Source organism: Leiobunum rupestre, chromosome 3 (assembly GCF_980474605.1).
Source record: "Leiobunum rupestre chromosome 3, qqLeiRupe1.1.hap1, whole genome shotgun sequence".
NCBI classification, from domain to species: domain Eukaryota; kingdom Metazoa; phylum Arthropoda; class Arachnida; order Opiliones; family Sclerosomatidae; genus Leiobunum; species Leiobunum rupestre.
This window is the reverse complement of record NC_143386.1, coordinates 16902929-17047107: the sequence shown is the minus strand read 5'-3', so window position 1 is coordinate 17047107 and position 144179 is coordinate 16902929. Positions and strand designations below refer to the sequence as shown.

The 144179-nt window shown below is 34.3% G+C and overlaps 3 protein-coding genes across 7 annotated transcripts; 1 reads left to right on the top strand and 2 right to left on the bottom strand.

Annotated features, from left to right (window-relative positions):
- Positions 1-13634: 13634 nt before the first annotated feature.
- Positions 13635-22516, bottom strand: LOC149949703 (uncharacterized). The gene is made up of 4 exons (XM_090167892.1): positions 22455-22516; positions 21632-21726; positions 14368-14718; positions 13635-13883 (listed from the first exon to the last, which is right to left on the bottom strand). The coding sequence occupies exons 1-4, from the start codon at positions 22482-22484 to the stop codon at positions 13706-13708; spliced, it is 654 nt and encodes a 217-aa protein (XP_090024018.1). The 5' UTR covers positions 22485-22516; the 3' UTR covers positions 13635-13705.
- Positions 22517-53884: 31368 nt separating this feature from the next.
- Positions 53885-99402, bottom strand: LOC149949702 (uncharacterized). Its single transcript, XM_090167891.1, has 5 exons — positions 99181-99402; positions 80693-82473; positions 72076-72186; positions 66064-66314; positions 53885-55147 (listed from the first exon to the last, which is right to left on the bottom strand). Exons 2-5 carry the CDS (start codon positions 82312-82314, stop codon positions 54114-54116), a joined length of 3018 nt encoding a protein of 1005 aa, XP_090024017.1. The 5' UTR covers positions 82315-82473; positions 99181-99402; the 3' UTR covers positions 53885-54113.
- Positions 99403-117020: 17618 nt separating this feature from the next.
- Positions 117021-136547, top strand: LOC149949701 (calmodulin-lysine N-methyltransferase). Of its 5 annotated transcripts, XM_090167889.1 has the most exons (12): positions 117245-117326; positions 117411-117446; positions 118145-118235; positions 118304-118479; positions 120376-120437; positions 120550-120610; positions 122297-122351; positions 128068-128192; positions 129061-129135; positions 130207-130270; positions 131048-131176; positions 131999-136547. In XM_090167889.1, the coding sequence occupies exons 4-12, from the start codon at positions 118385-118387 to the stop codon at positions 132071-132073; spliced, it is 741 nt and encodes a 246-aa protein (XP_090024015.1). In that variant the 5' UTR covers positions 117245-117326; positions 117411-117446; positions 118145-118235; positions 118304-118384; the 3' UTR covers positions 132074-136547. The 5 variants fall into 5 exon arrangements, with proteins under 5 accessions (XP_090024012.1, XP_090024013.1, XP_090024015.1 ...); XM_090167887.1 differs by lacking the exon at positions 117411-117446 and having other exon boundaries at positions 117236-117326; XM_090167890.1 differs by lacking the exons at positions 117245-117326; positions 117411-117446 and adding an exon at positions 117781-118077.
- The last annotated feature ends 7632 nt before the right edge of the window (positions 136548-144179 follow it).

Sequence of the window (144179 nt, the reverse complement as noted above, 5' to 3'; positions counted from 1 at the left end):
CGCATCGGAAGTTTCCTAACCGCACTGGAAACAACATTTGGATGGACTTTACAAGGTCCAGTAGAAGTCGCTTCACGAGCGAGCAGCATTAACACTGTGGCGATTATGCGTGTTAAAGTTGAAGAGAAGCAAGATGATAAACTATCGAGTGAACTTCGCAAGTTCTGGGAATTGGAGTCCTTTGGTATCGTGGAAAACGAACCTGAATGCCACTCGAAGGAGGATATACAAAAAAACTTTGAGGAAACTACGACCTACGCAAACGGTTGCTACTCTGTTGCATTGCCGTGGAAGTTAGACACATCTAATCTCCCAGATAACTACTCAGTCGCCTCCAAACGCACTTCGAATTTACTCTTTAACCTACGTAAGCAGCCCATTATTTTGAAAGAGTACAATTCAATTATTAAAGAGCAACTTGAAAACGGCATTATGAAAAAAGGTAAACTCGTTTATTACATGCCACACAGAGCTGTAATAAGAGAGAATAGCGAAACGACAAAAATTCGTATTGTTTACGATGCATCTTCACACGCGTTCGAAACCGCTTCGCTGAATGACTGTCTCGAAGTCGGCCCGAAATTAAACCCGGATCTTTATGATATTCTTATACGATTCCGTGAACACAAGGTTGCCTTTACAGGAGACATCGTGAAGGCGTTTCTCCAAATTGAAATTAGAGAAGAAGATCGCGATGCATTGAGATTTCTATGGATCGATGTCGAGAACCCAAAAGCAACTATGAGACTTAAAATCTACAGATTCGCACGAGTACCATTTGGAGTCACATCTAGTCCGTATCTATTAGCGGCCACTATACGTATCAATTTTTCGCACGATTTTTAGTCGACGGTTAAAGTTTGAATTTTCACGCGTTGTGAAATAATATTTTTTGGAAGAATAAAAAAGAGTCGTTGTGAAGGTTTTGACTTGAATAGGAGTCTTATTTTTTTGTTGGAGTCCAGATTCCGACTACTATCGTTCTTGGGAACCTTTAGATATTCTCAGTACTCGCATCGTTTTAGTTGAAACTCATATTTAGTCGCGTTTTCACAGTACCTTTGGGGGGGCAGGGGGGGCTCCCCCCCCCCACCAAAGCTTTGTAGAATTTGCAAATCGAGGTGGACTTGGCAAAATGAAAATTATGAAACATGTTAGTTAATTAAAATTTAAAAAACTCCTAAATCTATGGTAAACGATATTGCAACAAATCATTTAGAATTTCCCAGCAATTTACTTCCCTAAAATCAATAACTATGTTTGAGATTTCTATGTAGTTGCTTCTCCTGTATGTATAACATACAATACCTGATTTCTATGCTAGGCAGCTAGTGTGTCGGAACTTTAGTTCAGTTTTGTGGTAAAAGCTTTTTAAATAGTCATTTTTCCTACAGCACCTTATAAAATTGAAAGGCAGATCATAGCCGTCTAAATGGGCAGATAGACGCGTGATAGAGATTAGAGAATAGCGGTTGTTCGTTATTATTTTAGTGTTCATTTTCTACGTTAAATTTGGCAATCTGTATAAAATTTATAAAAATAGTTTTAATTTCTATACGAAATGTTAAGTTTTTTTTACTTAGGGTAAATTAGGTAAGTCGTGAATAATTTAGTGATATTCTTTAGGAAAGTGAAAATTTCCCAATATTCTGTAACCCTTCAGGTTCATTTTCCCCCACATACTTATATATTTTTTTATTTTCCTGTGTGTTATTTACTTTGGTTATTACATTTTCCCCCGCACTCTGACTACCGATTCTCAAAGCCCCCGCGTCAGACCAATCTGGTCTTGAACATATTGTTTTGTATTAATTTAATACTATATTAATCAATATTAATGGATATTCTAACCCCTCGTAACGTACCATATACCAAACGTCTTATAATTTTAGGATCGAATACATAAAAATAACCCCCGCGAGTTAGAAATAATTAAAATTAACTTAAACTTAGGAACTTAAATAATTTGTAGGATCTGGTCTAACCTACCCTTAAATGTAAAAATTAAGTTAATCAATTAAACCGTTCTCTTAAAATAAATTATAAACGAAATTCCTGCCTTCAGCAATACTAAGATTTGAGCCCTCGCATTATAGAGCTAATTGGCGTATTTCCCTTCGTCGTATTACCGTGGTGCAATACCTTCCGAGCCATCTCGAACCAGATTTTTCCCAACAACTTTCCAAACTAGACCAATAATATCCCCTCAGCTAACAGCGATCCCATGGAAAACTTATCATGTTCGCGAGCCTCTGACCCACTACCAGGTAGCGATAGCCCAACCAAAAGCGCTCGTTTTCCAAGACCGTCGCCACAGGGTCGAGAGGGTGCCCGGACGTTTCCGCTTGGAGACAGAAAATCAGGAACCTCGAGACTCTCTGGCATTTGCCCCCCGCAATCCCAAGCGACCTTTCGTAAATCGGACAACGTCACCACCGCATGAATAGACACGAGTCCTAAATACACCAATGACCTAGGTAAAATGGGAGGTCACCAGTTGCTTTTTGTTTCAACTCCGCCCCCCAATAACCCGAACAAAACCAAGTGACAGAGCCCCCAAAAAGACAGAACTTTAGATTCTCGGAAGAAGTTTTGGATTCTCGGAAGAAGTTTTGGATTCTCGGAGAGAAGAATTTTGGATTCTCTCGACAGAAGACTCTAGGATCCTAGATGAACTTCCGGAACCCAAGTCCGGAATGACCGTCCGCTAGATCTATGCGCGGTCTCGACCGTCAGACCCCTCTATATCACAAAAGTTAATTCCGATGAAACTAAATCTTCGGACAGTCAACCAGAGCCGTTTCATGAGTCCCCTCGAACGAGTTAATTCGCCGATGATCACCGATCTTCCGATGATTCCGAGAGTGCGCATCCGACGATATGAGATCCGATCCCTCGCCTAGCCAGATGTTCTAGATCGAAACCCGAAGTACCTACGCCGCTTGTAAGAAGTTCGTCGTCGTCATCCGGACCCCGTACCGTAATCCGGCTCATTAGTTACCGTAATTCGGGCACCCGCGCCGTAATCGAGACGAACGGACAGTTTGGAACTGTCATCGCGAAACAAGAAGTCCCCCGTCGAGCCCCTTCAAGAAAACGCGTGTGCGTGTGTCTTGCGTAATCCGGAACCCCGTAACCCGGAATCCCGTAAATCGAAGAGCAACCACGAAGAAAATCAAGTGTTAAGTACCAAATTTCGTTTCCCCCCCCCCCTTGTAGAATACCCAGGGTCAAGTCTGAAATAACTGTTTAAACGTAGAGAGAAAATGTCTAAGAAAGGTACAGTCCCTCGCTTTTGTCTGAGGATAGGTTAAAATAGACCCCCGAGTTCGAGAGCTCATATCCACTTCGTATCGTTGAACTGTTAAGAATAGATTCTGTCAATCGTGTTTTTCCCCTCGCCTTATTATATTTTGTAAAGTTCTTGGAGTTAAAAATTAATTGTAGTCGGCCATAATTGTAGTGTTTCATTTTAATTGTATTTATCAGAGTTTAGTGTATATTGTTTATTTTATTTCCCCCCGCTGATCAGAACGTCAGAATGAAAAGAAGTTGAGACTGATCCTATTGAGAACCGTAAGAGAATCATTTAATTAACCAATTAGTCAAGAGTGTTTTAATTTTTTGTCTCTATTGTGCATGTTATCCCCCGCTTAAAAGTAAAAATAATAAATAGTAATAGTGATGGCCTAACTATCCTACTAATCAAAAGAACCATAATATCTGATTTCCCCCAACTTTTGTTATTTTGTGTAGTGTTTTGGTTATAAGTGTTAAATAAAGATTTTGTGATTGACTAAAGACAAAGGGTTTCCATTCTGAATTCGAATCTCCCCCATTTTTTATTTTTTTTTCTTTCCCCTGTATGTAACCCCCTCTCTCAGATTTAATTCACGCCACGAAAGGCCACGACTCGCATTTTGTCGCCATCTTCCCCCGCCTTGGTGAATTAATATCTTTGAGCAAGGGCTAGGAATATTTCCGTCCATCAATTGTATTGTATGACGATTTCCTTAAAAAGGTTATAATTCCTAAAGTTGCGTTGGGTAAAGATAACGTGTGATCATATGGTGTGATACAGTGTCGGTTGTTCTTACGTTAATATTTCAGTAATAAGTGTTTGAATTGCTTATGTTATATTTGGGTATGAATAATTCCAGTTATTCAAAGCAGTTCAGGTAAACAACAACTAGTATTCGTTAAGGGCGTATTTAAGGGGGGGATTTTGGAGGTTCACCGACGGGGGGGGTGCCTAATAAAAATCAAAGAAACTTCCGTCAGCACCCCCCCCCCCCCCCCCCTTGACATTTTCCCTCAAAACCCCCCCTGAAATAAAATCCTGGATACACCCAAGAATGTATTTATTTATACTCAGGGATAATGAATATGTCGAGACTATCGACGGACACGTTGAGCCCCTAACCCCGTCACGCTAAGGGGGGGGGGGGAAAGGAGGCGGTCTTATTTTTTGCGTCCTCGCTGCAGCGTTAATCGCGTCGAAAAACGTAATTTTTAAGAACCAATGAGATTGCGGTATTATTTGATTTTATTAAAGCGGAGGAGCATACCGGGGGGCCTAACGGGTGGAATTGGAGAAACGCTAAAAATAATCTCGACATATTCATTCTCCCTGAGTATAAATAAATACATTCTTGATACGCCCTTGGTATTCGTCAGGATGAAATGTAACTATTTTTTACTACAGCGGGATACACGACGAGAAAATAGTAAGCGGGTTTGGTGCGATTTTTAAATTGCTGTAGCATCGTTCAATCTCTTTTTTCTTGTTCGTGTATCTCGCTTTATTTATAAAGAGAGTACGCAAATGCTTCACCACGGCCAACTTTGATCACGCGCTGTTCGCCCTACAGCGGCCATCTCATTCGTTGACGTTTCTGTGTTAACCTATGAGCAAAATATGTGTATGACATGAGCGCCCCTAGCGTTATAGTACAGTTTATAGGGGGAAAATCCATGCTTGCGGAATTTCGACGAATGTGTTGGCCGCTGTAGCGCGAACAGCGCGTGATCAAAGTTGACCGTGGCTTCACTCACTATAACTAGACGCCGAGCCGTTTTCGCCATTGAATTAGGAATAGTACCGCTAGAATGACATAGACGCGTTCGGTAGTCGTGGTTTCGCGAAACCAATTCTGAAATTTCCAGTCGGCGCACTCAGCCGTCAACTCTATCATTATACGGGTGGCGCCATCTATAACTTTCAAGGTACATTAGTACTATTAAATCAATTGTATAGTATATAGTTCCAGCCGCTAACAGCGGATGGCGCCACCGATTATAATTTTAATGAAACATTTAAATTGAAATCTACCGTAACAATCTAAACTTAGACGACTTGACAAACTTTGTTTTTTAGTTGGCAAATTTCACTTACCGCCCCCCGAACGTACTCTCTTCGGTACGCCCCTGCATCTTTTATGGCGTTAAAAAACTACGTTCAATAATTCGCCACTCGGTTTTTATAACATTGAGATTTAAATATTTTTTAAAATGATAGCTTTGAAAATAACACTGGTGGTACGATAAATAACCACAATGGTGGTAAGAGAAATAACCACGCTGGTGGTCAGATAAATAATCTTGATAGTCATACGAGGAACGACCTCAGTAGTTTAAATTCTTATTAGAATAATAATGGGAATTTTGAACGGCTAGTTGTTCGCAATTCTAGTGGTAATACAATGAACCAGGGCCGTAAATTTGTTCAGCAACAAATTTTACAAATGAAAAGAAAACATACATAAAAAATTAACCTTCCATCCCTAAAAAAAAGAAACTGACTTTAGAAAATCAATTATCGATTGAGTGTGGTCAGTGTCCTCTTATTGTAAATGCTGATGAAGGGAATGGTGAAAAACTAAAAGAGAACAAACATTCTTGTGGCGCTATTGGTTATATTATGCTTATATCTGTACAAATAATTGTAGAAATTTTCAAGACAATAGGTAATTCCAAAAAGGATGTTTGGCTTGAAATATTTAGCACTATTGACAAGTGTGCTGGTTCTCACCAAGTTAGAATGGGTCACCCACTCTACTGCCTTGATTCTAAGAAATGTACGAGTTATTTGAGAACTCTGAGGGAATTAGCTCCACATTTAGTGCGCTTCGTATTCTTCTAAAACATATTTACAAGGTTAAAGCTTGGTCTGACCTTAATAAAAAATGTGGCTATTAAAATAGGTAATTTTGATAAGCTACAGTGTCTAATAAAGTAAATTGCGGCGTTCAAGGTAAGTTTACGGAAAGCGAATATTGAATCTGACTCTGACGTAGTGCAACCTTCATTAGACGAGTCTGATCTGCTATCTAAGTATGGCAAGCAGCTAGTAAGTTGCTATAAAGAGATGTACGAGTTTCATAATTCACATTGCGATAGTTGTGAAAAGCTTTTTAAGAATAGCAAGCTCAAATAAATCTGTGATAAATTGTTTTACACACATAATTTGGATAGCAACGAAGGTTTAATGCTTTTAATTGCTGCCTGGAAATTCAAAGAGCCTCAAATTACGGTGGTAGATATTTTAAAGGTTAATATTGCAGAGTTCGTTTTATGTTTGACGAAAAGCGATTATGCATGTTATGTACGCAATATCTTAAATCGGGCAAAATACCGCCGCAATGTTTTCTTAATGGCCTTCGAGTAGATATTTCCAAATTAAATTTTATTGAGAAAAAAGTAATTCAGAAAGTAAAAGTGTTTTAAACTATTATTCGTCTACATACACTATTGGGGGAAAATATTGTTAACCATTCTGGATTAACTAGAGCCGTTAGAAGCGAGGGGTCGGACATTCCCAAAAAAAGCGTACGGGATTTCGAAATCTCTGTGATTTCGCGGTTTCGTCTGAGATTTCGCGGTTTCGTCGGAGATTTCGCGATTTCGTGATTTCATCAGAGATTTCGTGATTTCATCAGAGATTTTGCGATTTCATCATAGATTTTGCGATTTCATCAGATTTCGCGATTTCGTCAAAGATTTCGCGATTTCGCCGGAGATTTCGCGATTTTATTAGAGATTTCGCGATTTCGTCAGAGATTTCGCGATTTTATTAGAGAATTCGCGATTTCATCAGAGATTTCGCGATTTCGTCAAAGATTTCGGGATTTCATAAGATTTTGCGATTTCGTCAAAGATTTCGGGATTTCATAAGATTTTGCAATTTCGTCAGAGATTTTGAAATTTGGTCAGGGATTTCGCGATTTCGTGGGAGATTTCTTGAGAAGTGTACGGGATTTTGTACAAATGTCCGACCCCTCGGTTAGAAGTTGTGCAGTTTATTTGCCTCTTCCCTTAACTGAAAATGTGGAAATGATTCCTCACCATTTACCTACTGATCATGAATTATTTATTATAGTGAATGGGCTGCCTACCAAGAATAAAACTGTTTGGCAATCAGTGGTAGATATAAATTTAGTTAGGAATGCTTTACTAAATTAAAAACCATTCACCCACTCTATAATAATATAGATATTAGGGAGTTCACTGAATAATTGCTTGATGGTAGCGCTAACGCTAAGAATATAGAAATTTCTTCTAACGAGAAGTCTTTGCTTCGCAGAATCTCTGCAGTTGAACATAAATAATTATTTGACCGCTATTCAATACACCCTGTAAATAGCAAAAATGCGGAGGGTATTTATTTATTTTTTTCCAAGTGAAGAAAATTGAAGAAAGTGGAATGTGCATTTGGGAAAAAAATCGGGATTTAATGTGCTTTCCTTACTTATTCTTAACTGGTAATTATGGAAAATACTCGGAAAGACCATTTGCCAAGCTGTCTGAATCAGATTTTCGTCCTCAAAGAATTTTAAACAAGGATAGAAGGTTCTCTAAAAATGAACATTACCTCTTTCATTTTCTTTATGACAGTGAAATCAAAGGTTTGTCGAATAGTATCGATCATTTGTCTCGTATGAGTGCAAACAAAAATCTTTCAGTTAGTTCGTTTGTTAATCAAATGGAAAGCGATGATAAAGAGTTGGAAGCTGGTTTGACAGCTTACATGCCAAATGTGCGAGCCACTCAAGAGTATTGGTATAAGCGATGCGGTGAAATGAAAACAATGTGTTTTTATTATGGTCCATGCACCTACGTGGTTTATAACTCTAAATCCGGCAGAATACGATTGAATTGAGCTACGTGATCATTTGCGATCTTTTTACCCATCAAGGGAAAAAGGTTCTAAAATTCCAATTGGTGAACTTTGCAGTAATGACCCAGTTGCCGTAACACGATATTTTCATAATAGGTTTCAAGCTGTTTGGCAAAAACTCATTATGAGTAAAGAAAACCCAGTTTTGGGGAAAGTTGAACATTTTTTTGGAGGGTAGAATATCAAAGTCGAGGTGCTATTCATATTCATTTTATTTTATGGATACAAAACGCACCGAAAATTGGCGTAGCGCCTAATAAGGTCGTTATGAACTTTATCCAAAAACATGTCACTTGCGCGTTGCCAAACAAGACTAAAAGCCCAACGTTGTACGATTTAGTATCCAAGTATCAATGGCACAATGCAATCGAACTTGCTTGATTAGGAAAAAATCTGGTGATAAGTTTATAACGCGTTGTCGTTGTCGTTTCAAGTTTCCCAGATAAGTTACTACTATAGGTAAACTGAAGGAAGTTGACACCACTATAAGACATCATGTCTCCGGAAAATCGTCGAAAAAGCTCTAATCGCTGGCTAGAACAAAGGCTGAAATACAAATTAATGACTATAACCCTGTATTACTTTTGGCTTTCAAAGGTGACATGGACATTCAGTTTGTAGCGGATGATAAAATGGCTATTGCGCGTGATATTACTTCGTACATTACGAAAAAAGAGAAATCTGACCAAGATAATTTGTGGAATGATTTGGCGAATAAAGTTGTTCGTAGTCGTCTTTGGGCTTTAGGCCTAAAAGCTATGTTGCTACGAGAAATCAGCAGTTACGATCCAGCTGATCGTGTAACACATCAGCATTTGTATGGAAAGTCAGATAGTTTCGTATTCGTGAATACTGCTCCTAAAGAACACAGAAAGCGCTTACTTAAGCAATATAAAGATTTGCGATCTTTGAAAGAGAATGAGCCCGAAAGCACACATATTTTTATGAAACAACTAGTCCATGATATTTACCTTAATCGCCCTGACAATCGAGAAAACACTTGTTTGTATGATTGGGCGAGATTCTACTATCGTGTGCCAACAAAACCGAACTCAAAAGGTCCTTCTGAAATATTAGAATTAAAGAAAGGAGCTGGTTTCGTGAAGCCTTTTCTAGTTCAACATACGAAACATGATCCAACTAAATCTGAATCATTACTAGCTTTATTGTACTCACGTGAAAATGTTTTTGAAAAATATAATTTTGTACTACTTAAAAAATTATTGTAAAAAAGTTTAATTGGAGAAAATAGGTCTACGATTTTACTAAACTAGTGGAAATAAATATAATTTTTGTAATGTATTGTTAAATTTTCATTAATATAGTTTTGGTATGATAAGTGTCAATGTATGCTTTAAAATATCTCTTTTCATTGTATATTTCTATGTTTCAATACGTTCATTTTAAATTGATTATCGTTTCTGGTCTTAGTTTTACATCATAATCAAAACTATTTTATACATACTCTTGTAACCATAAAACAAGTTTTAATAAAAATTAATATTTAATCATAAATATATTTCACCAACTTACTTCATAATGACCGCTATATAGGGTTGTATACTATTGGACACAATCCCGTTTGACCGAATCCCATTGAATCGAAAAGTATTTTCGTTTATAGCCCAACATGGCGGGATTCAGTTGGATGGGAAATTTAAATCTGGTTCGTTTTAACTTCGGGTAGGTTAGTTCAGGTTGGGTTAGGTTATGTTAGGTTAGTTCAGGTTGGGTTAGGTTGGGTTAGGTTAGGTTGGGTTAGGTTGGGTTAGGTTAGGTTAGGTTAGGTTAGGTTAGGTTAGGTAAGGTTGGGTTAGGTTAGATATGGTAGGCAACTATTTCACGTCGGGTCTTATCAAGGTTATTTTCCAAAATTAAACCCGGAAAATATCAAATTTCAAGGGAAAAAGGTCTAAAAATACACGTCGGTACGAAATAATAAATATTTAAGACATAGTTTAGTCCAAATTAGATATACTATCGTCACGTAACCTACGATATATAAATATGTATCACTAACGGTATATTGGATGAAAACCGCGCAAAACGCGGTTTTCGGTCGATTGTAATTCGGTTGAATGGTACATTCGGACGAATGGGATTTCGGTCCAATGGTCTACAATCGCTATATAGCGGTCATTATGAAGTAAGTTGGTGAAATATATTTATGATTAAATATTATTTTTTATTAAAACTTGTTTTATGGTTACTTAGTGGAAAAGTACTCTGTTTACTGTCTAGTACATATTTGAAAATTAGACTAAGTTTTACTATAATTACGTGTAAAATAGTCACTGGTATAAATGTTTGAGTACGGCGGCATACTCGCCCAAGACCGAACGCGAACTTTATCATACCTTAAAAATTTAAGTGTTTATAGTGTACTGACAATCGTTGAAAGTCTATCATTCTAATTAGTAAAACCATTATTATAAAATAGTCCTCTTTTGTGTACTATATACATGTAACTAATACTGCGCATCGTTTTCGAATATTAGTAATGAAAGATAATAAAAATGGCTGCTATATATAGGCTGAAAACGAAAACAGCAATACATTAAATGATATTTGTACATTGGTGTTGTACACTTTGTTAAAACTTTAACGTTTTTTTCATAAATCAAATACGCGGTTTACGGGTAGTAAACAATTCTGGTTGCCATTACGGTTATGTAGTTTTTAGTGTGTTTTGATATATACATACAGCGTCGGCCACTAGAAGGCGATAGTCAAAAACTACACAATTTTAAAGGTATTTTTTTAAATTTACCGGTTTTAGGCTTAATTTTGCGGATTTATTTTAATTTGGTTTTAATATCGCAACCGGAAATAACTATTTACATATAAAAAATAGAAATCCTAGCTAAAAACGTCTGCTGATTCCGAATTTGAAATCTATTTTGCTCTATCTGCTCAAGGGTTCGATGTAGACGCTCGAAGGGGGGTTGCACTCAACGTTATATTTACCAGGAGGTCCAACTTGAAATTTAATGAAACTTAAAACTTAACAATTCCGTATCGATAGAACAATTTATCTTAAATTTGGTTTTGGAGAAACAATTATTTCTATCTAAACAATTTTTTGAAATTTGCGATTTTTCAACCTTATCGTACTATTAAAAAAAAGCGTCAACAAAAATATAAATGGAATGACATTTCATTATGCTGAAAAATCTGGCATCGATGTGTTTGGCGAAAAAATTGCAAGTCGGCTCGAAAAGGCCAAAACGATCCAGGGAACACGAAGTCATCACTCTATTATTCCAATTAGCAAAACCGAATTAAAAATATCTCGCCTCTCAGGTGACGAATCTTTTTTTAGAGTTAAGGTCTCTGATGATAACCCAGACGTTTGTAGCTAGGATTGCTATTTTTCATATGTAAATAGTTATTTCCGGTTGCGATATTAAAACAAAATTAAAATAAGTCCGCAAAATTAAGCCTAAAAGCGGTAAATTTCAAAAAATCATAACTTTTCAAATTTTGAAATTTTAATTTGGGTAAATGAGCATATATATTGAGCTGACACTATTACTCTTAAACTCTAGAAATATATTTCTGTAGGATAAAATCCACACTTTTACGTGCGTTTTTCAGAATTTTGGTACCCAATGTAATTTGTAGCTGAAATAGGTAATATGGTAAACAAAATGGATATTTTGAAAGAACTGTAGTTATAGTTTTAGGTTCGGTTATCTGTTTGATGAAACCAAAAGTAAATAGGGGGAGAAAGTCTGGCACTTGTTTCCAACCGCACGACGTCTTATTTGAGGGGTAAAAGTTTTGGGCTTCGGAAATGACTTCCCCCTCGCCTCTTTACAGGGACACAAAGGTATCGGTTGTACTCCGCCACGATGAAAAATAGTTCTCTATAAAATACGTAAATAATAAACTTTTGCTTTCGATAATTTGGTGAATTTAGTTCCTAAATAAAGTAGATATATTATAGAAATTAAAATGCGACATTTTAAAAATAATAACACGACTTTTGAAAATAAATAAACCGTAACTAGAATAACGCTCACTTAAATCGTGGAGAGCGTGGCGCCATCTAAGAGCGGATATCGGGACTAATTGGTAAATCTACGATTTTAAGGCCTAACCATTTGCAAGTTTCACTGAAATAATAGCTAAAGCTACGAGCTTTTTTGTTTATTTTACAATTGATATAGTAATTATTAATTAAAATCAACCGTTATCGAAGGAAATAATGGTCAGCATTTGACAGAGAGACTATTTGAAATCGCGAGGCGGTGACATGGTTGCCAGGGAATAAAATTCAAAATTTTCATCTTGAGCGCGGACCGGAATACCACAAATGCACTACTTCGCGCGTAATGTGCAATCCTTATTGGTTAGAAATATCACGTGATCACTAGATCTTTAAAAAGGGTGTCAAGCATGGTGGAAAGTAAAATCTGAAGGCAGTGATAGACTTTCTCCCCCTATTTACTTTTGATGAAACGAGCGAAATCTAATATATTTTTCTAAAGCTGAGCATGAGAGAGCTTTAGCCTCAAATAACCTCCATTTTAATGAGAGCTCGTAATTTCCTAAGGAAATTTGAGTGAGAAGAGGTGAGCCATGGGTGACAGACACACGTTTGAAATGAGCGGCTATAAGAGAGAGATACTGAACTGCACTTGAGAAGAACCGGAGAGACAAATATATCAGGTAATATGAGCGGCTTGTGAGCTGAGTATGTATTTTGAAAAAATGCCCGTAATTTAAATAAACTATGACTTAATTTTTATTATTAATGTTAATTTAAGGTTTTCTTCATATGGTGTTTATAAGGATATCAAATACCAATTATCAGATTAGTATAAGGAGTTCTGTTGTTATTTAATTGTATTTGTAAATTTTAATAATGATAACAGAAACGAATAATTACAAATGATAATAACACGGTCACAAACCAATAAACCCATACAAACACACTTCAAAATAATCTTAATAGAGATATTTAATGCTTCAGATTATTATGATTTTCTCCTTAAAATTTAAATATTTTTCTATTATATAAATTAAAAAATGATCTGTTATACTTCTAGGTTGCCAACCTATTTAAATTTCGCGTTGTTACATGTTTCCCGAAGTTCTTGGTATATAAGTAATTCCAATGTATATTAATTTACAATTTTGAATTTTCGGTGATATTTTTTAATGATAGAGTGGCTAACCTGAGTAATAACACTTTGGAACAAACATAACTATAATACATTTCCCCTTAACATCTAAAATCTACAGTGGTGCAACGTAAAGGGTCGGTGGAAAACATTCTGCAAGCTTCCTTAGATGAAAAATAATATCTGTTCATTCAAGAAATGCCCCTGAGACCATTGGATTTTTCAGGCCACAAATGCACAAATTTCGGATAACCAATTTTTAAGGACTGCATCTGGTACAGTAAGTATGTAGTATGTACAGTCAAAGAGTAAATTTGCAGCCCCCTAAGTTTTAATGAATTTGCCCAATTTTGAATATAGTTTTCGAAACAAATTAAGTGTACTATTTTCATAAAAGATGTTAGTAAAAAAAGTAGCTTTTCAAGTAGCAATCGCATGATACCGGCAATTTGAAGTTGTCTTCCGTTAAAGCTCCATTTAGGAAAACGACCATTTTGACGGTTGTGTACGACTGAATGCACACCGATTTGTATCCACTACTAAGGTCCGCTTCGATATCGCACGGTTTATTCTCATACCTGTGAGAAGCAAATTAAATAATCTCAATTAATCAGAAAATCATAAGAACACTTTCAACTCCGATTTACAATATTTTAGTGTTAAGCATTCTAATTCTGGACATTTCGAAATTTGCCGCCCAAAGGTTTAGCTTTAAGGTTCTTATCCAAAAAGAAATGGACTCAATCAATTGCCTAGTTTTCAAATGGATTTAAATCAATTCATTTTCGGAAGGATAAAACGATGATTCTTTGAGGCTCGTTAAACGCACATTGACATTTTTGATAATTTATTTTTATTAATAGGAATTCAGATGAACATAATAATATGTGGGCATTCCCCGGTTCGCTTTATGACTGGAGCCTTTCCCCTTTTCTCCTGGTAAGGGGCGGAAGGCAACTCGGTAAAATCACAGGCTCTCAATAGGCGTATAGTATTTTCCAGGAATAGTGAAAACAGAGGCTAAAATAGTTGATATTTCCATGCTTTTATATTATAGCTTACTTGCATGTCTGAGTGAATATCTTCTGTTGATACAGTTGAGGGTCGTTGACAATGTACTGATATTTGCCGTCTTTGGCCAAACCGAACCTAGGTTGTCTCTGCTCAATGGTCGTTTTGCACACCGGCCTATCCATGTCGAAGAATTGATTTTGAATTCCCACGCAGCCGTACACTTTGGAGATGGGCTTCTCTGTCCCCGAAGCATTTGATCCGTTGATTGGACTCGACATTACGCGCTTATCTCCTGCCTCTGCCGCATCTCCAGACATGGTTCCGTATGAGGTTGAGGGTGGGGCTGTTGGCGGTGACAGACTTGGATATACCTGCAGTAACAGCCCTCTAATAGCATCACTACGTTAAGAAAACAATACGTTTCAGTCATTCGTATTCTTATCTGTCACTAGGAATTATTTATGTTTGGGAAACTAATGTTTAGGGAACGTAAGCAACACGGATATGGAAGATTAAAATTAGTTTTTGCGGAGCTTAGTGAAGGCATTTTGGACATTTTGGAATGATTGTAAATGAGGCTGACAAACAGGCAAACATAAGTCTATCTTAGCGAGTACATGGGAGTTGCATAGTGTGAGAACCAATATGAATAAAAAACATAAGGTTTCGTTTCATTAGACGAGTAATGAAAGAATTGGACTGGCAAACAACAACCAAGATCATCATTCAGAAGCGTTGTTATTATAGGGGTGGTAACTTTCACTACAGATTGAAATGGGCGCCTCCGACCAGACGATCAACAATTTCATGTTAGAGGTCCAGAGGCCAAGTTTCAGGTAGCCCCTTCCCTTCCGTCAAGTGGCTCAATCGTATCTTACCGCTGCTTCTCAAACGATTTTAATGCCCTTTAAGATTCAAATCCAAGCTCTATCTAGCTCCGAACGACCAACATGAATTAGTTATTTGTATACTCCCGTACTATCCGAACGACCAGCATTAGTTCATTTATATCCCGGTGCCCTTGGGAGCAATCATACGCATCCTAAATCACCGATGATCTCATCATTATGGCGAAACAGCCAGGGGCAGCAAGAGAACCCTACTGCTTACAGTCCCACCGCTGACTAAAGTCACCTAACCCTCCGAAGGGCGCAGCAATGAGGCAATCAGACCCCACTTCGCGAACAGGTGTGGGAATAAAGGTGGATGCTCTAGCATCTCCTGACACCCAACCTATTTAGGAATCAGTGGCGCCGATCGCTTTTTCCCCAATGGGGGCCGAAGCTCACTAATAAACTTGGAATGAGGCTGCTGGCAACACTTTCTTGCTACGGATGCTTAAAAGTAAACGGCCTTTAACACCGGCGGTTTTACCAATGGGGGCAAAGCCCCCATTTTTTTTCCAATGGGGGCTTCAGCCCCGCCGCCCCCATGGGATCGGCGCCACTGTTAGGAATACATTAAAAGTCGGGATAATGGGTGTACCGCAACCCATAACCGCCCCCCCTCACAGCTGGCACTAGATGTCCAGGTGTACCTCCAAAAGGCGGGTAAACAAAGGCCATGGCAGCTTTTACCGAGACCCGCCCCCGCACATCAGGATACCGTTAGCCCAAACTGAAACTCAGTTTCCTGCCCCTACCTGACCTAATTCGAAGGTGGAGGTAGGACCATTTGATCATATATCCCAGTGTGCCACCGCCCTTATGGGTTACAAAAGCTGGACCTGGCCAACAATAGACCAATACATATTTGGCAAGGGACGACGATATCCATTCAAAGGGGTAACATCATTAAATACCGATTTTTGAAAACCCAGATGGCAGCAACAGTATAAAAAATTTCGAAAACCCTAAAAAAAAATGATTGTAATGTATTTTTAGTCCTATATTTTCCTAAAATTTTTAAATGATCCTTCAAAATCATTATAAGAATTCTTTTATAAAAATGCGTATTTTTAAAAATAACGTTTCGATTCCCTAGAAAGAAAAACGTTACTGTTTTTTTTTAGAAATTTACAGCCTTCTATTCCAATTCGAGGAGAGAGCTGGGAGCTGCTCGTGCAAGTAGAAATTGCAAGGCGGGTACAAAATGTTAACTTAAGGTATTGAGAGGTCTATAAAAAATATAATTGAAAGAAAATGTGAAATTTCCCTTGTCACGTGCACATGTGTTCGGTGACGGTCGCTGTTGATAAGTCTCAGTGCACCAACCACTCGCTAAACGCGCAAAGTTACTAAGTTTGTCTCTTGGAATTAGGGAAAAGTCAGTAAAGAACGGAGAGAACCAGCTTTGGCGTGTTCGACTGACCAGGGCCGTATCAATGAAAACAAACTTTGCTCCTCGCGATTCTTGCCCCGGTGAAATTTCGAGAGGTTGGGTGTTAATTTTTCACAACTATCGTGAAGTCACGTGACCACAATTACTTCGGAGGCTCCATTTCGTTTTGCGCTCTACATCGAGATGGTACTCTATTTTGGGTCTCAGTGGATTAAGAGAGAAGCAGAAAGTAAGAAGCTGGTCGAAAATTGTCAAAAATTCTTGCATAAAAATAAAGAGACTATATAAGTTCTATTTCGGCCTCTTTAGCCTCAACTTCTGTTGATTGAACCGAACAAGGGCCATCAATTAGTGCCCCGCTAAGTTCCCCAATTTTGATCCTAACCTATCAAGCTACTTCTAGTACCAGCCAGCTGACAAGGAGGATGATAGGGAAGCGGAAAACAAGGCGACACAAAATCTAAAGAAATAGATTTTTCTAACATGGCGAAAAAAACATTTCTTCAGCAATTCATTAAATTATTAGTTGAAAACGGACCTTAACGAAATACGGAGGCGAATTTTCCAAATTTGGCTAAAGAAAATGGACTCGGATGTGGTCGACTTGTGGCTTTGAACCAGTCCAGAGCTCGTACGGGGTTCTATCAATGGATCTACTGGGTAAACGATTATGAAGATAACACGCAGTTAGGATAGCTTCTCCCCACCAGCGATTGTGCAGCCCGGCATCTAGTAGCATTGTTTTCGCCATATCGACCAGTGAACGTTTTTTTCTTTCAGCGACACCGTTTTGCTGGGGATTGTAAGGGACAGTCATTTCTTGTATAATACCTTCTTTCTTGAAATGATCTTCCAGCTCCCTTGATATATATTCCCCACCGTTGTCTGTTCTGAACGCCTGGGGTTTACGTCCAAATTTGTTTTTCGTGGCAGCTATATACTCTAGAAAAACCTGCGTAACTGCATCTTTAGTCTTGATCAGATTGACTTGAGTAAATCTCGAATAATCATCAATTAAAGTTACCAAGTACCGACAGCCACCGGGAGTCGATTGTTTCATCGGTCCTACCACATCGCTGTGAATTATATCAAGCGACTGTTTACTTCTGGTCTTAGATGTTGGAAACGGGAGTTGCGCCATCTTCCCCTTTATGCAGTGCTCACCGATCAAAGGCAACTGATCGTCTTTTAATTTGATTCCCTCGACGAGATCTTTCGTAGAGAGAGCCTTCACTGCTACCGGGTCGCGATGGCCCATTCGTCTGTGCCATAGGTGTAGACTTTGCTTGCTTACAGCGCTCTTCACCATGCAGACACTCGTCATCTTGATTCGAAATAGTGACCACTGACCCATCTGATCTGGCTGGGGCTACTATTTTATCTCCCTCGCTGATACTGCAAACATAATTTTCAAATGTTATCTTGTGGCCAGTTTTCGTAAGTTGATGAACAGATAAGAGACTTCCACCAAGCTCCGGGACGTGAAGAACGTTGCTGATCGTAATGTACCGGACATCCCCTTCTGGTCCAATACACCGCAGTGTACCGTCTCCGACACCAACAGCTTTGATAGTTGATTCGTCTGCAAGGTGAAAGATATCTTCTCTTGGTTGTATCTCCTCGAAAAAAGACCGGTCGCAAGTCATATGACTAGTTGCCCCAGAGTCCACGTACCAAGCGTCTTGAGAGGGTTTGAACGAAGCCTTGAAAGCGCCTTATTTCGCACAGCACTGTTACTCTTCTGGGTATCGCTTTTCTGTCTCGATTTGCTCTGGTCAGATTAGAATTTTCTGCAGTCTCGCTTAAAATGAGATGGTTTCTTGCAGTAATTACAAATCGCAGTTTCTCGTTTGAAGACGATTCTCTTCCCACTATCTGAAGTATGTAACGCTGTCTCTGTCCTTGATGACCCGTGACCTGAAGCACTCTCCTGCCATCTATTGAATTCGTCGATTAACTTGCTTTTGACATACTTGACAGTGAGTTCTTTCTCCTCTCTACATTCCAAAGCGGTTATCAGGGTGTCGTAGGAATATGGTAGACAACACAGTAGTAAGGCCGCAACGTTAGAATCCGGTAACGTCTCTCCAATCCCACGTAGACGTTCTACTGCCTCCATTACAGACGTAATATGTTGTTGCATGTCTTGGCCGTCAAGTAGGCGCAGCTTATACAACCTCCGGAGCAGGAACAACTTGTTAGTGAAATTAGACTGTTCGTGAAGTTTCTGAAGCGACTTCCACATATCCCTGGCGCTCTTTCCGTTTATGATGTGGATTAATTGGTCATCTTCCACGGCTAGTACGATAACGGCTTGGGCGTGTCTATCCTTTTTATCCCAGTCAGCTGGAACCTCATTTACAGGTTTTACTGTGTCAACGACGTCCAAGAGATCATCTTGGGATAGTAGCATTTTGACTTTGAATTTCCACAGCTGATAGATGATACTGTTCAACTTCGTTACTGATAGTTTTGCATCTCCACCAGTATCCATTCTGTTGCTTAAAACAAGTTGGAACTAGCTAAAGACAACTCAAATCAGACGCAGTGTTGAACCGTAAACTGGGCCCATAACCTGAAGGATTTTACTAGGCTTACACTAATCAGAGTAAAATACTAGATTAACATGACGAACTCTTTATTCTTGAGTATATATACATAGGATAAAAAACAAATTAGAAAATTAAGTATTCAATAGATAACGAAGATTAGAAAATTAAGTATTCAATAGATAACGAAGATATATTTTAGTTGGTTTGTTTTACGGACGCTGGCGCTCCTACTCCAACAATGAGAACAGTGTAGAACACGAAACTGCCTTTATTACTTAAACACTTTTTCAGAAGTAGTTGAAGCTTCGGCAATTAATTGATAGAAAATGAACAAAATTAATGGAGGCATGTCGTGAAAACTGTAAATGCAATAACTTGGCACTTCGAAGGTTTTCCAATAACGTAGGAAAACTATATGCTGGTCTATTTCTTAATACTCTAGAATTAATTGCTAAATATGCTAGCGAAATTAAAACACAACAGGTTTCTTATTTTTCATGACAATCTCAAAATAAATTCATCAGCTTGGTTGGTTCTGAAGTCAGAACGGAAATCATAAATAAAATTAATTTGGCTGAGTATACTTGATGTATCGCGCAAAGAACAAATGACACAAATAATCAGATGCGTAAAAATATCATTTTTTAGAATATAAAGACAAAACCGACTCAGGTCTGGTAGCCGAAGTGCATTTAAAAATTGAAAATTACGGGTTAGACATAAATGCCTGTAGGGCCCAATGTTACGATAATGGTGCAAATATGGCTAGAAATTAGAAAGGAATTTAGGCACGCGTATAAGAAAAGAAAAGAGTTTGCCACATTTGTGCCATGTTCTGCTCATTCCCTTAATCTGGTTGGTGTACACGCTGCAAGTATTTTGCCACGCATGATCACGTTCTTCTTTGGGTCAACTACTCGGTGGATATATTGATGATACGCATGAAGAAATCACTGAAAACTTATAATAATACAAGGTAGTCAGCCAAGAAGAATGCAGTTAACTCTCCATTTAATGGATTTCCCGATGTATTTGATCGTATCAGCTGTGCGTAGTTTTACAAAAATGATCGATTACGAATTTGTTTGCGGTCTGTCACTTTGGTATTTAATTTTTGTTAATGTGGATCGAGTAAGCATTGCATTACAATGCAAAAACTTTGATGTCGCCTGTGAAAGAAAGGTTTTTAAGAGGACTAAGAGACCAGTTAAATCATTAAGAAGTTCCCTTGATTAAATTTACGATAAGGCGCGTGTTACATTTGAAACTCTAACCCTAGAAAGCGAATTTAAAGAAAAACGGAAGAGGGAAGCAAATAGTAGGTTCTGAACAAGCTGAAAAATTTTAAATTATCCCATTGACTGGATTGGGGTTTTCAAAAACTATCAAAGCTCTCTGGTGATTTCGAATTCCTTTATGTATATACAGTTTATCACTAGCATAACAGTAGCAGATTTCGATAAACATTTAACTCCTAATTATCACTGTGATTTGAATGCTGCAAAATTAGTTTCAGCAATACCCAGGGCAAAACATATGCATCAATCATCATATAATTATGTTACTAAATATCATATCTGGAGATTCTGTAAACAATTAATGATTTCGGTTTAGTGGAAAGCTACCCAAACATTGAGATAGCTTAGACTTTTTCCCGTAACGTCAGAGAGATCCTGTAGTGAATTAAAGTTCGTAAAGAATTATTTTCGATCTTCAAGGAGTCAGGAATGGCTTACGAATTTGGCGATAATCTCTATTGAAGTATCTATTGCAAAAGCGTTGAGTTACGGTGATTTATTGAACCAATTTACAGTTGATTTTTGGAAAATCAGTGGCGTAACCGGAAATTTGACACCGGAGGTGCATACTAAGTAAAATTTCGGAGGGGGTGAAAGTTTAGTACAGTCTACTATACACCTAAGGTAGGGGGATACTAATTATCCTTTCTATCACCAAGCGCAAACTTTACTGACTGCGGCCCCAGATAGGTGTTGTTGTCATCTTAATTTGGCACAAAATTTTTAATTACCAGGATAGCCTATCAATGCCGGTCTTCCTCCGAAATACTTAAAAAGCATATCTCTACTTTCCAAGCTGTCATTTAAGTTATTTCATTTAAAGCCAATTAGTGACGATTTGGCGTCAATAGATAGTAAATGGAAAGACCTCGTGGTCGTTATATTAATTTGAAAACCGCGAACAATAATATTTAAAGTTACTTAAAACTTAATATAGGGATCTAACCATGTCCTATTGATAAGTAACTACCATTACGAGTGGATCGATTTGTTTTGCAATAAATCAGGAAGCATTTATTCCCTTTAAATTTACGTGAATCGCTATATTTTAGATAGCTATTTTAGACCTAACCTAGTTCACCGTGGGATTCTCGGAAATAATAAATATTGAACTGAAATAAATAAATAAATTATGGTAAATAAATTTTGCAGAAATCCAAAAATGTGCGTTGCAATGTGTACCTGGGATAGTCAGCAACGTTGTCTAAAAATGCTAATGTCGTTGTCGAAGCTGAAGAGTCGCAGTGGACAATGTGAACAAACAGCGATAGCCAGACCTACAAGTAATTAAATTCAAATTTACTTTGTGGATTGACTAAGAGCTACAGCAAATTGAGACATAATTAATTTTATTTTCACTAAAAATGAACAAATTTCTTGAGTATTAAGTAAAAACAAATCAACATATTAACTTCAGACAAAGCGAAAAATTGAAAAAAACGACAAATTTGTGGGACAAAACTAAACATGGAGTTGACACAGTTTCTTCAGATTGCAATTCCCTGACTTTCCCATGTTTTCCATGACCATTTGTAGAGATTTTTCCTGACGTTTTTAAGGCACACTTTTCGAGTTTTTGACGTATATTTTAGTAACGTTTTCTATTTGCAACCCAAATTAAATAGCCTTTTTTCTAGTTTTTAAAACTCCCTAACATTTCCCCAACTTTTAGACGAATTTTAAAATTCCGTCTTTTCTAGATACCATGCGTTTTAGAGATTATAACGGTTTTTAAAGTTAACCCTTTGCATCCCAAATGGTAGATCTCATCCTTTATGATCTAAGAATAAATTGAAGGGCAAGTATGCCCAAAATTTTTACGTCAACCGTATGTTGAATTTGGAATTTGGAGTTTTAATTTAAAAATTTGAGAATCCACGCTTTAAATTAGTCTTAGATTTTCCTTCAAATTGTTTGTCTATTTTGCTCCTCGATCCACGTTTTATATATAAAACACTATCACCCTTATCGAAAACTTAAAAAAGTTATTATATTAAAAACTTACTGAGATAAGGACAGTGAATTTAAGAAGCATTTTCAAGACTCTAAAAGTTACATTCGCGTTCAAACTAGAAACGTTTTCCTTCTGGACAGCATTAACAGTTACGAATAATAGAGCTATTTATTTTCGACCTTGAATGACAATAACGAGTAAACGACACGGACACGCATGGTTCATTTCCAAATAAATCGTAAACAAGATTTTAGGATTAAATGAAGTGGCACTTTTTTATCGTGTCATTTCCAATGTCATTATAATATCGATATTGAAATTTCAATACATAGGGATTTAAGGTGTATAGAAATACCAAATATGATCATTGCAGGGCTGATACTCAAATTCATAACTAATTTTAGTGGAAATAGTAACTAACCTCTTCAAAAATAGTAACCAAAAAGTAACTAAGAAATGGACGATCCTAATATACCGCCTACATACCAATACATACTTTACTAACTCCGTATTCTCATTGGCGTACTTTCCAAACTTCCGTCAGCACCCCCCCCCCCTTGAAATTTTCCCTCAAAACCCCCCCCCTGAAATAAAATCCTGGATACGCCCTTGTAAGGAACTAGTTATTTACCGATTAGTCATGGTGTGATCAACTTGATTTGGGAAGATCCTTGTTGTAAACCCGGTTCTGAGGATATGCTCTTCCGAAGTAACACCTATGATCTAGCGTCTGCTAATGTCAAATTAGAGAAAAATGCCAAAATCTGGGAGTCGTAATTGCTCTGTGTTACCATAGAGGAAACACAAATCGGGGTAAAATTATACTAAATGGAAAAAATTAGATATTCTATTTCATACATCATAACGCTCTAGTACTCTCTAAATGGGGGTAAAACGAACAAACTGTGTTTCGAGTGGGCGCCGCCATTTTGTACAAGCCTGTTAGCATGGTTTATAAATAAGTAGTATAAATGATACAATAAGAAATGTCCTATTTATGTCCTACGCATTGTAACCCGGCCACCTGAATTAAAGGCTTCAAAAGTCGCTTGATGACTTAGGCCTAAGGTGGTGCTTTGGGTATTAGCCTAGCTGATTATTATTATTATTAGTATTTTCTAATCCACCAGACGGAAGTGCGTGCTGCTGAAGACTCAAAAAATTTGTTTGGCACGTTCCAGTTATAAGAGACCTAAGCTTAAATTGCGCGATTTTAAAAGTTAGGTTAGTTCGCTCATACGGGGTTAGGGGCGCTGGCGACAGCCCCTAAGATGGCGGCGAAAATTCAAACCCAAACACTTGGCGTTATTTTTCGTTTCAACTTTTTGGGCCAAAAGCTATTTTTCAAGACAAAAAAAGGTACGTATTAGCAAGAATCCATTTAGGTACCATAAGATTATGGGAGGACCGCGATTCAATACCCGTCCTCGCAAACTTTGTAGCGAAAGTTTGTCTGCTTCGATATTTCGAGTAACTCACTCCTGCCATGTATGATAAGCCCGAGCTACTACACGACCTTAACATATTATTTTTTGAGTAATTGAAAATGGAGCTGACCAAAAAAAGAACTACGCGTAGAAATGTTAAAAAGAAAACGAAATCAAAAGCCATTATTGAAGCAGATACTATTTATTAGAGAAAAACTACCTTCGGAATTATTATTTAATAACAAACTAGTATTAAGATCTTTCAACCCATTGTCGTTAATAAAATTATTTACACTAATTTCCGCCAAGGAAGAGAATAAATCCGATTTAAACCCATTTGGGCAGATATTTGCTTTTTCCGCCATTTTAACGAAATGAAAAAAAAAATAAAACGCCAGATTCTAACGCCTGAGTGCGCTGTGTACGTGGTGTGAAAATTGCAGACGAACTTTCGTTACAAAGTTTGCGAGGACGATACCAGAGGCTAAAGCTATGCTCCCATATTCTTATGGTACCTAAATGAATTCTTGGTGTTAGTATATTGAACGCCTTATTAATCTTTTGATACGGAAATAAGGCCATATTTGGAAAAGCTTGGCCGTTCCCCTTTAAGATATAAATTGCCAGAAACTATGTTCAGGAGGGCATCAGTGTCCTGCGCTATCCAGAATTTTGGGACCATTTTTTGGTTGGCGTTGCTGGGTACGTATAGATCCTTTTCAGTCATATTCCCCAAATCAGTTTTTCATAATAAAAGTGGGTAATGGGTAGAAATTCGTGTTCTTTGAGTAACACGGAGTAGAAATGAGATAAGTGAATTAAAATTTCTACTAGCAAAAGCTTATTAAGCGTTTGCATCTAGAAGTATGCTACCGTTACGATTTAAAATAATGACACGGTGATTTAAATTACCAAGAGACACAGTTAAAAATGCATTTGTTTGTTTTATGGTTTATCAGAGGTTACATGTACTGTTACCCCACAACATTACGTTGATCATTTTATTTACAAAAGTTGTTCGGAATGGCCCCCATTGGCGTGTAGGCAAGCTTGGACGCATCTTCGAAAATATTCTCGAACACGACGAAAGATTTCTGACGTGTTACGGATAGTGTCGCAGGCGTCAATTGTGCGTTGACGTAGGTCTTCAACGTCTCGAACTTCAGTCTTGTATACCAAATCCTTGATATGTTCCCGAAGAAAAAAATCATATGGGTTCAAATCCGGAGATCTGGCTGACCACGGAAGAGTTTCGCCTCGACGTATCCACCTCTGAGGAAACTCGGCATCAAAATGAGCTCTAACCCGAAGGCTAAAATGAGGGGGTGCTCGATCTTGCATAAACTACATTCGTTATATTACAGCTAGCGGTACGTCTTCAAGTAGCTCTGGTAAAGTGTCTTTGTAGAAAGGTTAAGTACGACTCACCAGTTAGTCTTGGTGGTCGAAAATAAGGTCCAATTAAATGGTCGCCATCAATTCCGCACCAGACGTTGAGATTAAACTTCACTTCATGTGAGCTAACGGTAGTCGCGTGCGGATTTCCATACTGCCACTCAAGACGATTATGTAAATTGAAGATTCCATCACGGAAAAATCAGCCTCGTTTAAAACTAGGAGTGTTCTTAACAAATTGAGGTCGTTAGTCTGCTCCTGAAATTACTGACCAAATTCTTCTCGTCTTGGATAATCCGCCTCATTTAAAGATTGAACCTTTTGTAATAGAATTGGTGGTACTGGTGTCCTAGAAAGGTTACGCCAGACAAGTACATGGTCGACTCACAATTGACGTCCAACTTGCCTCGTACTTGTCGTAGGATCATCCTCGAAGATAGGAAGTACTTGTTCCTTCACGTCTTGTGGAACGTCTCCTTCTGCAGTAGCAGGTCCCGTGGTTTGTACTTTTCCAGTTTCTCTTAAGCGTCTGTCAACCGCCTTTGTCGATTTGGAAGCATTCTTTGAGGAAAGAACTCCTGATACAAGCGCCGCGCTTCCACTGCATTTCCCTGAGCGAGTCCATACATAAGATGTATATCGGCATATTCTGCATTCGTGAAGTACGCCATAGCATAGTAGGTTTAAGATACGAAATGTGAATTTTATTATTGAAGCTTCTCATTTTATTGCAAATTCGAGCTTCGTACCAGTCCACCACCAACGCATACATTAGGAGCGAAAATAACAGCCCCTTTTCACTTTACTAGAGGAAAAGGCTAAAAAGCAGTTTAAAGGGAGATTTAAGGGAGGGGACTAAGTTTGAACCTATTAAGGATCAGATATGAATTATTTATAGATTTCGAGGTATTATTTAGGGAATAATTTAAAAAATAATATTTTAGTTTAATTTATAAATATTTGAAAAAAATTGTCGTCATTTTTCGTCATTTTTTCGTGAATTGATATACATATTTATCAGATGGAAATGTGTATATTTTAAAACCCTTGCTTAAATTTGAGCCTTGAAAGTGTACTTGTAAATTGGTTAATATTAAATTGTTATGGATAATGTGTTAAATAACAGCATTTAACTTCGATGTGTTAGCTGTTATTTTACTTATGACTAATAACTAAAAATAATCTATTTTTAACAAAAAAATCTAATATCCTTCACTATATGGAGTTAATTTGTAAAATACATTTAGGAAGGCAACGAGTGTTTCACCCAGTGATGTCAAACGATTTTCTTCAAACGTTACACACGGTTAAGTACCCTTAAAGTACTAAGATATCTAAATTTTTAGCTTAAAATATCAAAGCTTTGATTTATTGATTCACTTGACCCAAGAATTAGCGGAATCATGTCAAGAAATAACATTATTGCCGGTCCTGGGCGACAACTTATGCTCTTGCAAGAGAATCGGTGACTGACCACGATGTTGTTTAGAAATTGAAACTTCGCTATATATGAATAACATCGTATTGTTCTTCGATCACGCCTTAGCCTCGAAGCGTTTGTGAATGTTCCCTACCCAACAGGTGGTTATGGATGTAGAATGTAAGTGCTGGATATCCTCTCGACGACTGGCCCACCGTCTCTAGAGATAGTTGTAAATGCGCACGTGTTTCTCTCCCAAAATTAGGGTTTTCGCATATTACATAAACTAAAATGTTCAGCAGTTTCCAAAACTTCCACTTGAACTGACATGGTCGAAAAATTGGGAACCTGAAGAGACTGATTCTTCTTCTTATTAGTTGCTGTTTGGTTTTACAGCAGATACATAAAAATTTAAGTTGGAAATAAATGAATATATTAACTAAAATTGTTACATGAGGAAAAAGTCTTAAGCTAATTTATAATTATATTTCTCAGACTAATGATCATTAATAAAATAAATTTATCTCTCTGGAGAGTGGTCCGAGTGGAATGCCAAAGTGACAATTCAAGTAAGTACCAATGGACTATTGCGTTTTGGGGTATGACGCTGAAATGGATTTCGATACAGCGCTTTAACGATGAAAGTGGTGACATAATATCGTCATTCCCTTTTATGATTGTTCTTAGAACTCGTTTTCGTTGTAAGCTAGGAGGTCATTACGTTCGTAGACAATTTGATAACACATATTGGCCTATAATCGCATAAAAATTTATTTAAATAGTTTTATTTATTATTGGATAAAACACTTCAAAACGCCGCAAAATCATATTTCTAATTGACGGCTAGATGGTGCCAGACAAAAATTAACCATTGTACACTAATTACAGAGAACAATATTATCATTCATATGGTGTAACCGACATGAGCATCCACTGTGTAGCGTCGAAGATATAAACCACTTAACTAACTACGTCGGCACCTTTTTTAAAAGCTGAACAATAGAACCCCCCAGCCCCCACCCTTTCTCCTAAATCTCAGGCACCAGTGAATATTAAAATAACATGGCCGTTTATTGTAAAATTTATTAGGAAAAAAACAGTTTTTGTAATTGGCGCCATTTTGAATAGCTGGACAACAGAGCACACGTTTAGTCTCCAGAGTCGAAACTTAGCCTGGCTCATGGACAAAATAGTTTTGCTGTTAATTGCAAAATGTTAAGACACCTGTGAAACCTCAGAGTAATCGAAAATAATAAAAAACCCATAAACATCGAAAAATCTTTACAGCAAATCCTAAAAACTTATTATTTTAGAAATTATAAAATCAAAACGCTTCAATAAAACATCTTCGGGGAAATCGTCAAGAAGTAATATATCCGAAAGCCAAACCTGCAAGTTACTGTTTATATAGTACTTGTTGAAATAATAGAAACTTTTCACCTATAAACAGGCTATGGTATACAGTAATGTTAAGTTAAAAGGAACCACCTATGGACTGCATTGTAAAGGAAGATAAAATTAGCGAAAAAGTCGATTAGTCCATTATGAAAAGGGATAATAAAGCTAAACCCTAAAAATATTAAAGAAATTTAAAAACTAAATTATATTAAATAGCCAGAAATTGGAATTGCTGGATATTTTATTTTAATTTAATTTGGTTTTTCACTCGAAGATCTATTTGGTCTGAGTTTTGCGTCTTTTTGTGTGCTCGAAGACCTATCGGTACAAGCGATTAGTAAGTATTTAAATTTCTTCAAATTTTTTAGGGTTTAGCTTTATTATCCCTTTCCATAATGGACTAATCTACTTTTTCGCTAATTTTATCATCCAGGATATGGGTACAGCTGATATATCGGCTATTCGTGGCCGATACTATCGTATCGGCCGTTATCTATCATAACAGTAGTTGATATTATAAAAGACGGTTCAGTGCACTGTCATACCATTTTATACTAACTTTTCTTTAAAAAAAGTTGGCAAGAGCATATCCGAATAAGTTTCTTTTTAATTTACGGCATACATATTTTCTATCACAAATCGAATCTATGTTATTTAATCGAAAATTTTCTTATTTTTAAAAATTTTCCCTTTTAATATTTTTCTATTGCCGATATCGGCTTGAATGAAGCCGATATTAGAAAAATAGTTTTTGCTAAGCCTTAATGTATCAAAAAAAAGGTACCTCGTTAAAAGGAAACATTTGTTTCATACCGAACAGGTGAAAAGTTTCCATTATTTCAACAAGCACTACATAAACAGTGACCTGCAGGTCCGGGCTCTCAGAAATATTACTTCTTGGCGATTTCCTTAAAGATGTTTTATAGAGGTGTGCAAATACCATTTTTTGGGGATCGAATCGAATATCAAATATTTTTTTCAAAGCACGGCAAATACCAAATAACTGATCAAATAGCAAATAGTATTTCGAATATCAAATTATTCGACGTATTTGGTTTTCAAATAGCCAAATAGTTTTCATATTTGTCAAAAAAAGTAATTGAAATATTAAACCAAATACAGTATAGACTAGAACAAAGTTCTCTGGGCAAACTTGGTAAATTAGTGGTATAATGACGGGCCCGTCCTAAAAGATGGTCTTTTAAATTTTACTATTTACTTAGCCTTCTCTAAGGCTCTTAATAAAAATCACTGCAGGGGGTCCATTGTCTCAGGCTGCAGGCGGGCCCAGAATTTTATATTACGCCACTGTTGTAAACTCTAACTTACCATTCAAATTAAATCTAATTGTTGTACAAAATTTCTTTATTTTCAACCTTCCTTCGAACAATTTTTTCGATTTGATCAAAATGAGTTAATCGTAACCTACAAAAATATACTGCATAATGCATATCAACTTATCAATTATCATACATATTTTAATTGGGTACCATGGCAAAATAATAATAATAATAATTAACTAGGCTAATACCCTAGGTACCACTCCAGGACCAAGTCTTCTAGCGACTTTTAACCTTTAGTAACTACTAACTAGAATTAAAATCAAAGGACATGCTACATACTTCATAGTTTGCAAACACTTAATTAAAATTTCAAGTTTTTAAATAAATGTAAAACAAATTAAAAAATTGCATTTATTTAATTTTAAATCAATAATTATTAATTTAGTTAACTCAAAAATTCTAAAAAGAAAAATCCATGAAGTTACTTACTTCAACTTTCCTCCCGGTTTTTAGTTTTGTTTTGGACTTGGTTTAAGTTTTAGACTCAATTTTAGTTTTACTTTGCTATTCTAGAAAATTCCATAACAAAAGAGAACACGCGTGTAATCTAGCCAATAGGCGCTAGAATACACAGCTTACCACCGTCAATCTGCCAGAAAAAAAGGGGGAAAGCAGTAAGAGACGTTTTCATATTTATATTCCGGATATCGCTGGACTCCTGCAGCACCAAAAATAAAATATCAAAAACCAAAGACTGAATTAAACAATATACATTTTTTTTATAAACGAAAAATGAAACGTTTTTTCTAACTCTTAAAACTTACAAAAACTAAGCGTTTTTAAAAATTAGGATAATTATATATTATTATTTTGGTTTATATTTTATATATTAATGTGTTTTCTTCTCCTAGCAGAACGATTTTCGCTATGATAGTTCGCAAATAGAACTGACTTCAATTTTCGAATAGTACTACAACTAATCTTACTCTCTATTATGCTTTTCGAGTTACTGTTTTCGAAACAGAATAATGTTTCCGTTTTTACATGAACGCCTTTAATCACAAATTGAAGGGAGGGTTCAAATTTGGCCCTTTATAGCGCCATTACCGCACATAGAACCGACCTGATATTAAAACCATTAACACTACTATTTGTACCGTTTAGAATGTTACCTTGGTTGTCGAGTTACCTCGCACGGTTTTCAAGAAAAATGGAAAAATGATTTTTGGCGTTATTACATAAGCGCTTTTAATAAACATATTACAAATTGAATAAATGGATAAAATTTGCCCCTTTATAGCGCCATAAGCGCACATAGAACCAACATGATATTCAAATTACTAATACTACTATTTGTACCCTTTAGAATGTTACCTTGTTTGTCGAGTTACCTCGCACGGTTTTCAAGAAAAATGATATTTAGCGTTATTACATAAGCGCGTTTAATAACCATATTACAAATTGAAGGTAGGGTTCAAATTTGGCCCTTTATAGCGCCATTACCGCACATAGAACGGTTGTGGGTGTTTAGTTTGTTGTGTTTGTGTTATGATGGTTGTGGATGTTGAGTTCGTGTTATGACGGTTGTGGGTGTTGAGCTTGTTGTGTTTGTGTTATGATGGCTGTGGATGTTGAGTCTTTAGTGTTTGTACGGGCGTTTTCTCTCCAACTTCTTCTTAATGACTTTGGGACGGACCGAGTGCTGAGTGTTATGCAACCTCTCAACGTCCAATGGTAGGGTTTCCACCAATTGTACACGGTATTCGTCTTAGTACCAATTTGCGATTCATTGGCGCCGGCCGGGAATCGAACCCGGGTCTGCCTCGTGTAAGAGATTTACTCTAACCAACGCTTGCTAAGTTACGGTGTTTTTATAAAAAACAGCTTTGGCGAATGTCCTTTACAAAGTTATAACTTTAGGTACTATAATTATTCTACATCATTTTAAATATTTGTAAATTATATTAATCTTATATTTAATTAAATATTTATAAATTATATTAATCTTATATTTAATTAAATATTTATAGATTATATTAATCTTATATTTAATTAAATATTTTAGTATTTTAATGTAAAATTTGATCGTGATCAGGAATTGAACTCGGGTCGCATTGTAACAATGCGGATGGTTACCGCCGAGCCATTGACTTCCTTAGGGAACATATTTAAGTAAAGGAACCATTATGATAAGGCGGGTTTTTTTACTAAACGGATTAATACAATATCTGTATATATTGTTTATTGAACTTTGTTTGTTTAATCTTTGATACGTTTTTTTTTGTTTTAAATTTTTGTTTTATTCTTAACAAAATTTCGTTAAAACACAAAAAGTAGTTCATTGTTACCTTTTAAAAACGCTTAGAAAAAGGATAATTATTCAAAACTCCCGCGGAAACTATATCAAAGTAATAATATAGCGCCACCGTGCGGAGAACTATCAATCAAACCGGGTAAAAAATATAATCTCTTCAATTTTTCGAACTTCAGTCAAATCTCGACGGGTAAAATAAAACACAAAATAAAAGTATATAAAGCCGTTGCCGTCAATATAGAAGATATAGTCTTTCTTAGTTCTTGGCTGTCAGACGAACTACTACAGGACAGGGTCCTGGTGTCGGTCAAAAGTTATGAGGTAACTTTGCGGTTTTAATTAGTATGTTCGGTCTTCGGTCAAGAAAAGAGTTAAATTGTGTTTCGCGTTTGGAACGTGAGTGAATGGACTTAAGTGTATGAACAGTGCGTGTTTAAGACTGAAAGTGTTAAAGTAATTGTGAACTAACTCAAGTCAGCTGTAAGATAAAATTGATTGTTATTATTTTTTGAATTGGAATAACCAAATTATACACTTGAAATTATCAACTCAACCTGTGAGGCTAATTAAGTAGATTGGAAGTAATTAGTAGCGAACAGCTCTCAGCAGTTAATTAAGACAGTTTATAGTTAGGTAGTTTGAATTTAGTTAAAATGACTCAGTATAATTTATGATATTTACTTAAGTGTAAGTGTGTTTTAGTTTATTTTTCAATCACGATGAACTAAGACAAATCTAGTCTTAGACACTTGAGTTCCAGTTCTGTACAATTACGTAGAAGGGATATATATTGTTGGGTTATTGATGAAAGTTAAATCTAGAACGTTCCATAGACTGTTCTGAATAAAAATAAACATTTATAATTTTGCATAATTCTGGTTGCCATTTTATTTCCTAATCACTCGCCCACAACATTACAATTCTGAATCAAATAAATTTTCGATATAACGGCGACGGGAATTTATTCTCGTAAATTTATCGCGCGGCCTTAGGGAATATTCTTTTAACAAAATTTCGATAACTATCGCTTAATTAAAATCGGCTCTATTCCGTTAAAATTATAAACCAAAAAGCGAACGGTCGTTATAATACCCTCTGTAGATATTTCTTTCATTAAAATTTGCTTCGTATTATATTCAACTGATAAACTTGTACTGTAAAAAGGTTTTAATTCAATTGTGCATTGTTATAGTACGTTGTACTGTTGTAACTACTTAACTTATGATATTCTGAATAAATTAAAATTGGTCGTTTCGTCTCAATTATTTTAATTATAATTAAAATATTATATAGAACTGGGATAACATTTTTAACAAATAACTCTAAATTGCGGAGATTTATCTTAAAGGGTTATCTCGAGAAATTAATACCACTAGGGACAATTCTTCCGAGGAAAAGTATATTTTGGCTTGCCAACTTGTTTGTAATGAATTTACGATTCCTTGCAGTAGCAGTGGTACACTGAACTGATAACTTGGTAAATACTAATGATAACTTTGTTATCTATCTTGTGTAAAAATAAAATAAAATATTTTTTCAGAATTGATGAATGATGATGTTGTGAAGTTTATTTAACTTTTTGATTAGCTTTTGAAACACAATAGTGTATTCTTTCACAGAAACATTAATGTTTTCTTAATATATACATGCGCTTAAAAAGTAATTAGTGCAATCGGAGCCGGCTCCGGTTCCGGCTCAAGGATTTTGCTTCCGGCTCCGGCGCTGACTTTTTAGGGGAGCCGAGTTTTGGCTCCGGCTACGGCTCCGACTTATCATCGGAGCCGAGCGGAGCCGGATCTGCAGAGCACTACTGTGTAAATCGTGTCCGAGAGCTTGGGCCGTTGCCGCGATGATAAACGTAGCCACTTCTTGGTCTGTTTTATATTGTGTGTAGCAGGAGAAGACATCGGTACTGACGGCTGGTATTAATTTTCATCTTCTGACGTCGACAAAGGGGAATTTGAGGAATTGACAGCAGACGTTGACGCAATTTTAAATAGTTGTTGATTTTCTACATCTGATTTATTCTTTCTGACATCTTCTGCCATAGATCGTTTCCTCGTTCTTGCCTCTTTTTCAGCTAGAATCTTGTCCTTGCTGCCAAAGCTAGCGCTGGATAAACCCTCTCTTTCCCCTTTGAACATGTCCTCCTTCATTCGGCAGCTGTCGTTCTGAACTGTCCTGCCCTTCCTCAGTTGCACATACCTTTCAAAACGTTTCTTCAGCTTTCGCTCAGCATTGTCAAGACGCTGTGTTGGGATCCACACCTTGTTCCAAAACTTGATAACGGCTGTGACGGACAACTTCAGGCTTTCGCTTATGGGTAGCTTCTCCTCCATGTGGTGGAACATAAACTTAGACAAGGCATCTCCTTTTGATGGTAGCCGTGAGCCACATAAATCTCTATCAGCCTTCCCAATGAGCCAAACACTGGCGGAACTACGACGTGTTGTTTTCGCCATTACTCAAACGCTTCCACACTAACACCACCGCATAAAGGAGATATTATAGTTATGTGAACGACTGAAACGTACTAGTAAAATTCAAATTTGGTTGCGACCTTAAAATATGGTCCGATTTGGCTGATTTTTTTGTATATCAGTCAAAGGAACAAAGCCAAGCATAATCGGTCGACCGTTGGCCGACCTTCCTTTTTCTGTTCGAAATGCCCTAGCCGCATCGGGAGTGGCCGACGGTCGGCCGACAAATATTGTACGACCTTGACTGTTTGACCCTAGACCGATTACCAAAAGGCACTGGACCAACTGTCTAACGGCGTCGGGCCGACTTCCTTTTTGATATTTTATCTGACTGAAAAATTACGTAAAGTCGTAAATATAGCTATATATATATATAGTTGGTGCAGTTCCATGAACGGGAGTGAAACAATGAATAACTGATGGAGACCGATTTTTCGGAGGTCACGGAAGTGGGTAATCACTTCACTACATAACCGTCAATCGGAAAGCTCTAGAATCTAGGGTGCGGAATTCTGTATTTTCTTGGGATTTAGAAAAAGTAACAAATAAATCTTCATTCATAATATCTCACCTAACACATTTAATTATATGAATATAACCTACTCGAGTTGAGAGATTTTTAAAAAAGCAAAAAAAATAGAGCACAGAAAAGAAGTTATTAAAATATTTCAATTTGTTTTATTAAATCGCAAACTTTCACAGTTTTGCGCGATTAATTGATCAATAAAATGTCGGATATAAGTCGGCCGTTGGTCGGGCTATAAATGTGTCATGTCTTTTTCAAGTCACGACAGCTATTTAAGGTCGGCGTTCGCTCTATAAATAGTTCCAATGATAAGACTTATTGAGTCTTCAAGTGGTCCAAAATGTTTTGTCACCATACGTACCAAAACGTACTTACGAGGAATTATCTAAAAAATGTTTAAGACTTTTAGAGTCGGCAAGTGGTCCAAATGAAAGGTCACCATACCGACTTTAATAGCGACCGAAAACGTACTTACGAGGAATTATCTCAAAAACGTTTAGGACTTTTGAAGTCGGCAAGTGGTCCAAAATGAAAGGTCACCATACCGACTTTAATAGCGACCGAAAACGTACTTACGAGGAATTATCTCAAAAACGTTTAGGACTTTTGAAGTCGGCAAGTGGTCCAAAATGAAAGGTCACCATACCGACTTTAATAGCGACCGAAAACGTACTTACGCGGAATTATCTAAAAAACGTTTAGGCCTTTTACGGTCGGTATTTGGACTAGGAGCCAAAAGCAACTTTTCCACCAAAGGCCGACCCTAAATTGACTTTTTGTGTTACAGGAGTATGTATATACAGGGTCTTTTTTTTGCTCGGAAAAGTGTTTTTTTTCAAAAACTATTTATAGTACCGATTTCAAATTTGGAAGGTCAATTCTCTATACCGGGGGACATCAGTTTGAGAAATTTGAGCGTTTTCGGTAATGTTTTTCACCAATTTTGAAAAATTATTTTTCGACCACTAGGTGCGAGATAAAAAATTTCTATTATAAAGTTGTAGGCCGTCATCGAAAACCCTTAAAAATTGTTCACTCGACGAAAAACAACTTATTTATCAGTGAAAATTCGAGCTTGAAAAATTTACAAGTTGGTGAAGCCAAATTACGATTGTTTGAAACGATAATTGAAAAGGGAACAAGTCTAATACAAACGCAGTAGAGTTTTCACACTTGAAAAAATGTACACGTTTGGTTTTTAAATGCAGATATCTTATTCACATAAATTTTTACAAAACATTTTCAATAATATCACCATTGGCTGCAACACAGGTTTGTGCGCGGACAATTAAGTTCTCAAACGCTTTCTCTACCATTTCTGGTGTGACGTCTCGGCAAGCACTGATTATTCGTCTAATGAGTTCCTCCCTAGTTTCAATGGGCGTGGCGTATACCTTTGCTTTAACGAATCCCCAGAGAAAATAATCCAGCGGTGTTAGGTCAGGTGACCTTGCTGGCCAATGCACTGGACCATTTCTCCCTATCCACCTTTCAGGAAACTCGTTGTTGAGGTGCTCAGTTACTTGCCGGGGAAAATGCGGAGGGGCGCCATCTTGCTGAAACCACAACTGACGTCTTTCAGCCAATGGAAGGTCGTCGATTGCGTCACTCAGTTCGTTCTGTAGAAAATGTAAATACCTTTGGCCGTTGAGGTTCGTCGGCAGGAAAAAGGGACCAATCAAACGGTTTCCAACAAGTCCAACCCAAACATTGACCCGTTCAAATTGAACCTGGTGATGATATTCAAAACCCCAATGTGGGTTGATGTCAGACCAAAGATGGCTGTTTTGATGATTAAAGGGCCCATCTATAGAAAATGACGCTTCGTCGGAGAACAAAACATGGCGCAAAAATTGTCTATCTTCTTGGACAGCATTTAGTAACCAGTTGCTAAATTCATAACGTCTTTGATGGTCTTCGTCAATTAGTCCTTGGTGGAGCGTAGCTCTGTATGGGTGATAGCGATTCTTACGAAGAATTTTCCACACACGATTTGCAGAACAACCCAAATCAGCAGCGGCGTTAGCGCAACTGTGACGAGGATATGCCACAAAGTACGCGAGTACATTGTTCTCGAAGTCTAAATCCGGTTGACCCAATCCGCGAAACCTAGGTTGCAAGTGACCAAATTGATTGAAATCGTGAATTGCTCGTCTTACTGTATTTACAGATGGTGCTCCATTTGGATGTCTTTCTGCGAAGATTTCAGTCACTCTTCTAAGGTTTTGCGCTGCTTCTCCATAGTAAATGGCAACTATCTCGGTACGCTCAGCTACTGAATAACGAGGCATTGTTCGAAATATTATCAAACACTGATAATAATCTCCCAAAGTTTTCCTTTAAATACCCAATGCATGTTTAGGATTGACCTATAGCCTCGTGTTTTTTAAATCCGGTCGTTTTTTTAACCAAAGTTTCAACTGGATTAGGTAATTCGGTTTCAATTATCGTTTCAAACAATCGTAATTTGGCTTCACCAACTTGTAAATTTTTCAAGCTCGAATTTTCACTGATAAATAAATTGTTTTTCGTCGAGTGAACAATTTTTAAGGGTTTTCGATGACGGCCTACAACTTTATAATAGAAATTTTTTATCTCGCACCTAGTGGTCGAAAAATAATTTTTCAAAATTGGTGAAAAACATTACCGAAAACGCTCAAATTTCTCAAACTGATGTCCCCCGGTATAGAGAATTGACCTTCCAAATTTGAAATCGGTACTATAAATAGTTTTGAAAAAAAAACACTTTTCCGAGCAAAAAAAAAGACCCTGTATAATAATAAAGTTTATAAAACAGGAAATGAAAGTTCACACTTATTGCGCCCTGCTTTAGTAGGGAATGGAGATATTATAAAATACTATGAAAGTTACACAAAAATTTGAATGAAATAACAGCAATGACAAAGGAATGGCGATGGATATGGCAAAATTTACAGTTAGGAAAAGTAAAATATAAGTAATATTTTTTTTTTCGTTTTATACAACTATGTACAAGAAAGATAATTACCACCCGTAAAACTTGTCAAGCCGACTCTTAAAGGCAGAACTAGAGGATTTAATCTTAATTAGGGAAAGGAGGGCATTAAATGAGTTTACTACTCGCTGTGTGAAGAAAACACGGCGCGAGGTACAAGCATTACATATCGTAGGAGCTTTCCTACCCAGCCAGCGAATGGTAAGGAAGGAGGTGCCGGGACGTCATACAACTCAAAAATTAGTTTGAAGGCCTCAACCAAATCGTTTCTCAGACGCCTATTCGAAAGGGACAAAAGACCAAGGCGCGCAAAACGGTCAGGGTAAGAGAGAGAACGAAGGCCAGAGACCATCTTGGTGACCATACGTTGCACTCTCTCAAGCCTCTCAATATCCTTTACCAGGTGAGGGGACAATAATCGAGATACGGACGGACATAAGATTGATATAACACCTTTAATTACTTGATAGATAAATGGGAAAACGAACGTTTTAAAACATACAGGGCACGTAGGCCGCGGGCAGAAGCCACCCGACTGTGAGTGGTGCCCAACATTTTCCACCCAACAAGACGCCAAGGTCACGAACAATTTGTACAACTTGTTTTTCCCCCGACCTCCAAACTCAGTGAAAAATAGGTCTTTTTCAACCGAACCAAAATTATTTTTACACTTTCGACTATGCTCTACAACTTTTCTATTGAAACATTTTGCGTGACACCTACCGGTTAAAAAATAAATTTTCCAAAACGGCACAAAATCGTTCATTTTTCTGAAATTTGGTAACCAAAGCCTTCCATACCTAACAAATAAACCCTGCAAATTTCAGAACCCTAGCATAAATACATTTTGAGAAAAATGGCCTGATCGAGCAAATTGACACACCCTGTATAACTTTAATCTTTAGGGAATTAAAAAGATTTTTTTTTACAATTTTCTTTTAAAAAACTATTTGCCGATATTGGTCACGTATCTTACTTTTCAAAAATAATTTCTTTGTCGGTTACTGTAAGCTAGGTGCAACAAACACAACACCCACACAAGGAGAACGCAACCCGTCAAAAGTCGTGGATTTTCTTGTGTACGTTTTTCATTGGCTAGACGCTTTAGCGCATGCTGCCGTCGGAAGGGGACAATACGGAAATTGTCTCCCCCCCCCCGCCCGTAAAACATTCAGCGTAAAGGCTCGTGACGCTCGTCCAATGAAATTCGTACAGAACCCTCCGTTAGCGTGTTTAAAGGTTAGTTGCGTTCTCCTTGTGTTTGTTAGGATTTCGATTCGCTAAATTAATTTATATTAATAAAATGCCGCGGAAGAAAAGTTCAGATTGCAAAAACCAGCAAACACTTTCATAGTTTTTAAAGATTTTCGTGATGTAGGAATAAAAATCTTTGAAACTAGGGCAGTCATAACTCATAACGTCAAATAGAAAAGGCTTAGATAAAGTTATTCAAACGGACGATATTGAAAAGAATCTACGCTGGGATCGCTGGTGTCGGATCTTACTATTTTGGAGGGAAAAAAACAAATGACGTGAGAAAGCGAAATCCTGATTGGTTAGTTCCAATAGGGAGAAAGGGGAGGCCTCAGATTACAACAGGTGTACGGCCAAAGGCTGGATTCGAATATCAAAGTATCCTTTTTGTTTTAATATCCACTTTTGATATAGACCATTACCATCCCGCTTTCGCGGTTGTGTAATATGGTTTGGTCGAACGTATCACCAAAGAAATCGAAAAATACGTATCTTTTTAAAGAAGGTAATTATTTATCTCTGTATCGTCACCTAAAAGCTGTCGATTGGACCACAATTTACCAAATAGAAGATCTCAATACTGCCGTTCAATTTTATAATTATGGTATTAAGGCTTGAGGGTTGTTCAGTTACTATATGCGTTCATATTAAGTGAAGAATAAAAGAACGTCGTCATATTTGCATATATAAAAATTTTATTATTTAATAATAAAAGCAATTAAATACCGTCTGACCTGTTTCGTCGGGCTTAACCCTTCATAAAAAAGTGTTATATATGCAAATATAAAAACGTTCTTTTATTCTTCATTTAAAATTCAATGGATTTATCAATACCAAAGTGGTAACTCGACAACCAAGGTAACATTATAAAGAGTAAAAATAGTTGTGTTAGTAATATCAATATCAAGTCGTCGGTTCTATGTGCGGTAAAGGCGCTATAAAGGGCCAAATTTGAACCCTCTTATCAATTTGTAATATGGTTATTAAACGCGCTTATGTAATAACGCCAAAAATTATTTTTCTTAAAAACCGTGCGAGGTAACTCGACAAACAAGGTTACATTCTAAAGGATACAAATAGTAGTGTTAATGGTTTTAATATCTGGTCGGTTCTATGTGCGGTAATGGCGCTATAAAGGGCCAAATTTGAACCCTCCCTTCAATTTGTAATATGGTTATTAAACGCGCTTATGTAATAACGATAAATATCATTTTTCTTAAAAACCGTGTGAGGTAACTCGACAAACAAGTAACATTCTAAAGGGTACAAATAGTAGTGTTAATGGTATTAATATCAGGTCGGTTCTATGTGCGGTTGTGGCGCTATAAAGGGCCAAATTTGAACCCTCCCTTCAATTTGTAATATGGTTATTAAACGAGCTTATGCAATAACGCTAAATATCACATTTCTTGAAAACCGTGCGAGGTAACTCTACAAACAAGGTAACATTCTAACGGGTACAAATAGGAGTGTTAGTAATTTCAATATCATGTTTGTTCTATGTGCGGTTATGGCGCTATAAAGGGCCAAATTTGAACCCTCCCATCAATTTGTAATATGGTTATTAAACGCGCTTATGTAATAACGCCAAAAATTATTTTTCTTGAAAACCATTCGAGGTAACTCGACAAACAAGGTAACATTCTAAAGGGTACAAATAGTATTGTTAATGGTTTTAATATCTGGTCGGTTCTACATGCGGTAATGGCGCTATAAAGGGCCAAATTTGAACCCTCCCCTCAATTGGTATATGGTTATTAAACGCGCTTATGTAATAACGCTAAATATCATTTTTTTGAAAACCGTGCGAGGTAACTCGACAAACAAGGTAACATTCTAAAGGGTACAAATAGTAGTGTTAATAATTTTAATATCAGGTCGGTTCTATGTGCGGTTATGGCGCTATAAAGGTCCAAATTTGAACCCTCCCTTCAATTTGTAATATGGTTAGTAAACGCGCTTATGTAATAACGCCAAAAATTATTTTTCTTGAAAACCGTGCGAGGTAACTCGACAAACAAGGTAACATTCTAAAGGGTACAAATAGTAGTGTTAATGGTTTTAATATCATGTTGGTTCTATGTGCGGTTATGGCGCTATAAAGGGGCGTTTATGTAATATCTGCAAATTCATTCAGTTTCGCCAAGCTCGATATCATTTCTACAGCCTAGTTCTTACTTTACAATTAATTGGGCCACTTAATTAAAACCAACTAATTGTAAGCAAGAAAATTGTACAGTGTGAACAGAAAAAGTTCACACTATTTAATTTTCTTACTGGGCTTAAGAGTAAGTTTAGTTGTACCATTCAAAATTTTAAGTCAGTTCTGTACGCGTATTATCATAGCGGATATCGTTATGCTAGGAGAAGAAAATTTAATAAAATATAAAATAATTAAACAAAATTAATTACAATAATGTAAAAATAAAAGTAATTTGTAAAAACGCTTGCAAGCTTTTGTCGTATTATAAAATATATAATGTTTTGTTTCGTTTTTTGGTTTGAATATATTATATTTAATAAATAATTATAGATATTTAAATTTATAAGTAAAAACGTTGATTTGTCGATTTTATAAAATATATGTTTAGTTTCGACTTTCGGTTTGAATATTTTATATTTCGTTCTGTGGGAGTCCAGCGATATCCAGAGAATAAGCAGAAAACGTCTTTTACTGCTTTCCCCCTTTTTTTTCTGGCAGATTGACGGTGGTACACAGCCAAGGGGGGCCAGTTCGCGGTTCTAAAATCTTAGGAAATTTTCACTCTCTCGTCGTCCGCGTTTGTGACGTCATCATGAGACTCCCATCCCGTCCCGTGTCTCTCGCTAAGCGCTCTACCGCCGCAAATTTATCGGTTATTTTCGAGTGTTTTGCAAAAATTGAAGGCGTGTAAATTGTTTTATTGATATAAAAAAATATTTTTTAAACCAGAATGTATTGGACAAATTCATTTTCCAATTAAACCGAACATTACAATTATAATTTTACATATAACAAATACAAGTGTTGTGTTATCCAAAAATTTAAAAACGAAATTTTTCAATGAAATATCAGAAATAGCTCAATCCATTTAATAATATCTTCACTAGTTAACTTTTACCCTTTTATAAAAACCATACCCATTGTTTCAAACAAAACAAAAATGACTTTCTATAAAGTATCACAAATATCTTTTACAATTTTGCAATGTCAATTTTAAAATTAATAACATCTTCACTAGTTAACTTTTACTGTTTTATAAAAACAATACCATTGTTTCAAATATACAAAAATGACTTTCTATAAAACATCACAAATATCTTTTACAACTTAATGCCAAAAACGTTGTATTTTTGAGATTCAACTATTTATCTATTAAAACGCCAATCTCATTCAATAATGTCAGATTTGAAATCTAGTCAACAATTTGATATAAAATATCACCGTTATTTTTCAACTTAGAAATAAAAAGTTAACCTGGGTATGTTTTCTAAAACTGAAATTTTTGAATTTAATTTGGCTGGTTGTGTTTTTACATTTATTTGTTAAAGCATTTTTTTTATATTGTCAATGAATTTAAAAATAACCGAGATCAGTTTCCTCTACAAATTATATAGAACCAAATAACTGAGGAAAGACTAGCTAGTGATCTTCGGATATGTTAATATGGCCTCTTATCAAGGGGCAAAAAATAATAATAATATCCTTTATACACTTCCTCACTCTTTATGTCATTGTGTGTAAAGCTGCTAAGTACATTTTAGGATAATGTTAATTAAATTGTCGAACATTTCTGTGAAATGTTAAGTCACAATTTTTGTGCTTTTTCCTACTATTATCTTCGGATTCTCTTTCGAAAAATCCCCGTTAGTTCTGATTGGAGAACCCTTTTGAAGTCTTCCAAATTAAAATGTTCTGAGCAAATACGCGATGTTTCTGGATTAAATTTGTCTAACCTTCTACAACGCACAACCCACACCTTCTGCAGCGGAATCAATAATATGTTATATTTTGGGTTTCTTCAGATTGTTTGGTGGATTTTCAACAATTTTGGCACACTGCAACCGCATATCTTGTACCAGTTATCCTATTAGCTTTTGGAAACCATGTAAAAGAATAAATATTGATATAAAAAATGAAAAACCTAAATAAAAACGGCCTAGTCTTAAGTCATAATGGCATGCATTTTAAAAATTGCAATATATTTACGTCTAACTTTGGTTAAAAATAATCCAAAATAAATAAAATAATAAAATCTAATACTTAAATAACAATAAAGTTGAAAAAAAATGTACTTACTTAATACAATTCATAAATTATGACATAATTTAGGCAAAAGCGCTGTCTGTCTGACACCAAATCTAGCTTCCTGAAGGCCCTGGAAAAAACTTTAAGAAATTCTCCAAGTCTCATGATGACGTCAATCGAACAGCCAATGAACGCGCTCAAAACTGCCCATAGGAAATGCTGCCAAACCAGCCAACCTATATTAGCGTAAATTAATTTCTAGGAACCTTGGTACACAGCTTCTGCCTTTCGCCAAAGATAATTTAAACTCGTACCCTAGATTCGAAATCGCTCTCTCGCGCGTTGCCGATAGCGTTTACCCACTTCCCGCCGGAACTCAGAAAAAATTCGCTCCGTGGTTTGCGCCTTACCGCAACCACGGCCAACTTCGATCACGCGCTGCCACGCTATACAGCGCGGCAGCGCGTGATCGAAGTTGGCCGTGCCGCAACCGATGGAGCCCGATTTTTCTGAGGTCACGTGCCGGAAAAGGGTAAACGCTTCGTAACAAAACCGTCAATGGGAAAGCTCTCAGTATTCGAATCTAGGGTACGAGTTTAAATTATCTTTGCTTTCGCTAAGAAGTTTTAATACAAACGATATGGATAACGGACGCGCAAGCTACTCTTTATATGGTCCTTGGCGCTGCGGCCTAAAGAGAGGTGCCAGATATAAGGACTAGTTCGGAAATTTCACTACGCTCTCCTGGGATGGCCTTGAACTTCAACAAATTAGAAAAAGACCCGCGGTTATTCGACCAGTTTGCAAACTATTTGAAAATACCAAATACTTTTTCCCTATATTTTCGAATATTCGACTATTTGATCAAAAAATTCTATTATTCGCTAACTTTTCCAAGCGCTATTCGATTCGACGATTCGACGAATCGAATATTCGATTTGGTATTCGATCGAATTATTTGGTCTGACCAAATATTTTGCACACCCCTAAGGTTTTATTGAAGCGCCTATTTCCAAAATAAATCTGGTAATCTTTAATTTAAATCCAAGATTTTTTCGAAATCAACAAATCATTTGGTGTCTTTGGTAATCAGCAAGAAATCAGTAAATCATGTCTTCGACAAAAGGAAATCTTTCATGGAAATTTTAAAAATCTGATATTATTTTAGAAATTATAAAACCCATGGGAATCGAAAGTTAAATTTAGAATTCGACGTGAATCTTTGGCAATCAGAAATCGGGTGTTTAACGTTTCAATTAAATTATCATCGAGTGCCGTTGCGTTCAGTCAGAAATAATTTGGAGCTAGCGGCGCGGTTTACTCACCACCACTACTACAACGGTGAACGACCGCGGTGAAAATATCAGCCTCTTCCCCGTCAACAACTAGAGTGATAAGGTTTAAAACATAACCTACCTGAAATTTCAAAATCAGGCTTTCGACGGAAAATACTTTTCTTGAAATGATGAGAGCATAGATTTGGTGTATTTGTTGCTATTAGCTTCCGCTTACCTAGTTCCAAAGTAGACGATCTCAATAAATATCGGCTAGTGTTAGTGCCTTAATTCGACTGCATCATTTGAAGCCATGTTTCTCACAAGCTGGAATCACCTAGCTGCGAGAGCTAATATAATATAAATTCTCATAAGTAACAATGTTACTTATAAAAAGTTATGACTAGTCTATGGAACTGCCAGGGAAAGATGCCTGACAGATCTCCGCAGCCAGACCTTTTTTTTAAAGAGCAGCCAAGGCCTATTGAAAATAAGGTTAACTTTGGAAAAGTAATGACTCGGAACGTAAATTTGACTATTATAAGTAAATAAGTTATTTTTGAACTGGAGATCTAAACGCGTTTTCGCTCGTATTTAATAAATACTATTTATTTCCACCAAACCAAGGCTAACTAAACTGGTGGTAATTTAGTCAGGGTTGGCAATAACCAGCCGGAACGGATTTAACCACATTTACCCACTTACAAGTTAGTATAAAGTATAAATTAATGCGCAAAGGCTGTGAAACCAAGCGTAATAATCTTTTATTTTGAATTAAATATGAATAATAAGTCATTCAATAACGAAAGTACGAAACTAAAACTTTTTTATTTGAATCGACGGCTAAAAACCACAACACTAGTAGCGTTTTCCATTTGATTGCTCGAGATTCGCTCCGAATCAGTCTCTGACGTCATAGATCGCGCCCCAATCAAATAGAGTAAAACCGAAAATGGAACATACCAATAACATATTCCCGCGCTTTGTTGTTGCTAGTAATTTGAATTATCGCGTCTGGCCATTTTGCCAAAACAAATCTAAAAGGAAAATTTGCTCCGATCTCGAACACGATCCGTTGATAAGTCGAAATCGGTAGATCGGTTTTGAGCGATCTTGGAGCACCCGAGAGCGGCAAATGGACCACGCGAAACTTGATCGGAGCAGATCCGAGCTCGCAAATGGAACATATTATGTTGATCAGAGCGATCGAGAGCGCTTGAGAGCAGTCAAATGGAAAACGCAATATGATAAATACTTATTAGGGCCTAATATAAGATTTTGTTAACATTGTGTTGTCTGCTTAATATATCTACACTGGGAAAAGTCTCATATTAGGCGTGATATAATATTTTTTTACCGATGATTTCACCTGCGTTTAACCGGTTACAATTAAGTTTTATCTGCAATAGAACGTCATTAACTGATATCTTTCAGAGTCGTAATTTTCCTTATTACGTTACTAATAATAATTAAAGTGGTTTAACTTTCAAGGGGAATTAGCGGATTTAAAGCGACGCAAAATCGTTTGAATTTTGAGGGTAAAACTACAGAATCACGTGCCTTGGAGAGCACGAAATGAAGGAGTTACCTTAAATTCGTCACGAATTTTCTTTATTTTTTAACCTGATTTGTTCGTTAGTCAAAAGTAGTATTTTCTCCTTAAAGGCCTGCAAGTCCAAGTACAACTAAATAAAATCCAGGTTCGGGTGCAGATAAGTTTTTCAAAATCGCAAAGTAGCGATTTACAGAAAAATTGCTACCTTCGCGCCACATCGGTGTGCAGAGACATCTCGATCGAAAAAATAACAAGATTACGTTCTGTTTGCTTTGAGAGTGGTCTAGGGCAGTCGCTACTCGCTAGCCGTCAAAAAGGTCGCAAAAAATGGCGGATTATTACCCGTTAGGTGGTACGTAAAGAGCTCGGGACAAAAATTGATAACTATACGCTTTTGTCCCTAATTTAAAAAGTTAAATAATACAACACAAACGGTCAGTCTATTTGAAATTATTGGAACGTGTGGCTTATTATCGCTTGTCAAACTCTTGTCAGAGCCAATGCCCAATCTCCATCACAATTTACGAAACACTAAAACAGGTCGGCTTCTCTGCAGCAAGACGCCGGCCTACTATAATTTATTCTTACCTGTAATGCTGCTTTACAGCTAAGAATAATTATAATAGGGAATCTTATACATTACTACTTTGGGTATATTCTAAGCTTTAGTTTTTTATATCCTTATTTGCTGGTAGTATACAGTGCCACAATGAGTTAGGACTTATGACAAGGTGAAGAATGGGTTTAGTGTAAAAGATCATTAGCTGAGCTACTATAGCTATCAAACAGCATTTATACCGATTCAAACAATTTCCCAGAAGAAACCATTCCTCAGGTAGACTAGGAGTGGCGATGAAAGATGTATGGGAGTATTAGAGACTTTGGCGTGGATCGAGTGTTTACCGAGTCAATTTGTGGTATTACCCTAAAAATGGTTGTCAATTGTACACGCTTGCATCATATTTAAAAATTTCTACCTTGACTAGGCTGTATATTGTATACATGACAGAGCCTTAGGTAGAATAGCTTATAACACAAAGCTGATGATGTAATCACAGGACCATTGTTTAACGTGTGATGGAGAGCGGTTAATTAGCTAGAAACTACTTTTAGACCATTCCATATTTTTTGTGCTCTGGTCAAATTGCTCTCTCAACTTATTTGTCTATTTTAATCCTTGATTTATGTAAATTGCTATCAGCAAAGGTTACGTTTTCAAATAAATGTTTTCCCAAAACCAAAATGATATGGTATATTTTCTAACCGATATATCTTTTTAGAAAATATTGACTTATAATAGTAAGGAACCAAATTTTATTGCTATAAAATAATATTTAACGTCTCATGCTTCAAAAAAGAATGTTTTGCCTTATGTGACTACATTAAAAAAATTGTTTTATTAACCAACATTTTTCTTGATCAAAACAGCCTTACCCAACCTATTAACGTACCAGATTACCAGGAACCTAGGAAAGTTGATGGTTGATCAAATAATTGAACCGTCTGCATAGCCACTTGCTTGTTCCTTCGAAGTACGTCAACATTACCTGTCACTACAAGGCTTGTAAGGCATATATCGATCATGGCGTTACATTTTGTGTTGTTCGCTCTCAGTCATAGGGGCCCTATAAACCGAATTGACGCCAAAAAAACTGGTTACGCTCGGTGTAACTTTCAAGTAACGATGGCAAGTAATCTTCTTCGCCAGATAATTTTTGCTCGAGACTAAGTCCTAATGAAAATTAAAAAGATTTCATATTCAAAACTAACACTTACTTTGGCGAAATAATATAATATAATAAACACACACTTCGTTTCTGAAGGTACTTACTTTGAAATTTGAAATCAATGTATTTATTGCCAACCACGTAACCTGGTAATCAGGGCTCTATTTATAGGGATTATAATAATTTTTGAAGGCTAGCATACAGTTTTTTAAATTTTTTGTAATATTTTTAAAACGCAGATTATATTTTAATTATGTTTAGAAATGTTAGAAAATAATATCCAGTGACTATCTCGTTTTTGCAAACTGATATGCATATTTATGAGTTATAAATTTATACATTTTTAAGTCTTTTTCTTTACCTTTGAGTTCTTAGGGCCTCTAAAGGTCTTAATCCGGTCCTGGTAGTGGTCATTCTGCTAACCAAAAGAGCTGTCTTCATAAGAAGAAGTATGGTGATTAGTCTATGCGTAGGCAGTTTTAAGAAAATAACCTTCAAAAATAAGCATGAACAACGTGACAATTTAAGTTTAAATACATGTAGATTTTTAATGCAACGTGGTATTATTAAAGTATTAAAAACACAACACTATAACAATATTTTTTAACTACAGTTCTTTTTTCTTTAAAGACTATTAGTACTTGGTAATCATAATAATGAAGTTACATGGCACGATTAAACAATAACAAATACTACTTCATACAAATGCTTTTGTTCAAAAGAAACATTAATATTAATAGTTAACGCCTTGGCGTTTAAATAGTTAACGTTAAGTTGAGTTATAAGGCCCACCGGTTTGAGATATCACATTGGCCCAACATTATGGTTTATATTAAATTGAGACACTATATCTTGTTGTTATTCTTAGAGGAAAAAAGGAAAACTACCATATATAATATTGCTTTAAAAATGTAGTTGAGTAGTTTTCATCTCGCTTGAAGACGTTCTATGTATAAATCAGTGAAATAGATTTGAGACAAATTTCATTCATAGAAAAACGGTAATTGATTTAAAACTAAAAAAATATCTCACGCGAGATAGCACCTTGAATGTATCTGAAAAACTAACACTTAAAACCTCCGTTTTAAAGGAAATATAACCCTCAACGCATTCTTACTGGAAGACCCCACAATTTTAGGGTTTACCACAGCAAGAAACCACTAAGCAGCGCCGAAGATGTTAAAAAGACATAGGAAGGAGTGGCCAATATTGAAATCATTGGGGAGGGGGGGGGGGTGACATAAAGGTTATATTCCCTTTAAAAGCACAACATTACTACACCCTTCAATCGTGTAAATTTAATTTAAATGGGGTATTATACATTGTAAGTGAATCAGTTGGTCGAAATAATAACTGATAGCTAGTGAGAAAATACGCGTTATCAGGCGCCCGACCTACGCCTTGGAAGGGCAGCCTGCACGCGCTCACTAAGACAACAACATAATTTAATTAACCGATATGGCTTAAATTAGAAAAAATGTGAGAAAAAATTAAAAAAATACAAACATTGAAAAAAATATTTCAAAATTGATTAATATATTTTTTTTTTCAAAATTGATAGGAATTGACGGAAATTTATAAGTTGTGTAAAATTGGATTAATGTATAGATAAATTACGATTTTTTTAAAAACAAAGTATTTATTTTGGTCAATTTGATCAAACTTGACCAAAATTGGAAAACAATACATCTAAATTAGCCCAATAGTTCTTTTTATAAAATGACCGTGGCCATCTTGTTGAAATGTTGCCTCCCCGCTTCAGCTGTGGATCCGTTTTCTCTCCCACTAAAGAGTTTATGAACTCATTCTTAGGCATTGGCTGAACTATTCCAGGGCAACATTTCAACAAGTTGGGCAAGCGTAAAGACATTTTAATTCCTATGAATTTTGATCGAAACTACTGTTTTTTATCAATATTTTTTCAATTTTGAAAAAAAATTATATTAATTAATTTTAGAATATTTTTTTCAATGTTTGTATTTTTTTCTTTTTTTCTCAATTTTTTTCCAATTTAAGCCACATCGGTTCATTTTCACCCATTTGGTTCAAATTGATCAAAATGTGATCAATTTTGATTTTTTTTCGTCAATTTTTATAATTTCCATTTTATGTTGTCAAAAACATTTTTCGTTGCGATGGCAAAACCGTTGCCCATTGAATAAATTCCCTTTGGGATTTTTCAAGTTACATGAAGGTCTACCAATCCCTCGAGTTTGAACGAAATCGGTGTGTAACACCTCGGGTTGTCTCCTTGTGAGTAATTGATATACTTATTTACTGGTTTCAGGGAGTTACATAAATGACTATTTCCCCAAGCTGCACTTTTTTGAGGAAAAGTTGCGTGATCCAGCAAAGGGAAAATGATTCACCGATTAACATGTATAGACTTTGTTTTGTGACGAAATGTGGGGTCCGCCATTTTAAACAAACCACAACCGGCAAAACAGCAGTCGCGGTTGTTTAAAAGGGGGCAGTATATAATTTCTTTGCATCTAGTTAAGGAGATAAAAATACACCATTCTTGAAATTTCCCTACTTGACTAAATACTCAAAAGGGAGAAAAGCATCCTAGCAGAAACTTGCAGGAACATGGGAAGAGTTTTACAAAATCAGCATCTACAATCTCTGCTACGTTAGCGATAATGGAGGACATAGTGATCGCAAATTTCGTTAAATGGCGTTAAATAAAGTCAAAAGGGTTCTGAGTACTTCTAGCACTTCCAACCGATTCTCAGATTACAGTTGCGTTATTTGAACTGAGCTAATAATCACGATGAAATAGATATTATCTTTTTCTGCATATACGCTCAAACTTTATAAGATTAGTTGATACGGGTCAACATGCAAACCAGATAGGTAAAACCCGAAACTAATATGATCTGAATTCATTGTAAACTGACAGATTTCAGACGCCTCACAGTTACCGATTTTACATATCCCTCGATTGAATTTCTTTCGAAATTTTAATTTTGATTCGTTTACCAGAAGATTATATATATACTAAACGTAGTCAGATAACTGTTCAACTAACTGAATCTGATGAGATTAATTATAGCAGATCAGATCAGATAAGTTACTTGTGCTAATGATTCAGTTACACTTTGAAATCAGATTGCTGGATCACGGGAATATAAGAGATTGACCTGAAAATTACGGCCTGATAAGCCCGGTCAGTAGCACGTTGGAATCAATAGATACTTCTCTCTTAGAGACATACTCTTTTTACTTCTAATAAAACGATTCGGAGGGTTGTAGTAATGTTGAAAGGAATGAAGTATTGGAATAAGAATAGAGATCTACGTGTGATCAAGAAGATCGTCAATGAAACGATATTTAATCTTTATAAATGAATTTCCTACAGGCAGAGGTAGTATTTTTGATTAATAGAATATATAAAATTAATGCATGCCTTTTTACAAATCGCAGGCACCGTTGAATTTGAGTCCATATTTGACTTTGATAGAAATAGTTCCTATTTTTTTAAATTCTTTACACAATTCCTTAACAACAGTTTACCTCTTGAGTTTTAGGGGTGTCATATACGTCTTGGATCAAGATTCACGAATTCAAGTGGTACCTGTTTTATACCAACTCATACTATTTGGTCTAACGGTTAATTTTTCGGTGTGTAGTTCAGCCACCGATTTCATACAATATTGTTTGTTTACAAAAACCTATTAACGATGATTTCTTGCGGACTCAGGGTATTTCACATATCATGACGGATATTTTGCACTTTCGAAAAACATCCATCTCAACGAAATACGGAATTCGACTAACTCAGTGGTCCCCAATCTGCGTTACTTCAAAATAAGATACAACGTTAACCCTAACTTGTGATTAGATTTTCTTGATGGAGCTTTCCCATTTTTAGTTAAGTCTACAATTTTATTTCGACCTTCGCAAGCCCTTTAATACCAATATTATTTTATTAAACTTGAATATAATTCATCTGTGTGTGCATATTATCTTAAATAAAGCCGCTATTTGTTTATAAATAATTAAATTATTTTGAAACCACGTGCATTTTTCATCAGGTAGATGAAAAATGTTTGGGAACCACTGTGCTAAATAAACGAAAATTGAGTAGCGGTTTTGAGAGGACCATTTTGTTTTAATCCGCCACATTCGTTACGCGTACATATGTTTGAACCACAGCAGCACCCTGATCAATTGGTAAGACTACTAAAACCAAATTAGGGGCTTGTATGTACAGTCCTAATTAACGACAAAGTAGTTCCAAATGTCTGAGTACGAACGTAGTTAATCCGCCACTGAATTGGAGTATAGTTCACGCTATTCTACAATAGTCATGAGAAAATAATGGTAAATGAGCTTCTGGTATAAAATGCAAAAAGTGGTAATTATGGCCAGTGTTTCAAAGTGGTATTGAACAGGTGGTAAATTATGGTAAATTTCGTTATCATATGAAATGCAAAAACTTGTACATTTAGTTGATAACAGTAAATAACAATTTAGCGTTTATGAATTACGATATTGAATTTAAATTTATCAGTGACTCAGTACAACGTGAAATATTTTTTTGTAATTCAAATTATGTTAAACAACTTCAATATTGTCTGGTTTTTTAAAGTTTTTAAATTACTTTACGATTACGCAAATATTGTTAACTATTGGCCAATTTTTGACGTTACTTACCATATGATTTACCAAATTGACGTTATTTAACATTATTTACCACAGTACCGTTATTTGCCATTTTTTACCAGTGGTATGCACAATATTTTCGGGAAAAATATTTTTATCAACACGTCCTGTCACCGATATAGAAAATGACCTATTAAAATTTTACGCAATTCTCCAATACTATTTGCGCCATTTAAAATTGGTCTAATTGGGTAATTTGTTAAGAAATCCTTTTTGTTCGAATTTCGTGGATTTGACTCAGGGAAATAAATATTTATTCATTATTTAGTTGGTCTCAATTTCCAATAAATATGAAATATTTAAGCTGAGGTTACCCGTTTCATTTCTCCAATGCAGAGGATAGTAACGGACATCTTTCAAAATATTACTGAAATTGTATTCCGGTGAGTTCTACAATCTACAGTACCAGATTTGGAAATCGTTTTCGCGAAAAGCCGACTTTAAAGGGAGTATAAAATAGGGCGTTTGATGGTTGATTAATCAATTTCACGTCTTTGCCGCTAGGAGAGCTGTTGATTGGTCAACAGGATGAAGTCTTAGAAGCCACTAAGAATGTTTTATGCAGAATTCGGTCATTTCAAGAACATTCTGCTCTACAACTTTCGGTCCCACAGTGCATATTAATTACAGTGAAATAGGGTCTTGAAATTAAATTATCTCCCTCAAAATTACTACCACCATAATTTAACATAATCAAAATAAGTATGACAATTGTAAATTTCCTGACTGAACCTTTTTTCGAGATTGACACTCTCGCCAAGCTCCGAATTGGACTTGCAACCGATCTAAGTAGTATATTATCGTCCTTGGTTGTAGCATATTTCGCCTTAACTATATTAAGACACTACGGGGCTCTGTGCTGATAGCTAAATCTTGATTTCCAAAATCAGTTCGGTGATAATTTTCGCTAATAGACATACTTATCATTATTATGTTACTTACGCAACCACCAATTTTTTTAAACAATTTATACACTCTTCAATAGTAGACAATTGTAAAATTGGTCAACAGTGATAGTTTGTCAACGACGTGACGTAATAACATTTCGAACATGGTCTTCCATATAAACAAATATTAATGAATGAAGAATTAAAATTTTGATTCTGAAAACTAAAACAAATATCTAAATTTAAAATTGTAAATTGGTCAATTTCTTTTATTTATAAACACTAAATTGAAACTAAACTGAAACACCCTGCCGAAAGAGATAATGGAAATTGAAATTGGGAAACTATCAATCATTCATTCGAATACCCTTGAATCCAAAATTCCACGGTTATCCGTCAGTAATCCACAATACAGTGTTGTTATAGGTCAACCTTGTTAATTGGTACATGATTTTCTACACTCTAGATATAGCTTATATTATCACGGACATAGTTACTGTTTAGTAATTGATATTTTCGTAAAATTGTGTATTTAGCGCCAATTGATTTCAACATTTCCATATTTTCACTATGTAACAATATCAATAAAACGAGGGTTATATATTGCGATTATAGACTTGACTAGATTTCGTGAAGGCGTGTGACCTTGAATGTAAACAATCGTTAGTATATAACACATGCAATATTTAAAAATCACAAACAAATAATTGCACCATATTTATAGAAACACGGTTCGTTATAATAGTGTTGAAATTTGATAACGGCGTAACGGCGAGGGTAAGGCATTTTTTGTACGTTTAAAACAGTCGGAAATATTTTTTTTTGATTTTGTATGTTTTGAGGAACAATATTATGTTATCCATAGAACCAGAAAAAATGTCGAACGATTTTATAAATTTTTTAAAAGGTCGGTAGAGTAGAAAACGTGGACGAAGGCTTTTTAGCCGCCTTCGCGGAGCAATTTCCCTTATGTCTAGTGTATTGGTAGTGAAACGGAAATGTCCCTTTACACTTAGAGCAAGACGCTCGAGGTTTTTTTCGTCGCCATTTGAGCCACCCTGGGATTGGATTAGTGATTGGCTTTCGAACGTTCTTATTAAACGCTTCGCTTAGTTTCTTTTTGACCTTTATACGTTTCGTTTTGGTAGATTTGGCTTTTGTATTCGAGGTATTGAAGTTTTTATCAGTTCCAACCGGTCCCAAATTGGCCCCGTCCGCTTCCGACTCGTTCCCACCCGATTCTAGCCGAGATTCATCCGCTTCCGACTTCCTTACAGCTGGTCCCAATGTCGTTCCAATTGGTCCCGGCGTCGTTAGGACCACTCCCGACTTTGTTCCGACTGGTCTCTTTTTCGGCTCGGCTTGTTTCCGGGATCTCTTATTGACGAGTGGTTGACTGTCGGATTGGGGATCCGAAAACGAGTTGAGATTGTCAGCCGAGGATCTTTTCAGATTGTTTCTATCGAAGATGTCGAGAGAATCTTCGCACAAGGAACAAGCGACCGGATGATGGTTACTGCGATGGTGCGCCACGAAGGAAGCTTTGTTGGGACAGCCGGCGCCACAATGCGGGCACCTCAACAATCCGTTGCTGGTCCCCGCCGTGCAATGGATCTCTTTCACGTGTTTCCGTAAGGCGTCGTCGAACGGGGTTAGAAATGAGCAGCCCGATCCAGCCAGACACTGCAACACTCGGCCGGCGTGAGACTCCATGTGTTCCAGCATGGTTGGCCGGCTGTGGCAAGTGTATCCGCAAAGAGTACAACAAAAGGGAAGACCGAGGGTATTTAGAGGAAAGGCGGTCAGGTTATTGTCGGGCCGTTGTTGGTGAAGCCCGTCCACGTGTTTTGACAAAGTGTCCGTGTCTTTAAAAAATAACCCGCAGAACGGACAGACGACAGTGTCGCTAGATTTGTCTTCGCAGATTTTCACAGCTTTTAAGGGACAAACAATATAAAATTAACCGATACTTTCTTTATCCAAATGTTAAAGGAAAATTAATTTACTACAGGGGGTTAATTATGTTATTAATTTATGTACACAAAAGTATGCGTAGTTGCGAAGAGCAGCTTGTTAGAACCATAGTAACATTTTAGGCGTTCTGTTGTCCCTTAACTAATTTGCGTTGTACAATTGAATTTTATTGTTGTTGAATTTTAGCAAGAAGCGGCTCCTGATCTAGCCAAACATTAATTCGACTTAACCGATTTAAAATTAATATTCAAATATAACTAAAGGGTCGATAAATTTTATTTGAATTCATGGCTTGACTTTAAGTAAAAAACTACACAGTGTTATCTACTTTAAGTCAAAATACAGAAATCTGCTGTTCTCAATTTTAAATCAAGATACAAATATATAATATTCCCGACTTCAAGTCCGAAAGACAGACATTTCGTCTTCTCTACTTTAAGCCAAAGAAATATCTGCAGTTCTCAAAATTAAGGTAAAAATATAAATATATTCCATTTTCAGCGTTAAGCTGAATTTACCGGCATTAATGGCGTTCTCAATTTTAAGGTCAAATTACCGACATTACTGATTTTCTCGATTTAAGCCAAATTACTGCCATTACTAACTTTCTCGATTTAGAGTCAAAAAGACAATCATTTGGCTTTTTCGACCAAAAGCCAGAAATTCAGACATCTCATGATTAAGCGAGACATAGGGTTACCTGCTGTTCTCAGCATTAAACCCAAATTACAGACATCTGCTGTTCTCAACTTTAAGCCAAAAATGTAAATATCTATTGTTCTCGACTTTAAGCCAAAAAGACAGTTGAAGTCGTGCTTTGGCGCTTCTCTCTGAGGACAAGAGTCGTATTTGACTTCAAATTGAGAACTAGAGAGGGGGAATTTCGACTCGAAGCGTAGCTGTAGATTCTCGACTTAAAGAGAGCGGCTAAAGATCAACGGAACTGAAGAAGCCAAGGACCACTGTCCGGACTTGAAATCATAGACTTGCAATTTAGGAGCCGCTAGTTGCTTTAGACTTTTGAGTTATTTACAAGAAGAGATTGCTTTCTTTTTACGGATAAGTTTTAAATATTGTAACGCTATAAAGAGAATGAGCAAAAACATTTTAAAAGGTAAAGAACTCTAGTATGAAAATAAAAAAGAAAGAAGTGCGAATGCAAAACATGGAAATAATGAAAAATAAATACGTCAAACAAATCGGCGCCAGTAGCTACTACAGTTATACAGGTTGTTGTATTTCTGACATTCGCACGATTGGGTTTTAAATGACAGTGAGTATCGAGTGTTACACTCTCTACAGACGAGGCTTACGAAAATATTTCAAACCCGGCTTATTTAAGCCTCGTCTGAAGAGGGTATAAGTGGGGTAAAAGAAAAAGATAGCTCGTTCGGCAAACGGCGACGGACTAAACTAAATCAACACGAAGCCACGATGCAAACTGACGACACACTCTTCGGGGGGGGGGCATTTTTTAGCGAGTACTGAGACTGCGTACTGTACTAGACAGAGTAAAACAGTCGAAACAGGAAGAACGAAAAGTGTTTAAGTGTAAATAATATTAGCATTTACGAGTATAGAAAAATAATCAGGACACCATAGCCATAAGAGTTAGATATCTGAAATATTCAAGAACCTTAGAAACGTTATTTTCTTAACATGAAAGTACGGTTATTACATTTACGCGTATGCATTCCTAGTAGCACATATGCATTCTTGTTCTTTTTGTAGCAATTCATATCGTCGTTTACCTCACAAAAGTCAAGATTTCAGCGTTACTTATTTGGTTTCATTATATTTAAATTATCGGGGATTACATTTGATACTTATACAATTATTCATTTTGTTCAAGGTCACAATGTCCAATAAGTTGGAAGGTACTTTTTCGTTATTTCAGACACCAAAATTAAAAGCATTGATAACAATAGTTTAATTTAAACAATGGTAAAAAGCTGATAGAGCTCATACAGGATGTAATCAACATTAGGAACGTTAAATGGGAGATCCGTATACACATAAGTATATAATACGAAAAAAGTATCCATTACTGCTAATGTTATTTTTCCCGTTGACTTTTCAGAATACATTTCGGAAGAAATATTTAGTTAACATAGCGATTTTCGTACATTATTTCATAGGACCAATATAGTTGGTGACAAAGTAAATATTCCTAGTTTATATTTTACATATTAAATTATGAATGTTAAATGTCATTGAACAGTGCGAAAATTTCATTTTTACTCTGGATACTTCTTCGTAAGAGATAATAGTATATACTTCTGATACACTCCCATACATTTTTCAATTTATTGACTACAAACTAATAATTAAGTAATTTAGCTTTTCAGTGGATGGATTTGTCCACTTCATGAAATACGTTCCTAGTGTTTTTCCGTATTAATTCCTGGAAATAGTTACTCGAGAAAGCGCAGAAAGGAAAATGTTTTACGAATGTAGTTAAATTTGCAGAGTGAAATTTAGTACAAAGAGAAAATGGACAGAGAAGATCGTTAGCCCACAAGTCCGAGCCCGATTAGGGAATGTCTTAATCCTTTCAAAATGTTTTTGCTCTAATATCCGTACCTGTGGTTAAAATAAGCATCTTATAAACTTAGTCGTCGTTATTAACGAGTGTTGTTTGTTAAACAGAGTGCAGGGGTTAAATGAAAAAGTTAAAAAAATCAGGAATAAATGAGAGAAAAACATATTTAATGAGTTTTCATAGCACACTGGACATATCTTGGTAAAATACACAAAATTCACATTATTTCGATGTTTGACAAACATGGTTCACGCGCTAATATATGCATGAAAGCGACAAAAAAAACTAAAAAAAAATCAAAGAGTATACTTTCACAAAATTATTAAAATCTCTCGGAAACTGGCGAAACAAAAACTGACGATACTAGTCCCTCTAAAATGATTTTCCGAAATAATCTATCGAATACGATTCCAATATAATACAAAAGTTACCTAACCTTTATTATCTAAAAGTATTGTTTTTTTGAAGAATTCCGATGTAACATAAGCGAGACAATAGTATCGTACTGTTTAACACCTTATTGGCTACCACGATTTTTAACACCTACATATACATATAATGGTGTTCACCTCTAATTATATATATTTCTTAAAAAACAAGGGTTTTTTTCATTCACATGACAATATTTTTGAACACAACCAATTGCAGAGGGTATTCGTTTATTGGTAAACGAAACAGTCCTCATTTTCACGTAACTTTATTATAGCTAAAAGTTAAATTTGTCGTTCACTAAAGCTTTGTTTTTCCCTTCAACGACTTATTGGAAACGTCACAGAAAAATGTGTCTATTAAAAAATTCTACAATATTTAAGTATTTCTCGATAAAATATAATTTTTCCCGACATCCCTTTCATTTTTAATTTATTTTCCTTAATTTTTAAGAAACGAAAAACATTTTGTTAAATGCCTAAAAGCCGTACAGTAACAGCGATTTCTTCTGTGTAAAATATTTATCCCTATATTACAATCAATGGCCTTTTTATGTGTATTTCATTAATATAATCGAAATATTCTCGAAATGCATGTTTTCTTGTTTTAAGTTTGTAACCCTAGAGCAAAATCTTTTCTACTACCTGTAATTTTTTTTGGAGTATTGTGAAATTTTGAACGCAGTCCATTTTTTTCATTCGCTCTAGTAAAATGTGTTGCATTTTTTTCTTAATTTTCGATTAACTTTATCAGGAACATTGAAATAACAATCACAAATTCATGATCTATTTGTATCACAATTTTCAATCATGAAAGCGGGTTTTCTTTATTTTGTCTAAAGCGCATTTTATAACGTGAAATAGGGCTCGCGTGTTTTCTTTCTTTTTATGGCGGGACTTCGAGTGACGCTTAATTTACATTTTCACTAAATTTTAATCGTGTTTGACTGTGAAAACAACCTCTATGGGTTTCGATTATTTTCAAGGAATGGGAGGAAAAAATTATAAATTAAAAAACAACATTCCGACAAAACAATACTGGAATTCAATTAAAAAAACGGAAAAACTTAACAAAATTAAATGAATTGACTATTTTTAACGGGGGGGGGGGGGTATAAGTGTGCGAAATTTAAATTACAGCCAAGTGAACTAGTTAACATTGATAACTCTTTCCGAGGAATTTTGTCGATTTTAAAAAAGAAAAAGCATTTTTCGTTCGAACAGTGAAGTTGGTAGAGTTTGTTGAATAATATTACACTATAATTACTATTTGTATTAATATTAAAATAATATTGATATTAAAATAATATTGATATTAAAATAATATTGATATTAAAATAATCTTGATATTAAAATAATCTTGATATTAAAATAATATTGATATTAAAATAATAATAATATCCATATTAAAATAATATTGATATTCATATTAAAATAATATTAATATTTGATCTATTTTATTTATCTGGCAAATAATAAACTAGGATTTTTTTCTTTTAGATCTTGGTGGTTTTAAGTTTGACTAACTATATCTGCGAAAGCGCCATTTAGAAAGTAAATGATATACTCGTAGGAGCTTCCATCAATTCTTCATAGGTGGCACTAACACACTTAATTTACTAAAAATTATTTAAACGTACTCAGTACGTGGAAAAAGAATATCACTGGACTAAAGACTGTATCGTTCTACAAATGAACCAATTTAAATTATTATAATTTGGAAAATCTGCTGAATGATTTAAGTTTCTAATTGGGAAATATGTATTCTAGCTCTAAAAGGCATGTATGGTCTGAAAATAAGCCGATCTCACTGCCAGAGATTCCATCTACTGTAAATTCCCGTCATAGCAGAAACAAATTTGTATTTAGCAATTCCAGGAATCCTGAGGATCTTGCTAATTAATAGTTCGGTAATGAATCACGAGATGGCACCACGTTTGCAGCTGTCGCGAGCCTATTATTACCGTGATCCAAATTGAAATATAATATGGGACAATCTATTTAAACCGCATCCCGGTATTTTTGTGCCGACTCTCGACGATCTTTCATTCAGTTTTAAATTCAAATGATCCTGGTGGTTATAGAATGCGCAGCCATCTTTCGGGCCATTTAGAAGCTAGATTCTTCGAATGACTGGAATTTTTAACTACCATTGGTTTTTATAATAAGCATTAAGGATGGCTCTAAAAACAGACTTTTCCGAGGTTACCTTATCAAAGGAGAACTTTTAATTTCGGAATGCGAGACAGTGAGAAGAAATTAAGACTTGATACCTTGCCAACAGTTCCTTGACTCACAGTTTTCTATCGAAATATTCCAATTTAGCTACTGAATTGTAAAACCAGGCCAAGTTTATTCGAGGGAAAATTAATGCCAAAATATAAAATAGATAATTACAAACGAAAGTTCTACGCATTCGCCTCACAAAATTGCAGAACACGCGAATTGCATAAAACTGGGTACCCGACCAACACATTTTGTGTTTGGACTATACTATGACTTCGGTACATTTTGTATTACAATAAGGAGTAAAAAATTAACGACTAAGGTGTTTTTAACCCAAATCTACCCCACTGAGACCCCGGACCCCGTAACCTCATATAACAACGGTTGAACTAATTAACCTTTTCTGCTTACATAGAACCACGTAGCTGCCAACGCAAGAAGCTCCTACTTTGTTAGATTGTAGTCTGTTAAGCAGATACTTAAGTGTTTCATGCTTCCAAATCTCCTGCTTTAAGTCGAGCAGTTCATGAACTTAAAGCATATACCACTACGTGGCTTTATATAAACTGAAACAGTTAATTAAATCTTACCTGTCTTTGGGGACTCTGTTTCGCGCAAAATTGGCGCGGAAATAGTTTGGTCTAATCATGCGAAACACCGGCATTTCGTCGTCAGGTACCCGGTTGTATATTCGGGCAGAAGTTAAGAACAGCCTCTGAAAACTTAGCGTTAATTTAAGTGATACAATATTTGTGTTATTATACTTAGTAAAAAATACATTCTTGGTACGGTCAGGAAAATGAACCATTAAAGCATAGTAAATGTTCCAACGTTTGCTTTAACGGCAGAAATGTCTGCCACCAACTCTTGTAAGAACCCAAAAATGCTTTCACTGGTTTGTCAAGATCGAATAGAAGTAACTAAGAACTATGAAAATATTAAATGCTGGCACCATGAAGTTATACTTCACAAACTAAGGGAATTGACTAACGTCATCAAGTTTCTAAAAAAAATTAAAGTCGTAGAAAATGTAGTCAACAAATTATAATTTATTATTATTATTATTACTTTATAATTATAAATTACAGTATTTCAGAGAGAAAATGTAATTTAAAAATATATTTATAATCTACAGACAGATTTTGAGGGAGTTTCTTTTACGAGAAGTTTTAGATCATGGAAGCGGGAGACAATGTTATCGTCCATAGTGATTTGTGACTTCTACGCGTTCTTGCTTTTGCAATGACAAACCAAATGACATTTGAGGCTTAAAACTACTCTCTCGTTGTTTGCGCGGTTGAAAAGGTATACAATAGTGAAACTTTAATAAACAAGTAGATGTGTGATAAGTAAAAATGATTAAATTATTCGCGCGATAAAACTTCTTAGATACTCTTGTGACAATTATGGCACGAAGTTTCGTTTGTAGACAAGATCTAAATCTCTCGTGATCAAATTAAACGTATGAATATGATTTTGTCGTCTATGATCGTGAATGGTGATAAAATATACGCATTATGTTTTACGTTAAAGTTCATATGCAAATTTTTAAATTTCCTCTTAAAATGTACAATTTAAACGGGACTTAATTTGGTGGAAATTGAAAAAGTAACTGGCCTTCGATGATCAACGTTTTCTGGGCTTATTCTTTCGTAAGATTCACTAATTCATTTTGTGGTTTTTCGACGGTTAAAGGTCCTCTGTGGTACACGAATTCTTTGCAATGTTCAGACACTGACTCGGTTCGCTCGTTTCAGCAGGCGGTTTCTGACTCGTCAACTGGTCCTCTTCAATTATCGAACAGTTTGGCACTGTGATCAACAGTACCCCTGACAAATACAGAACCACAAATGGTTTACGTCGGCACTGCTAGATTCGGTTTAAAAATATACTGTGTCAAATCACACGAGGAAGGTGTAGTTCGACTAGACGTTTTACAATTTCAAAATGGCGGTAACAAAGAAACAAACAGATGCAGTAACGTTTTTCAGAGAAAAATAGACCTTTAATAAATTTATGAGTTAATTTCTATGCAATATGTTATAAGAAAGGTCTAATGCACAAACTAAAGTTACACTGAAATGTCATTGCAGTTTAAAGCCACGCCACCTGGTGGTCACCGCTGAAGAACTCGAATAGGTTATTCCAACTATATTGTCGTCTACTATTGTCTTTAATAATTAAAAATTAAATAGTTTAATATTTAGTATTGAAAATTAAATTTGGTCTTAAAGGGAGTATAATATTCATATTTACGATGTATCACCTAAATTAAAATTTCTAGCACCAGACTTTTCAAAAACTAAGAGCAACTGGCGCTATAGTTACGTTAAAAACAATTCTTAACGCACGCTATCAGACGATGTTTTCTTGAAATGTGTCGCTAATCATCCTACATATACTCTGCTTCGCTACCTTGAACTGCGTTCTACTCTTGTCAGTTTTAGCAGTGACCACCAAGTAGCGCTTCGTACAAAATACCAGTCTACGAGAGCGTTAGCTTTACATACAATTTGAACAATGGGAAAAAGTGAATTATTCAAAGGGGAAGTCTAGCAGAGCCGACATTACAGCATTGTTTGGGATATGCAGCTCAGCAGAGGCGGGTAACACAGCAATGAAAAGCACAACGCGGTACAAAATAACAGCGCTTTTTAAACAAAATTCACTGCAATCTTCCTTTTGCACCTTCAACCGCTAGGTGCAATTTAGTTTTGGCTCCATAATTTGGAAATTTCAATAAATATTTGGAATAAATCCTTTTATTTCTGTTGTTTGAGAAACAAAAAACATTGCGTAATACCGGTGTCAACTTAAATTTTGAAATATTTTGATATTATTAAGAATTTTGTTTTGTATGGCCTTTAAATTTTACAAATTAAAATACAAAATTCGCGCATGGCATTTGGAAATGTCTTGCAAAAACAATCACCTAAATTTCCGAGCTATAATGAAAACAATCGTTACAATATTACAGGTGAAATAAGAAGTTTCTTTCATTATTGTATACCTTTTTGTTTTAATATTTTTCAATAAGTGTAACAATATATAACTTGGTAAAAGCAACATTTGAAGCGATTAACAACAAAAACTAAAAAAAACAACATGGTTAGAGGGGAGAAGAAAATGAAATGAAATATATATCAATGAAATGAAACTATTTTCAAAATAAAAAATAAACGACTGGGAGTAATGAAATGAGATTTGATTTCATGTTTTTGGCAAAAGACCCAAACTAAAACTCTAATAGGAATTCGAGGATGTGGGTATCATCTGTTATTTTTCAAAACTGCGATGGTTTTGAATCTTCTACTATTAAAGCTTGATTTAGGCTACACTTCCCTGATTTAGATTTAATCATTTTCGATTTCAAAAGTAAAAACTATTTATACACATTTAAGTACGAGATGCATATTTCAGTTAAGTGTCGAAAATAATTTTGCGCTTTCCTTGGCGTTATTTGAGCGACAGATCTCAAACCCGAAAATTAAATTAAAAGACGCTTCGGAAGTGAAGCGCGGATTTTCTGCGCGTACGATAGCAAGTCAGGAGAAGGATTCCACTTTTCCTATGGCATCATTTAGATGGCTAAAAGCAAAAACGTATTAATGGCTCTTGGGTTTGCGTAACTGTGAAGATGAAAAATATATATTTTCAACTGCACTAACAGAAAAATTTCGAGACTAAATCATTTAAATAAGGTGTAAAATATTAACTTTTTACTATTATAAAGTAGTTTAATTTTACAAATTGTGTTTGTATAATTTATTACCTGGGGGCAAAAATGACATTGAAAGTATTCAAAATATTATATGTAAATGTATTATATAATTTTGACATGACCTATCAATTTTGTTTTTCATAATGTGGAAAATATGATATTGTTTTTCTTTAACGTGAAATTAAATTGAATTTTGTTTTTTTAAACGTGAAAAATACGAAATTGTTTGCTTTAACGTGAAATTAAATTGAACTTTGTTTTTCATTATGTGAAAAATTTTAGATTGTTTTTCTTTAACGTGAAATTAAATTAAATTTTGTTGTTTTTAAACGTGAAAAATACGAAATTGTTTTTCTTGAACGTTAAAAATAACCGGGTTAAGCCACCATTCGAAAACGTGAAAGGGAGAACTTGTAGCTGAGTGTAGATTGTACAAAATATAGTTGCGTCTACACTCCAACAAGTTCCCCCAATCACGGTAACCCATGTAATATTTTTAAATTAAAATTATTCTAAACTTGAACTATTTCGTGTCCATGATAAAATCTGAATGTCAGTGATTAAAAAACAATTTCACCAGAGCCGTATGTTTGAAAAATGTTCTTTGGATAATTTTCTTTATTCGCGGGCGAAAATGATTTTACGGAGATGGGACGTTTTTGCTTTTAAGGAGGGAAGATTTGAAAATATCATCGGCGGGTAGCGCCGCTTTCGATTTGGATAAAGACGGAGTTTGTGGCACCTCAGCGAGATAAGAAACGCGACTGTCTTCGCCAAAACGACACGCGAAAATTCCGCTCGCGTCGAATATTTCAGAATTTCAGCCGACAACGTTTGTTCTATTTCTGAAACTGATGACTTCAGTGAAAATGAGCGTCTCTTAAAAGGATCACGCTGGCAGACAGATTTAGATTCGATGAAACGACAAAAAAGAAATTGGGTGTTCGCTCGAGGAATGACTCTACGAACATAATCGGCCATTTCTTTAAAAATCTTCTTCGTGATTTGCCAACTTAACACGCTAGACGGCGCTGATTTCCATCAAAATGATCGAGCTAAATTATACTTGGGCTGTTTGAAAATAGTGCATTTTTAACGCGGCTAGACAAAACTAGTGTATTAAGTTGGCAAATGTGATATTCACCCGCTTAGTCAGATGAGATTTACTTCTACAAATACTGTCTCGTATCGAAATGAATTTTCGCCATCTATATTCACAAGCTCATTTATGAAATATGGCGACATTTTGAAGAAAGCGGACCTACCCTGATACGCGTGCCGTAATTTTTGGTATACACGCACACCCTAAAAATAGGGTAAAATTCGCGAGATAATTCCCACACGTTTTTTTTATTTCAGTATCCAATAGAAACCGCGACTTATCTACCGGAAATTACGGCATACGTGATTTAATTTGGAATTTCTCCAGGAAATAACGGAGGCGCTAAAATATCTTGCATCGTACGCGCAAACGTAAACAGAGTTATTTATTTTATGAAAAATAATGTTAGTGGATTAATATCTACGGGATTAATACTCAGATAAAGAAGTGTTTTTAATACGCACGGGATCGCTTTTCTTCTTTTAATCGTAACAAAATGACTTTTTGGAATATATTTATTCTATATATACCATCAATGAGGAAAACAAACTTAATGCTTATTTTTTTTGGTTTCGAAATTTTATCAAATAACACACAACAATACGGGATTTTTTTAAGTCATATTCTAAACGCTACAAAATAACTTAAACGCGGAATATTCAGCGCGGCTTTCAATTACTTTTTTCTCAATTTAATTTCTTCTTCTCGAATAAAATGACTAAAAATATATCGATATTTATGATCAACGGAGAGATTATTATTTGAATGATTTGTAATTGGATGGGCTGAATGTATTGTTTAGCCGTGTGTTTGAGTAGCAACCGCCGCCGCCGCCGTCAGAGCGCGGTACGACTCACCTCCAGCCATGGCGGCTCCCGCGGCAGCCACGGCCACAGCGGTGGCCACGGCGGAAGACGGGAATGCGTGTTTCTCCCGCTGGTGCTGTTCGAGGATGGCGATGTCCGCCGTCCGGAAGTCGCAGCGGCTGAGCCCGCACTCCACCAGGCGCTGGTTGTGCGTCAGGATGTTGTGCGTCTCCAGGTCGGAGCGCACCTCGAACGTCTCGGAGCACACGCTGCAGGCCAGCAGTTTCACGCCGTTGGAATAGCTTTTGGTGCGAGGACCGCAGGGAACAGACAAACAAGATACGTCAGGAACCCACCTTTCTCCGTTCGCACACCCAATGATCAACTACGATCTCGTTGAACCAACAGTTCGTCCAGATAGGAGTATTCAACTTTGCCGCGGTGTCTATAGGATACGTTTACCATGGCGCGAAAGGTCACCCTTAAAGGGGGTCGGAACTAAATTCAAAAACCGTCGGTTCACCCGCGTTACGTCTTGTTTTTAAACTCTAGGACGTTACACATTTTACAGGGTTGCCAACGTATGAAAATTCCCTGAGTTACCATATTTCCAGAGACCAATTTCCTGAGTTCTAACTTACAGGCTTGTCATAATATTATCAGAGACCAATTCCCCAATTTCTAAATGACTGGGTTGTCATAATATTTTCAGAAACAAATTCCCCAATTTCTAAATGGCAGGGTTGCGATAATATTGATCAGACAAATTCCCAAATTTTCTAAATGACAGGGTTGCCATAATATTATCAGAGACAAATTCCTTAACTTCTTAATTACCATTATTTTTCCGGAAATAAATTCCCAGATTTCCTAGAGCACTTTTAGAGATTTTCTCCAACCTTCATAACATCATAATTAAACAATTTTTAATTTATTTTTAAAATTTATAACATAATTAATGTATTTACTTCAACGTGTAGTCTAGTAGGTTATGTTTAAACTGAAAACGTTTTACAACAACGTTTAAAAATCTTTTTCAAGATCACAATCATTTTTAAGATCACCTTCAAACATTTTACAGATAACTTCAAATTCTATGACCGTTCCCTAACTTGTTAGATCAGTAATTCTCAAATGGGTCTCCATTTAATATTCTAGGGACTCCACTAGATTTAGAGCTGTGCTATATGATACAATTAGTTTCGGCAGAAAAAAATTAAATACCGAACTTTTTCTCACTAAATTTGAAATTGAAATGGGGTTCCACGAGTTGAGAACCACTGCGTTAGATCAATTTTAAAATTTCCCAACTTTTCCCTGTATTCCTTGATCTGTGGCAACCCTACGTTCGTAAAAAAAAAGGTCAATGATAAAATGTTTAGAGCTCTTAACTTGAATTATCGCGCTCTTTTAGTTTCCCCTTTGCACGATAGACAGCGCTATGCAGGCTTGCCACAGTTTTTTCACAATAAAATTCCCTGACTTTTCCAGGTTTTCCCTGACCATCTCCGGAGATTTTAACTGACTTATTTTGTGTCACGATTTTGTATTTTTTACCAATATTTTAGTAAACGTTTCCCATTTGTCACAGAAAATAAATTCCCTGACTTTAGATTAATTTTTAAAATTCCCTGACTTTTAGGCTAATTTTTAAAATTCCCTGACTTTTAGACTAATTTTTAAAATTCCCTGACTTTTAGACTAATTTTTAAAATTCCCTGACTTTTAGACTAATTTTTAAAATTCCCTGACTTTTAGACTAATTTTTAAAATTTCCTGACTTTTATACTCATATTCAAATTCCCTGACTTTTCCAGGAATTCCAGGTTTTCCAGATACCGTGGCAACCCTGGCAATGGTAAACGTAGATTTTTATTAAAAATTTATCTTCACAAGAATCGCAACGGGCAGCCCTTCGAATGCTTAAATTTTTTCAAGACGTAGCGCGTCTACATGGGTTAATATACAATTTAACAGCAGTTGAATACTCTCATCTTGATGAACTCTTGCTTTTATCAAATGGTAGCAAAATGGTAAGCCTCTCTTCAATATAAAACCGCAGAGTTATTCCAAATTCGACCAACAAACGCAACAAGATGTCCAAGTGGACATGATCCTAGTAGCCTTGCTGGAAATCTCTTTGAGTTTCAAGGCGTTTAAGAAATAAGTAGAAGGTGTTTCACCATAAATTTATTTATACGGAGGGAGAATGACATCTTGGTCTAATTTTCCGTCTGTACGAGTTGGGGACAGTGTTGTTGCGAACGATTTTGGGAACGTACTTTCGAAGCATTTTTGAGGAAAAACGTACTTTTCAATTTTCCGCTTAGTGCGCCATCTATGAAACCAATGTTCTTCCATTTCTAAGATTGAATCCGGCATTGTAACTGCTGTCAACAATTACAATGCCTTTGAAAACAGCATGAATGTCGCTTTCAATATACGGCCATACAAGAGGAATTCGGAGAAAGCCAGCTGCTTTAGTGGTGAAATTAAACCACACACTATTTATAAGACTTTCAACGAACTCCAAAAAGTTCAAAGGTACTAAACATATGCCAAAAAATATCAATACGTATTTTCGTATCATAAAATTTCCAAAATGTAGCGCTCGGAACAACACTGGTAGGAGGAAAATGTTTTAAGGAGCCAATGAAATACTGGGCTGATTGGTTTTTTTGGGGGAGGGGCAGGAGTTTATTTTGCGAGCACCAATAAACATCGTCTCAACATGGTCATTATCCCGTAGTATAAATAAACACGTACTTGGTTTTACCTTCTTAAAGAGTTGCAGAATTTGTCTAAGCTTTCCACACAATGACGTCACTAGGAAGTTGGCAATACGTGTAAGCCAGCTTGGAAGGGCGGGGTTGTCTGATTTAATTCCAATTAGATATTTCAATCATATTATTTTAGAGAAATCGTTGAATTAAATAAGCTATTTTGGTTTCAATCTAATTTTGAAAACTTCTTAATTTTGCAAAAACATCATTTCGAAGTAAACCAAATTACTAGTAATACGGATAAAATAAATTTAGCTCTTTCTGATACACACGAATTATCAATTTAATATGCAAATTAACAGAGGAATAAAACGTATAAAAATTAATAATTTATCAAAGTTTAAAAAATAAAAAGCTATTTTTATCAAATAATTTTAAATTAAAAAGCTATTTTTATCAAATAATTCAAAAAATAAAAAGCTATTTTTATCAAATAATTTAAAAAATAAAAACAATTATCAAATGATTTAAAATAAAGATGTTTATCAATTTAAAAAACCTTTTATCAAATAATTTTAAAAATCTACTTTTTAACAAATAATTTAAAAAATCAACTTTTTATCAAATAATTTAAAAAATCAACTTTTTATCAAATAATTTAAAAAATCAACTTTTTATCAAATAATTTAAAAAATCAACTTTTTAACAAATAATTTAAAAAATCAACTTTTTAACAAATAATTTAAAAAATCAACTTTTTAACAAATAATTTAAAAAATCAACTTTTTAACAAATTTAAAAAATCAACTTTTTCTCAAATAATTTAAAAAATCAACTTTTTAACAAATAATTTAAAAAATCAACTTTTTATCAAATAATTTAAAAAATCAACTTTTTCTCAAATAATTTAAAAAAACAACTTTCTATCAAATAATTTAAAAAATCAACTTTTTATCAAATAATTTAAAAAATCAACTTTTTATCAAATAATTTAAAAAATCAACTTTTTATCAAATAATTTAAAAAATCAACTTTTTAACAAATAATTTAAAAAATCAACTTTTTATCAAATAATTTAAAAAATCAACTTTTTCTCAAATAATTTAAAAAAACAACTTTTTATCAAATAATTTAAAAAATCATCTTTTTATCAAATAATTTAAAAAATCAACTTTTTATCAAATAATTTAAAAAATCAACTTTTTATCAAATATTTTAAAAAATCAACTTTTTATCAAATAATTTTAAAAAATAAAAAATATTTTGATCGAATAAATAGATTTTAATAAAAAAAATTAATTAATTAAAAAATAATCGACAACCCCGCTGGGAAAGAGAGAAATTGACACATAGAAGCTCGACCACCAAAGACTTCTTCAGCCTTTCTCTTACAAATTATTGTTGGTCGAATTTAAAATTGCCAGTTTGCCTTTAATACACCGAAAACTACTAAATCTTACCTTTAGAAGACCTGAAAAAATTGGGCTGCTTTCCCCCCTTCAATCAACACTAGTAATTTGACACACTCACTTAAAAATAAACAAGTTTCACACGGGAATTAAAAAATTTAAGCGGAGATATTTTATAAGGCATACACTTCTATCAGGAATTCATATTCGCTACTAGGAATGAGCATCGGAACATATCTTCTACGCTACTATGTGACGGGGCACTTTGGGCTGGCTTGGAAATAAAACGTTTATAAACTGGACCAGTGAATCGCCGCAATTATCTAACTGGTCCTTTTGACCATTATATTAAAAATATAATAATAATAAAAATAACCAGCTAGGCTGATACCCAAGGCACCACCTTAGGCCTAAGTCATCAAGTTACTTTTAAAGCGATTAATTCAGGTGGCCAGGTTACAATGCGTAGGAGGGTGGTGGCAAGCAACTGGTCCCCGAGACCATCGACTCCGTTTTCAGAAAGTAATAAATTTAATCAATTCAATCGCGAGGTTTCAGTTCAATAATTTTCAAATCGTTTTAAACACGATTAAATTTGATTTAATCTTAATAATAATAATACTAGTGATCTTTCAGCAGCTTACCAGTGGGAGAGCTAAGCCCATTGCTCCACCAGAATAGAGAGGGGGGAAATCATTCCTATTAGGATATATTATTTCCGCTTCTACGTGTAGGGAGATGGCACGCCGGTATCGTTAGAGTCACCTTTTACGTCGCCATAACTTCCGCTAAGCTAGGGTAGTCCGATATTAATTATGACTGAAATCGTGATTTAAAATAAGGTTTTTTAAATACATTGATTGCAATCACCCAATGTATTTAAATGGAGAATTTAAAAATGAAAAAAAAAGGTTTTAAAACAATTTCAGTACAAAAATAATCAGGGCAAACAAAATATTAAATAGTAATTAAGATTTAATTTAATTTTATATTATATAACCGATATAAAAAAGTATAGTTCAATTAGACTGAAAAGATAAAATAAAAATCGATCTCAATTAAAAAATCGATTTCAATAAAAAATTATCTCAATAAAAAAATCAACCTCGATAAAAAATCCATCTCGATAAAAAAAACAATCTCGATAAAAAAAACAATCTCGATAAAAAAAACAATCTCGATAAAAAAAACAATCTCGATAAAAAAAACAATCTCGCTAAAAGATCAATCTCGCTAAAAGATCAATCTCGCTAAAAGATCAATCTCGCTAAAAGATCAATCTCGCTAAAAGATCAATCTCGCTAAAAGATCAATCTCGCTAAAAGATCAATCTCGCTAAAAGATCAATCTCGCTAAAAGATCAATCTCGCTAAAAGATCAATCTCGCTAAAAGATCAATCTCGCTAAAAGATCAATCTCGCTAAAAGATCAATCTCGCTAAAAGATCAATCTCGCTAAAAGATCAATCTCGCTAAAAGATCAATCTCGCTAAAAGATCAATCTCGCTAAAAGATCAATCTCGCTAAAAGATCAATCTCGCTAAAAGATCAATCTCGCTAAAAGATCAATCTCGCTAAAAGATCAATCTCGCTGAAGGATCAATCTCGATAAAAAATCAATTTCGATAAAAAAATCGATTTCAATCAAAAAATTAATTCCAATAAAAAAATCGATCCAAAGAAAAATCGATCATAGTGAAAAATTGACCATAGTAAAAAAAAATCAATCTTAGTAAAAAAATCGATATTAGTAAAAAAATCGATCTTAATGTAACATCGATTGATTTAATTTTGATTTAAAAAAAAACGGACAAAGTGGCAACTCTGCTCCCCTTCTCGGGGGAGAGAGAATTTCGACTACCATCTCCCTAAACAGGGTAACATCACATGACTACATGTCACACACCATTCCAATTTTGATAAAATTTGTACTTGAATTTCGGCTCGGCGTTCTGGGGTGGATCGAGTGCCTCGGGCGCCTGGCAGTAGGCCGTACCGTACGACACCGCTTTCTTACGCTTACTGGGTTTCTTTAGCCTGTCACTGGAATAAACGACTGTCATCGGTACCCAGCTGTCACACCAACAACTACAGACACTACAACGCCGACCCACCAACCAATTATTACTCTAACAGAAGAATGTATTCATTTACGAATAATGACTATGTTGAATCGATTTGCAGCTATTCATTTTACAGAAAATTATATTAGTCACTTTGATTTGGTAGCATTTGTCCGAACTGTAAAAATATGGCTCAGATGGCCGAATTACGGTTTCATTTGTCTGAAATTTTTTTGTATAATTTGTTGGCAATTTAACCGTTATATCCGTGTGTCAATTGTCCCAATGTTATACATTGGCTTTAGTCAAATTCGAAAGAATCACATTTAACCGAATCCGTAAAAAATGGAGTCCCAAACGTGCGGTTTTTTATCTTAACATGAATAATTGTGGAACTTCAATCTAACCTAAATTCCAATGAAAACAGACACCTAACCTAACCTATTTAACCTAACCTAACGGAATCAAAGCCAACACTATTTTTGCGATGGAAATTCGAACAAATGCTACTACTCGTTCAGACAAATGACACTCAAGGTCATTAAATTCGTACAAATGGAACCATTTCGGTTTTCGAGTTCGGACAAATGAGTATTCGGACAAACGCGACACTATTCGGACAAATGCTACTACCCCAGTAACTTTCAGTGTTCCGAAGTGGTAAATGTCAGGTGCCAAATATGTGGCAAAAAGTGTTAAATACCGACATGGCGAATAATACTTTTACTGTCTATTATGCCAAATAGTAGTAAATAATAAATTTTAATAAAAATTCAAAAAAATACCAAAGAAAAAATATGTTTGTGCTATTTTAAACAAATATACTGGATTAGTTGCAAGGTTTTGGGCTAGAGACCCAATTATAGCCCATTCTAGTTATTTCATTTGGCTATTTTTCAAAGATTTTTCCTGAGTTTGAATTCGTCTGCTATCTATCTTTAAGGTGTTTTTAATGGTACTTTTGTGAAAAACTGAAACATTATCTCACATATAAGTGATGCTACATATCTGAAAGATATTATTTACATCATTTAAATGCATTTACTGATTATTAGTCGCTATTTGTCACTTTTTGCCATATTTGCCACTTTTAGCCACTGACATGGACTTTATTCTAAAGTTAGGTAACACTGGTAATTTTTAGGTAAATATAGGAAATTATAGGATATTCAGTGAATTTATAGGAAATTATAGGAATAGATATAATAAAGGTAAAACAAATGCTTTTAAAGCAGCTTTGGTTTACTTATAATATTAGATTTAATATGAAAACATCGCAGACTTAGTGACTAGATATTTTTTAAGGCAGCGGTTCCCAAAAGGTGTTCCGCGGAGCCCTGGGCAGCGTTGCCAGTTCTAAAATCTGAAATTATCGTATCTAAGTAAAACAATTATCGATTTTCCTGGAAAATTATTACACATTTCTTTTTGGCGCTAAATTTGAATTCATACATAAATCCGTTGAATTTAGACGATTTTTGAACGCACTACAAGAGTTTTATTTAAACAAAATGCTTATTATCATTATTAACTGAACTTAAAGGCCTAGGTTTTCTTCTGCCTGTTTTCCGTTAATATGTTTAAAAATGTATAAAAAATGCGGTACAGCAAGGAGTAATAAACTCACACTCAGGACTACGCAGCACGTTCGGCAGAAAATGTATATCATTCATATTTAATAGAAGTTAAATAAATTAATAATAAAATTTAAATCGTTCGTATTTTTTTCAAATAAATCTAAACATTATCGTACATTTTCGTACGTTGAGGCAGAATTATCGAAACAATGGTACGATATCGTACGCCATGAAAATAATAGTAAGCAATAAAAATGTCGATGAAATTAACGCACTGTGCGATAATTATCGTACGTCTGGCCACGCTGCCCTGGGGTTCCGTGGAAGGGTCACAGGGGTTCCGAGAATTCACAGGGGTTCCGAGAATTCGCAGCGCGGCCATCTTTGTTTGTGTCAAAAGTCTTTTAAGATATGCAATAAAAATGGGAACCGCTGTATTATGGTACATATTACATTTTCATTTTAAAACAGCAAAAATAGGAAGTGTTGTCACCATGCTAGTCTCTATGTAGTCATTCTCGCTAAATATACATACAGGGTGTCCACTAAAAACAAAAAACGATAAATAACAGAAAAACTTTTTTTTTATTTAACCATGTCTTCAAGGTCATTCAAATCTCGATAACCGTTGGGTTTATGGATTTGGTGCCAATTGGAAAGTTGTTGTTCTATTTGACCAATCAGAAGTCGATAAATTCAACAGGGTGACCACAGAATATTTTTAATTCCTTTAAAGGAATTATAGGAGCTAAATCAGTGAAATATAGGAAAATATATAGGAAGAAAATTGGGGGAAAAAGGAAGAAATAGGAGAAAATTAATTATACAATAAAAGAAAACGGTTGTCAAAATTATTTAAAGGGGGAATAACATTCAAAATAAAGTGGATAACCGATAGAAATAGTCGAAAACTATCGGCAGACAGTGTTGGAAATAAGCATCTTTAAAAACTAGGACAATATGAAGACTTCTAAGGGTAAAATATCAACTATTTTAATTTCTTCAGACTTTGAGTTAAAATAGGCTATTATAGGAAATTTTATGAAATTATAGGACAAAAAAGTAAATACGTTAAATTTTAGAAAAAATAATAAATATAGGAACTGTGGTCACCCTGATTCAAGTTTTTCGAGAAAGAATAATTAATGCCTTCCGTGAAATTTAAATTTAAATGTTGAACAACACTATGAACTCGGTCGTTAAACGAGCTCAAGCATGTATTGTAGCCGACGGTGGCATAATTGAACCGTTGTAAACTATTCATTATTTATTTGATTTAGTCACATTAAAACTTATCAGATTATTTTATTAACAAACACTGAATTCATTAACTATCAATTTCTCGGCTTCCGATTGGTCAAATTTGGTAAAATCAAAGTTATTTGAACTAAAATTATGGCGAGCAACAACTTTCTAATTGGAAGCAAATCCATAAACCCAACGGTTACCGAGATAGATTTTGAATGACCTTGAAGACATAGTTCAAGGTCATTCAATTTTACACTAGTAAATTCCCCCCAGTGGTGGATACATATGTGGGGCGCCCCTCCCTCCTTGACGCTTAAGCTTTGCATGTGACTTAATGATTTGCTATTACACCCATAGCTCAAGATGTCTTTTAGCACGAGCAATGTTCCATAGAAATTTTAAATTTAAAAAAAATGTTTTAGTTTTTTATCATTTTTCGTTTTTTAGTGGACACCCTGTGTATAAATAAATTTTTGTTCTGTTATTTCCAAGAATGTATTTATTAATACTTAGGGAGAGTGTTGTGACGATCGGGGGAATATTATGTTCGAATTCTACCCTGTCACGAGAGGGGGGAAGAAAAACGTCACCGGAGACGGCTTCAATGGCGTCGGAAGACGTTAGTTTTAGGGTACCAATGAGATACAGGGGTGATTTGATTGACATTTAAGGGGATGCGGTTACTGCTGGAGCTTGAGGTGGACAGAAAGCAACGACCCAAATCGTCTCAACATAATAATTATCCAGAAGTATTAATAAATACACACTTGATATTTCTTACGAAGTATCCATAATTGTATTGTATATTACTTTTTCGTATTAGGTAGTTTTGGTAATTTAAACTAAATTTGTTTCAAAACATATTTAGAGCCAGTGAAGGTGCTTGTTGCAGAAACCAATAACATCAGCAGAATTTTAGTGAATACTTTTCTCGAAGAGATTTATTAATATACTTCTGTTTGCAATTATAAAAATATTTTTTAAAGGGTGAGTTCTAAGACAACCAACTTTATCAGCTAGTTGCTATTTTTAAAAAAGATACGAAACTCCTCTGACAAATTAGTCTATGGCGGTATGGAACAATGTAAGACCGGGGTTCAAGTTAAGTTAAAAATTGTTCGACAATTAGCAGTGTTGTCATTAAAAAGCACATTTCAACTGCGTTATCAATATCAAGTACATTTTAAAGACTTCGAATCGTTTAGGTGATCAGCTTTATTAAATATTACCGCTTCCACAAAGCTAGAGGCAATATCAATATTTGGTTCGCAGCCAAACTTGTATCATACTGAAGTGTCATATTTATTTTATTTTACAATATCAAAAATGTATTTATTTATACTCAGGGAGAATGAATATGTCGAGATTATTTTAAGCGTTTCTCCAATTCCACCCGCTGGGGCCCCCGGTATGCTCCTCCGCTTTTATAAAATCAAATAATACTGCAATCTCATTGGTTCTTAGAAATTACGTTTTTCGACGCCATTAACGCTGCTGCGAGGACGCAAAAACTAAGACCGTCTCCCCCCCCCCCCTTAGCGTGACGGGGTTTAGGGCCTCAACGTGTCCGTCGATAGTCTCGACATATTCATTCTCCCTGAGTATAAATAAATACATTCTTGATAATATATTTTTACTATTTATTAGTAAATTATCATTTATTTCATTTCATTTCTGTCAATTAGCTCAGCCTAGATTATATTAGCAATAATGTATTTATTTGTACTTTAGAAGCAGGCGTAGGACGTAGATTTCAGGGAACCAATGAAATACCGGGATGCTTTGATTTTGGGATATCTGCAAAATCCTCCCAGGTTATAGTGGCAGAGTAGGCTTCGTTGCTGACTGTTCTAAGAAAATCGTTCCCCCTATCTACTAGTGAGGCTGAACGTAAATCATAATTTTAGAATTAAATGACTAATAAATAAAAATTAAGAATTAAATGACTAATAATTAATAATTAAATGACTAATAAATAAAAATTAAGAATTAAATGACTAATAATTAAGAATTAAATGACTAATAAATAAAAATTAAGAAATAAATTATTAATAAATAAAAATAAAGAATTAAATTACTAATAAATAAAAATTAAGAATTAAATGACCAATAAAAAATAATTAAATGACAAATAAAAATTAATAATTAAATGACTAATAAATCAAAATTAATAATTAAATGAATTATAAATCAAAATTACGAATTAAATTACTAATAAATAAAAATTAAGAATTATATTACTAATTTATAATAAATAAAAATTAAGAATTATATTACTAATTTATAATAAATAAAAATTACGAATTAAATGACTAATACATAAAAATTAAGAATTAAATGACTAATACATAAAAATTAAGAATTAAATTACTAATATGAAATTAAAATCGATAAATTAATATGAAATTAAAATTGATAAATTAATATGAAATTAAAATTGATAAATTAATATGAAATTAAAATCGATAAATTAATATGAAATTAAAATCGATAAATTAATATGAAATTAAAATCGATAAATTAATATGAAATTAAAATCGATAAATTAATATGAAATTAAAATCGATAAATTAATATGAAATTAAAATCGATAAATTAATATGAAATTAAAATCGATAAATTAATATGAAATTAAAATCGATAAATTAATATGAAATTAAAATCGATAATTCAATAAATATTAAATTAAAATCGACAATTCAATTAATATTAAACTAAAATCGACAATTCAATTAATATGAAATTTAAATCAACAATTAATTTAATAATCAATTTAAATCAATTTAATTTAATATTAAATTAAATCGATAATTCATTTATTATTAAATTAAATCGATAATTCATTTAATATTAAATGAAAATCGATAATTCAATTAATAAAATAAAATCGATAATTTAATTAATATTAAATTAAAATCGATAGTTAAATTAATATTAAATTAAAATCGATAATTTAATTAATATTAAATTAAAATCGATAATTCAATTAATATTGAACTAAAATCTATAATTCAACAGATATTAAATTAAAATCGATAATTCAATAAATATTAAATTAAAATCGATAATTCACCAGTTACTATTACTTGAAAAATGACGAATGTAGATGGCGACTTAAGCGCTGGATTATATTTCCGCCTCAACTTGGCGGTTTCGGACAGTGTTCCTTAAAATTCACCTTTTTGGAGAAAAGTCCAGGCCAGTGGCAAATAGTGTAAAATTGGCAAAAATAGTGGCTAATAAAGAAAAACTAAATTTCAAAGCTTAAAAAGTAATTGGAATTAAATTTTTAAGAAGTTTATTGTAAAAATTCTTAGTTTACACTGAACTTACAATGTAATAATTAATTATTCATAAAAATTAACAGACTATTCTAATGTTAATCAGAACCTGACCATTCATATTTGCCTTAAGTAGCCCAAATCAGAAATTTGTATCAAAATATGTTTTTATTATTATTTCTGTGGTAAAAATATTTACTGACCACTTTTAACCACTAAATTCACTTTTGTTATGGCCGGAATTTTCCACTATTTTCCACTTCGAAACACTGGTATCGGATTAGCTGGAATTAGGACCTTAGATCAATTGGTCTAAGATACAACACTTAGTATTTTTTTTAATTTCCATATTATTAAGATTCAAGACTTTTCTTAATTGAACACATCGTTGTCGACGCTTTTCAGTTTCGATATTAATAAATTTTCAAGGTCTATTCGAATTGGTATTCGTTCGAATAATTTGTCGTAACCAAACAGCTGGCACTCCCCTAGTTTTTAACCATATTGATTTTTATCTACCAGGCAGTTAACAGTCAATACAATATCGATTTCCAACCATTTCGTATCGATCGATATCTCGCTCGTTCGTAAAATCAGAAGTTAATGCACCGTAGTTAATGAAATAAGGTCAAAATGGGGAGGCATTATTCGATATCACTAAGATTTTTAAATAAGATCGAAAAAATCGATTTAAATCGATTTTTCATTTGAATTGTTTTTTTATAATCAGATCTGGATTGACATTGTTCTATTTTCACACATTTTCATAAATATATAAATATTTTTGATTTTAAATTATTTTCTTATTCTTACTTTGATTAATAGATGGCACTGTATTATAGAAATTAAATTCGACCAATCAATTCCTTGAGTTTCTCGACCCAAACTCAACATCTGCTGCCATCTATGATACTATGCTGACTTTTTTTATCTTCAAAGGGTTGAATAAATATGTTTTATTTAAATAAACATTTAAAACAAGTTATTCTTTAAATAAACATTGATTTAATTTAGCGTATTTCTAAATATCCTTAAAAAATCAAGTTAATTTAATTTAATTGTAATTATATAACTGAGAGAATGATCATGGCAGGGTAGTCCGATTGAATTGAAATTGATTTAAATCAGAAACCCCTGCCATGATTACTTAATTCAACTAATTGTTTTTAATAATTCCTTGACTTAAATAACTTAATATATTTCAACGTATTTACGAAAATGTACGAACGTAGATTCTCTAGCAATTCAAACTCTTAGCAAATTGTAATAAATTTAATTTTTAATTATAAATAAATTAAATAAAGATTAATTTAAACTTAATGGAGCATTACCGGTACAATCACGTTATTAATCAATTGGTCAAGAATACAACCTTAAAAAAAATAATATCAAAAATTAAAATCCGATATAAATCAAATAAATGGATTTTGATTTAAAAATCAATCAATTTATTCAATAAAAAATATTCCTATTTAAATTAATCATGTCATACAGAGAAGCTAATTACATATAAACTAACCTCCGCCCTTTTAATATATCACGATAAATTACATTTGTGAATGGGGGGTATTCAAGCTACGATCTACGAGGAAAATAACGCTCTCCAGATGGCGATAGTGAAGCATTGGTTGTAAAATTCGAAAACGGGAATTAAAGAGCCACAACCATCATTTCAATACGAAACTTCAGTAGTTTTAGTGGCGCAATCTGTAGATATTATTTAAGTTTCGTAGAAGCGCGATAAAATAGGTAATTAACAGGAGGAGCTACTTTATCATTTTCTGAGTGGCCTGGCAAAACAACAGATTTTCTCGACGCATATTTTGAAAAAATGTGCTTTATGAAGTTAACAACACTAAAACAACCACACCATCACAGTCTTAAAACTCAGTTTGAAGGCCAGTTTTCATAAACCGGTCATTAAACTGTGTTTTAATAAATGGCGTGACTGTTCAGTAACTTGAAACTTGCATTGCCGCCGTAATCAAGTACAAATTTTTCTAGATGTTTTTTCAAGTACAAAATAATACTGATCATACGGGGACCTTTTATGCCTTCATTTGCAATAGTTTGTGTTAATACCATAGGTTTATGATTAATCTTTGAAATAGGTGTGTCAGTTCCCTATCATCAGCATTAAATTCAATTAGTCTTTTTTTTAACGGGAGAAGCTTACTTAATCTAAATACCATTTTATAACACGAGGCGTTGCTTAGCACTCGACAATCCGGTAACTAAGCGAGTTTCTCGCGTTGGTCACTAGGTCAACGTCAATTCGTTTTACGCCAGAAATAGTTGGCTACGCTGACCTCTCCGTAAAGAAGCGCGTTAGGACTAGAGACAGACGCGGTAGAAAATTAGCGTTTGTGATAAGACTTACTGTTTCTCCTTAACGTGTTGTTCCAGCGTCGATTCGTTGTCCGTGACGAAACTGCACTTGCTGCACGCGAACTTGCTGTGGACTTTGAGGATGTGCGTGCAAAGTCGTTCGGCGCGGGCGGCCTTGTACTCGCACAGAGGACACGGGAAGGGCTTTATATGCGTGTTCAAATGTCGGCGTAAACACCAACTGTCTACGCCTCTCCACGGACAGTAGTTACACAGGAAGGTTTTCGGAGGCTTCTTCTTCGGAGGTTTCCCGTCCGGGTCGGGCTTTATCATGACCTGGCTGCGGGAACCCTTGGCGGGCGTCGAGCCGGACGCCGGGCCGGGGACCACGGTGCCCGCCATACTGTTGGCGCACCACGTGAAATTGTTCAGGGGCACGGCCGTGGCGATGGCCGAGGCGTTTCCGCTCGTCACCACTCCGGTGTTGGCCGGCGTAGCTGGAGTACCGGAGTTGTTGGTGACTCCCAAGGAAGAATTGCCATTTTTGGCGGGAAAGCGGCGAATGAGACTGATGTCGTAGCGCTGGTCCTTGTGGATGCGGTAGAAATGTTTCTTCACGTGGTCGGCGCGGTTAAAAACCTTTAGGCAGACGTAACAGTGGAAGGGTTTCTCTTCTTTGTGAATGTTCTCGTGTCTAGCGTAAAGGTCTCTCCGATCCGTGGCGTAGGGGCATTTGGGACACATGTAGCGCTTCTCGATGCTCTCGTACAGGTCGCCGTTCTGGTCTCTCTGGGTCGACTCCACGCTAGCCTTCAGGTTGTGAAGTAATTGCAGGATTTCGTCCAAGAGAGGTTGGCCTTTCCAAAGACTGTCCGGGACGTGATGCATACCGTGGTGTTTGCCCATGTGCATTCGAACGCATCGCGACCACGAACTACTGTACGGACAATGAGGACACTGAAAGACTTTGGCGTTGGCGTGCGTGCCCAGGTAATGTTCAGCGATCCTCAAGGAAAACCCTACAGTGTTGCAGGCGACGCAACGAAACATCTTCGTCACGTGGTTGTAGCTCGCGACGGGCGAATTGTCCCAACTGAACCGCTGCTTGCTCACTACCCATTTAGTGTCCGCCGCGTTGTTGGAGTTCCCGGCAGTGCCACTGGCGTTGTTGGCGTCACCATTCTGATTCGAAGAGGCGTTCGCATTGTTGTGACTGTTCTTCGAATGCTTCCCCCTGGAACTTTGATGCGTTTGCGGCGGGGGCGGTTGCTGCTGCTGTTGTTGCTGTTGTTGCTGCTGTTGTTGCTGTTGCTGCTGCTGTTGTTGCTGCTGTTGTTGCTGTTGCTGCTGCTGTTGTTGCTGCTGCTGTTGTTGTTGTTGCTGCTGCTGCTGCTGTTCCGCGTTAGTAGTGACGGGAACCGCGACTAAGTTGGCCGCCGTGTTGTTGGCGTTGTTGACGGCGACATTGGCATTCCCGTTGGAAGTTGGCACCACCCAATTGTTATAAATACCGTGGTTCGCCGCGGAATACGGCGTCGCCGCTAAGTTACCCGTTACGCTGGCAGTTCTCCACAAAGCGCTCACATGCTTGCCAATGTTCTGATTGGTGAAGAGCCCGTCCGGAACCCCGGTCAACCCGTAACTGTAAGAGATGGGAGGGTAGCTGGCTTCCATCCCGCGGCAGCCTCCCCTCAGAGAAGGTAGCTGCCCGATGGCAATGTTCTGGCCGAGGGCCTGCAAGGGGACGGAGATATTGTTTGCATCTGGGTGAGAAATGGCGTCTTGTTGGTTACAAGTCCACCACACGTTGTTCTCTTCCTTTTTGATGTCGGCCTGTACGGAAACATTTCGTTAATATCATCAACGACCACAATACAATTTTCAAGCCAAAAAATAAATGTTTCACAAATTAAAATCAACCATTTTGTACAAGGGCGCAGTGTTCTTTGGTGCAAAAATACAGGTGATCAATTTTGCAAATTTTCGTACCTGAACAATAATGAGGTTAGGGGCGAACACTTCTTCGTCACGTATCCTACTTTACTACGATATTTATGGTAAAGGACACACCAGGGCCAAAAATAGTTTGGACAATACTAAATCGGACGTTCCGACAGCTACTTGTTAAATGATTTAGAGAACCAAACATCTATCAGGGTTGCCACCATATTCTCAAATTCAAATTCCCTGACTATAATAACAGAATTTGCCATTGATCTAAAGAAAAATTACCTTTAAAAAAGTGTCAAGATAGAACTAAATTCCTTGACTTTTTACAAATTCTTAAAATGTCTCGACCTTTCCCTGACTTTTTAGGCCCATTTTTAAATTCCCTGGCATTTCCCTGATTTCAATTTTTTCACTGACGTGTGGCAACCCAGTCTGTAGCAAAGGGGTAAAAATATCCAATTCTAAAGATCGACACACTGAAGGTTCATATCACAAATTCCAAGGTCAAAGATGGCCCTAATTATTTTTGTTTTATTATAAGTTTTTAGTACATAATCGAGATAAAGAATTTAAAATTCACTTCATTACATTATCGCTAAAACACGGGTGCCTAAATGAGCTATATTTAGTAAATAGCATTTTCGACCTTTAAGAATATCATTCCGAAAATAAATTAAAATCTTATATTGGAAAATTACACTTTAAACAGGACAATATAGTTTTAATATGGTAATCTCGAATTACGACCTTCAAAATGTTTACCTCGAATATATATTAAAAGCTTACAACAAAAAATAAGTAACTACTATAAACAGGGGGATCTCGAACTTCAAAATGTTCGGTTGACGTCCAAAACGGTCATCTCGTCCTTCAAAATGGCGATCTTTAAATTTGGACGCCATCTGTTCTAAAACCAATTTATTAAGCCCCCCCCCATACATAATTAAAAAGTGTAGCTTACAGAGCGCAAGTAATAGTAGTACCCTCTAGGTTTAACCGTCGAGAAAAGCTGTAGTTTCATCGTCCCTCACTATCAGTCGATCAAGACATAACTTGGACTGTATCCGAACGGTACCAGCGAGCCATTCCAAATACCGAAGGAGACGGTGCGAGAGGGATGGGTGCGAGTTTAGAATCACCGAAGGAAGAATACCCGTATATGGCATCTAACATATCCAGCACCTACATATCCCGACTGGCACCCTCCGGGAGAGAGAATAGACAAGAAGACCCACTCGTGGCGTCTCACCCACTCGAGGAACATTTTGGGCGGAAAGCGTGGCGTCCAGTGCGCTGAGACTCACCTGTCGACTCCCATTTCGGCCGCCTCGCTTACTCTCTCGAGCCTGTTCCTCTCCTTCCCATTTGGATGTTCCTCTCCCACCACTGCCCACCTTTCCGAAAGAATCCACTCACGCCCGCTCATTTTTAACCGACTTTCAAAACTTTACGGATTTGCTCCGAGAAACCGGACTATTATTGGGAGATTTTTTTCAAATTGTTTTTTTTCTAGAAGCGACGTTGACCTGCTTGGGTAAACAAATGTCGTTCTCGAAAGATTGGTTGAAAAACGTTCAGGGGTCACACCACCAATGGGGTAGTCAACGTTAATCGTTAATTTAAAAATTGTGCTTTCTCATACTTATTCTGAGATTTTCAATGAGTACTCACACAACTCAGAGTTGGCTAAAGATTTATAACCATTTCTCAGTGATTTATAAATATTCCTGAAATATTTGTGATTTCTAAATATTCCTCAAATATTTGTGATTTCTAAATATTCCTCAAATATTTGTGATTTCTAAATATTCCTCAAATATTTGTGATTTCTAAATATTCCTCAAATATTTGTGATTTCTAAATATTCCTCAAAATATATGTGATTTTTAAATATTCCTCAAAATATATGTGATTTCTAAATATTCCTCAAAATATATGTGATTTCTAAATATTCCTCAAAATATATGTGATTTCTAAATATTCCTCAAATATGTGATTTCTAAATATTCCTCAAATATTTGTGATTTCTAAATATTCCTCAAATATATGTGATTTCTAAATATTCCTCAAATATTTGTGATTTCTAAATATTCCTCAAATATTTGTGATTTCTAAATATTTCTCAAATATTTGTGATTTCTAAATATTCCTCAAATATTTGTGATTTCTAAATATTCCTCAAATATATGTGATTTCTAAATATTCCTCAAATATTTGTGATTTCTAAATATTCCTCAAATATATGTGATTTCGAAATATTCCTCAAATATATGTGATTTCGAAATATTCCTCAAATATATGTGATTTCGAAATATTCCTCAAATATTTGTGATTTCTAAATATTCCACAAATATATGTGATTTCTAAATATTCCACAAATATTTGTGATTTCTAAATATTCCTCAAATATTTGTGATTTCTAAATATTCCTCAATATATATGTGATTTCTAAATATTCCTCAATATATATGTGATTTCTAAATATTCCTCAATATATATGTGATTTTTAAATATTCCTCAAAATATATGTGATTTCTAAATATTCCTCAAAATATATGTGATTTCTAAATATTCCTCAAATATTTGCGATTTCTAAATATTTCTCAAAATATATGTGATTTCTAAATATTCCTCAAAATATATGTGATTTCTAAATATTCCTCAAATATATGTGATTTCTAAATATTCCTCAAAATACATGTGATTTCTAAATATTCCTCAAATATTTGTGATTTCTAAATATTCCTCAAATATTTGTGATTTCTAAATATTCCTCAAATATTTGTGATTTCTAAATATTCCTCAAAATATATGTGATTTCTAAATATTCCTCAAATATATGTGATTTCTAAATATTCCTCAAATATATGTGATTTCTAAATATTCCTCAAATATTTGTGATTTCTAAATATTCCTCAAATATTTGTGATTTCTAAATATTCCACAAATATATGTGATTTCTAAATATTCCACAAATATTTGTGATTTCTAAATATTCCACAAATATTTGTGATTTCTAAATATTCCTCAAATATTTGTGATTTCTAAATTTTCCTCAAATATTTGTGATTTCTAAATAATCCTCAAATATTTGTGATTTCGAAATATTCCTCAAATATTTGTGATTTCTAAATATTCCACAAATATATGTGATTTCTAAATATTCCACAAATATTTGTGATTTCTAAATATTCCTCAAATATTTGTTATTTCTAAATATTCCTCAAATATTTGTGATTTCTAAATATTCCTCAATATATATGTGATTTATAAATATTCCTCAAAATATATGTGATTTTTAAATATTCCTCAAAATATATGTGATTTCTAAATATTCCTCAAATATATGTGATTTCTAAATATTCCTCAAATATTTGTGATTTCTAAATATTCCTCAAATATTTGTGATTTCTAAATATTCCTCAAATATTTGTGATTTTTAAATATTCCTCAAATATTTGTGATTTTTAAATATTCCTCAAATATTTGTGATTTCTAAATATTCCTCAAATATTTGCGATTTCTAAATATTCCTCAAAATATATGTGATTTTTAAATATTCCTGAAATATTTGTGATTTCTAAATATTCCTCAAATATTTGTGATTTCTAAATATTCCTCAAATATTTGTGATTTCTAAATATTCCTCAAATATTTGTGATTTCTAAATATTCCTCAAATATTTGTGATTTCTAAATATTCCTCAAATATTTGTGATTTCTAAATATTCCTCAAATATTTGCGATTTCTAAATATTCCTCAAAATATATGTGATTTTTAAATATTCCTCAAAATATATGTGATTTCTAAATATTCCTCAAATATGTGATTTCTAAATATTCCTCAAATATTTGTGATTTCTAAATATTCCTCAAATATATGTGATTTCTAAATATTCCTCAAATATTTGTGATTTCTAAATATTCCTCAAATATTTGTGATTTCTAAATATTCCTCAAATATTTGTGATTTCTAAATATTCCTCAAATATTTGTGATTTCTAAATATTCCTCAAATATATGTGATTTCTAAATATTCCTCAAATATTTGTGATTTCTAAATATTCCTCAAATATTTGTGATTTCTAAATATTCCTCAAATATATGTGATTTCGAAATATTCCTCAAATATATGTGATTTCGAAATATTCCTCAAATATTTGTGATTTCTAAATATTCCACAAATATATGTGATTTCTAAATATTCCACAAATATTTGTGATTTCTAAATATTCCTCAAATATTTGTGATTTCTAAATATTCCTCAATATATATGTGATTTCTAAATATTCCTCAATATATATGTGATTTCTAAATATTCCTCAATATATATGTGATTTTTAAATATTCCTCAAAATATATGTGATTTCTAAATATTCCTCAAAATATATGTGATTTCTAAATATTCCTCAAATATTTGCGATTTCTAAATATTTCTCAAAATATATGTGATTTCTAAATATTCCTCAAAATATATGTGATTTCTAAATATTCCTCAAATATATGTGATTTCTAAATATTCCTCAAAATACATGTGATTTCTAAATATTCCTCAAATATTTGTGATTTCTAAATATTCCTCAAATATTTGTGATTTCTAAATATTCCTCAAATATTTGTGATTTCTAAATATTCCTCAAAATATATGTGATTTCTAAATATTCCTCAAATATATGTGATTTCTAAATATTCCTCAAATATATGTGATTTCTAAATATTCCTCAAATATTTGTGATTTCTAAATATTCCTCAAATATTTGTGATTTCTAAATATTCCACAAATATATGTGATTTCTAAATATTCCACAAATATTTGTGATTTCTAAATATTCCACAAATATTTGTGATTTCTAAATATTCCTCAAATATTTGTGATTTCTAAATTTTCCTCAAATATTTGTGATTTCTAAATAATCCTCAAATATTTGTGATTTCTAAATAATCCTCAAATATTTGTGATTTCGAAATATTCCTCAAATATTTGTGATTTCTAAATATTCCTCAAATATTTGTGATTTTTAAATATTCCTCAAATATTTGTGATTTTTAAATATTCCTCAAATATTTGTGATTTTTAAATATTCCTCAAATATTTGTGATTTTTAAATATTCCTTAAAAAGTTGTGATTTCTAAATGTTCCTCAAATATCCAATTTCTAAATGTTCCTCAAATATCCAATTTCAATGTATTTATCAAAATGTACAAAACTAGGTTATCTAACAAATGTAAATTCAGGTCGAAATTAATTAAATTTGTTCTCCAATTAGATTAATTACAGCGCTACAAAAATATACATATTTATCCTTCTCATTTACTAAATTAAATTGTTTTTATTTAGTAATTAAATTTAATTAAGAATTTTACGATTAATTTTAATTTAAGTTACCGCATACTTAAATTTTTAATTTGTCTATAAAGAGGCACAAAAAGTTCAAAATTCAATAAAATAAAAACAATAGTTCTTTTTATAATATAACCTTGGCCATCTTGTTGAAATGTTGCCTTCCCGCTTCAGCTGTGGATCAGTTTTCTCTCCCACTAAAGAGTTTATGAACTCATTCTTAGGCATTGGCTGAACTATTCCAGGGCAACATTGCAACAAGCTGGGCAAGCGTAAATACATTTTATAAAATCAACTATTAAAGTCAATAAAGTCAAAAAATATAAATTAAAATCAATGAAATGAAAAAATAACAATTAGAATCAATAAAAATCAGATATAAATAAAGTAAATCGATTTTTTGTCCCATCTCAGCCAATCTGAATGTTAGTTTTGGGATTTCCAGCCAACATAGATTAATTAATTTATCGTGAATTCCTCCGATCTCAATAGGTGAAAACCATTCGCGGAAAAAAAATCTGGAACCGTTCTAGCTAGAGCCTAACGTCGTCGCCACATTTTATCTGGCGCCAAGTCATTTCCTTTTCGGCACGCCGCCGCCGCCGCTAAATTTTGATTTTCTACGTAATTTAATTTTTTTTTGCTTCAAAAACATTTTGGAAAAAAAATCAACGCCGCCGCCGACCAAAACCATCAAGAACCAAAGGCTGTGCTATCTTAAATTAGTCTAGTTTTTTTGACTTGTCAAAACGTGATTTTAGGATGGAATTTCTGAGGGGCAGGTCACTTCCATTTTGGGTGCGTCTTAATCATAGTAAAATGATTGAATCAGGGTAATCCAAAATCTAATCCCGATTAGAAAATCTAATCCCGATTAGAAAATCTAATCCCGATTAGAAAATCTAATCCCGATTAGAAAATCTAATCCCGATTAGAAAATCTAATCCCGATTAGAAAATCTAATCCCGATTAGAAAATCTAATCCCGATTAGAAAATCTAATCCCGATTAGAAAATCTAATCCCGATTAGAAAATCTAATCCCGATTAGAAAATCTAATCCCGATTAGAAAATCTAATCCCGATTAGAAAATCTAATCCCGATTAGAAAATCTAATCCCGATTAGAAAATCTAATCCCGATTAGAAAATCTAATCCCGATTAGAAAATCTAATCCCGATTAGAAAATCTAATCCCGATTAGAAAATCTAATCCCGATTAGAAAATCTAATCCCGATTAGAAAATCTAATCCCGATTAGAAAATCTAATCCCGATTAGAAAATCTAATCCCGATTAGAAAATCTAATCCCGATTAGAAAATCTAATCCCGATTAGAAAATCTAATCCCGATTAGAAAATCTAATCCCGATTAGAAAATCTAATCCCGATTAGAAAATCTAATCCCGATTAGAAAATCTAATCCCGATTAGAAAATCTAATCCCGATTAGAAAATCTAATCCCGATTAGAAAATCTAATCCCGATTAGAAAATCTAATCCCGATTAGAAAATCTAATCCCGATTAGAAAATCTAATCCCGATTAGAAAATCTAATCCCGATTAGAAAATCTAATCCCGATTAGAAAATCTAATCCCGATTAGAAAATCTAATCCCGATTAGAAAATCTAATCCCGATTAGAAAATCTAATCCCGATTAGAAAATCTAATCCCGATTAGAAAATCTAATCCCGATTAGAAAATCTAATCCCGATTAGAAAATCTAATCCCGATTAGAAAATCTAATCCCGATTAGAAAATCTAATCCCGATTAGAAAATCTAATCCCGATTAGAAAATCTAATCCCGATTAGAAAATCTAATCCCGATTAGAAAATCTAATCCCGATTAGAAAATCTAATCCCGATTAGAAAATCTAATCCCGATTAGAAAATCTAATCCCGATTAGAAAATCTAATCCCGATTAGAAAATCTAATCCCGATTAGAAAATCTAATCCCGATTAGAAAATCTAATCCCGATTAGAAAATCTAATCCCGATTAGAAAATCTAATCCCGATTAGAAAATCTAATCCCGATTAGAAAATCTAATCCCGATTAGAAAATCTAATCCCGATTAGAAAATCTAATCCCGATTAGAAAATCTAATCCCGATTAGAAAATCTAATCCCGATTAGAAAATCTAATCCCGATTAGAAAATCTAATCCCGATTAGAAAATCTAATCCCGATTAGAAAATCTAATCCCGATTAGAAAATCTAATCCCGATTAGAAAATCTAATCCCGATTAGAAAATCTAATCCCGATTAGAAAATCTAATCCCGATTAGAAAATCTAATCCCGATTAGAAAATCTAATCCCGATTAGAAAATCTAATCCAGATTAGAAAATCTAATCCAGATTAGAAAATCTAATCCAGATTAGAAAATCTAATCCAGATTAGAAAATCTAATCCAGATTAGAAAATCTAATCCAGATTAGAAAATCTAATCCCGATTAGAAAATCTAATCCCGATTAGAAAATCTAATCCCGATTAGAAAATCTAATCCCGATTAGAAAATCTAATCCCGATTAGAAAATCTAATCCCGATTAGAAAATCTAATCCCGATTAGAAAATCTAATCCAGATTAGAAAATCTAATCCAGATTAGAAAATCTAATCCAGATTAGAAAATCTAATCCCGATTAGAAAATCTAATCCAGATTAGAAAATCTAATCCAGATTAGAAAATCTAATCCAGATTAGAAAATCTAATCCAGATTAGAAAATCTAATCCAGATTAGAAAATCTAATCCAGATTAGAAAATCTAATCCAGATTAGAAAATCTAATCCAGATTAGAAAATCTAATCCAGATTAGAAAATCTAATCCAGATTAGAAAATCTAATCCAGATTAGAAAATCTAATCCAGATTAGAAAATCTAATCCAGATTAGAAAATCTAATCCAGATTAGAAAATCTAATCCAGATTAGAAAATCTAATCCAGATTAGAAAATCTAATCCAGATTAGAAAATCTAATCCAGATTAGAAAATCTAATCCAGATTAGAAAATCTAATCCAGATTAGAAAATCTAATCCAGATTAGAAAATCTAATCCAGATTAGAAAATCTAATCCAGATTAGAAAATCTAATCCAGATTTAATCATTATATTCATGATCTAATCTTTTAAATCAGATTTAATCATTTTAATCACTCTTTCAGACTATTCGTACAACAAATTCTGAAATGTCCGGGACGTTTTGGTGACGTCATAGCTTTGTCCGAATCAGTTCTTTGAACGGTTCCGGAACTTCCGAGTAGTTTTCACCTTGTGGGTTCTCCCTCTTCGAACCGGTTCGGGAGGGTAAGTGATCCTCCCCCTTTAAGCTGCCCTGATAGCCAAAGAAAAACCCCGTGTTGCCCCCTTTTCTTTCAGTTATACATTACCACTTGCATTACAGTGACGAGTTAAAATGGTATTACAACAAGACTCCTTACTTTTTCTTTAGTCTATTGACAGGGTTGCCACAAAATTTTCAGATTAAAATTCCCTAACTTTTCCCTGACCATTTTAAGAGATTTTCCCTGACTTTTTAAGATCAAAATATTTATTTTATATTTCACATTTATCAGAAATTAATAAATTTAAATGGACTTATATTTCAGTAAAATGGTTATTGCAATGTTCGAAATATTAGCCAAACTTTCAAGGAAATAAATGATAATAAAAGAATTTGTCATAGATCTAGAGTAAAATTAACTTTCAAAAAGTGTCAAGAGAAAATCTAATTCCCTGACATTTCCCTGACCTCTTACAAATTCTTAAAATTCCCTGACCTTTCTGGGCCATTTTTTAATTCCCTGACTTTTCCCTGACGTGTGGCAACCCTGATTGAGGTGTTTTGAAGGTCGTCTTAACGCAAGGTTTTCTTAGAATTAACCTTTAAAGATCTTTTACTAAGGTAAAAGTAATTTTTTCAAATTCAAGACAATTTAATTTTAGGATTTTAATTTACATTACTTCTAATGGTAATGTAACTGTAAAATTATTTGGGTGGTTGGATAATTCGCATTTATGCTTGAATTGATTGCTAATCGACATTTTCAAAATTGGCGTTTACTAGGTTTAGCCGTGGGACAGCCGAGTTTGAGGGATCCAAGAGCCCTCATTTAAGCGCTCCAAAAGAGGAGTGCAATATGTTTGTGTCGCTTTTGTTAAGTGTGTAGCCGACTTTAAACATGCCCAAGCTATTTCCGGTTAATGTTAATTATTAAATCAATAAATTAAAAGGGACCCGATAATTCCAACTACCGCCCGTAAACCTCCTAGGCTCGCGGGAATGGCAGATGGGGAAGACAACGAGGTCACGTGGTAGCAGCGTCTGCCAGAGAGAGATTAAAGAACGCCTGTAAAACTTTCGGGATAGTCGGAACCAAAACGCTATTCGTACCAGGAAAATGCATTTTTCGTTGTGGTTTTAATTTATGGCAATTATACATTAAACGTATGACCTTTATTTTTTTGCTTACCATTCCATATCCTAGTTTAAAATATTTTCAAAATTTGGCACACGCTGTTTTCAAATTACTTCTTTTTCGAACTAGATCGACAAAACAAAAATAAGAAAATAAATTACGGAACCAAAATAAACCTAGCTCTAACAAAACAAAAAATTAATTCGAAATTTGATCGAAATACGACGTTTTGTAATAGAAAAGAAAAATATAGAAAAGATTTTGAAACAAAACAAGAAAAAGCCACGAAAAAAATGAAAATATCACGAAGTTAGTCAGTCGAAACCAAAATACACTTTTAAAAAAATAATGTTGCAAATTTTAATCAAAGAGTATACTCTTTGTTTGAATGGTATATATTCTAGATTGGTTTAAATCAAATGATTTTTAAAAATGATTGGAATTTAATGACTTTTTAAAAATTGATTTAAATCAAAGAATTTTTTTAATATAATTTAAATCGAGATTGAAATAAAATTACTTAATCAAATATTATAAATCAAATAATTATTTATTCCCGATTTATATTAATTTTTTTAATAGTGTTGTTAATTTTCCGGAAAAATAAAATTTTCCGCTAATCGGAAAATAAAAAACTGTAACATAAAATACTTGAAAACTTTTTTTTATTTTTTGCGGAAAAATACGGAAAATTTTCCGACTTACAACATTATTTTTTAATGATTTAAATCAAGTAAGTCTCGAGTTAAATTAAATGATTTTTAAAAACAATTGATTAAAATCGTCAATGATGATGTGAAAATTACCCAAATTAGTACCAGGAGAAATTCCGGTTCAAAGGAACAAAATTCCAAGTAGTAATTAAATTTAATTCAGATTAATTTAAATTTATGATTACATCACCGCTGCGCGAAAATTCTTTACCATTTTTTAATAAAAAGAGGCAAAACAAAATAAAAAACAGATATTTAAAGCAAATAAATGAAATTTTAAAAACACCAAAAAGGAATTATTAATATAAAAACGCGTTTCGATTTGTTTTAAAACGTAACTAGCGCTAGTTTGCATAGCATTCTGATAAACCTGGTGGGATAAATGTGAAATTCGGTAAACATGGAACGTTAAATATTCAGATTTCTTTTTCTTTCGCGGTTCATTCAGTTCGAAATAAAATTATCAATTTTGACGTTAAAATAAACCGATGAGAGAATGCAGGGTTGCCAGTTTTTTTATATTAAAATTCCCAGACTTTTCCATGTGATACCTGGCCATTTCCGGAGATTTTTCTTAACTTAATACCAAAATTGGCGAATTTTAACCTATATTTCTCAAATTCCCTGGCCTTAAGATTCTTATTTTCAAATTCCCTGGCCTCTAGATTCTTATTTTCAAATGCCCTGGCCTTTAGATTCTTATTTTCAAATGCCCTGGCCTTTAGATTCTTATTTTCAAATACCCTGGCCTTTAGATTCTTATTTTCAAATGCCCTGGTCTAAAGATCCATTTCCAAATTCCCTGACTTTCACACTCCTCTCTCATGGATTAAACACTAGTGTTTAATCCATGCCTCTCTCTTTTAGGATCGTTAAAAAAACCAAGATTTTTCATATAACACATAAGGGAGGGTTAATCCAAACTATAGAATATATACAATTTTTGCTGGTTTTGCTTGGGAAAAATACTTGGCGATACAAAAAACCTTGTACCTTATTTTACGAAATTAATAGGAGATCACTGACTTATTCGGGGTTTTCAAGGTTCCGTACGAGCGCTGTTTTGGCAAATTTAATCAGCTAGGCTAATACCCAAGGCACCACCATAGGCCTAAGTCCTCAAGCGACTTTTAGAGCCATTAATTCAGGTGGCCGGGTTACAACGCGTAGGAGGGTGGTGGCAAGCCCTTCATGCCACGTGAGCCAACAGCTCCCTACACAAACTATTACCGTTAACCTCAACAAGTTTTTATGGAAGGGGAAACCGAAGAGGTCGAGGGAAAACCCCTTAAACCAGTGGGGAAGAAATTGCAAACTCAACGCAGAAGGAGTTGTTCCGAGTTTTCACCCAGTGCCACAAGCTGTGATCGTACCCTGCTCCTCTTGCTGCGAGGCGAAAGTGCTAACCACTCCGCCACCCCTCACTGTTTCCCCAAAGGAGGTTTCTGGAAAACAATGTCAAATGCACCTTTTCCATCCCATCTTTACTGAAATATGTTATGTCACATATCATTATTCTATACCGCAACGTAAATTATCATTTATTTTAATACTAGCTTTCTAAATTATAATAGAAAGATTAGTTTTCAAGATGTAAAACCCAGAATGTATTTATATTTATGGAAAATGATTCTGTTTAGACGATTTTTCGCGTTTCTGCCAGTCTCCTCATGGTCTAACACCAAGCTCATTTCCTCTGGAGACTGGACGCCCGGAGTCCGAAAGGCTCCTGGAGACCACTAGTTGTGGCAGACATCGGAAACCGGATACAAACACAGCGGAGCTAAAATCAGCAGCTTCGTCCTCCAGTCTCCAAAACCGGAAACTAAAAATTCTCAAGGAGAGTCGAGGTCCGGCGACCAGAGGGCAAAATGCACCGTTGAGACTGGAGGTCCGGAGACTAGAGGGCTAATAGCGCTGCGGAGACTGGAGGTCCGGCGACCAGAGGGCAAAATGCACCGTGGAGACTGGAGGTCCGGAGACTAGAGGGCTAATAGCGCTGCGGAGACTGGAGGTCCGGCGACCAGAGGGCAAAATGCACCGTGGAGACTGGAGGTCCGGAGACTAGAGGGCTAATAGCGCTGCGGAGACTGGAGGTCCGGCGACCAGAGGGCAAAATGCACCGTTGAGACTGAAGGTCCGGAGACTAGAGGGCTAATAGCGCTGCGGAGACTGGAGGTCCGGCGACCAGAGGGCAAAATGCACCGTTGAGACTGGAGGTCCGGAGACTAGAGGGCTAATAGCGCTGCGGAGACTGGAGGTCCGGCGACCAGAGGGCAAAATGCACCGTGGAGACTGGAGGTCCGGAGACTAGAGGGCTAATAGCGCTGCGGAGACTGGAGGTCCGGCGACCAGAGGGCAAAATGCACCGTGGAGACTGGAGGTCCGGAGACTAGAGGGCTAATAGCGCTGCGGAGACTGGAGGTCCGGCGACCAGAGGGCAAAATGCACCGTGGAGACTGGAGGTCCGGAGACTAGAGGGCTAATAGCGCTGCGGAGACTGGAGGTCCGGCGACCAGAGGGCAAAATGCACCGTTGAGACTGGAGGTCCGGAGACTAGAGGGCTAATAGCGCTGCGGAGACTGGAGGTCCGGCGACCAGAGGGCAAAATGCACCGTGGAGACTGGAGGTCCGGAGACTAGAGGGCTAATAGCGCTGCGGAGACTGGAGGTCCGGCGACCAGAGGGCAAAATGCACCGTGGAGACTGGAGGTCCGGAGACTAGAGGGCTAATAGCGCTGCGGAGACTGGAGGTCCGGCGACCAGAGGGCAAAATACACCGTTGAGACTGGAGGTCCGGAGACTAGAGGGCTAATAGCGCTGCGGAGACTGGAGGTCCGGCGACCAGAGGGCAAAATGCACCGTGGAGACTGGAGGTCCGGAGACTAGAGGGCTAATAGCGCTGCGGAGACTGGAGGTCCGGAGACTAGAGGGCAAAATGCACCGTGGAGACTGGAGGTCCGGAGACTAGAGGGCTAATAGCGCTGCGGAGACTGGAGGTCCGGCGACCAGAGGGCAAAATGCACCGTTGAGACTGGAGGTGCGGAGACTAGAGGGCTAATAGCGCTGCGGAGACTGGAGGTCCGGACAGTGGCGTAGCTGAGAACTCAGAGGCCCCTCCAGCGTTTTCTCTGACTATTTCCCGAGATTTTCCCCGACTTAACAAGGTTTTCTCTGGTGATTTCCCGAGATTTTCCCCGACTTTACAAGGTTTTCTCTGGCCATTTCCCGAGATTTTCCCCGACTTTAAAGGTTTTCTCTGGCCATTTCCCGACTTTACAAGGTTTTCTCTTGCCATTTCCCGAGATTTTCCCCGACTGTACAAGGATTTCTCTGGCCATTTCCGGAGATTTTCCCCGACTTAACAAGGTTTTCTCTGTCCATTTCCCGAGATTGTCCCCGACTTTACAAGGTTTTCTCTGGCCATTTCCCGAGATTTTCCCCGACTTTAAAGGTTTTCTCTGGCCATTTCCCGAGATTGTCTCCGACTTTACAAGGTTTTCTCTGGCCATTTCCCGAGATTTTCCCCGACTGTACAAGGTTTTCTCTGGCCATTTCCAGAGATTTTCCCCGACTGTACAAGGTTTTCTCTGGCCATTTCCAGAGATTGTCCCCGACTTTACAAGGTTTTCTCTGGCCATTTCCCGAGATTTTCCCCGACTGTACAAGGTTTTCCCTGGCCATTTCCCGAGATTTTCCCCGACTGTACAAGGTTTTCTCTGGCCATTTCCGGAGATTTTCCCCGACTTACGAGGTTTTCTCTAGCCATTTCCCGAGATTGTCCCCGACTTTACAAGGTTTTCTCTAGCCATTTCCCGAGATTGTCCCCGACTTTACAAGGTTTTCTCTGGCCATTTCCCGAGATTTTCCCCGACTTTACAAGGTTTTCTCTGGCCATTTCCCGAGATTTTCCCCGACTTTACAAGGTTTTCTCTGGCCATTTTCCTTTTATACTACAATTATCCACCTATATTTTAGAAAAGGTTTCCTATTTGCAACCAAAATTCAATTCCCTGACCTTTATACCCATGTTAAATTTCCCTGCCTTTTCCAGGCAACCGTGACTGACGCGAACGGATGTCAATCGCATCATTTTAGATTTATTTTTCTCTAGTTATTTTTCTCTAGTTGAAAATTAAGTACGTAAATCAGCGGGCGTGGACTAGGGCTACATCGCGAAATTTATGTATATTCAGTGTTCCCACCATATTTTCAGTTAAAAATTCCCAATTTCCCCTGATAATTTTATAAATTTTCCCGAAGGTCAGATCACTCCCTTGATTATTAGGACAACTGTCAACTTCGTATAACTAAATCATGATAATGTGACTAAACAATGATCAAATCTGATTAAAATCAAAACGGTAGCTTTGGCTCTATAAATATTAAAAATAATTTAATTTTTGTTCTTGATTTTTACGACACCCGGTAGCTAGAGTGATCAAAAAGAGACAATTTATAGTTTACTTATATATCAGAAATGAATTTGGTTAACTTATATTTTGTTGTAAAGGTTAAATTTTAGCTTAAAACAGTTTTTATGCAGAGATCAAGTTACAAAGTTTAAAAATGAGCAGAAGATTTAAGCAACTTAATAATCATCACAGAACTGTAGTAAAATTACAGCTATCTCACCTTCATAAGATTTTCAAGATAAAAATTATCCGACTTTTAGTTCTATTTTCAAATGGATACCTGGCAGCATGACGTCAGGCCGTACCTTTGGCTATGGCCGCCATGCTGGTATGCTTTTTTTTTTCAATTGGAAAAAGCATGGATGATGTATTATCTACGTCATGCTGCCAAGTCCATATTGCTTGACTTGTGGCAACCCTGTACACATTCCATGAGGGCTAACGTACTATTTTTCTTAAGGTCCCACAGACTCGCGTTTTATAAACTTAAACCTCAGAATATCACAGACCACAGATAGAAATTTCAGTCAGGCCCTCCTTAAGACACAGTACAACGGTGGATCTAAATTTCAAACAAATCGATTAACTTTAACTATGCCTACGACATTTCACATCATTTCAGCCGGTGATATTGAAGCTTCACTTCAATTAAACATTGAAAATATAATATTTTCTCAAACAGAAAGTCATAAACATTCTAGCGGTCAGGATATACCACAAAAAAATTATAATTCTTTAAAAACTTGTTTCACTATAAACGGAAATTTACTTCGACACCGGCGATACAAAAATATGAATTACTCTAGTATTAAACCGCCGTGATTCGTTTAAACTAAGTCTTATTATAACCATCTAAAAAAACTAGCCTAACATTTTCAGTAAAAAAAATTGTTAACCTTGACCTTGAAAATGCGCGAGTTATGCAAAAGATTAAGGCCATTATTACTTCTAGAACCGCGCCAAGAAAAAAGTAAGCATTGATACAAAAATGGATTGGACGAAATTTAACCACAAACGACTAAAATATTTAAACAAATTAGAGGACATTTTTAGCTTCTTATCGGGGCCTAAAAATAAATAGCATAGTACCAGTAGGCGAGAGAAGCAACGGTAACATATTGAACTAGAGAAAAACGCAGCATGCGCGAATCCCGTTCGATGCTGACATTTTAGGCCTAACTGGCCTCGTCGTAACAAGAAGATAAAGAGGGCTAGTTTTCGGGCGGGAAATAAGGGAGGAACGCCGACCACCGTTAACCGTTATTGGAAACGGGATAAATACGAAATTTCTCCTCCATTCGTCGACGCGCGTCTATTAATAAAGCGAGACATAACACAAGGGAGAGAGAGAGACAGATCACTCTCCGAGAGCGAGGTAAAAAGATGCAAATAGGAAGGAGAAGTCTGAGATGAAGCAAATAATCCAAAGAAGCTTCCGCCAGCGAGAAATGGCGAGGGTAGAAGGGAAGAATGAAAGTCAGTGAAAAGTCTCGTCGTTGGCGAGGAGAGACGCGCGAGGAGGGAGCTCGGTCGGGCGGTTGGGAGGGAGCGCGGAGGACCCGTGATGGAGGGAAACTCGTCGGGCCGTTGTTCGGCTCAGGAGGGAGTTGGGGGGGGAGGCGGTTGGTCTCGCTTGTCGAAGGAGCGACGGAATAACGGAGGGAAAAGACGGACAAAGAAAGTTCGTTTTAAAACGAAATACGTACCTGACAATTAATTAGAGCGATCCTCGTCTTAACTCGCGCTTTCCCTGTATGGCAAAATTCGACAAACTCTCGGTATCTTATTTCGTTTTTAAAATATTGTCGCCGTTTTGGAGTCGTTTTCGATTCTAGTAGGTCTCCAGACGCCCTCCACCCAACATGGCCCACTGCGAATAGTGGTGGTTGGGGGAAAAGGCGGAGAGAGAGAACGACGAAGGCCGCCAACACTACGCAGCGTCAGACGGGAGAAAGCTGGGAGGAGGGAAAGGGGGTGATGCCGGGAGAGAACGGCGGGGCTGACGTCAATATCGGTCACGTGACGCTTATAGGATTAGAGATTCTGGGGAGGGATAGAGAGTGGGTGGAAAAGCGCGACGCTTCGGGCTCGGGAAGCCGCTGCCGGAGGGATAACGGGAGGGGGATTGAAAAACGTCCGCCTGCGACGAGACTTACACAGACTGAGCCGGGGGTGGTGGAAGAAAGCGGAGGGGGGAGATCCGTCAATACTTTGAAAATTGCAGTCTGGGGACGCGGACGGGAGGAATAGACCTACTACGCTCCACATCAACGCGATCTTTCTTTCTTTTTTCAATTCGATTTTTTTTGTGGGAGAGGAGGGGGCAAGGTGGGGTAGGGGTGGAGAATATTTTTTCTTTAGTCTCGTATATGTAGTGATATAACGGAACGGTGTAGAAATATGAAAGTTGGTTATTTCTGAGGTGAAATCTTTCCAGTATGGCATTTCCCGTTTCTTCTTCCTTTTTGGCTTTGGCGCATGCCGTTTGTGGTCAATTTCGGCTGCGGGTTTGGTTCAGGGGCTTAGAACCCTGAGGGGGAGGCAGGGTCTATTGCCCCTTCAAATAAATTTACAAGGCGGGGAAACCAATTTAATTGCGCCACTCATATTTTTTCTGATTTTAAACCTTCAAATTGATTTTCATCCGTGCCTTCCCCCCTTCAATTAAGTTCTGGGTGCGCCACTGTCCCTGTATATGTATTTACCTTATTTCTGTTGGATTACCATCTTTAACATCTTGAAAGTGTGTATCGCTTGCTTTACCACAAGTATAACAATAAACCATTTCGGTTGAAAATAAATTACTTCCTGGCTAATTTGATCGCGATAAATACTAAAGAAAATGCGTTTACGGCTCAAATTCGAAAATAACTACCTTTAGAAACCAAAGATACATTTAAACTTCGCACCCTAGATTCTAAATAACTGCCTCGCGCGTAGTCAATGGCGTGTACCCACTTTCTGCCGGAACTACGAAAACATTACCTCCAGAGTTACCATAGTAACCAACTATAGTTAAGAACACGTTTGAAGCGCTGTTCGCGTCTTCCAAGTTGGCCGTGATACAGCGACCGATGGATGCCGATTTTTCGAAGGTTTCGTGCTGGAAATGGGTAAACGCTTCCGGGAAAATCCGCCATTTGAATCTAGGATACGGACTACAAATTTAACTAAGTGGATGTTAGCAATAGTCAATTTTATGTTCTGATTAAATCATTGGGTATGGTTTTATATTTACACCCGATGAGCTTTTTATTTCAGTCATCGGTGTTTATTAAAATGGCGTTGAATTTTTTTCCGGCCGGAAAATCGAAGAAAGCGAAAATTACATTATTTAATTGTAAATGATGAAGTAATAGAAGAAAATACTGTAGCAGTATATAAATCCATTAATCCATGTAGCAGTCAATCGTTTTTAAAAACAAACAAAACCGGGCGCTATAATTGCTAGAAAATAACTACCCTTCGCTCCAATAAACAATGTGCAGATGAACTTCTCCTGCCAAAAATAAAGTATTTTTACGTCATTCAGCGGAAAAACTGACTCTTCCAGCCGGTGACTTCGGTGAGCAACCGATGACCATCGTGACGTCCAAACCGGAACCGCGAAAAAGCGTACAGTAGGAAACCGGTGTCATCGGTGAGTTATTGAACGTAGTACCCCTTTATCATTATTTATCCAAAGTAATAATTGAATGATTTCAAAATTACATTTTGGCGCGTTACAGTACCTTTACATTCTGAGTTATTACAGGCATATTTACTTGTTTTTATACCCTAACATGGTGGCGTATTTTCATGCGCAAAATTAATTTTAAGATCCATCAATTATTTTTACTTTTGATAGGGCATATAAATTCCCTGTGCGGCTGTGCCTTGGCCGCTTCGTGAAAAATGTTGGCGGTTGATGTGCGTCGTTATCTGACAGTTCCAAAGACTTTAAGAACTCGTTGTCCTTAGCAACGCTGTGATTTATGTTTTCATTTTAAACAAAGTGCGTGTCATACTTAATTATGTTTCTTGTGCTTTGTAACCAAAGATCCGTACATTAGATTCGAATTCAGAAAGTTTTTTAATTTGACGGTTTTCCAACGAAGCGTTTACTGGTTTCCGTCATGTGATCTCCGAAAAATCGGCCTCCATCGGTCGCTGTATTAATGTATTAATGGTTTTAAAGGTTGTGTTTATATGGGCGTTTTCTCTCCAACTTCGTCTTAATGACTTTGGGACGGACCGAGTGCGGAGTGTAATGCTACCTCTCAACGTCCAATGGCAGGGTTTCCACCAGTTGTACACGGTATTCGTCTTAGAATCAATTTGCGATCGCATCGGGCGGGATTTGAACCCGAGACCTCCTGCTTGACAGGCGGACGTTCTACCACAGAACCACCGACACTTGTTACGCCTTATTGAAAATTAGACCTTCAGCTTTATCGGAAGCGTATTTAATAGAGTACGAAATTTTGGTTTAATTGAAATAGAATTGAAATTGAAATTATTGCATCGAAGAAATTCTAATTTAGCGTTTCTCTATTGATTAAAAACGAATGCGCCACCCAGGTTTCGAACCCAGACCATTCGGCTTGGCAGTCGAGCGCTCTACCACAGAACCACCGATAGCTGCTTAGGTTCACTGAAATTAATTTACCGTTTATTGCTTTAAGAGCTGGCGGTTAGTCAAGTGGCTCTCTGTGCTTTGTTGATGGTAAGGTTTTTGCTTCTTGTAAATATATTTGGTGTGGATATTTGGATATCTACGATTTCTAACGCAGTCAATGATTTCCTGGGTGTGAGAATCATTATATGATATTGGAAATTGGACGGCATTGGTCTTTTTCATGCGGTATGTGTCACAACGTCAACTGGAAGTCTACGAGTGTTGAAATAAAATGAGCGTTAAAGATGCGGCAAGTATTTCGTAAGGGAGAAAAATACAAATACCATCTGTAGATGTTTCTTTCATTAAAATTTGCTTAGTATTATATTCAACTGATAAACATGTACTGTAAAAAGGGTTAAATTCAATTGTGCATTGTTTTAGTAAGTCTAACTCGCTGTTGTAACTACTTAATTTATAATATTCTGAATAAATTAAACTCGATTGTTTCGTCTCAATTATTTAAATTTAAATTAAAATTTTATAACGGGCAGGGTTTGAACCGAGAATACGTTTTTCGTAAATAACTCTGAATTGCGGAGATATCTTTGGGGGTCGTGTCGAGAAATTAATACCACTAGGGACCATACTTCCGAGCAGAGGTATATTTTGGCTTGCCAACTTGTATTTTCTCGTACTCCCTTTGTAACAGCAAGGATACTATATCTTAAAATACAGTATCCTTGGTAACAGGGCGATTGTCCTATCACGGCACTATGACGCACTACTAGGCTAGGTAGAGCGGCGTCCGACCTTAAAGGCCGAGTGAGGCGTTGAGGGGGGGGGGGTGAAAAGCACGCTCAATTTTCTTTCTTTTGCCACCGAACTTTGGAGCCCCTTTCACTTTTTTTATAAGTTAAATGTAAAGTATTCAATGAAGACACGGCCATATGAAAAAGGGCGCCTAATATTATTTGCCCATGGGCGCCTGAAAGGTAAAAACGGACCTGCGCGCTGTTGGCGCTCATTAAAGCTGGCCGTGGTCTTATATATAGTTGGTTACCATGGTGACTATGGAGCTAATTTTTTGGAAGTTCTGGCAGGAAGTGGGTAAACGCTATTGACTACGCGCTAGGCAGTTATTTCGGAAACGCTGAATAACGTGGAAAATGTAAAAACTCGAATAACTTGGAATCGGAATAGCGTCGAATGAGCGCTTAAATAAAACATCTTTAAGGAAATCACCAAGAAGTATATGTCCGAGAGCCAGGACCGGAAAATTACTGTTTATATAGTGTTTGTTTAAATAATGGAATTTTCTCGCCTGTAAGCAGAGCGTTGTGTTTTTACCAAGCCTTACTATGTCAAAAAAAAGCTAAAAAAGCTACCTGGTTATAAAGGAAACATTTGTTGCAAACCGTACAGGTGAAAAGTTTCCATTATTTCAACAAGCACTATATAAACAGTAATTTGCAGGTCCTGGCTCTCGGAAATATTACTTCTTGTGGATTTCCTTGAAGAGGTTTTATTGAAGCGTCCATTGGAATAAAGTGAAAAATGTTAAAACTGTAATAAGATGGAAAATGTTAAAACTGGATCAACGTGTAAAAGGTTAAAACTGAAATAACGTGGAAAATGTTAAAACTGGAATAACGTGGAAAATGTTAAAACTGGATCAACGTGTAAAATATTAAAACTGTATCAACGTGTAAAATGTTAAAACTGGAATAACGTGGAAAATGTTAAAACTGGAACAACGTGGAATCGGAATAGTATGAAAACTGCAGAAATTGGAAAAACGTGGAAAGTACCAATACCGTGGAAAGTACCAAAACTGGAATACCGTGGAAAGTACCAAAACTGGAAATCTGGAATACTTAAACGTGGAAAGTACCAAGACTGGAATAACGTGGAAAGTAATCAAACCGAAATAACATGGGAAGAATAATTAAAAAGATTTCAGTAGATACTTTTTCAGTAGGCACCAACTCACAATTTAGTTATTCCGATAAGAAAAATTTTGATATTGTAGATTGAGTTATTTCTTCATATAAAGTTCTACTTTAATTAGTTTCCACGTTATTCCAGTTTTGGTAGTTTCCACGTTATTCCAGTATGGGTAATTTCCACGTTATTCCAGTTTCTGCAGTTTCCACGTCACTTTAGTTTCAGCCTTTTCCACGTTATTCCAGTTCCACCTTATTCCAGTGGCCTGATCTTTTCCACGTTATGCGTTCGATCTGTTATTTCGAATCTAGGGTACGAGGTTTATATTAACTTTGCTTTTTTAATAAATAATAAATATAACTTTGACTAATAGGATGCGATTTCTTTATGTAATCAGTTCTCATGAATTAAGCTCGGGCATAATTATTTGAATTAGAAGGTAGACCTTGGCTCAAATCAAGAATGCTCAAATCTTAAAAAAGGTGTTCTTCTTTCAAATAACAAATTGAATGATGTTAGAAGCCCAAGACTACTTAAAAATCTTACTATCATAGCAAATACGCAAAAGCGGACTCTAGCGGAGAAACCAGTGAAAGTACGATTACAGATCGAATAAATTGTATTAGATAGTCTTTTGCTTTATTTAATAGTATAAAATTAAACTATTGTTTCCAAACGGCAAAAAATATCGTTCGGCGCCACCTACATTCGTGAAACGGAACCATTGGCGAAAAACCTGTAATCTATTACTTCAACATTAATTTAATTACTGGGCAACATAAGTGGCATGGGGAAAACTACGTGGCACAGCATGCTCAAACTACGCCATGACACTGAACCTAGTGCCTTTGGCTTTTTACGGTAGCGCCACAGGCGTTTTTTCGGTGAACTGAATCATCACCACATTTTCCCATGTCGCTGTGCAAATTGATCAGCTTCTGCCAATTAATTTTCCCCACGTTCAATTTGCTGCTCATTAATTTAAATCTTAATTTTAAATTAGAATCAAATTAATGATTTATTTTAATTTAATAAAAAACCAATGTTTTATTTTAATTTAATATAAAACTAATGATTTATTTTAATTTAATATAAAACTAATGATTTATTTTAATTTAATATAAAACTAATGATTTATTTTAATTTAATATAAAACTAATGATTTATTTTAATTTAATATAAAACCAAAAATGTATTTATTTATACTCAGGGAGAATGAATATGTCGAGACTATCGATGGACACGTTGAGGCCCTAACCCCGTCACGCTAAGGGGGGGGGGGGAGGAAAACAGGAGGCGGTCTTATTTTTGGGTCCTCGCAGAAGCGTTAATCGCGTCGAAAAACGTAATTTTTAAGAACCAATGAGATTGCAGTATTATTTTATTTTATTAAAGCAGAGGAGCATACCGGGGGCCCCAACGGGTGGAATTGGAGAAACGCTAAAAATAATCTCGACATATTCATTCTCACTGAGTATAAATAAATACATTCTTGATAAAACCAATGATTTATTTTAATTTCATATAAAACTAATGATTTATTTTAATTTCATATAAAACTAATGATTTATTTTAATTTCATATAAAACTAATGATTTATTTTAATTTCAATTAAAACTAATGATGTATTTTAATTTAATATAAAACTAATGATTTATTTTAATTTAATATAATATAAAACCAATGATTTATTTTAATTTAATATAAAAATAATGTGTTATTTTAATTTAATATAAAACTAATGATTTATTTTAATTTAATATAAAACTAATGTGTTATTTTAATTTAATATAAAACAAATGATTTATTTTAATTTAATATAAAACAAATAATTTATTTTAATTTCATATAAAACAAATGATTATTTTAATTTAATATAAAACTAATGATTTATTTTAATTTTAAATTAAACTAATGGTTTATTTTAATTTCATATAAAACTAATGATTTATTTTAATTTCATATAAAACTAATGATTTATTTTAATTTAATATAAGACTAATGATTTATTTTAATTTAATATAATATAAAACTAATGATTTATTTTAATATAATATAATATAAAATTAATGATTTATTTTAATTTAATATAAAACTAATGGTTTATTTTAATTTCATATAAAACCAAGAATGTATTTATTTATACATTCTTGATAAAACTAATGATGTATTTTAATTTAATATAAACTAATGATTTATTTTAATTTAATATAATATAAAACCAATGATTTATTTTAATTTAATATAAAACTAATGATTTATTTTAATTTAATATAAAACTAATGTGTTATTTTAATTTAATATAAAACTAATGATTTATTTTAATTTAATATAAAACTAATGATTTATTTTAATTTAATATAAAACTAATGATTTATTTTAATTTAATATAAAAATAATGTGTTATTTTAATTTAATATAAAACTAATGATTTATTTTAATTTAATATAAAACTAATGTGTTATTTTAATTTAATATAAAACAAATGATTTATTTTAATTTAATATAAAACAAATAATTTATTTTAATTTCATATAAAACAAATGATTATTTTAATTTAATATAAAACTAATGATTTATATTAACATAAAATTAATGATTTATTTTAATTTAATATAAAACTAATGATCTATTTTAAATTAATATAAAACTAATGATTTATTTTAATTTAATATAATATAAAACTAATGATTTATTATAATTTAATAGAAAACTAATTATTTATTATAATTTAATATAAAACTAATGATTTATTATAATTTAATATAAAACTAATGATTTATTTTAATTTTAAATTAAACTAATGGTTTATTTTAATTTCATATAAAACTAATGATTTATTTTAATTTCATATAAAACTAATGATTTATTTTAATTTAATATAATATAAAACCAATGATTTATTTTAATTTAATATAAAACAAATGATTTATTTTAATTTAATATAAAACAAATAATTTATTTTAATTTCATATAAAACAAATGATTATTTTAATTTAATATAAAACTAATGATTTATTTTAATTTTAAATTAAACTAATGGTTTATTTTAATTTCATATAAAACTAATGATTTATTTTAATTTCATATAAAACTAATGATTTATTTTAATTTAATATAAGACTAATGATTTATTTTAATTTAATATAATATAAAACTAATGATTTATTTTAATATAATATAATATAAAATTAATGATTTATTTTAATTTAATATAAAACTAATGGTTTATTTTAATTTCATATAAAACCAAGAATGTATTTATTTATACATTCTTGATAAAACTAATGATGTATTTTAATTTAATATAAACTAATGATTTATTTTAATTTAATATAATATAAAACCAATGATTTATTTTAATTTAATATAAAACTAATGATTTATTTTAATTTAATATAAAACTAATGTGTTATTTTAATTTAATATAAAACTAATGATTTATTTTAATTTAATATAAAACTAATGATTTATTTTAATTTAATATAAAACTAATGATTTATTTTAATTTAATATAAAAATAATGTGTTATTTTAATTTAATATAAAACTAATGATTTATTTTAATTTAATATAAAACTAATGTGTTATTTTAATTTAATATAAAACAAATGATTTATTTTAATTTAATATAAAACAAATAATTTATTTTAATTTCATATAAAACAAATGATTATTTTAATTTAATATAAAACTAATGATTTATATTAACATAAAATTAATGATTTATTTTAATTTAATATAAAACTAATGATCTATTTTAAATTAATATAAAACTAATGATTTATTTTAATTTAATATAATATAAAACTAATGATTTATTATAATTTAATAGAAAACTAATTATTTATTATAATTTAATATAAAACTAATGATTTATTATAATTTAATATAAAACTAATGATTTATTTTAATTTTAAATTAAACTAATGGTTTATTTTAATTTCATATAAAACTAATGATTTATTTTAATTTCATATAAAACTAATGATTTATTTTAATTTAATATAATATAAAACCAATGATTTATTTTAATTTAATATAAAACTAATGATTTATTTTAATTTAATATAAAACTAATGATTTATTATAATTTAATATAAAACTAATGATTTATTTTAATTTTAAATTAAACTAATTGTTTATTTTAATTTCATATAAAACTAATGATTTATTTTAATTTCATATAAAACTAATGATTTATTTTAATTTAATATAAGACTAATGATTTATTTTAATTTAATATAATATAAAACTAATGATTTATTTTAATATAATATAATATAAAATTAATGATTTATTTTAATTTAATATAAAACTAATGGTTTATTTTAATTTCATATAAAACCAAGAATGTATTTATTTATACATTCTTGATAAAACTAATGATGTATTTTAATTTAATATAAACTAATGATTTATTTTAATTTAATATAATATAAAACCAATGATTTATTTTAATTTAATATAAAACTAATGATTTATTTTAATTTAATATAAAACTAATGTGTTATTTTAATTTAATATAAAACTAATGATTTATTTTAATTTAATATAAAACTAATGATTTATTTTAATTTAATATAAAACTAATGATTTATTTTAATTTAATATAAAAATAATGTGTTATTTTAATTTAATATAAAACTAATGATTTATTTTAATTTAATATAAAACTAATGTGTTATTTTAATTTAATATAAAACAAATGATTTATTTTAATTTAATATAAAACAAATAATTTATTTTAATTTCATATAAAACAAATGATTATTTTAATTTAATATAAAACTAATGATTTATATTAACATAAAATTAATGATTTATTTTAATTTAATATAAAACTAATGATCTATTTTAAATTAATATAAAACTAATGATTTATTTTAATTTAATATAATATAAAACTAATGATTTATTATAATTTAATAGAAAACTAATTATTTATTATAATTTAATATAAAACTAATGATTTATTATAATTTAATATAAAACTAATGATTTATTTTAATTTTAAATTAAACTAATGGTTTATTTTAATTTCATATAAAACTAATGATTTATTTTAATTTCATATAAAACTAATGATTTATTTTAATTTAATATAATATAAAACCAATGATTTATTTTAATTTAATATAAAACTAATGATTTATTTTAATTTAATATAAAACTAATGATTTATTTTAATTTCATATAAAACTAATGATGTATTTTAATTTAATATAAGACTAATGATTTATTTTAATTTAATATAATATAAAACTAATGATTTATTTTAATATAATATAATATAAAATTAATGATGTATTTTAATTTAATATAAAACTAATGGTTTATTTTAATTTCATATAAAACCAAGAATGTATTTATTTATACATTCTTGATAAAACTAATGATGTATTTTAATTTAATATAAACTAATGATTTATTTTAATTTAATATAATATAAAACCAATGATTTATTTTAATTTAATATAAAACTAATGATTTATTTTAATTTAATATAAAACTAATGTGTTATTTTAATTTAATATGAAACTAATGATTTATTTTAATTTAATATAAAACTAATGATTTATTTTAATTTAATATAAAACTAATGATTTATTTTAATTTAATATAAAAATGATGTGTTATTTTAATTTAATATAAAACTAATGATTTATTTTAATTTAATATAAAACTAATGTGTTATTTTAATTTAATATAAAACAAATGATTTATTTTAATTTAATATAAAACAAATAATTTATTTTAATTTCATATAAAACAAATGATTATTTTAATTTAATATAAAACTAATGATTTATATTAACATAAAATTAATGATTTATTTTAATTTAATATAAAACTAATGATCTATTTTAAATTAATATAAAACTAATGATTTATTTTAATTTAATATAATATAAAACTAATGATTTATTATAATTTAATAGAAAACTAATTATTTATTATAATTTAATTTAAAACTAATGATTTATTATAATTTAATATAAAACTAATGATTTATTTTAATTTTAAATTAAACTAATGGTTTATTTTAATTTCATATAAAACTAATGATTTATTTTAATTTCATATAAAACTAATGATTTATTTTAATTTCAAATAAAACATGATTTATTTTAATTTCAAATAAAACATGATTTATTTTAATTTCAAATAAAACATGATTTATTTTAATTTAATATAAAACTAATGATTTATTTTAATTTAATATAATATAAAACTAATGATTTATTTTAATATAATATAAAATTAATGATTTATTTTAATTTAATATAAAACTAATGGTTTATTTTAATTTCATATAAAACCAAGAATGTATTTATTTATACATTCTTGATAAAACTAATGATGTATTTTAATTTAATATAAAACTAATGATTTATTTTAATTTAATATAATATAAAACCAATGATTTATTTTAATTTAATATAAAACTAATGATTTATTTTAATTTAATATAAAACTAATGTGTTATTTAATTTTAAATTAAACTAATGGTTTATTTTAATTTCATATAAAACTAATGATTTATTTTAATTTCATATAAAACTAATGATTTATTTTAATTTCAAATAAAACATGATTTATTTTAATTTCAAATAAAACATGATTTATTTTAATTTCATATAAAACTAATGATTTATTTTAATTTAATATAATATAAAACTAATGATTTATTTTAATTTAATATAATATAAAACTAATGATTTATTTTAATATAATATAAAACTAATGATTTATTTTAATATAATATAATATAAAACTAATGATTTATTATAATTTAATAGAAAACTAATTATTTATTATAATTTAATATAAAACTAATGATTTATTATAATTTAATATAAAACTAATGATTTATTTTAATTTTAAATTAAACTAATGGTTTATTTTAATTTCATATAAAACTAATGATTTATTTTAATTTCATATAAAACTAATGATTTATTTTAATTTCAAATAAAACATGATTTATTTTAATTTCAAATAAAACATGATTTATTTTAATTTAATATAAAACTAATGATTTATTTTAATTTAATATAATATAAAACTAATGATTTATTTTAATATAATATAAAATTAATGATTTATTTTAATTTAATATAAAACTAATGGTTTATTTTAATTTCATATAAAACCAAGAATGTATTTATTTATACATTCTTGATAAAACTAATGATGTATTTTAATTTAATATAAAACTAATGGTTTATTTTAATTTCATATAAAACCAAGAATGTATTTATTTATACATTCTTGATAAAACTAATGATGTATTTTAATTTAATATAAAACTAATGATGTATTTTAATTTAATATAAAACTAATGATGTATTTTAATTTAATATAAAACTAATGATTTATTTTAATTTAATATAATATAAAACCAATGATTTATTTTAATTTAATATAAAACTAATGATTTATTTTAATTTAATATAAAACTAATGATTTATTATAATTTAATATAAAACTAATGATTTATTTTAATTTTAAATTAAACTAATGGTTTATTTTAATTTCATATAAAACTAATGATTTATTTTAATTTCATATAAAACTAATGATTTATTTTAATTTCAAATAAAATATGATTTATTTTAATTTCAAATAAAACATGATTTATTTTAATTTAATATAAAGCATGATTTATTTTAATTTAATATAAAACTAATGATTTATTTTAATTTAATATAATATAAAACCAATGATCTATTTTAAATTAATATAAAACTAATGATTTATTTTAATTTAATATAATATAAAACTAATGATTTATTATAATTTAATATAAAACTAATGATTTATTTTAATTTAATATAATATAAAACTAATGATTTATTATAATTTAATATAAAACTAATGATTTATTTTAATTTAATATAATATAAAACTAATGATTTATTTTAATTTAATATAATATAAAACTAATGATTTATTTTAATTTCATATAAAACTAATGATTTATTTTAATTTCAAATAAAACTAATGATGTATTTTAATTTAATATAAAACTAATGATTTATTTTAATTTAATATAAAACTAATGATTTATTTTAATTTTAAATTAAACTAATGGTTTATTTTAATTTCATATAAAACTAATGATTTATTTTAATTTAATATAAAACTAATGATTTATTTTAATATAATATAAAATTAATGATTTATTTTAATTTAATATAAAACTAATGGTTTATTTTAATTTCATATAAAACCAAGAATGTATTTATTTATACATTCTTGATAAAACTAATGATGTATTTTAATTTAATATAAAACTAATGATGTATTTTAATTTAATATAAAACTAATGATGTATTTTAATTTAATATAAAACTAATGATGTATTTTAATTTAATATAAAACTAATGATTTATTTTAAATCGTGGGTATCCACATTTGATATACACATCATCACCTAGATGGCGATAGTGGAGGTATGAAGGCGTGAAACTTGAAAACTACTCGGTTTGGCGAATAGTTACGAACTTCCGACGGGTGCAGCATTCTCTCAGAATTTTTGCGCTAAACCATGGTACACGAAGAAATTAAAAGTTAAAAGGAACCACCTATGAACTGCATTGTAAAGGATGATAAAATTGGCGAATAAGTAGATTAATCCATTATGAAAGGGATAATAAAGTTAAACCCTAAACGAATTTGAAGAAATTTAAAAACTTACTAATAGCTCGCACCGATAGGTATTAGAGCAAACAAAAAGGCGCGAAACTCGGACCTAATAGATCTTCGAGCGAAAAATTAAATTAAATTAAATTAAATGGCCAGAAATTCCAACGGTAGTGCTTAGACGAGGCTAAAACAATTATAATAAAAAGCTCATAGGACTGCAGTTCGTGATTTCTATATTATATTCTATTCTAAAATAAATCATCTTCCAGGAAATCGGCAAGAAGTAATATTTCCGAGAGCCAGGACCCGTAAGTAACTCGCAAGTCCAAGTCACAGCTTGAAGAGAGTATCAGTGCCGAAAAAAGGTTCGGTTAGAAAATTAGCATTAAAGCAATAGGAAGTGTCATACTTATTGTTATTATCTTACTTATGGTAATACAGTTAGAGAGATTTGTACATCGGTGTTAGAGGGCCAAGCGACGAATCTCGTACAGGGGGCGATTCTGTAAAAATTCGAATGGGAATTCGATCTCGATACCATATACCATGTCGAGATCTACTTCGACAATTTGCATTGATTTATGCTTATTCGAAATCTTTACCGAATACCATTCGTCGAGATCTCGAAGTTCGAAATGTAGTTTTCGATCGAAAATTGGATTTCGAATATTTACAGAATAGGCCCCTAGGCCTTGATTCCGTATCTCAAGAAACTCTTCAGGAATCTTGAGAATCTCGAGAATCTAACAAAATATACGAATCTTCGAAATCTAGGAATCCTACTCTAATCGATGAATCACATATGATGATACGAATCACGGAATCTCTTGATTCCAGATCCCTTGATTCGGAATCTCGTACACAATTCCTCGAAGTGACGGACCCCTCGGGGCCAAGTCATCGAGCGACTTATAGCCCTCTTTGTAAAAGGATTTAAGAGATAAAAGTTTTTAATAAGTTTTACCAATATGTTTACATATACATTTTTATAAGGGGAAAAAAAATAAAAAAAAAAGTTTCACACCCACACACAGAATAACTCCGATATGACGGTTTAACAAGGTGGCAAGCCAAAATATACCTCTCCTCGGAAGAATTGTCCCTAGTGGTATTAATTTCTCGAGATAACCCTTAAAGATATATCTCCGCAATTTAGAGTTATTTGTTAAAAATGTTATCCCAGTTCTATCCCGCCCGGTATAAAATTTTAATTATAATTAAAATAATTGAGACGAAACGACCAATTTTAATTTATTCAGAATATCATTAGTTAAGTAGTTACAACAGTGAGTTAGACGTACTATAACAATGCACAATTGAATTAAACCCTTTTTACAGTATAAGTTTGTCAGTTGAATATAATACAAAGTTAATGAAAGAAATATCTACAGAGGGTATTATAACGACCGTTCGCTTTTTGGTTTATAATTTTAACGGAATAGGGCCGATTTTAATTAAACGATAGTTATCGAAATTTTGTTAAAGAATATTATCTAAGGCCGCGCGATAAATTTACGATAATAATTTCCCGTCGCCGTTATATCGAAAATTTAGTTGATTCGGGATTGCCAGAACTGTAATGCTGTGGGCGAGTGATTAGAAAATAAAATGGCAACCAGAATTATGCAAAATTATAAATGTTTATTTTTATTCAGAACAGTCTATGGAACGTTCTAGATTTAACTTTCATCAATAACCCAACAATATATATCCCTCTTACGTAATTGTACAGAACTGGTACTCAAGTGTCTAAGACTAGATTTGTCTTAGTTCATCGTGATTTAAAAATAAACCAAAACATACTTACACTTAAGTAAATATCATAAATTATACTGAGTAATTTTAACTAAATTCAAACTACCTTACTATAAACTCTTGCTTTAATTAACAGCTGAGAGCTGTTCGCTACTAATTACTTCCAATCTACTTAATTAGCCTCACGGGTTGAGTTGATAATTTCAAGGGTATAATTAGGTTATTCCAATTCAAAAAATAAAAACAATCAATTTTATCTTACAGCTGACTTGAGTTAGTTTACAATTACTTTAACACTTTCAGTCTTAAACACGCACTGTTCATACACTTAAGTCCATTCACTCACATTCCAAACTCGAAACACAATTTAAGATATTGTATTAATTCGTTTAGTAAAAAAACCCGCCTTATCATAATTGTTCCTTTACTTTAATATTTTCCATAAGGAAGTCAATGGCTCGGCGGTGAACTATCCGCATTGTTACAATGCGACCCGAGTTCAATTCCTGATCGCGATCACATTTTACATTAAAATACTAAAATATTTAATTAAATATAAGATTAATATAATCTATAAATATTTAATTAAATATAAGATTAATATCATTTATAAATATTTAATTAAATATAAGATTAATATCATTTATAAATATTTAATTAAATTTAAGATTAATATAATTTATAAATATTTAATTAAATATAAGATTAATTTAATTTATAAATATTTAAAATGATGTAGAATAAATTACAGTACCTAACTTTATAACTTTGTAAAGGACATTCGCCAAAGCTGTTTTTTAAAAAAACACTAGCTTACCAAGCGTTGGTGGCTGAGTGGTTAGAGTACATCTCTTGCACGTGGCAAACCCGGGTTCGATTCCCGGCCGGCGCCAAAAACTCGCATATTGATACTAAGACGAATACCGTGTACAACTTGTGGAAACCCTGCCATTGGACGTTGAGAGGTAGCATTACTCTCAGTACTCATTCCGTCCCAAGAAGAAGTTGGAGAGAAAACGCCCATACAAACACAACAGACTCAACATCCACAACCATCATAACACAAACTCAACACTCACAACCGTCATAACACGTACTCAACATCCACCACAATCATAACACAAACTCAACAGTCACAACACGAAATGAACATTAACGACCTACAACATAACAATAACGAAATATCCGGTGAGATTTGAAATGACTGAACGCAGAAAGCGGAGAGCAGAGAGGATAGATAACCCTTAAATCATGGACTAATTAACACAGGTACACCCCGTTCCCGAATATTTGCTTCGGGCGATTGTTAAATGTGCACTCTGGCGGTATAGTTTAACGGAAAACTAGGGTCAAACGGGAAGGAGGAGTTAATTAGTCCATGCTTAAATCGTACTTGTCCCGTATTGGAGGAACGTATTGGGTCCTCTTTGATTTTACCCCCGGATTCTAGGTTCTCCTGTTTGAACATTATTGAGCGCATTATTTACGACTCCCTTATCCTCCCTGCTTCGAGGAAATCGCAATGAAGTAATATATACGAGAACCAGGACCTGCAAGTTAATGTTTATATATTGTTTGTTGAAATAATGGAAACTTTTTTCCTGTACGGTATGCAAAAAGTATTTCCTTTTAACCAGGTAGCTTTTTTGACATATTAAGGCTTTGCAAAAACACGACGTTCTGTTTACAGGTTAAAAGTTTCCATTCTATTGAATACATTCATGGTTGTACCAAGAACGTATATATGTATAAGAACGTTGAACATAAGGCATCGCTTGGGTCATGATTTAATCGGTTTCAGAATAACTCCACCCTAAAATCCACGTGCAGCGCGCGCTTAACTAGAAACGGTTTTAACCTTTAGCGCGCGCCGCACGCGGTTTTTTGGGCAGAATTATTCTGTAACCGATTGCATCATGACACCAGGCGCCAATTTGATCGTTCAACGTTCTTATACATATATACGTTCTTGGTTGTACCCAAAGTTACGTAATACCTAATTGGCAACCTTTTTTTTTGAAAAGGTGGCGCTAGTAGTGGAGTTTTCAGTTTGTAGATTCATGATTTTGACGAAGATAGCTGTCCTGGATAATCTTTTATTTATCTATACTACCGCTTCTGGTAAGTTTGTTCCGAGCGCCGTTACTAATAGCATATGTAACATAATTACTCATAAGTATGCCTCTGTATAACATTTCCATTGAAAAAAATTCAATGAAACCTTGTTTCACGCGGAACATACATTAAGCGGACCCAAAAATGCAAAAATGCTTATAATCCTTGCGCTATTGAAAAGGTTACCATGGATGAAATCATGTGATCGCGAGGCACGAGCTAAACATGACATGGGCAAAGCCAGAAACGCGCGAGGAATTCTCACTAATTCCGTTTCCCATCAGTAAAGTTGATGACGCGTATTTCGTCACGGAATTGTAAGTGACGTAATTTACGTCATATCCCGTGAACAAGGTTTCATTAACGAAAATGATTTTATGGCATACTTATGAGTGATTATGTTACATATGCTAATAGCATAGTAAGATAAAAAAGCAAGTGACGGCTGGATCTCTCCGATATCCGCGGGTTTTGTTTTAAACCTTCGTTCCGAAAGTTGGCAACTCTGTAAACCAAGAAAGAAAAACAAAATTGGGAAGACTAATGGCTTGCAAGGTGCAGCTGCTAATCGACGTTGCGATCCAAGGTCTGCGACGGTGGCCTGCCGGACAAGTTATCCGTGATTGAAATTGCGTGGAGGAGTGTATGTACACAAAATGGCGTAGGCCTTGGTCTGCCATTTTTTAGAGGAGAAATGTCAATTCCATCATGTAGTCATTCCAGAGATAGTTTGGTTAATTGGCATGGAATATCTGTTGCTAAGCAACGATGGAAAATTCTCGCTAAGGTATAGTTTTTATTTATTTATTTATTTATGCAAAGGGCTCCATAAGTAACATAGTGGGCTAACATTAATTAATTTGTAATTTAGTCCTAATCAAAGTCTAAATGTGAAACCATTGAACAAGTATGTTGTTACAATTTGTTGTGTTGTTTATGCAGCTTGATAAATTTTGCCAGAACAATTTACCTTTCAATACTGTATAGAGTTTATCAACATAGCCCCTCTCATTAATTTAGGTAGAACCACGGAAATTTTCAAGAGAAACCACAATCAATTATCACATTCTAATACCAACCAAAATATTTACAAATTCTGGTTCGATGTAGTCTTCTCTTACAATAGTGAACAGTAAATTAAATATAGTGATAGTGATTAAAAAAGAGTGCATCCCATTTAATTCAAGAAAAACAAAATATGGATTTTCTGAAATTTCCTAATTTTCCAAAAAAAAAAATGATCTTATGATTCATATTGAGGTCCTTTGGTGTTGCTGATCACAAATCATATTTTTTAGACTTGAATTTATCCTATGTTGCACTACTACCCCCCCCCCCCCAAATATTTCTCGTATTTGCTTGGAAATTAGATGCCCCATCTTCTAAACCCTTTCGGAGTTTCCAGTGGTTTTCTGATTTAAGAAACAGAACCAATACCAATCACGTGCTTCACAATGAAAATATCCAACATTATGGATACAGGATCTTTATTACTCCATTCAACCCTGAAAATAAAAAGACCAAATGGACTAAACAATGTCATAAGTGTAAATATAAATTGTTTAAATAAATCATAACCTAACATTTTAATAAATATACCAATAGGCGAAGAGAAGTATAGAATAGTAGCACTCCGTAGCTTTGGACATGGCCGCCATTGTGGGGGAAAAACTTTTATGACTAGGAAAAAGCATGGGTGACTTAGCACTACCATTACTCTAAACTATTACAGAAGCTATTATCAATTACTTATGTTTATTTTAGGCACTTAAAAAGAGTCGGTTACATAATTTAGAAACAACGCCGGGATCTCTTCGTGCTTTTTCCACTTTTGGATTGTTGAGAATGATTGCTTTGCAGAACGTGGATTTAGAAGAAAACAGAGGAACGTGGTTTGAATGCTTCTTTACGGAATATCCAAATTTTCGTCTTTGGCTTAGGTAAGATTAAGAAATAATTTTTTGAATTTGAGTTAAAAAGTCGTTTTTAGCTGGGTGGCAGAATTTTTTTAAATAGTGTTTTTGTTTAAATTTATATAAAAAAATTTATTTATTGAAACTTTAGCCTGAATGTCGTTGTGTAAAGAATTATTATCATTACTCCCAATCCCTCTCATGGCGCTTTTAACAGTAGGCTTCTACCGCCTAAAAAACAATCCAGTATCTCATTGGTACCCAAAACTGACATCTTCCAATGAGATTCATGCACACTTCACTATCTTTTTACTTCCTCACTCTCCTTCCAGGGATAAACTAGACCCTAATGCCTGGCAATCGTCTGTACACAGTCTTTATCCCTAAGTATAAATAAATACATTCTTGTTTAAAACATATAAGGAGTAGCTCGAGATAAGGTTGAGATTTTATGTAAGTTGGCGATTTAATTTCTGCTGTTGTAAAAGTTAAGTGAATATTTAATAACATAAACTGAAATGCAGAAATTTCATAATATTTTTCATTAATTAGTATTCATAATGCACTGTTCACAAATTATGTAACTCCTAAAAATTACTTTTTCAACACCCTTTTATCGATGATTAATAAGTTGATAGACCTCAATTACATTTCAAATATACAATTTCCCCTAAATTATAATAGCACCAAAAACCTTAAAACTATCAAATTTCTTTCAGGACTAAGCCTATTTATTTCAAATTTTTTAGAATTTTTAGTTTTATGAATGAGTCAATCCATGTCAAATTACCCAAGGTCCCTACATCATCCCCTCTGATTTTGGTGAAATTGTCACAAAATTTAATACCAGCCTATTTATTAAGAAAACCAACTTTATAGCGCCATCGTAAATTTTAAAAATCATAATGACCATGGCGTGGGAAACTTAGAATAACTATTAATAAACGAAAGTATCCGTTTCGTTTATTAATAGTTATTATAGCTCCATCTTTCACATCTTTTTCAAGATACATGCTTTGCAACTTAAAGTGGTTTGATTTTGCAATTTTTGAAAAAATCCCTTATTCCGGGAGCTGTATCTATAAAACGTGACTTAATTTGCCAATTTCGCTTACATTTTCGTGTTTCCTGTGCCTTTTTCTCTAATGTTTTAGAGTATAATATCAACATTTTCAAATTGGGAATTTTTTTAAATAAAAAGAAGTGTTCTAATTTTTTTTAATTAAGTAGGGCATTTTTACCAACTGTTGCACATGATTTGTGCATTTTACTAACTGTTATGTAAAAAAAATTAAAAGTTTCATACTGGACAACCAAACGGTTTTTTAAATAACTCGTTAAAAATCAGCATTTTTGATAGGTTGAAAAGTATTAGCCAGTTCAGGAGTAATTTTAACCTTTATGAAATATGGAGCTATAAATTTGGCTTTCTTAATAAATAGGTTGGTATTAAGTTTTGTGAAAATTCAATCCCCACGTGTTGACACTTATTTGATTTTAGTTTGCTCACATTTCCTATTGTACGTATTTTAATTTCTTATGAACCTATTTTTTGCACATTTTTATCCCCCTTCCCATTGAAATAAATTGTGTGGTAATCATGATTTAAATCAATTCAATATAAATCAGCCAACTATGTTTCACCAAAATTGGAGGGGTGCTGTAGGGTAGCTTGGGTAATATCTTTGACAAATGTTGACCTAAATGAGGAAAACAATTACTAAATTGTAAGTTCAAATAATGAATGATTTATGTTCCGCTACAAACACCCCCTTCTGTGTTAGGTAATTTGAGACTGGCCACTAGATTCTCATAGTTTTTTCAAACTAGTTCATAAATTTAAATCAAGAAAAATGTTTTTTTAAACAAATGTCAAATTTACTTATTTCTGCTGTACTAATAATAGTTTTTGATAATTTTTAGATTTTTATCTAACAAAGTAACAATTGAAGACCTGAGAGGTTTTGACAACACCGGAAATATTTGTATGTATATTTCAGGCGTGGCATTTCATCTTTGAAGCTTAGCTTTTGCTTATTGAGGCTTCTGATCTAACACTTGTTCCCTGGTGGTTTGGGTTTTCATGCTTTTCCTCAGGTATTTGGCCTTCAGAAGAGATATTGGGTTACTACTGCCTGAAAAATAAAGAAATGTTTTGGTGAGCCTTTGCTTTCTAAAAATGGCTGCGTTTTACAAAAAAATATCAGTACTGAATGCTTTTGGAATTGGGAACACTGTTCTGTAATAATTTCCCTACCCCCTGACAGATATGACTTTGGACCGCCTTTTGCAATACCAGTAATGCCTGCTGAATTTATAATGATTCGCCTTTGTCTTAGGCCATTTCAATTAAAAGTAATATCAGTAAACGAAAGAGTTAGCCAATAAGCTGATCCCACCTTGTCATGGCGACCAGCGTGCGGTAGGCGCAAACGTGGCAACATCCCAAGATACTTTGCTGAACTATTAATTAGAAAAGCTTGCTCAATTCTAGAAACTATTGTCTGCTAAATTGCTGTTTAGCAATGAATTTAGACATTACAAATTTTTTTCTGTTATGACAGGAATTAATTTACAGTAGGTTGAAACTCTAGAATGTTTGGAAAAATTTTGGATGAGATTTACCTCTCCAAAAATATTAGAGAAGACAATAGTAATGAACTTCTGATTTCATAACTGTATTTGCGTAACACCCAGAACTGTGACTGTCTTACATTTGCCAGAAAAAATTTGCTCACAAGGTCATTGGGTGGTCTAATATTGTACATCATCTGGATAGCCATTAAATGTAACTTTGTTTAGTTTGTGTTTAAATAAACTCTAAAACGCTTAGCCAGTTAGATTGCAAATAAATAGTAAAAATATATTTAAAACCACTCCTTTCAGAAAAAAATTGTTATACTTAATAGTTAGTTTTGAGATGGATAGTCTTGTGCATAAGTATAAAGTGAAATAATTAAAACCACTATTGTACAGTAAAAGCAATATTTAATTAAAAGATTGTTAAGGCCGTTTTGACGTCCAAACCAGCGTCGTCGTCAGGCGGATACAAAATAGATTTTCTTGAGACAAAACAAATATGCCCAACCAAAACGTTTTACAGAGTATATTAACATAAAATACAAGAATATTGGTAGAAAAAAGACGTCCAAGATTAAGATTGCGATTGCGCTTATTGTATTTTATTATAATGAGATTATTTTTAAATATACTAATGGCGGTAATGGTCTTTTAAGTAAATATCATTTTTATTGTACTAAAGTGGTTTTAATTATTTCACTCTGCTTAATAGTTATTATAACTAAAAAGAAATCTGGATTCATTGATCAACCTATATAGTGAGAGCAAACAGCTAGCCTAAAGGTGTGTTCCTAACAGTTCTTAACTAAAATTATTTATTATTGCAATTCTGGACCCAAAGCAATGGTGTATATTGTATTATTTTTTTATAAATTGCGTGTACTTCATTTTTTAATGAATTCTTATCATTTTTTTAAAGATTTATTGTGTTTTTTTTACGTTATTTTAAATGTGTACTATAAGAAAATATTTGATTTTATTATTATTAATTCGACATTTTTGGTATATTCTGTACACTAATTGTGAACCATAGTAATGAACATTTTTGTTTATTATATTATGCTATTCATACCAACAAGATAAATATTCCTGATTATTAGATAATTATTATGAAATTACTTTTTCAGGAACTATTATAAATTGTGTGGTTAAATTTTCCAGTGTTTCCTAAATCTTGATTGTTAAGCTAAAAGCTAAGAGTAAGCTTATATTGCGACAGCATAGTTCATAATGCATTAAAGTATTATCTCTTAACCCATGACAGGGGAAAAAGTGTGTGCGAGTTAGGCGGGGGAATGACCTGCCTCAGTGGTTTGGCGGTAAGATGTTTAACAAAGCTTTATTTATTGTGTTGAATCTTCTAGCTGTCATGTACATTTTTTTTCTTGATGTGTTTTTGTTTACTTTCTAGCATGATTTTTTAAAGAATGTTTATATGAGCAATGCTTATTTCATAATAAGCTGTGATGACACCATATTTTTGTTAAGGACTCCGTTTCACATTATGGATGACAATTGCGTATATAACTGACCTTTAAACCAAAAAATTTTTATTGATTAAAATTGGGAGTTTCCCTTCCTCGAAGTTAATGGAATTGTATTTATTGAGTTTGACCCAAAAATTATGACTTAGTTAAATTAAAGCTCGCAGCTACATCAAATTGTTCTGGAATTTGCAGTATGTTCCTGACTTCCTACAGCCATCTATTACTGTTAGTAACAGAAGTTAATGAACAAAGTTATAAGATAAATTTAAATATTTTGCCTAATGCAGACGCTCTTAAGGTTTTCATTCTCCACTCTTAAACTGGTGAGGAATTTCCTATGCATATGCTTATCTTTGCCCAGAAGGGCACATGCCTCAGCGACAAATGTTTTTCTGTTTCTACGGTCGTTGTCATTCCTCTTTATCATGAGTCGCAAAGTGAAAATTTTCAAGATTTAGCTAGAGGGGAGAGTGGCTGCTAAGAATGAGGTTCACATTAGGCAAAATGCCTCGAACAATGAAGCTAATAACTAGCCAATAATTTTGTGTTCTTTAACTTCTGATAGTAAGCTTTGGCTTTGGTTGATTCATAGTACTCGCAAATTCAACTAAAAAAATTCCGATTTGTTTTCAAAGCTGGGGAATTATTAGACCTAGATGTAATATGAAAAAAGCTAAAGGGAAAAGTTACGCTGGGCTTCGGTTTTGCCATGGCAACCAAAATGAAAAAAATCAACTTAAAATAACATGGAAAAATGACATTCTAAGGGTCCCCCTCGTGCAAAACTTAAAAAATTAAAATAACTTTTTTTAAATGAAACTATTTTGGGTGAACTCTTAGCTATATTGAATAAATACGTTGTAATTTTAATTATATTACTATTTTTCGACAATAAATCTGAAAATTTCTACATTTCATTTTACTTGTAAGTGCATGTGGGAAGTAGGGTTATGATTTAAACAAAAATATGAGGAAATAATAATATCACGGGCTTTTATTAGCTATAAAACTATAATTTAACAGATAAAACTGGTAACAATATAGATATTGCTCTGATTGAAGTTCAGTAACAGACTACCAATACATCTGCCGAGCGGCTCCTTATTTAGGGCATTGCTTCCAGCCCAAAATCTGGTACATGGCGCCGCCTCGTGACTCGAGCTCCAACTAGAAAGACCCCGCTGTTTTTCATAGCGAAGGCCCCCCATTACAATCTGACTGATATAAATACCCTTTTAGATTTGGGAAAGTTTGTATACATTAAGGCAGTAGTTCCCAAAAGTCGTTCCGCGAAACCCTGGGATTCCGAGAAGTTGCAGCGCAGCCATCTTTCTTTTTGTCATGAATCTTTCAAGATAAGTAAAAAAATGAGTTGGGGTTCTGCCAGAATTAGGTGGATAATTAAGGGTTCCATAGTAAAAACAAATTGGGAACCTCTACATTAAGGTAAATTTATATAATTTGAATTAATATTAAAATAGTTCAAATTGCATTGGCTACATAAACGACTAAAGTGTAGATTATACTAGTGAAACAAAAATTCAGATTAATCGCACCATGATATCAGCCATTTTATAAAGCAGCGTCGTATTTCTATCGAAATCTAAAAGGATTGTATTCGGACAAATTATAAGCCTACAAAATACCTACTGGTAGAGGGGGAAACTCCTTGAGCCAGGTGATATACCTACTACTTTTTCGTGACTATACTGAACACCATAACAGAGAGAGTCTGGGCTAAGCAGACGATAAAGTTACAGGTTTGCCAGTTACCAGTGAGATACATAAGCCTATAGCATTCAGATTATATTATTATTATTAGTGAAAGGGGTGAAGGGCTAAGGACATAACCGTTCGCGCACTTTGACCAGAGGTCCATTGTGCAACCCTGAACCTTAAGACTTAAAAAGCCCGATATCCGACACAAAACGGAGAATCCTCTTGGCCGGCATATTATAGAAATCAGAAGTTTCCAGCTGATGCATACCTAGATGCTCGAATCTTTGGGCCGCATAATAAGCGCACCTGCAAAGCACATGAGAGGCGGTTTCCTCCTCAGCCTGACATGCCCTACAGATTGGATCATCACTGATTCCAATCAGGTAAAGATGTCTGTTAAGGAGACAGTACCTGTTAGTAGGCCAATGACCAACCTAATATTAGATTTGGAAAGCGAGAGCAACTCCTTAGCTCTCTGCCTAGAGGGGCCCGAGATAAACTCTTTAGCCTGCCTTTGGCCATCCATCTCAAGCTAAAGCTTGAGTTGACGGTCAGTCATGGAGTTGGAGATAAGGCCGCGAACTATGCTAGAGGGGATAGGAACGGCAGGTTCAGGACCAAAGAACCCAGCCTCTGCCCCCTTTTTGGCTAAGACATCGGCCTTCTCATTACCATAGTACCCCCGATGGCCAGGAACCCAATAGAGCTGAACTTTATTGTTGGTGCCTAGCTCCGACGGAGATTCAAACAGCTATAAACCAGTTTTGAAGAGACCTGAAACTGGTTGAGAGCCTTGAAGGCAGCTTGACTATCCGAATAAATTTGGATAACCTTGCCATGAAGCTTCTTTTTAAGAGAAAAGTCAATACAGAAGCAGGTAGCGGCAATTTCCGCCTGAAAAACACTAGCATAAACACCAAGGCTTTCAAAGAAGCCGAGATTGCTAGTAAGACAATACATCCCCGAACCAGAGCCAGAGTGGGTCTTAGATAATGTAGTGTAGAAATTTTCTGATTTATCGTCAAAAATATATGGCAGTTATCACAGCATAAGTTTTACAAATATTTTGTATTACTCTTCAATTTTTGACTTATTTATTTAATTTAGCTTGAGTCAAGTTACTTAATGTCCTTATGTTAAATTACCAATATTTTCAACCTAATATGTGTGTTAGAGTTAACAAGAATGGGTTTCTTTATAGTTAGGGAAAATTATTATTTTGAGATGGTCCATGAGCACAGTGGCGGACACAGAAAAACCTCAAGGGGGGGGGTCATTCCCGGACAGATTTTCCCACTTATTCACCCGACCATCGCCAAATTTTGTGAAAACTTGTATTTTTTGTTATTTTGGCCGTAGAAGTCGATTCTGAAATTCTTAGGAAGATGGGTTGCTGAGATACGGTGTAGTCACAATTCTGAAAATGACCTTGACCCCTATTCGAAAGAGGGCTCATTTTAAAGGAATTGAAGAGCGCAATGTAAATAAGCACTTAAGTTCATACTATATATAAGAGAAAATACAATAAATCAAGTTTTGACCCTGAAAATAGCTCACTTTTAATTTTATAAATTAATTTTTTTCTGCATTCCCTATACGTGCTTTAGTTGCAATCAAAAAACTGCTAGGGTAATATTTTTTGTTTTCGAGAAAAAAATTATTTTGTATACCCCTCCTTAAAAAAATATATTGAAATTTAAAAAATATATATTTTAGAGTAATGCAATGTTTTTATTTTGAGACATAAAATATGCTTGTTTTTTTTTTTTTCAAGTTACCTTCCTTTTTCAAACAGTATTTACTACCGATTTGGTTGATTAGCGATGGGCATTGTATTTTGCCTATTACATTTTCAAGTGGAACCCAGCATCAGTCCATTTTTGTGGGCCAATACAAATTATTTGATGTATTAGAAGGATACATAAACGTTATGAAGACATCTTCAAATTCCATAGTCCAACACTTTTCCGATATAGTACTTTTTGTCATAAACCGCAGCCAAGAACTCTCCTTCCACAAAAGTCTCTTTTTCAGTTTCAGTTTCGATTTCTACACTAGTAGTAGATATGGAAAAAACTTTCTGTGAACCGCGTTTGGTTCTTGGCCGCCCCCTGCATGGATCTGCCACTGCGTGAGCATCATGGTCTATTAATAATAATAATAATCAGCTAGGCTAATACCCAAGGCACCACCTTAGGCCTAAGTCATCAAGCGACTTTTGAAGCCTTTAATTCAGGTGGCCGGGTTACAATGCGTAGGAGGGTGGTGGCAAGCCAACAGCTCCCAACACTAACTATTACCATTAACCTCAACAAGTTTTTATGGAAGGGGAAACCGAAGAGCTTGGGGCAAAACCCCTTAAACCAGTTAGGAAAGAACTTGCAAACTCAACGCAAAAGGAGTTGTTCCGAGTTTTCGCCCAGTGCCACAAGCTGGGATCGAACCCGGCTCCTCTTGCTGCGAGGCGAAAGTGCTAACCACTCCGCCACCCCACCATCACTAGAAGGGGAAAAAAGACTTGAGGATTGGGATCGATGCTAAGAATAGCCTCAACATACTCATTTTTCTTAACTATAAATATATTCTTGGTACTACTATACAATGACATGGATTCATATACCATTGTAATATGCAATATTGAAATATAATGGAATGGTATTTATTTTTCTGCTGGTAATCCAGCATTATGCTTAGCTTTTAATTTTTTTTAATGTTTTGCAGTTCGGATGCTATTTATAGCTTTTTTTTTCTCCATGTTCGAGTACAAGTTAGTACCACTCACTAACAATTAAGCAGAATACTCTGACCTTGTTCAAACTTATGTTTTACCATGAAAATTATGTGTAAAAGTTTCCTTGATAGTTTAAAAATTTGTTCAATAGGAAATTTTTACTTGGAGTACGCTGAATATGGTGCCACACAGCAATAGGGGGCTTTCTGGCTTCTATTTAATAACTGCACATAATAATAATAACTGCATTCTAATTAACATGTGGCCCCAAATGTGCGTCACTCGCTGTTATTTAATTGAAGTGGAGTGGCACCATATTCAGCTTAAGTTGGTGTAAAATCTTCATTTCTCCCTGTGGAAATATTAAAGTTATAAAAAGGTCTCCTTAACCCCAGAGTTTGAACCAAATTGGTGGGAATAACCAATTCTAAGTGGTCTATTAGTTTGGAAGATAAAGTTGGGAAAAAATGCATTTTCTTAAATGAGTGGGAGTTTCCTATAGTACATGTTTCAAGTGAATAACCTTAACAGTAAGAAGATGAATTCTACTCACTAAGACATAATGGCCATGGTGGTTCATTTTTAAAATGTGTGATCCTTGGGAACATCGTTGCAACTAAGGCCTTTAAAAAGCAAACCTGTATCTTCCCAAGTTGAACGAAAGACCCTTATCCATGGAGCTAATCAACTCTAGGGACTGTTTACAGGTGAGAAAACCTGAAGAATTTTCATTGATATGTCCTAGCTGGAGTTAGTTGCTCCCATGGAAAAGTGATTTGAAGCTAAAACTGGTGCTGTCAATATTGTTGTAACTTTTGATCATCAGATTCTAGAGAACAGGTGAAACTTGTCTATGAACATTCTTCACTGGAAATTAAATAAAATCAACACCTTTTTGAACTGTCCCTAGCGTGATTAGTTCCATTTCTGATCATTTAAATTTTTAATGTTGTCCCAGCTAGATGCTACTGTTTTCTATTTCCGTGGTCAAATTGAGTTTTTGGTCCCTAGCTTTTATGTGGCACTATGGTTTTCGTGTTTTCTTTTTTAAAACACAAAATTTCTGTTGTTGCCTGTAATGAAATAATACTGTCCTAGGTCGCAGCAGCAGCTGATGCCAAAGAAATTTTTCTAACTGATGGCAATATAAAATGCATTCAGAATGTCCAGTTAGCAATTGATCATAATGCATCATGGTTTGGAACAACTGATGTCAAAACAAGGCAAGTTTTAATTTATGTACATTTGGAATGGTCTTTCTGAAATGGTATTCTCATGTCCCTTCCCTTACTAAAAAATAAGTTGTCTAGGAACTACTTAAACCAAACTTTAAACCAACATGTAATTTTCTGACTACTAAAAACCAACTAATTATAAACTTAAAAAAGAAAAAGGATTTTCCTGCCAACTCAATAACAACTTATTACCCCTTTAACTATAGTTAAATAAGTTGTTATTAATTTGGCAGAAAAATACTTTTTTAAGTTTGCTATTAGTCGGTTTTTAGTAGTCTAGTTGGTGTAAAGTTGTTTTTAAGTTAATATTAGTTTGTGTTTCCCTTACCAAAAAATAAGTTGGTATTTAGTTGGTTTTCACATTTAAGTTGGTTTTAAGTTGGTATTTAGTAGGTTTTCACATTTAAGTTGGTTTTAAGTAGGTTCAAGTTGCCAGCATATTTTAATAAACTATTTAAAGAGGTAATAAGTTGTTTTTAAGTTGGTTGGAAAATACTCATTTTTTGAAGTTGGTTTTAAGTTGGTTTTTAGTGGTCAGATAATTACTTATAATTTTTAAGTAGGTTATAAGTTGGCTTTAAGTGGTCTTTATTAAGAGGTCTTTTTAAGTAAGTTTTAAGTTAGTTTTAAGTGGTCTTTTTTAAGAAAGCTTTTAGTTGGTTTTAAGTTGGTGTAAAGTGGTTTTTAAGTAGGTTTTTAGTTGGTATTTAGTTGGCATTTGTTCCAAATACCAACTTAAAACCAACTTAAAAAGTTACAAGACCACTTATTTTTTGGTAAGGGTTGTCTCAAATACAAACTTATAAGCAAGTTCCTAGACCACTTATTTTTTTGCTAATAAATATTATTTTGTCAGATTATTGCGCTGGGATTGCGAAGAAGACATAAGTGATTTGCGGTCTAGGTTTGACATAATACTTTGTGCAGACTGGTAAGTTATTAATTTTGTGAAACCTTTTTTTTAAATTGTAAAATTGCTTAGCTAGGTCACTTTTAGTGTTAAACTAAGGATGAAAAATGTTGAAGATCTGTAGAAAGGCCCGGAAAATTTAACAATAGATTGAGACTAGGCTCCTTTGACTTTCCTAGTTTTAACAGTTACTTGTAATGTTACTTACAACAAGCATAGATAATGTTTGAAATAAATATCCATTGTAAAGATATTGGCATGTTGTACAATTGTGATAAATTTTTTTGAAAAAGGATTTAAAGAAGAGTGAATATCACAATCACAAATCATGCTTTATGTAAGGAGCGTTGAAACAACACTATTTTGTGGAGGAAAATATCACCAATTGGAATTTCTTAATTTTCCTTTATGCTATCTCAATAATTTTTGTTTCTGTTTTACGTTAACACTTTGCTATAGAACTTTAATCAAGCAGTAATCAAATTAAAAAGATTACCTTTTCAATAAATTATTATCATCTATAAAAGAAACATCTGCTCTAAGTTGGAGTTTTCAGCCCTCTGATATGTTGCAACCATTATTTGAGTCCCAAGCATATTAAATTAAAAATAATTTATCAAAGTTGCGAGTTCTGCGTATATTTACTTGACTTTGTAGCAAAGCAGCAAAATATTGATAAAATTACAAAATTAAGTTTTTTCTTATGCTAAGATATAGCTAGGTAGCTTAATTATAAGCTCATTGCCCTACCTCTAAATTTTGCTTAATTTGTTAAGAAATAAGTAAAGACAACCATAATGCAGCCATTTTTAAGTTAAAGAGCCATGCCATGTTATGAGGGAAGTGGTTTAAAGCAAGGTAATTAGCCCCCATTTTCCTCCAGCATTAACTTCGGCTCATACCACATTTCCTCCATACACAAAACTTCAGCCATGCTTCTGCTGAATTCTTTGCTCTGTCCTTTAATTCATCCATTGACTGGTGCTTTGATAGAGTACGAATTGATATGAGAATATCCGGAATTAATTTCATTGTTCCCATTCACTGCGTCATAATTGGTTTTTGATTTTTTAATTTTAACTTCTGTCATAGTCTCTATTATGATGAAGGAAGATTGCCTCTTGTTAATACAATTTTGAAAATACTTAAAGGAAATGTGAGTATAATTATCTATTAAAGTTCCATGTTTGAATTCCTGGATGTAGCCATTTTCATAGTGTCTGCTCTTAAGCAAATTTAAAAATTTTAATTGTTTGATATCCAGAATGCCCAAAGGATTAATTTCTCCTCGTCATCTTGTACTGTACAAGCCTTTAAATTTTGACTGTAATAAAGTTTTTACATGACTGTTATGCACTAACAAAGGCTGTACCTACTTTCATTTGACTGTGATTGTGGTAGGAAATAGTTAGTCCCTTGAAGATACCATTTTGATTATTTTTGAAGATTCATGGAAATAAATTCACTGCGAAAAAGTCTTCATTGAATTTTTAACTGAATTGGATTTAAATAATATAACCCCCATCCAATATTTCTTTTGGCATTTGTAGGTGTTAATTATAATGTAAATTTTCATTATTTTTTTAGCTCTAGCTTGTTTATTAACAATTGTTAGCCGTAGCAAGAATGAAATAACGTTAGCCGACAATATGCGGATACCACTGTAACAGATGATATTTTCTCCCCACAGGGACATAGAGAGCCTGTGACTACAAAATGAGTGGTCTATCTTGCCCTTTAGCTGGGGAAAGAGGCATAGTTTTTTTCATAAACCATGAGGTGAACTGGCCTACATATTCTCAGTTAACGTTAATTCATTCCTGGCACTAGTTTTTAAAGACATTTGATATTCTTTTACAGCTATTTTAGTTATTGTTGATTTCCAGATACCAGTACTGGCAATTGTTTTTTTAGTGGAGTATTTTCATTGCAGGGCTTAGCAATCATTATAGCACCAAGCAGGGGAAAGACTTTTCAGCAGTTTGTGGAACTTGTTCAAGAACGTTTTCAGTTTGAACGTCTACTAGTTTATGACACTCATGTTTGGGAACTACATAAGCAAGTATGTGTGACTTATTTTTAATCATAAAACCTCTTGTGTATTTTGATGATAGTGTATATTAGATATAATTGACCGATTTTGAAATTACATTTTTGCGCGTGACAGTACCTTTACATTGTGACGTATAGCAGGCTTATTTATCAGCTTTTTTACTCTAACATGGCGGCGTATTTTCACGTGCATAATGAATTTTAAGATCCCCCAATTTTTCCCAAGTATAAATAAATACATTCTTAGTAGAATAAATAAGTAATCAGGCTTTATTTGGAACATCCTTTAAGCTTTCGCTTATTTACAAAATATAGTGCTTGGTATAATTTTTCTCAATAGGACTAGTTTATGGGCCATTAGTTCACCTATAATGAGTCTTTATGTCACTCTATGCATGTTCAAAATTATCACAAGGACAGGCCATGTTTAAAAATGGGATTTTGGTTTCTTTTGACATCTCCTTGTGATACCTTTGCTTTTTCATAGTTGCTGTTATGCCTATTTTTCCTGATAGAGGGATAGGAAGATGTAGTTTTGACACTTGCTAAAGAAATTCAGTGGCCCCAAAAGGACCTGTATTACTTAGTCCAAGTTGGAACACAAAAATATGCCCTAAATGAATAATTTGACGCTTAGGATTTATCACGAAACAAACTAATAGGGAAAATTAGTTCAACATGGCCATATTTAGCAGCCTCAGTTGTTTAAAGGCATTCATCTGATAAAAAAAATTTAAATGGTTTTAAAATATTTGGTCAATGGACACTAAAATAGTGACTTTAAACAGTCAATAAGGGGGTATTTATCAATATAGTTGAATTTATATTACAGTTACAAGAAGAAAGATCTGATATATATGATGAAAACCTCCACTATCCTCAGATGCTCATTTTAAAGAAAACATGATATCAGCACAGCTGAAGTCAATTAGTTGGAGGACTATTTAACACTGTGTACCTAATGTTACTGCTACCTAGAGTAGTAAATTCCATTGAAACTTTTATAACTTATTAAATTTCTATTGGTACACCACTTTGAATTGTGGTACCAAGGTTCACTTGCCAATATACCAATACCAATAGTAGTTTTGTACTTTGGTATATCAATATTGTACGTATTTTATAGTATCAGAAATAAATGCACCAAAATTATTCAAGCTAGCCCTAAAACTGGGTGGCATTTTCCTATATGTGTTGCTAAGTAAATTGAAGCAGACATCCAGCCCCTTTTATTTCCATGAAATAATACACCAAATTTAGGGTACTTTCACAACTCTGCCATTTATTTGAAAAAACTTCATTAAGCAGAAAATGTAAATTTTTTTGTAGTGCTTAGAATTTGAAAACAAAAATTAAATCAATTGTCATGGCATAAGGAAAATGCTTCCGGTGTGGGAAATATATCATTCCAATAACATAAGATTATTAACTTCTGACAGTCCTGATAATATGGTATTGCAATCCTTTGATTGAATTTGTGGAAAAACATGCCAAAATAATTTTTAGTTTATTATTTATTTAATAGCAATGACAAACTTTGCAAAGCTTCTAAAATGAAGTGAATCTAACCTTCCATGAAAACTAGTCTATCGTATTTATCACCTTTTTCCTTAAAAAAAGGAAACTTAAAGGGAATATAACCTGCAAAGCAAGCTTTATGGAAGACCGCTTCAATTTTTCAAATTTTCCTATACAGTGGCGCCAAACATTTCTAAAGCCAAAGGCAAGAGCGGCCAGAGCTGCAAACGTTGGTGTTCTGCACCAAATACCTGAGGTTATATTCCCTTTAAGCTCTGTCCATTCAAAAAAGAAATTTACAATTTAATTTCAAGTAGCTGCCCCTTTTGGCGCACACACATTTGCATGATATTAGATTTACCCAATGTTTTTCTAACCTTATACATTTTGGCTCCCCCAAAACCTAAAACATTTCTTCTGATTCCTCTCTCGACTAACATGTGTAACTCACTCTGTGCCTGCACAAAGGTAACACAAGAAGTGACCTTTTTTAAAAAAAAAGAAGCTGCGGTATTAGCGTCTTAAAACATGGCCGCTCCTTGTGATATCTTTCCAATTCCACAGTTGCTATTACGCATAGCTTTCCTAATAGAGGAATAAGAAGAAGAGTTTTCGCTCTTGGTAAAGAAATTCTGTGGCAAATAAAAGTCCCAATATTAATTAGTTTTAACTATTCCAATTGGTGGGAAGCAACTGAATTCAAACTCTGTTAGAGACCTTTAAATTTATTTAAGTATAGAAATATTTTTACTTTAGGAGTGTTTTATAAAAAATACAATGAATCTATTTAACCCATGAATATTCAATTCTATCATTAGCCACGGTATACTCGGAGAGAGTGAGGGGCGGAGCCTATTTTAGCGCCATACGATGGATTTCCTTTTTTAAGCCAGTAAGAAAGAATTTGGAAATTATTGCACTTTAGCACAACGTAGTTAACGAGCAAGGTTTGTATTGCGTACCACATAAGAGCAGAATTACCGAAAAAATACTTATCACGGACGGCTTTTTTTTAAAATACCGTTTAAATTTATAAATATTTGTAGAATAAAAATACAAAATGTAGGAATATAATTCCAATCGATTTATACCGATTCCATCGAGTGCCTGTGAGGTTTTTAAGCAAATAAAGTTATAAACATACAAACTAGCTCTGAAAAGCTAAGCCTCGGTGATACGTTAGAAGAAAACCTGACTATATTATTATTAACTAATAAATGCTCTTATAATTATATTATAATAACTATTCTAATATTAATATGAAACAAATACATGAATTTATTTAATTAAATAGATTAATGATAAATACTGCAAAAAGGAAACCTAACCATATCGCCCCATTTTAGGAACTAATGCTTAAACTGATTATAAATAACAACTGTATTCTATTTCAATTCATCACTATAAATTGGCTCCACCCCACGCGTTGCCGGAGGTTACCTAGGGTATTGAATGTTCATGGGTAGATTCATGAAATACCCAATCAAGTTTGTTGCTTTTTTAAATTGAAGATCTAAAGTTTTAATATTGATTTATATGACGTATAAATGGCTCAATTGATTTGCATACTCCTTTTATTTTATCAATAATTTTTTTAGTTGTTTGCTAATTTTTGCCATTTAATGGAAATTGCTGTTTGACAATAGATACAAAAGAAACCAATATTTATAATCAAAGGAAGCTTATAATCATGAATGCTTATTACCAATGTTGTTCAAATTGATACATGAACGAAGAGTTGGTTGATGAATCTCTTATTTTTTGAAATCTGCATTAAAGATGCAAAACAATAGTAAAATGTAATATTTTTTATCACCAAGAATTTGTTTGCAAGGAGAGAGAAAACGTATAAAAATCTGTATTACAATAGATGGAAATTGATTATGGGGAGCATTTAGTGTGAAGAGGTTTTCGAAGATATGAGTTAAAGTTAAATGCTATGAATAACTCATAAAAAGTGAGAAAACAACACAATATGAAGCTACGTAACAGTACAGTGTATATTGAACAAAATTAGAAGTATTTGAAAAAAAAAGGAAAATTATCGTTGTTACTAACTTAAGAATAATTTCTATCTATTGTAAACGTAGTGAATGGTCGTAGGCAGTGGCAGACTACCTACGAGGCACGAGCCTAGAGCTTCGTCATCTCAAAAACCTAATAAATTGCATGGCAAAGATGAAAAAGTAATACTTTATGTAAACTAGGAGCAACAAACACAAGGAGAACGCAGCTAGTCTTTAAACACGCTAACGAAGGGTTGTGTACGAATTTCATTGGACGAGCGTCACGGGCCATTACGCTGAACGTTTTACGGGCGGGGGGAAGACAATTTCCGAATTTTCCCCTTCCGACGGCAGCAGGCGCTAAAGCGTCTAGCCAATGAAAAACGTACACAAGAAAATCCACGACTTTTGACGGGTTGCGTTCTCCTTGTGTGGGGTGTTGTGTTTGTTGCTACTAGATGTAAAGGGCCTTATTAAAAAATTGCGCCTAGGGCATCAAAAGACAGTCCGCCACTGGTGTTAAGAAACAAAAATATTGATTGTAAGAGACAATCTGAGGATGATATTAACATTTTTTCAGCAAAATATTATTTTAACTGCGTAATGTATATCTATAGGTAGTGTGAACAAAATTATTTATTATGTAAAGAGAACTTGCAAATTAGAAGTTTAATATAACTACCTAGGGATAAGTGTAAGTTCTTAAAAATGTGCTAGCCACCACTCCTTCACAGCCTAACGTCTTGTAGTGATTTTGGTCTTTATATAATAAGTTTTTCATGAAAAGCTAGACTTATTAGTTCTTTGTTTAGTAAGAGAGGAGTGAAATCAGAGATAGCTATGCATTACCATTCTCTTATGAATGCTAAAAAATTTTAAACAAATTTAAGAGTACTTTGAGAATATTGGCCAAACGTAATTAGCGCCTAAAATTCATTTGATTTGACACCCTCCATTAGGTTATTCTGTAAATGAACTTGGTGGCAATCTACTCTGATTTTAAAATTCCTTTTCCATTTTGGTGTTTTTTCTAACATTCCAAGATGGATAATACTTAGTACTACAGGAGAATAGTATAACTTTCCTAGACTATAGAATTCCTTCTACAACTTGTTTTTTTAGACTGTTTAGTTATATATAAATATGCCAAATACATCTACTTTTTCGAGTTGTTTATTGTAAGAAACGAATTTTATAGTTTGTCAATAACTATATACTTAACGAAATAATAATACACAATTTTAAAATAGGTGACACAGTCCACTGTGCCTTGTTGTTGTGACTTAACACTTGCAATATTGCTTATTATATTCAAGCTACTGGAACAAAAAATGCTTTGATCTGTTTTCATCGTTTGTTCGTCTGAAAGCGTTCATACGTGGTACTTGCCATTATTTAAAGAAGGTTATGGGTAATATGACTTAAGATTTTGAAAATTTTCTCACCCTTTCAAATACATTGTATAAAAATTATTTAAAGGAAATTTATTAGCAACCCATACGTTCTTTCAGCTTCCATTTGGCAGGACTATATTATTATTTTTCCACTAAGAAGCCACTATTATAAACCATCTTTTATTTTTATCTGTAAACAAAATATTGCTTACAATGCCCTAATGCAGTACCAATATTAAGAAATATGCAAGCTTAGACCTAATATTTCGTTTATATGGTAATCATATATCTTCATTAAGAATCAAATCTGTTGAGATACATTTTCATTGTGCAAAAAAAGCAATGACTATTTGGCACTTTGGAAGACTTAAAAACCATTGTAATTTTTCATTGATTAATTTGGATTATGTTGTTACAAACGTATCTTCTGTTGGTCCTACAAAAAATAAATAATTGAGAAATGTACCTCACTGAAACAATCAGCAAGATGTTTATTTTTGTTGAATGTTTATGGATTGTTAAAAGTTGAGTTGTTAGTTTAGGTAAATAAAATAATTGCAAGATGTTTTGAAGTGTTTATTTTGGAACTTTCCGTTATAAAAACTACTTAAGATAAAAGCAATAGTTAAACTAGGAAACTATAAATGTAAACTGAAACCTTGTACCTCTTCTTGGTGGAAGGGACTAACAGGTGGAGGGGTAGCCCTTCATGCTGGCCAACTAAGGCTCTGCTTCTTCCTTAAGCCAAAGGTGTAAGGTATCGTGCTGAGGGCTGAATGGTACCGGGGAAGCGAAAATACGGTATCACTATAGTTCCCCTCGATGAACCAGGCGAAACCCCGTTGTAACTAGCCTTCCACCCGGGAGGAGGACTACCGGGTGGTGACCTTTTACTTTCTTCCATACTCGTGGGATCATTCATGGATTCAAATAAGCAAAAACAAAACCAAAATGAGCAAGGGTCTACTTTCAGTAGTACCCAGCTTGATGGAGATCCTGAGCAAGTGTCTGTTTCCAGCAGTACCCGGCTTGATGGGGAGTCTGGTTTATCTTCGGATTTTACCCAACCCTCGCCGCAAGGCTCGCTAAGAAGAAGGAGGTTCAGTCATCCTCGGGTGACAAAGAAACCCCTTAACTCGGGTTGGAGGATTGCAATCCCTCACATGGGTCTTCTCAATCTGCGGTCTTAAAGGCTAAGGAGCGACCAACTCCTATGTCCTATAGTGACGCAGTAGGGTTGATTAAGATGGCTTTCTGAACAACCTTATTACAGAGGAGGAGATGGCGCCATACAGTGTGGTAATTCTGGAGAAAGTTGATGGGACACCTTCGGGTGAACCTCTTCCTCTCATCAGGAATTTCCACCTGGCCGGAGGTGCCATCACATACCTCTGTGGGTGTCGTGAACAGCGAAATAAAAGACGCGAACTTTTCCGACATAAAAACCGGTAAACCTTTTTCCTCTTATTTCAAAACAGAACTGGCCGTTAATTTATTTTTACACGCGAAAAATAACACCTTTTTTAACAGCAACCAAAAACTCACTTTCACGCGCGCGTGCGCTATATAAACATTTGAAAACGAATATAGGTAGATGTACTATACAAAATTACGATGTGTACAACCGAACATTCCGCCCGCCTTGAAATAACGAATTTCAAATGAGATAGTAAAAGTCCGAAAAGTTACATTTGCATACATAAATAACCCTTAGTAAACAGTTTGAATACAATTAAAATCAGTCTAGTGGTAACTGGCATAATTTAACTACGGGTCTTTTCAGTGATTTGTCAGAGGTTCTGACAGTTACGACGCGAACTTGATTGTCTTGTCCTGGATGAAGTTCAGTGATTCTTGCCATTCTCCACTTGGTTGGAGGTAAATCTTCATCTTTGAGCAAGACCAAGTCGCCGACTCGTAGATTCGGTTTTGGTGTAGTCCACTTTGGACGTTGTTGAAGGCGAGAGAGGAATTCATTTCGCCAACGGTTCCAAAAGTGCTGCAGTACTTGTTGGCCCAATTGCCAACGTGACAGGCGGTTGACGTTTTCAGAAGTGAGATCTGGTTCGGGTATTGCGGTGAGCGCATCTCCGATTAGGAAATGTCCAGGTGTCAACGCATTGAAGTCGTTTGGATCCGAGCTTAACGCCGTTAACGGACGTGAATTTAAGCAAGCTTCGATTTGGCAAAGAAGCGTTTGCATTTCTTCAAAGTTTAGAACCATGGTGCCAAGAACTCGTTTCAGATGATACTTGACGGACTTCACCCCGGCTTCCCAGAGGCCTCCAAAATGTGGCGCTGCAGGCGGGTTGAAGTGCCAATTAATTCCTTCGTCTGCGAGCCATCGTGACACATGATCGTTGTTGTTTGTTGAGACTATGAATTTGATGAATGTTTTCATCTCTCGATCGGCTCCTGTAAAGTTGGTTCCACAGTCGCTGTAAATGTCGGCGCATTTTCCTCGTCGAGCAACAAAGCGTTTCAATGCTGCCAGAAATGCTTCGGTGGTCATGTCACTGACAAGTTCAAGATGAATTGATCTTGTGGTAAAGCAAGCGAAGACGGCAATGTATCCCTTAAACCTGAAGTGACTTCGTCCCTTCATTAGTTTAAGGGTAAATGGTCCTGCGTAGTCGACTCCACACTTCAAAAATGGCCGAGCAGGATTTACTCTCGCTGGTGGTAAATCGCCCATAAGTTGCTTTACAGTGACTGCCTGCTGTCGTACACATGAAACACATCTTCTGATATGGAAACGTATGGCATCACGAAGACCGACGATCCAATAACGTTTCTGTAAGACAGAAGTTAGTAGTTGTTTTTCGTGCTCGTGTTGTATTAGAAGTTCTGTTAATTTGCTCTGTCTCGGTAACAGTGCCGGATGCCTTTGTTCGTATGGTAAGTTGGAGTGGCAAAGTCTGCCACCAACTCTAAGAATCCCATCTTGATCGATGTACGGACGCATCGAAAGGATTTTACTTTTCCGTGGTAATTCCTTGTTTTGTTTAAGGCAAGCTATCTCTTCGTTAAAACTGTTGCTTTGGACGACCCGAATCCAATGGGATAGCGCCTTTTCGTTCTCTTCCTTCGATAAAGGTCCAGTAATCCTCAATTCTGTCGCATTTCGCGAATTGAAGACAAAACGTAGAATGTAGGCGGTGATATGAATGAGTTTTTTAAGCGCTGAAAATTTGGAAAGGAGCGTGAAATCCATTTGATGATGTGTTACTAACGAAATAATTCGTCTTTCCTCGGTATGGCGCTGATGCGGTTCCATATGTAACCGTTAGCAAACGGTATTCGAGCAAGGGTTCGTGTGAGTTGTTTCGCCAAACAATTCTTTGAAGATCGGAGTCGTCTGGATGTACTCTAATTTGACGAAACATTTTGGCAAGGTCTGCTTTCATTACAATGCGATGTTGACGAAAGCGAATAAGGAGATTGACCAAATCATCTTGAAGTTTTGGCCCCACTAGCAGATGATCGTTTAGGGAAACTCCAGTTGTAGATTTGGCAGAGGCGTCGAACACCACACGAACTCTCGTGGTGGTACTGTCTTCTTTGAATACCGCATGATAAGGCACGTAGTAAGATGGATTGGTTTCGATTTTTATTTCATTCGAGGGAATGAGTTCCATATGTCCAAGGGCAATGTATTCCCCCATGAACTTGCGGTACTCCTCATAGAGATTCGGGTTAACACGTAGACGTCGTTCTAAGTGAGAGAATCGACGGATTGCCATTTGTTTAGAATCTCCAAGTTTTGGTGCATCGTTTATCTTTGGTAATCGTACAGTGAATCTTCCTGTAGAGTCACGTGTATGTGATTCTTCAAAGTTCTTTTCACATTGAATTTCTGTTGGAGATAGTATTCTTCGAGGCTGGATGTCTTCTAGCTCCCAAAGATGTTTCAAATCTGCTTCCAATGTACAATGGTGGACCTTTATTTTCGAACTTCTTCCGGCCATCAGCAATGGACCGGAAACTGCCCATCCGAAAAGAGTAATAAAGGCACCTGGAAGACCTTCTTTCCCCTTGCAAATGCCATCTTGTAAGAGCTCTAGATACACGTCAGCACCTAGTAAAATATCCACTTGTCCAGGGCTATGAAAAGTTGGATCAGCAAGTGTTAAGCCTTTCAAGTGTAGACAATTTCCAGGATCGAACGGACTGTTAGGTAAATAATCCGTGACCTTTTTCAGGACGATTGCCTCGACGATGACCTCCGACGTGTTAATGATATTTGACTGAATATTCACCATGACACTGCCTTGAGAGGTGTTCATTCCGGTTGCTCCAATTCCGTCAACCGAGACGTTGAAACGTGTTCGCTTCAATCTTAGTTTCCTCGTGAATTGTTCAGTGATGAAACTGGCTTGAGAACCCGAGTCCAGAAGCGCTCGGGCTGGATAAAGTTGCTCGTCAAGTCCCTTGACTTGGACCATTGCGGTTGCCAAGATAACTTGGGTTGATCCAATTATTTCACGAGATGGGCATGAAACTACACCGGAGGTTGCCTTCGTCTTCGTTAATTCCTTCTCTTGATGTAGAAGTGTGTTATGTCGTGCGTTGCATTTCCTACAATGACCAGATTTGCAGTCATTGCTTTGATGACCGGTTCGTAAGCAATTGAAACACATGGCACTCCTCTTGACCATGTTCCAACGCTCGTCCGAAGATGCATTCAGAAAATTGGTACATTTGTATACAGAGTGTGTTTCGTTGCAAAAGTGACACGTCTCGCTCAGAGCACTATGATGAGCCTTTGTACTCGGTCTCTGATGTAATGGAGGCTTCGACTTGATTGCAGTAGTTGTAGGCGGAGCTGCTGCTAAGGCTCTGGCCCGTTGTTCAAGAAATGTAACGAGATCCTCGAAAGTTGGTCTTTCGGTCCCCCTCAGGGAAAGTTCCCATTGTCGGCGAGATTCTGAATCCAGTTTTTCCTTTACAAGATGAAGTAGTATGGAGTCCCAATGTTGTACTGGTTCTTTGAGAACCTTGAGCGCCCTTATGCATTCGGCGGTGGTATCGATGAGCGTTCGTAAAGCGGATGAAGATTCTTGGATGACGTTAGTTTGACTGAAGAGACGTTTTACGTGTGCATCGATGATTTCCCGGGTATTGTTGAACCGATTGTTTAAGATATCCCAAGCCTCCAGATAATTAGCGTCAGTTACCGGAATAGATTGAACTAGGAGCGCTGCTTCGTTTCGTAACGATGACTTCAAATACTGAAACTTCTGAGCTCCGGTGAGCGATTCGTTGTTGTGTACGGTGGCCGTGAAGAAATCATGAAATGGAAGCCAATCGACGTAACCACCGCTGAATGATGGAAGTTCCAGCTTAGGTAAACGTACATCACTAGCTGGTCTGACTTGTCTCACTGGAATGTTTGCTGCTCTTTCATTTGATTCAGTGACGAGTAGGATTGTCAGATCTTCGAGTCGAGCGACTAGAGGGTTGTATTCATCTTCGTGATCCGCGAAGTCGTCGTCGTCGGGATCGATATTTGCAACTACGGCATCGTGAACCTCATCCAAGTCTTTCGATAGTTTTTCCACCTTGTCTACATACAGCTTCAAGGCGACGTCAGATAGATTCGTTGCTGTTTGACCCACCGCATTTTCAATCCTGGTGATCTGTCCCTTGATAGCTGCTCTTCTTCTCACCAGAACATCCATGATGACTTATGTTGATTCGTTTACGATCGGGATATGATCGATGGTTTAAACGGTTTCCAACGGAGAATCCACGCTAATTTTCACTGTCTCTCACGGAAAGATAGCCGATTCGATGATTAGTTGAGGAACATAATCAAGTTGACGAATGTATCCGGCTCGACGGACCAAAAAATGTCTTGAACAGCGAAATAAAAGACGCGAACTTTTCCGACATAAAAACCGGTAAACCTTTTTCCTCTTATTTCAAAACAGAACTGGCCGTTAATTTATTTTTACACGCGAAAAATAACACCTTTTTTAACAGCAACCAAAAACTCACTTTCACGCGCGCGTGCGCTATATAAACATTTGAAAACGAATATAGGTAGATGTACTATACAAAATTACGATGTGTACAACCGAACAGTGGGGATGCCCCAACTGGGGAGTGGTTAAGGAAGGCCTTTGACCAGAATGACTGTTTTGGATGGAACGAAGCTTTTATTAATAAAGGCTAGTGAACTACCGAAACCGGTCAAGGTCGCCTTCAGGACTAAGGATGTCTGGACTATCTGTGACAAGAACTTCATTCGATTGATTTTTCAGATGGATGAAGATTCTGTCGCAGTCTTAAAGGAGACAGGATTTTCAGCCTACACAGGGATGGATAGGGGGACTTTTAGTCCTTAAAAATCCTAATCTCTTCGTCAGCTGATGGAGAAGACAAATTAACGCTGGCTTCTATCTATTTTCCTTATGATGCCTTGTCCCCTCTATCATAGGAGGTTGCCAATCTGGTGAACCACTGTGAAAGACTGGGCAAGAAGCTTGTCATTGCGTGCGATGCCAATGCTCACCATGTTGCATGGGGCAGCAGTGACTGCAACCAACGCGGTGATGACTTAATGGAATATTGGGTTAGGACTAAACTACATATTCTTAATAAACACAAAAATGTAAGGTACTAATTTTTACGTAAGCGTAAGAATCACAAAATTAAATAACAGATTATTATTTATTACGATCCTACTCAGAGGCGCTATTGATAGTCCGTCAAGGTCTCCTTAAGACCGCCAATATCACGCGGCACGAATCGTCTAACGTTGCCAACTGCCCCCCACAGTGGCCCCACTGCATGGAAGCAGTCCTATATATAAAATCTGGAGACCGCTCGGAGCGCCACCAACACCCCGTGGAGCAATTGTTGGCATAGTGCCAAATAGGTCTTACAATATACCAACTTTTGTTGCTAGTTACAGGAGTGAGGTTATTGATTTAACAGAAAATATAATACCCTCTGTGACACAATGGCATGTGTCAGGAATTCATACCTCGAACTTGGAATGGTTATCCGGCCGTATTCCCTATGGTAAGATCTCGGGGACCGTTTTCGGTGACGTGTATGAGAGAAAAAATCGCGCCCTCGATTGTGTCTCCTCTCTTTAGGAGTTTTTACCTCGTGCAACCTCCCGTTTTTACAACTGTAGTTTTTTGTTGTTTGACTCCCCGGCCTTTTCGAAATTTAGGGTTTGAAACCCCACCATTGATAGCGACGGGTCAGCTAGCTCTCCCGACCTCTCCATTGTTAGCGCTGTCAAAATTGAGAACCGCAAAGTCCGAATTACGAGCGAAGGGAAAAGCAAAAGATTCTTTGAACCCTTTTTCGACAATGGGGGATGAAATTATCGGAAAATACTACTTAATGCCATTGAAAATCGTATGAGAAAACACGTATGCTCTGACGTCAAAATGATGGGAAAAAACGGTCCCCTAGATAGAGACGGAAATCGGCCGAGATAACCATTCCAAGTTCGAGGTATGAATTCCTGCATGTGTCTAATGAACCGTCACTTTCGGATCATAGGCTAATATGTTTTTCTGTTTTGGTCAAACCTCCCCAGGTAGTTACCGAAATCCGCAATCCTAGATCAACCAATTAGACTAGGTATAGGGAAGACCTTGATCTTCATTTACGGGGATGTGGCTCTAGGCTCTCCTTGGTGCTGGAGCTCGAAATGGCTGTTGATCACATGCAACAGTCCATAATCGACTCCTACCACCAAAACTGTCAAGCAAAATCTGCCAACCAGCCAAGGTTAGTTCCTTGGTGGAACAATGAGATTGGTAGACTTCGCAAAACTACTCGTAAGCTTTTTAATAGAGCTAAGAGGTCGGCCTATAAGCAGACCCTCACTTCCGAGGCCATCCGAGAAGCCAAACAGGCTTCCTGGAGGGATTTTTGTGAGAGTATCTCTGATATTCCCACTACAGACAAACTAATGAAAATTATATTACATGACAATAAAAAACATCTGGATACTATTTGTCGTGTTTATACTATTTTCTTAATTTAAAATGTACCGGGCGCTAAGTCTCACGTGCAAGGATTTATTAAAAAGAAAAAACCCTAAAATAGATACGTTGGTTAGTGGCAA

What these genes read in the sequence shown, in the direction of transcription:
- LOC149949703 (XM_090167892.1), bottom strand. Translation starts at nt 22,484, where the DNA reads ATGCTTCTTAAATTCACTGTCCTTATCTCA. An exon ending in AACGTTGCTGACTATCCCAG is followed by an intron (nt 14,719 to 21,631) that starts GTACACATTGCA and finishes TTCTTAACGTAG; the next exon opens with TGATGCTATTAGAGGGCTGT. An exon ending in ATATTCACTCAGACATGCAA is followed by an intron (nt 13,884 to 14,367) that starts GTAAGCTATAAT and finishes TGCTTCTCACAG; the next exon opens with GTATGAGAATAAACCGTGCG.
- LOC149949702 (XM_090167891.1), bottom strand. Translation starts at nt 82,314, where the DNA reads ATGGAAGCCAGCTACCCTCCCATCTCTTACAGTTACGGGTTGACCGGG. An exon ending in CAACACGTTAAGGAGAAACA is followed by an intron (nt 72,187 to 80,692) that starts GTAAGTCTTATC and finishes CGTTTATTCCAG; the next exon opens with TGACAGGCTAAAGAAACCCA. An exon ending in AACGCCGAGCCGAAATTCAA is followed by an intron (nt 66,315 to 72,075) that starts GTACAAATTTTA and finishes TCGCACCAAAAG; the next exon opens with CTATTCCAACGGCGTGAAAC.
- LOC149949701 (XM_090167886.1), top strand. Translation starts at nt 117,234, where the DNA reads ATGTCAATTCCATCATGTAGTCATTCCAGAGATAGTTTGGTTAATTGG. An exon ending in AATTTTCGTCTTTGGCTTAG is followed by an intron (nt 118,480 to 120,375) that starts GTAAGATTAAGA and finishes GATAATTTTTAG; the next exon opens with ATTTTTATCTAACAAAGTAA. An exon ending in ATAATACTTTGTGCAGACTG is followed by an intron (nt 129,136 to 130,206) that starts GTAAGTTATTAA and finishes CTTCTGTCATAG; the next exon opens with TCTCTATTATGATGAAGGAA.